The 141,725-nt window shown below is 46.8% G+C and overlaps 5 protein-coding genes and 2 long non-coding RNA genes across 11 annotated transcripts in view; 4 read left to right on the forward strand and 3 right to left on the reverse strand.

The window, feature by feature from the left end:
• Positions 1-5,526: 5,526 nt before the first annotated feature.
• PIANP (PILR alpha associated neural protein) lies at positions 5,527-42,582 on the reverse strand. 3 transcript variants are annotated; one of them, XM_083481961.1, is made up of 6 exons: positions 42,298-42,582; positions 23,570-23,639; positions 20,818-21,383; positions 19,126-19,207; positions 15,739-15,966; positions 5,527-5,985 (listed from the first exon to the last, which is right to left on the reverse strand). In XM_083481961.1, exons 2-6 carry the CDS (start codon positions 23,584-23,586, stop codon positions 5,943-5,945), a joined length of 936 nt encoding a protein of 311 aa, XP_083338087.1. In that variant the 5' UTR covers positions 23,587-23,639; positions 42,298-42,582; the 3' UTR covers positions 5,527-5,942. The 3 variants fall into 3 exon arrangements, with proteins under 3 accessions (XP_083338087.1, XP_083338089.1, XP_083338088.1); XM_083481963.1 differs by having other exon boundaries at positions 5,527-12,336; XM_083481962.1 differs by lacking the exon at positions 42,298-42,582 and adding an exon at positions 41,012-41,361.
• Positions 42,583-64,628: 22,046 nt separating this feature from the next.
• On the reverse strand, positions 64,629-68,312 carry LOC310696529. The gene is made up of 2 exons (XR_014520615.1): positions 67,748-68,312; positions 64,629-66,947 (listed from the first exon to the last, which is right to left on the reverse strand). It is a non-coding gene; the product is annotated as an uncharacterized lncRNA (long non-coding RNA).
• A 920-nt stretch (positions 68,313-69,232) lies between these two features.
• COPS7A (COP9 signalosome subunit 7A) lies at positions 69,233-79,468 on the forward strand. Of its 3 annotated transcripts, none has more exons than XM_083481996.1 (8): positions 69,233-69,360; positions 70,834-71,044; positions 72,929-73,004; positions 74,249-74,337; positions 74,432-74,634; positions 76,638-76,743; positions 78,125-78,276; positions 78,850-79,468. In XM_083481996.1, exons 2-8 carry the CDS (start codon positions 70,883-70,885, stop codon positions 78,887-78,889), a joined length of 828 nt encoding a protein of 275 aa, XP_083338122.1. In that variant the 5' UTR covers positions 69,233-69,360; positions 70,834-70,882; the 3' UTR covers positions 78,890-79,468. The 3 variants fall into 3 exon arrangements, with proteins under 3 accessions (XP_083338122.1, XP_083338123.1, XP_083338124.1); XM_083481997.1 differs by having other exon boundaries at positions 69,317-69,577; XM_083481998.1 differs by lacking the exon at positions 69,233-69,360 and adding an exon at positions 70,078-70,228.
• A 17,335-nt stretch (positions 79,469-96,803) lies between these two features.
• On the forward strand, positions 96,804-104,195 carry LOC310696462 (transcription factor HES-2-like). The gene is made up of 4 exons (XM_083482026.1): positions 96,804-96,982; positions 101,168-101,263; positions 102,436-102,517; positions 102,646-104,195. The coding sequence occupies exons 1-4, from the start codon at positions 96,887-96,889 to the stop codon at positions 103,059-103,061; spliced, it is 690 nt and encodes a 229-aa protein (XP_083338152.1). The 5' UTR covers positions 96,804-96,886; the 3' UTR covers positions 103,062-104,195.
• Positions 104,196-104,327: 132 nt separating this feature from the next.
• MLF2 (myeloid leukemia factor 2) lies at positions 104,328-117,795 on the reverse strand. The gene is made up of 9 exons (XM_083482020.1): positions 115,741-117,795; positions 114,082-114,154; positions 113,840-113,966; positions 111,587-111,622; positions 110,015-110,068; positions 108,966-109,091; positions 107,503-107,662; positions 106,728-106,967; positions 104,328-104,989 (listed from the first exon to the last, which is right to left on the reverse strand). The coding sequence occupies exons 2-8, from the start codon at positions 114,129-114,131 to the stop codon at positions 106,789-106,791; spliced, it is 732 nt and encodes a 243-aa protein (XP_083338146.1). The 5' UTR covers positions 114,132-114,154; positions 115,741-117,795; the 3' UTR covers positions 104,328-104,989; positions 106,728-106,788.
• Positions 117,796-125,501: 7,706 nt separating this feature from the next.
• Positions 125,502-126,380, forward strand: LOC310696519. The gene is made up of 2 exons (XR_014520602.1): positions 125,502-125,609; positions 125,725-126,380. It is a non-coding gene; the product is annotated as an uncharacterized lncRNA (long non-coding RNA).
• A 4,968-nt stretch (positions 126,381-131,348) lies between these two features.
• The window catches only part of PTMS (parathymosin), an 11,412-nt gene continuing 1,035 nt past the window's right edge, over positions 131,349-141,725 (forward strand). Inside the window, exons 1-5 of the mRNA XM_083482065.1 lie at positions 131,349-131,585; positions 135,835-135,903; positions 138,458-138,542; positions 138,650-138,717; positions 141,724-141,725. The exon at positions 141,724-141,725 is cut by the window's right edge and continues 1,035 nt beyond it. Coding sequence (XP_083338191.1) covers positions 131,538-131,585; positions 135,835-135,903; positions 138,458-138,542; positions 138,650-138,717; positions 141,724-141,725 — 272 coding nt within the window. The 5' untranslated portion in view covers positions 131,349-131,537. The remainder of the gene's footprint in view (positions 131,586-135,834; positions 135,904-138,457; positions 138,543-138,649; positions 138,718-141,723) is intronic.

The following is a 141,725-nucleotide window of genomic DNA, read 5'->3' on the forward strand; positions in this document are numbered from 1 at the left end:
TTAAAGGTAAAGGTAAAGGTACCCCTGCCCGTACGGGCCAGTCGTGTCCGACTCTAGGGTTGTGCGCCCATCTCACTTAAGAGGCCGGGGGCCAGTGCTGTCCGGAGACACTTCCGGGTTATGTGGCCAGCGTGACGAAGCTGCTCTGGCGAGCCGGCACCAGCGCAGTGCACGGAAACGCCGTTTACCTTCCCGCTAGAAAGCGGTACCTATTTATCTACTTGCACTTAGTGGTGCTTTCGAACTGCTAGGTGGGCAGGAGCTGGGACCGAAAGACAGGAGCTCACCCCACCGCGGGGATTCGAACTGCCGACCATGCGATCGGCAAGCCCTAGGCGCTGAGGTTTTACCCACAGCGCCACCTGCGTCCAATAGAGATTGTTAGGTCAGTGCAAACTTTTCAGCTTGCCAGAGCAAAAAAAATCACCCATCTCCTTGCCCCTGCACTGTTCTGGGAGTTCCCCTGACACCCACCAAGTGCCAGTGTGTGTGTGTGTGTGTGTGTGTGTGTGTGTGTGTGTGTGTGTCAAGGACACACAAGGAAAGGAGAGGGAGCAAAAACCCCTCTTGGACTAGTGGAAGACCCTGCACTTCCACTTCTGCTAGCTGAATGGCCCATGCATTTTGAGGTGCAATGTACAGTTCTGCTGCTTTCATTCTACATCTGGGCTAAGAACTTTTGTGGACACCATGTAGGATTTTGAACCTGGACCAAGCTGCTAACCCCCCCCCCCCAAAAAAAAAACCACCCACCAAATAAAATTTATTTTTTTTAAATACAATTTTAAAAAGTGGCAAGTTGTTTAAAAAAGAACAACAGCTTCATACAGTTTACCAGTTTGAAGAAGTACTTCTTCAACTTTAACAAACAACCCAAGAAGAATTCCAGCCTTCGCCATGGAACATGTGGACAGGAAAAGATGTGACTTCAGGCCACAAACTGCATAGAGCTCAGGTCTCTTTAGAAACATAGAATTCTAGAGTTGGAAGGGACCCTGAGGGTCATCTAGTCCAGCCCCCTGCAATACAGGAATATGCAGCTGTTCCATACAGGGATCAAACCTGCAACCTTGGCGTTATCAACACCACACTCTAACCAACTGAGCTATCCAGGCATTAGCATGCTATTAGCCCAGAACCACATACCAGAGACAATATTTCTGGCTCCAGGAATCTCTCTGGATTTTCATGGAGGGGGTGGGACCTGGGAGAGAGGGACTTGCCCATCATCAGTTTCCTGTCTCAGGGATGGGGTGAGCCAGAGCCGCCGCTTGGATTAATTGGCATTTCCTATAGGCACCTAATAGCTGGACCATAAAGCTGGACCATAAAGAAGGCTGGTTGCCGAAGAATGAATGCTTTTGAATTCTGGTGCTGGAGGAGACTCTGGAGAATCCCATGGACTGCAAGAAGGTCAAACCTCTCCATTCTGAAGGAAATCAGCCCTGAGGGCTCACTGGAAGGACAGATCCTGAAGCTGAGGCTCCAATACTTTGGCCACCTCATGAGAAGAGAAGACTCCCTGGAAAAGACCCTGATGTTAAGAAAGATGGAGGGCACAAGGAGAAGGGGACGACAGAGGACGAGATGGTGGGACAGTGTTCTCGAAGCTACCAGCATGAGTTTGACCAAATTGCGGGAGGCAGTGGAATACAGGAGGACCTGGCGTGTTCTGGTCCATGGGGTCACGAAGAGTCAGACACGACTAAATGACTAAACAACAACAACATAGGCACCTAATAGGAACCACCATTACTTTAGCAAAGGTCCAGAGAAGCTTGGAGGTTTATATCCCTTCAGGGACCTCTGCCTCCTTTCTGGCCATCTGCTAGGTGTCAATGCACACCTGGTTCCTGGCTGGCTTCTCCCTCCTCTCAAGGAGACCCCAGGTAATGAAGTCATCTGGCTGCTAGCTCTCCTCCACCAGCTCTGAGCATCTTGCCAGGTCTTCTATTCCCTCTGTTCCTGGGTGGATGGGAGCTGAGGAGAGTGAAGGCAGAGATCCAGGTGAGGTCCTTGGGACTGGGTCACTTGGTGTCAAAGAGCGAGCCAGCAGTAAATCACACCGTTCCCATTTGGAGTTAACTCTTTATTAGCAAAAACACAATCTGCACAGACTTGATGGTGTGTTAGGCCTGGCGAGCACAGCAGCTCATCCCTGGTAGATCTCGCCCCATGAATCAGTTGCTGAAAGTCCCCACCTCCCCACAACTGTCTCAAGTCCTCTCCTCTCCAAGCTTTTTCCAAGCAACTGAGAGACGATGTCTGTGTGCAGCCTTGGAGGACTCTGCAAAGCTCCACTCCTCTTTCTTGAATGAGGTGTCCTCCGCTCCATTCCCCCAGAGCCATGGCTGGGATGGACTGTGTGACAGCAGCATTGCCAAAGGGAAGGAACGGCAGCAAGAATATGAGGGAACATTTTAGGCCAAAACACCATGTTAAGGTTTTGCACCAAGGTTAGAAAACAGGTTAGGGATGAGTTTCAAGAACCCACCCTGAGGTGAGGAGAAGGAGGCTAAGCAAAAGACTTCATAGATATAATTAGCCACCTCGCCTTCTTAAATGTGTTTTAAAAGGTGGAGGATGACGAAGTGTTAAAAACTTATTTTAAAATAGTGCTGAGCAGGCAAACATGTGAGGTGCTTGGAAAAAACCAAAGTGGACTCTGTGTGTGTGTGTGTGTGTGTGTGTGTTTGCAAATAGGAAGAAGCAACTGGGATTCTGTCCAGAAAAACTGAGGGGAAGCAGAGCTCACTCTGAAGCAGAAAAAGCCACCCCCACAACTATTTTCAAGTACATCTATGCATATTTCTCAACACTCCTAAGGCGAAGGTGGGTTTTTTAGACATCAGCACCCTCACTCACAATTGGCCCGGGCTGAGTTGTGGTAATAGCTGCAAATTCAGTGAGTACCTTTTCGCTCTATGATCGAGTTCTTAAGAAAGAAACATGGAGGGGGGGCGGGAGGCGCTATTATGACACCTAGCCACCCACTCCCAGCTGCCACACAGCAGTCCCATATTTATTGTGGGAACAATGACACAAGTTCAGTCAGATTCCCCCAAGTGCGGTGTTCTGCCTATGTCTGAAAATAACTTTTAAATGTAGGGCCATCATCTGTGTCCAGAGCTGGGGTAGCCTCAATTCTGAAATCCCTTGAGGTCTCTGAAGTTCCCTGTACACCTATTTAGACAGAGGTCTTCATCTCAGCCAACATGGGTTTATTAATCCAACTCCCAGCCCACCCTCTCAGTCTAATCCTCTGGAGAGCCAAGGGCTAAAGTGTGGCAATGAAATGCTTTGCTCTGGTGCCAAAATCCTTTCTCCATCATTGATTGCCAGGGCTGATGAAGTGCGGGGGCGGGGAGGGGATTTTAAGCAGATAATGGGCGGAGGACGGGGGGACAGGCTGCAGAACAACCCTGGAAACCTGGGACGTTGGCAGCAGCCTAGACAGAAGAGAAGGCTGGAGAAGAGCCTTAAATAGAAAGCGTGGAGGCAGCCATGGGGAGTGGAGCGAGCGAGAGAGCAAGCGTTCCGCTCCCTGCCTTGCTTTTCCTTTCCTTCCAGTTATTTCTGTCCTCCCTCCTCCCTCCCTTCTGCAGCCTGAAATTAAAATGTTACAAAAATCCAAGATTTCGAGATGGGAAATTGTATGTTGCGAGCAAAAGCAGCAATTACAGAACTGAGCATGGGAATTCTGAGGCAGACCTAACCGTGGAAGAAGGACGAGGCAGCCCTTCCTGGTGTCAGGTTTTGTTATGTTATCATTAAAGGTGTCACGAGTGGGAGACAGCCAGATCCGACTTGGAGATCGCAACCCACCAGAAAGTTCTCCTCTGAAGCTCAAGCATGAGGACTTCCCAGTGGGTTGTGTCTCCCCCGCTACACTTACACACACTGTTAACTGGCAAGAAGGGAGATGCATTTAGATTTCCCACTCAGGTACCAAAATATCTTGAGCGAGCCCCGTGGAAATAAGAGTCTCTGCTAGGAGGGTTTCCCCACCACCACCATGTGGGCTGGAATAGAGAAACGAGGACCAGGAGCAACCAGCGACCAGAATGGAGTTGATCTTCCTTTTGCACAGAATCAACGTGCTAAGCAATGCCTTACATTTTCCAAGCCAACTCCCTAGACAGATTTCTCCCCGTAATGAACTGTTATGTGCCCTCCAATTCCCTAGCAGCAAGACATTCCTGTGCTACCAGCTTCCCTTCAAGGGAGGACAGAGGGCACTGGCGGTTTATGGTTTATTTTCGTTAATAAATAAATAAATGCTTTGTTCTTAAACAGGGGTAGGCAACCTAAGGCCCGGGGGCCAGATGCGGCCCAATTGCCTTCTCAATCCAGCCAGCGGACGGTCCGGGAATCAGCATGTTTTTACATGAGTAGAATGTGTGCTTTTATTTAAAATGCATCTCTGGGTTATTTGTGGGACATAGGCATTCGTTCATTTCCTCCCCCCCCAAAAAAAATATATAGTCCAGCCCACCACAAGGTCTGAGGGACAGTGGACCAGCCCCCTGCTGAAAAAGGTTGCTGACTCCTGTTCTTAAATATGCAAGCAGTAGCATTACTAGAGGCAAGCAGCATGTTCACTGATGTGAGAAAGCAATGTGCTACCTCACACCAGATCTCTGCACCCTAAAATGCTCCTGACCTCCAGCTGATTCTTCTGACTCTCCCTAAACTGCGTAGAACCATAGAGGTGGAAGAGACCCTGAGGGTCATCCAGTCCAACCCCCTGCGACACAGGAATCTTTTGCCCAACGTGGGGTTCGAACCCACAGCCCCGAGGTTAAGAGCCTCGTGCTTTCCCAACTGAGCCACCCCAGCATCTTGTTCTGTTCCCTCTCACACACAAGGAACCTGACCTTTCCCTTTAGCTATGGAGGGTGGGATTGGTGACCGCCACCAAACTACAATAGCCGGCAACCTGTCTGCAGAAGAAGCATGCTCATGCGCAGGTACAGCTTGCTGAACGATACTAATAGTATCTGCACTGGTTGCACTAATAGTATCTGCACTGGTTGCACTGGTAGGGAACTCCCTAGGGCAGCTGAGCCAGCCCTGTAAGCAAAGCCCACTTGCAAAGGAAAAATCAGGAGCTCCTGTTAAGTTCCTAACTGTTCATTGGAGCCACTGTTCCTTTCTCGCCCCACACCAGACATGATGCCTGGTCCAATGCAACGACACCAGGGGGTCAGTAGCTGGCTGCCCACTGACCCCTTATCACCTCACCACCCTGAACAAGTTTGATCATCTGATTTCCCCTTCCAAACATTGCAGAGAGATCTCTGCAGTGAGAAAGCATCTTCTGGCCACCAGCTCCCATAAAGAGACATCTACCGGCCGCCTTGGGCCATTAAGAAAGGTTAACATTCTTTTCTCAAATCCCAAGCTCTGCCCAGGCATCGCTTTAAGGCAAAAATATATATAATATAATAAAAATGGGTAATGATCGGCTTGCTCACAGCAGTTAGGCAGCAAGCAGCCCACAAGAGCACGCAGTCAGCCATTAGCTTTCAGTATTTTGCAAAGTTTTTATTTTAAAAATGTTGAAACTTACATCCCACAAGAATTTAAGAATTTCACCACGAGGAGAAGAAAACCCTACAAAAATATATCGTACGGTGCACAAGGGGCAGGAGAAGGGCAAGACACAAGAAAGACCCTGCTTCACACACGACAGATGTGCTAGGCACAGATAGCACTTCCAGGAGAGAAACTTGCAGGGACACTGTCACACGTCTCACAAATGCACATGCGTTTATTGGGCCACGAGTCGACTCGGTGGGTGGCGGGTTCCCCAGGCATGAAGACATGCCAGACAGGCATTTGTTACATGTGACAGTGGTGTAATTGGGGGGGGGGTGGGAGGGAGGAGAGGAGAGGAGAGAATCTCTTGCAGGTCCTTCCTCTTCCTCTTTTAACCAAGCCTATTCAGAAGACTCCCCACAGCATCTTTGGCCATGACCCAATCTGCCAAGAAACAATTGTACTCAAAAAAATAATCTATTTATATTACAGCGTTATAGTGCTATTTCCATACTACAGAGGAAATTGCGACATTGATTTTATTTATTTATTAATGCTTATTATTATGGCAAAACTCCGTGCCCCGTTCAGCCCCACTGCTGAACCCCTTGCCTCTGGCTGCTACTCTATATTTGACTGCTCACGATCACTACAGGAGCAAGCATCCGTTTCCTACATGGAAGTGATATTTGTGCAGGGAATTTGTCATGGGTTAGCCAAGTCGCCCAGAGTGGGCAGGAGCTGTGATTGGAGGAAGCTAAGAGGGGAGGTGGTAGCCAAGCAGAATAAAAGCAGGGATAGCAGAGATGCCCACCTAGTGCAGGCAAGGGCCAGGGACCTCCGCTGTCTCCCAAACGCCCCGCTAGCCTTGCCCTCCCTGCCTTTGCCTACATTTCAAATCTCTTTCCAGCACCTTTTCTCTCCCCACCCCCAACCCCTCCACCTTTCTTTTCCTATACCCTATTTTTTTGCTTTATAAGACTCACTTTTTCCCTCCTAAAAAGTAAGGGGAAATGTGTGTGCGTCTTATGGAGCGAATGCAGGCTGCACAGCTATCTCAGAAGCCAGAACAGCAAGAGGGATTGCTGCTTTCACTGCGCAGTGATCCCTCTTGCTGTTCTGACTTCTGAGATTCAGAATATTTTTTTTCTTGTTTTCCTCCTCCAAAAACTAGGTGCGTCTTGTGGTCTGCTGCGTCTTATAGAGCAAAAAATACGGTAATTGGCTCACTTAAGGCTGCGACAGCTGAAAGAATCGACTCTTTGTTCTGACTGGGGTTGGACAGGAGTTGTGATTGAGTCCAAATGAAACAGATTTTTACTGTGTGTTTTTTTAATTGCTGAGAGTCCCCTTGAAAATTCCTATGGCCCCTCCAGACCACTTTTCGGCAGGTGGATTCTGCAACCTGTCATTGATGTATGAATAGTGTGCTAGTGGTGGGTTTATACTGAACCACCCACATGTGATCCCACTTTATTAGTTATTCTGCGATGCTTCACCAGTAATATTATTCCCAGTATTGCTGTCCGGAGGGGCGCTCTTGCACTATAGTGCCACAGCAGTGGGACAAAAAAAGTAAGCATTCGTGGTATAAAAGAGTTACAGGATTTCAGCTGGAAGTTGAGAGACATACACCAGTTGGGTATGTTTGCCCCACAACCTTTGTAGGCATAAACAGTAGTGAAGGCTGGGTTGGGTATAACTGTCCCAATACGATCCTGAGCACAAATCATCACAGATGCACAGCGAAAAGGACCTCTGAAGAGGCCCTTATTTTGAAGGGAGGCATATAAATTGACCAAATAAATGCATACACAAACAACTGAAAATCAAGGGGTTTTAAGTTAGTTGCGATTCGTTTGCTCCTTTGGTTTCAAGGGGGACTGGGTAACTCTTAAGGTTTCGTTGCTTTGGGTCCCGTATGTATACAAAAGGGGGGGGGGATGTTGAAATAAAAAGACAGCCTGCAATCAAACAGGGGGGAAAGTATAATGACACAGAAGAAGAAAAATGGGAAAAGAAAGAGCATAATTAGCAGGAAATGGTATTAAGCTGGGCTGTAATATTGGATAGACTTGAGAGGCACACGCAACCCAGAAACCACCAAGGGAGATGGTCTTTCAGGACTTAAACTCAGCTGGAGAGAACGGGGGAAGCTTCCCAGATGAGGAGAGGGAGCATCCGAATGCCCTTCCACCAAATCCTTGCGTTGTCCTGGGCCATAATGTGGCAGAAGGCAGAAGACCCAGCCATACCATCACATGAGACCTTGTATGACTTCAGCTTGCTGAGAACCTCAACTTTTGTTTTTAAAATATGTTAAGAAGAAGAAGAAGAAGAGTTTGGATTTGATATCCCGCTTTATCACTACCCAAAGGAGTCTCAAAGCGGCTAACATTCTCCTTTCCCTTCCTCCCCCACACCAAACACTCTGTGAGGTGAGTGGGGCTGAGAGACTTCAGAGAAGTGTGATTGGCCCAAGGTCACCCAGCAGCTGCAGGTGGAGGAGCGGGGAATTGAACCCGGTTCCCCAGATTACAAGTCTACCACCCTTAACCACTACACCACACTGGCTCTCAGTTAAGCTGCTGAAATCTCAGAAGCAAAAAGGGGTGGTGGAATGATGTTTCCAGGAACTGGGGAAATTTTTTTGGGGGGGGCTTCTGTGCCTTGCATATATGACTAGCGCCCCGCATCTTCGTGGCTACCGAAACTGGAATGAATGGTGTAAAAACAGTAAAAAGGAAAATGGGAGAATTATGCACATCTGCTCAATTTGTGCAATCACTAAGGCTGCTGTAAAGACTGGAATGCCTGACTGCAGAAATGTTAACTTTTTCCTACAGGACTACCCGCATATTTTTCAAGGATATCTGCATAGTCATAGAGGGCGAGCTTCTTATTTGAAATGAAGGCTGGGATTCTCAGGGAGCTGAATTCTGCACCTGGCATCACATTCCATGCTTTTTCCACACTTGCATAGAATCGTGGCACCCACGCTGGCAGCCCTGGCAAAACAGTAACCGTGATCCAGAGTGTTCTCCTACGCCTTACAGGGGCCTGCACGCTTCACCTGTTTAGCCCAGAAGCATTTCCTTGAAAAATAAAATAAAATATAATCAAGCCAAGCAGCTTTTATTCTGCAGGTTCCCTAGGTCACGCAGACTGCACAGCAAGCATTCATCCCATGCTGATTGTGCGTCTCCCCTGCCCGCGATGTGGGCTTCTTGGGGATAGTGCAGAACAAATAACTTTGGCCATGCGCTGCAGGGATGGGCTCTGCATTCATCGTACAACCACCCCCTTCAGAAACCTCTAATGTGCTTAGCATCTTGCCCACCTATTTAAGGTGGGTGTTAAATGCAAGCAGCGCCGTCACTGAAAGGATGGTCGTGTTGAAGGGCTTTGGCTCTTTACAGAAATTAAAATATCACCATTTAATAATTCAAGGGCTAATGAGGCTGTAGATAGTTCCCTCCCTTCTAGAGTTAACAGCATCCTTGTCGATGGTGTGCAGAACTGTCCCACTCTTTCCTCTCTCAGGGCTGGCGTCAAGTGTTGGCATCATTGGGCATCTCAACTGGCTTTCATTGCCTGTTCACCTGTGTTCTCTGAGAGACTGAGCAGGGACAAGGAGAAGGAGAAGGAGAAGGAGAAGGAGAAGGAGAAGGAGAAGGAGAAGGAGAAGGAGAAGGAGAAGGAGGAGAAGCTGCTTCTGCTGACCTTGCCCTTTCTCTGTGAGCCACGGGGCACATTGAGCCGGGAGGAACATGGCAAGTGAATGTGCAGCAGCAGCAATGAATGTGGAGCTGGGGCTTTTCAGGGAGGGATCTCGCTGGCAAAGGGTCCTTCCAAATCTGGAGCTTACGCTGATTTCTGTGCTTAGGTTTTGCAGGCTCTTTCTTGCACTGCAAAAGCAGTTGGACCAAAGACACTGGTGGGTTGGAGGAAATGAACTGGACCATGGGCAGTAAGGGCCACATCAATTTAATCTCCCCTAGAAATGATTGTGTCTAAATGGGTCTGTTAAGTGCAGGTGATATAAATACGAAGAAAGCCAGAGCTTTCACATGGTCACGCAGGTGGATGACCTAATATGAGGACGGCTGTGTTGTTGCACAGACTCCATTATTTTGAAATATGCTTCTTGTAGGAGAGAAGCTATGGAACTACAGAACTGTAGAGCTGGAAGGGACCTCGAGGGTCATCTAGCCCGACCCCTTCTGCAGTGCAGGGATCTTAACTCGATCATACATGACAGATGGCCATACAATCTCTGCTTAAAATCCTCCAAGGAAGAAGAGTCGACCACCTCCTGTGGGAGTCTGTTCCATTGCTGAGCAGATCTTACTGTCATCAAGTTCTTCCTGGCGTTTAGTTGGAATCTCCTTTCTTGTAACTTGAATATGTTAAGGAGGGGCTACATTTGACTTTGCATGGTTCAGACACTAGAATGCATTGGGCTGCACCTTACGCTGCTATTTCTGCTGCGCGAGAATGGTCTCCTCAAGCCGGGGCACGACCCAAATTTAAATGATTGAGTCCCCTTTAACTTCAGTGCAATTATTAGGTGCTCTGCAGCCTGCCAACTTAAAACAGCATCTTGATGGAAATAGCAGGCGATGTTTATCTCCATGCCACAGAAAGCTTACTCTGCTGATTTCTGCAGAAGCAATTGTTAATAAAGGTATAAGGGCAGAGTACGGTTCCCCACCACAAAACCTGATTAGTTGGCATCCCTGGCCAATATGGGGCTTTGCCAATGAACCTTGTTAGATAGGTATTAAATCTTTATTCACTGTGCTACGAGGACTTCTGCTCAAAGAGTGAGGACTGCAGCTGTTCTACTAGGCAGTGCCCTCCAGTTAGCTATAAGGAGGAGCTGAGCACCTAGTACTACTTCTTATATAAACTCCAGGGTCTACTATTCCTTAGCTGAGCAAAAAGCCATCTGCCAGCCATTAACTTATATGCATACTTTTAATTTTTCTAAAAAAATAAAAAAGCTTAGTAAATTACTTTTATGGGGTGGGGTGGGGTGGGGGGAACACACACATTTGAACTGAGACTGAACCAGGCTTAGCAAAAAATAACTTGGACAGGAAGCAATTCATGGAACAGGGCCAAAAAATATGCTACGGAAGACAGGGGAAGAGAATGGAGTCTGAAAAAGAGGGAGAGTTGCAACGCTGTCACAGTCGCTGGAGTGAGGGAGCATGGTGTTTCTGGAGATGCAGGGAGTGAGACAAAAATACAGAATGTGTTGCTTCGACACTGCAGTCCACCAGCATGCCTGAGGCATTCCTCTTCTGCAATTAGCTGGAACTGGAATTAAAACAGAAGTTCCATGCTTGCACATGATAATAGCACTATGCTATCCAGCAATGCCTTCCCCCATGACCAAGAATCTCATAATGATTATGAACTGGCAAATCTAGTTCTATAAAGTCTTTCAGCAATGTTAATTAAAATATTCCTTCTTGAAGATTCTTCCCATTTATTGTTTTTTTAGTGAGGAATGGAAAGGGATTACAGTGAATAGCTTAATAACTGTCCTTTCAGCAGCCCCTCTTAATTGCATGTTCCAACTGTAATATTCTGCTCCTGTGGGAGGATGGAGGCTATAACTACTTATTTCCTCTCATTTTGGCACCTTTACAGCAAAATAATGCTGGTTTGCTTTTAAATAAGAAAGGGGGGGGAGTAATTTAAACCTCTCCCCCTCCCCAAGTGGAACAGAAGTTGACATGAGGGCAGTTATGAGGTTGAAAGGCAATAGACAATTTTTTCATGATTATCCTGTACCATGATCATCAGAAAGCAATAAAATGGACTGCAACTGCAAGCCAGGAAGTGTTTAATTAAAGGCACAGGAGCCTGCAAAAAGCTCCAGTCGTGCTTTGTGTGTCCCTAGTAGACAGGCGCATGTTGCAATCTTTCTTGCTACTCCTCTTCCACAACTGCAACAAATCAGGTCTGGAAAAAAAGATGAGATGCCAACACAGAAAAAACTGGAATGCAATAGGATGACAGTGACTTTGCACCATAAAAAGTGAGTAAGCAAAGGATGGCAATTCCACAGAAGAGAGTGGGTGCGAAAGCAGCCGAAGAAGATTAGATGACAGATGAGGGAATCGTGTCCATTTGATACCAATGCTGAGTGTCTGAATTTCCTGCACCCCATTTCCCCTCCATATATGCCCATCCCCACAATACAGAAAGGTATTCATTGCCCAGGTGTATGTGATGTGAGCGTTGGCTCTTTGGAAGATGCTTCAAAACTGCGTGATGAGGAAAGGGAGGAAAGATGGGGAGACACCGAATAGGCGATCCTACTTCTGCATCCCATTATCAAGCATGCTTACTTAAACATAAATAAATACATGTTTGTGTATGAATGTTTATGCCGGGGGTACAAGGGATATCTCTGAAACGTTACCATGAAGGTGCTAATATCTCTTGCCTTCTAGGCCTTTCTGCTCACCCCTCTGCTCACATCAGACCACCCCAGTCATCATCTCTGCCATGAGGACCCACCACGGAGCCCAGCTCCTCCTGAGCGAAAACCTTGGTTTGGGCTGGGTCTGCAATGATGACGGAATGCCAGGGCACAAAGGGACCTACAATACTTCTGCTGCTGCGTGAGGAGTAGCAGTACCATAGTCGCAGGCGGATGGAACTAAAAGGGAGGGCTGCCAGTTCTATGGGACTCTCTGGCAAACTCAGTGTTTGGTCTCGCAATGAAGGAGCCGGGCCTGCTGCTTCCAGGGCAGTCACAGGTTCACCAGGGGGATCCTGAGCAGGAAACAAGGGCGGAAGGAGAGAGAAAGGGGAAGAGAAAGAGAGGGGAAGAATAAGAGTGATGAACAATGCTCCCTGTGTTCAGAGGTAAGCTGTTTCATCTGGTCTCTTGTTCTTTTGTCATAGGGTGCACTTCTAAGTCTCCCCCAGACCCTTTGTACTACAGCAGAAGTTCTCAAACTTCTTCTTTTCCTGGGCCACACTTTGAGAATAAAAATTTGCTGGCGCCACACTGATTTTTTTTACATGGGAGAACAAAAAGAAACGACTCGTAGCAGTGCTTTCTTTGTAACAGAGCACAACTACTTTATAATATGATCATGTGTCAGGACTGAGGAGGAATGGTGGGAGTCACACGCCCCCCATTTCCTGAGCCTTCCCAAAGGCAGGAGGATAGTATTGATTTAGAACAGCGGTTTGCAGAGGGGCATAGTCCAGAGGGGGAAAGCTGGGAAATACTGGGTGAGGAACAGCTAGAAGAGCAAACACAAGGAGAGACAGCTGGCAGATTCAGTGTCCTTGGACAGCATTCCTGACCACCTCCCTTTGCCTAGGACTAGACCGGCACTTAGGGTGATAGAACAGAAAGCGCAGGGAAACAAGATCAGATTACCCAATGTAGGAGTGACGTAGAGTAATGGGGACGGAGGAGGTAAACCTTAACTGGGAGCAACGGCATTTTTAGAGAGATATGCATTCCTTTTGTCTCTCGCTGTGATTATTAAATAACTTATCTGGTAAGAACACGCCTTTCATTTGATCTTCTTAATTACTGCTCCTGGTGGGGCGGGATCTGATTCCCTAAAGCCTGACATCATGGGGCATCCAGAAAATATAAAGCAATGCAGCTACATAAGAACACAAATCATTCCCAAAATATGAACAAGCTTCATGCATATTTACCTTAAGTATGCCTACAAACTCGATGAGAGGTATGAGCTTGCAGTTGCCGGGTAATCTCGTTTATGAAAATACTTTGATACTATACTACACTGAAATGTTTAAATGTTTCTTTGATTGTCTTTGAACCATCCCACCACACTTGCCATCCTCTCCAACCCACACCCTTTGGAATCCCTGTCGTAGAGAGTAGCTCCTGATCTCTTCACCATATCAAGGAAATTTTAGGAGAACTTGTAGCTGTAGTTCATTAAGGTTCCACCCTTTAACTGATTAGATATGAATAGATTTGAACATCATAAAAAAAAACTTCAGTAGCCCCTATTTGGGCATCCTCTCCTCCACCACCATCACCTCCCCCCCAAAAAAAACCTGTGCTTGCACTAATGCAGATTGGGCAAATGGGACCATAGCAGCTGACCTCACCCTTGCACAATAGGTTGCAGGGGAAATCCTCTCTACCAGACCTAGGTTCTGGCCATGATGTGGAACTATTATGGAGGAAGAGTTCATGCATAAAGCGATAGATCTGCGCTACCATTGTTTCCACTTTCCACAGGGCAGTGGGGGCCTTGCCACTACCTCCCCTCTCCCTTGCCATGGGATTACATTAAATGTGGGGTAAACAGGGCAAACCCAAACAGGGCAAAAAGAGATGCCTTGTTGAGATACCTGTGTCAGCACTTAAAATGAAATAAACTCGGTGGTTTGTTGTCAGAAGACAAGTCCAATTAAATACAGTGGTACCTCGGGTTAAGAACTTAATTCGTTCCAGAGCTCCATTCTTAACCTGAAACTGTTCTTAACCTGAAGCACCACTTTAGCTAATGGGGCCTCCTGCTGCCGCCGCGCCGCCGGTGTTATGTACTGAAGTTCTCACCCTGGGCCAGCAGGGGGATACTGTAGATAGTTATGCAAATAATGGATCGAAAGTGACGTTCAGTGATTGGATAGTTTTAGAAAATTGTTACAGTTACATTGTACTGGAGCTCTATATAAGCAGGCTGGCTGAACCCTTCAGTTGAGTTCTGTCCTGGCCTGTGAATAAACAAGAGCTGTTTGAAGAATCGCTGTGTCGTCTGATATGTTCACCCACAACTTAACAGCCAGAGCACGATTTCTGTTCTTATCCTGAAGCAAGGTTCTTAACCTGAAGCACTATTTCTGGGTTAGCAGAGTCTGTAACCTGAAGCGTATGTAACCTGAAGCGTATGTAACCCGAGGTACCACTGTAGTTTTTTGTTTTTCTTTAGAGCAGCATACCAGATGCAACATACCTACTATAAGAAATGCGTAGCTCATGGTCCCAGCAACTGAAATTTGATCAATCTTATTAATCAACCACAGCTTTGGGTTGCATCCCTGCGAACAGTTAGGCTGCTACAATCTCACTGAAGCCAACTGCACGCAGAATTGCAGATCTGGTTGATAAATCCGTTGATTAAAACAGGCCAACGCTTACAGCTCTGCACTTTTTGTGCTGCAGCTGTTGCACACTGGGTACGTACAGCTGAGAGTGAGTCATCTTCAGAACATGTGCTTCAGCTGAAAGAGGAACTGCTTTCCCAGCATTATACTTGCACTGCATCAGTACTGTCCTATCTTCTCAGATCCAGGACCCATCTTCAAACCAAGCATGCATATGGGGACCTACTTCTTAAAGCTTGTATGCGATCTGCCAGAATGGTGGTCACTGTATTGCTTTTGTGACATGCCCCTCCCCTTAGGTCAGGCTATTATGACCCTGTAGTGCAGTGATTCTTAAAGGAGGTAGCAGGGGAGGGTGGCAAATGTGACAGGAAGATTCAAGGACAAAGAAACATTTAAACATTTCAGTACAGTACAGTACAGTCATACCTCTTGTTACGTTTGCTTCAGCTTATGTTTTTTCAGGTTGTGTCCTGCGGCGACCCGGAAGTACTGGAAAGGGTTACTTCCGGGTTTCGCTGCTTGCGCCATGCGCAGACGCGCAAAATGACATCACACACATGCACAGAAGCGGCGAATCGCGATCCGCGCATGCGCAGACGCAGGTTGCGTTCCTTTCAGGTTGAGAACGGATCCCATTCACAACCAGAGGTACCACTGTAAAGTATAGTATAGTATCATCGTAACATATCAAAATGCTTTTTTAAATTTGCAGAGTACTGATAGATAACTTTTCAAAATGAGAGCAAAAGCGTTGAGTGATACTGAGGACTATCCCAATTGTGATCCACCATCGCTGTTCTGACAGAGTGCTGGAGGAAACTTGTTTATAATTATATTTTGAGAATGATTCGTGTTCTTATGTAGCTGCATTTTTTAATACTTCCTGGATGTCCCAGGATCATATTATAAAGTAGTTGTGTTCCATGCTATAAATCAAGCACTGCTGGGAGTTGTTTCTTGCTTTCCAGAGTATTGCCTTGCTTTTGCTCTTTGCTGTTCATAGCAAAGGCCTTTGGCTATCTACAATAAATCGATTGATTGATACTTGCAATTTGCGTGAGTTACCTGTTGAGCTGGAAGGCAGTGCTCTTCCCTAGTCCCTCTAGCTTCTCCATGCCTTCCAGAACCTGTCCAGTTTCCATCATGTCTGGTGTAGGGGCCGGCGAGTCGCTGAAGGGCCCCAGGATGCTGACCGCAGAGGGAGATAGGTCCGTTAAGGGCTGATGGCTACCCTCCTGCTGCAGTCCGCTTTGCTGGCTGGAGTGGTGACGTCGCTTCTGGTTCCTGTCCCAGCTACAGAAAGCCAGGGGGTAGTGGGGAGAGAGAAGGCTGTTACCATCAGGAAAGGTGCAACCTAACCAGAGGATTGTGCATCCATGCCTTAATTTGTTTTCCTGGTACCCAAATACCTTTCCTCCGACTGTAAGGAATATACAGTCCACCCAAAGTACAACGGGAACGGGAAATGTCCACTTGTACAGCTGACATAAAATACGGACTCCAAGTTGGAGTGGACCTTTAGTTCTCTGCTCAAGCTTTCCACCACTTTGGATAATGATAGTACTGAATGTGGGGTGAAAGCCATGTGTGCCTATTGGGCCTTTCCCCATATATTTCTCCCAATGCCAGTAGGGTTCCTCTCTGGGTCGCATCCTTTCCAGAGGCAATATCAACAAGGGTTTGAACAAGGGCAGCTGCGACAGCTCCTTGTCCAGCAAAGCTCCCTTCGGAACACCTTTATCTTTTCGCAAATTATTTGTTTAATTAAAACTTGGCTGTCAGGGAGAGCTTTGTCTTGCTAATGAATTGTTTTGTTTTTGAGTACCTCTGGACCGTTACTATTTGGCAGGAGTGCTTTAAGTGCATAACAGATCTTTAGGTCTTGTGCAATGGATTAATGGGCTCTGCCATCCTAGCACAACCAATCTACTTTCAAAAAGGATCTGCTTTGGGACTTGTCCCGTGATTTCTAGGCCCAGGTCTGCGAGGTTTTTCTTTCGTCCCACCGCTTTCCCCAGGAAAACCCACTGTTTACTGCTGAATCAAAGCAAATGTCAACCCACAGAAAGCCAGATTGACGTCTGATCTGATTCGACAGTAAGCAGCTGGGGCTCAGCAGCCATTCCGGATATTTTGAATCACTTTGAGTTTGTACTGAATTGTATTAATTGTTTGATGAATTTATTTGTGGTTGTTGTTTTTTTGCTTTGTGTTTGGATATGATTGCAGTGATTGAAATGCTTACTCATTCTTTATGCTAATGTTTTTGTTGTGAGCTGCTTTGAGATCAGCATTGTCGTGAGAAAAACAGGATGCAATTATCAAATCATATCAAAAGGATGCTGGTTTTTGCTCAAAAATGATGGCCAACCAGCCCAAGCCTACTGCTTTTTAGATGCAGTTTGCTTCCTCCTCCTCCTCAAATCTGCACTGAAGGTGATCTTCAGCTTGGAACTAAAATTCCAGTATGAAAAGAGGATCTCTTCTTTTGTTTGTGAGTTCTAGACAAATAAAGATGGCAATTCAGAAGAATAGCTTTTAAAAGGTATTAAGTACAGATGTGGGTACTGGCACTTCAAAGAGCTGTGTTCTGCTTTTATAAGAAACTGAAATGGGGGGGGGGGGCAAAATGAAATTTTCAAGATCAATACCTGTCAGAGAAATAATCCCTTCAATGGAACTTGAAATATGACAGGGGAGTAAACCAAGTCATCTACAACTTGATTTGGTGGTTTGGGAGGACAGAGGTGGCAATAAAAGTGATGATGCAGTGGGTTCTTCATTTGAAGAATATGCCCAATTTCCTCTCAACTTCGACATTCACATGACAGATAGGCAATCTATCAAGCTGGTTCAGTCAGCACTCTAGTCTTTCCACCATACATTTTTCAAGTGAACTGCCTGCCCTATATGTTTGTAAAAACACCACATGTGTGTTTAACTGTGTCTCTATTCACCCTTCATCTTAGCATTTTTAAAATAGTTGCAAAACTTCCTCAGGGGTAGGAGAGAGGAGCTATTGTGGCGACTTCACAGTCACTAGCCAATCAGCAATGCCTATAGCTGGCTTCTGAAGCAAACTTACAGGATTAATTTCCCCAAAAGCAAGTTTGTAGCGCATGTGGAGAGCATGCTTTCTAAATGGTCCCACAGCCCCACTAATGTTACACCAGTCTGCATTCTTAATTAGCATGTTACGAAGGGTAAGGGCGCAGCCTCAGCTATGCACAAAGTAGTAAGAAAAATGTCTAACTTAAAAAAAATGCCAACTGAAAAAGAAGTCGATTAAAATGTTCAAATATGACATACCAATTCCTTAACTTAACATATAACTCTATAATGATGTGTGTGCGTTTTAATGCAGTTATAAAATGTTCAAACTACATGGTATTTAAAGCAAAATCTGATATAATTCGCTCCCAGTACACAAATCCCAACATCCAAATTGGTACTGTACAAAACCTAAAGGAGTTAATGTGATACTGAAAATGTCAGTTGCTTTAAAGTTGTATTTTCAGACCTTATATCTTCTTCTGCAGCTCAGACTTGTAAGAATTAATTAAATTACATACTTTAGCATTGCAGCTGTCTTTCAGTTTTGTAAATAAATACGTAACCAGCATATTTTTTTGCAGATCTATATTAGGGATGCATGTACTGACTAACATTGTTGTTGTTGTTTAGTCGTTTAGTTGTGTCCGACTCTCCGTGACCCCCTGGACCAGAGCACGCCAGGCACTCCTGTCTTCCACGGCCTCCCGCAGTTTGGTCAAACTCATGCTTGGTAGCTTCGCGAACACTATCCAACCATCTCGTCCTCTGTCATCCCCTTCTCCTTGTGCCCTCCATCTTTCCCAACATCAGAGTCTTTTCCAGGGAGTCTTCTCTTCTCATGAGGTGGCCAAAGTCTTGGAGCCTCAGCTTCAGGATCTGTCCTTCCAGTGAGCACTCAGGGCTGATTTCCTTCAGAATGGAGAGGTTTGATCTTCTTGCAGTCCATGGGACTCTCAAGAGTCTCCTCCAGCACCACAATTCAAAAGCATCAATTCTTCGGCGATCAGCCTTCTTTATGGTCCAGCTCTCACTTCCATACATCACTACTGGGAAAACCATAGCTTTAACTATACGGACCTTTGTTGGAAGGTGATGTCTCTGCTTTTTAAGATGCTGACTAACCTAGGAAACCCTTAATACTAGATGGTGTTTACTTTATTTATGGAGCTTGACCACATGTAAAAGTGTCAGTTTGTGCAACAAAATATATTCCCAGCTCCCAAACTAATGTTTGGAGAGTAGAAAATCTCCAAGAACACCAACATTGGCTTTCCATTCAATATCAAGCCATTTGGATGCGTTGTCCTCAATTACAACATATCCCTGGTGCCTCTCCTCACCTCCTGTGAGTTGCAATCCTATGGCATTAACCTTTGCAGCTACCTAAAATCTACTCACCAGAATTTGAGTATTATCCCCATAGCAACAAGGACAATAATGACAGAGATCGTAATGGTGACATACAGCTGAGGGTCCACACCTGGAACAGACAGAGACGGGAAGTGTCAGTAAGTAAGGTATGCAGCTCCTGACCATTTTGCGGGGACAGGGCAGTCCATGCCACCCCCACCCCCCGAGGTTTCCACTTTTTCCCTGGCTGCCCTCCTGTGTGCTTTTTTAAAGTAGCACTCTTGCAGGTGGAGCTCACAGTTGTAGCATTGAGAAAAGCTTCACCTGTAGGATTTCTGCCTGCCACTCAAGCGATTAAAGGTACACAGGAGCCTGGTCAGAGGAAAAAGTTGGCAACATGTTGCTGGAGATATAATAAGGAAAACGGTTCTTTGAAACAAATGTTTTTGTGGTGTCCAACGCTTACGAACTTCTGGAGAAAAGTATTAAAATGTATTCTACTTAAAGTTAAAGGGACCCCTGACCATTAGGTCCAGTCATGACCGACTCTGGGGTTGCGGCACTCATCTCGCTTTATTGGCCGAGGGAGCCAGCGTACAGCTTTCGGGTCATGTGGCCAGTATGACTAAGCCTCTTCTGGCGAACTAGAGCAGTGCACGGAAACGCCGTTTACCTTCCCGTTGGAGTGGTAGCTATTTATCTAATTGCACTTTGATGTGCTTTCAAACTGCTAGGTTGGGAGGAGCAGGGACCGAGCAACAGGAACTCACCCCATCACGGGGATTCGAACCGCCGACCATCTGATCTGCAAGTTCTAGGCTCTGTGGTTTAACCCACAGCGTCACCCGCGTCCCTGTATTCTACTTAGGGCGGGCGGTTAAAACTGTCAGATGATAATATTACGCTAAACCACATACCAATGATATGGGGTTTGACGGCTGGTCAATGCAGATGGACGCTTCACACCATTACTGCTGCCAAAAGACTGATATTGATTCACAGGAATCAATATCAATAGAGCCAGTGTGGCGTAGTGGTTAAGAGCGATAGACTCGTAATCTGGGGATCCGGGTTTGCTTCCCCGCTCCTCCACATGCAGCTGCTGGGTGACCTTGGGCCAGTCACACTTCTCTGAAGTCTCTCAGCCCCACTCACCTCACAGAGTGTTTGTTGTGGGAGAGGAAGTGAAAGGAGATTGTTAGCCGCTTTGAGACTCCTTCGGGTAGTGATAAAGCGGGATATCAAATCCAAAAACAGGAAAGATAATACTATGCCCCCCTTTGATCAATAGATAGAAATTATAACACATGAATGGATCGCTTTTAGACGCAAATTGCGCATGGATAAATATAATGATACTTGGAACGCATTGATAAAAATTAGACCAACTTGTTACTAATTGTATACTTGTTGGAATAACAGCATTACTTATATAGCTCTACATTGCATTGCATTACAGCAGAGGTCCCCAAACGTGGGTTTCCCGCTGCATTTGAACTACAACTCCCATCATCCCTAGCTAGAAGGACCAGTGGTCAGAGATGATGGAAACTGTAGTCCCAAAACAGCTGGACACCCACTGTATTACAGTTTTGAACACCCTTTTCTTTATTTTCTCATTACTTTCTCTTTATTGGTCCACTGGAAAAAAGAAATCAATAAACTCTAAATAATAATGGAAAAAGAAAAGAAAAAAGTTGGCAACACCAGAAGGAATCGAGAGAAGAAGATGAGTGTTACCTTCTCCCCGTGGCCCGAAAAGGAAGGGCCGTAGGGTGGCTGGGGTTTGGCGCAGGTTGAGCCCTTCGTTGTGTAGCAGGGAGTGGGAGTTGGGTTGCGCTGTCGCCATTCCGCTTGACGAAACGAAGGTGTAACCCAGAGGAGGGAAGCCAGGGTTGGCAGAGTTGGCGTCGCCTCCATCCTCAACGGATATTGTGGGGCCCCAGACGATGGCCCAGGGGTACTGGGAGGAAGACAGGCCATCCTCGAAGCCGGACGGAGTGGCAGGCCGGGTTCCCGGAGCCTGGCGCTTCAGGCGCACTGAGCTGCGCAGCCCAGCCCCTTTGGGAACCACAGACCGATGGCGCTGTGAGGTAGAGTGGGATCCTTTTTCCGGGGCTGGGTTCTTGTCCCAGATGCAAACGGACCGAGGGGAGGAAGGGCTGCGGTGGCTGCAGAGGGGCCGCGCTGCCAGAAGGCCCCGGGTGCGCAGAGACCAGGCGCTGTGGGATGGAAGTGCTGTGGCGAGAAGCAAGAAAGGCCAGAGCTGCAGCAGGTGGAAGCAGGAGACCAGAGGGAGCATCACGCTGTGGAAGGGGAGAAAAAGAGATGCATGTCACTAAGCTGGAAACTCCCTGTCTGTGGGGCTCGCTGGCTGTGTTGTCAGGCAGTGGGGTTTCGGTTCCCATGAAGTGTGGCAGGTGGAGATCGCAGTCAGCTTCAAACTTCTGCAAAAGCCCAGCTGAAGCCAATGATCTGTGCAAGTGTCCAACAGCGCTCCTGCCAGCTCCTGTTCATTTAATGGGACTTGCATGGGATAACTAACAGACTGTAACCCTTGGTTACCAGATTTTTTTCAATGAATCCGCCCCCCCCTTTTTTTTTGAAGCTGAGTAGCAACAGGGAGTCAGTAGTGGGGATGGTGAGGCAAACGACCCTGGGCCCAAGCACACATGCATATTGTATAAAGGTGCAAAGCCCTTCTTTTGCACCCTGTGAAACATAAATGCACAGTTTTTTAAAAAACTGGGCAATGGCACGCCACCCGCCCATGACTTCCGAGCCTTCCCTGATCTCCTTCCCGCTTTGTTTTGACAGATCAGGGGAGGCTCAGGAGTCACGGGTGGGCGGCTGTTGCCCAGGAGGGGCCAGCCTGGTAGTGCAGTTGGCTCTGGCTGGCTTCAGGAGATGCTCGCTGCCGTGGCGCAGGGAAAATGGCGGGCGCCATGGCACTGAGCAGCACTAACAGGCTGGCTCCGGGCTGCTGAGGCTGCTGCTGCCACATTTTGCGGGGACAGATTTGCAAATCTGGGGGCATTTCGGGGACGGAATTTGTCCGGGGACAGATTTGCAAATCCGGGGACGTCTGGTAACCATTCTGTAACCCCATGTTAATTTGCTAAGCCTGAAGATGGAGCTTTCTCCTGCAGCCTGTTTTAAGCGCCACCTCCAACGACCTCTTTGTCCAGGAGTGTCTGCAACTGTTTCTGTGTACACACCATAGATTTAAAGGCTTCCCCCAAAGAATCTTGAGAACCGTCACACCTCTCAGAGCTGAAATTCCCAGCAGCTGTTACAAACCACAGTTCCCAGGATTCTTTGGGGCAAGCCACACACTTTAAAGGTGTGGTGTGTAAGCAGCCCACCCTGCAACCGTGGGGGTTTTTATGCACACTTTATGCATATCACTCACTCCCATTTTGCAGGGATGCTCAATTTTCTTCATGCCTCTCATTGGCTGCTGGGCCCTGGAGACCCAACAGCCACATTCAGACAATTGTCCATGGCTTCACAAACGATGATTTATGAAGCCATGTGCAGGTGCCATAGCTGCACACTTCCTTTTCACCTGTCACAGCTCCAACCCTAATGCATCAACTAGCTCACTCCCTTCCTATTGTCAGTACAATCCTTTGGCTTGTGCCTCCCCAAAGCACCAGCTCTTTCACTCCTTTTCTGGGCACCCTGTGTGAGGTCAAAAACTGGCACCTCCAAATCATAGCTGTCAACTTACAGATTTGTAAATAAGGGACCAGCAGCCTCGAAAATAAGGGATCAGCAGCCAAAATAAGGGATTTTCCAGGCACAGGTATGTTCAACTTCTGAGCCCCTCCAAGCCAAAGGCAGAAAGCCCAGCCAGCAGCCAAACAAAGCCTCAAGCGGTGGTTCCCACAGCGCAGCAACCCGGTAAAGGGGATGCAGCAAGGAAAACCACCGTCACCTCTCCGCTGGGAAGCGCTGAGCAAAGGCGAGTCCCCAGGCAACGTGGCCGATTTGATTGGCACAAGGCATGCAAGCTCCACCCCCTGAGTCATTCTTAGACTCCTTATTGGGTGAGCAACGCAGCCAAGCAACACAGTTGGAGCCTCCCTCCTCCCTGGCTGGCAGGGAGGGAGGGAGGGAGAGGAGCTGCTTCCTTTGAAACCCGGGAAATTTAAGGGACATCATCAATAAGGGACAGCAGCGGGACACGGCGCTGGGATAAGGGAGTTTCCCGCCAAATAAGGGACAGTTGACAGCTATGCTCCAAATGGATCTTCTCTATTTTGCACCCCCTCAGCTCAGTGCCTTGTGTGGAGGAACTGTCCACACCACTGTAAATCCAGTGTTTTGCCTATTACCATTACTAGGTATGTATCAAGTACGATTTGTTACTGGTAGTGCACTAGCAATGCTTCCTTCTTCAAAGTACTGCCCTAGACACGCACACATTTAAGTGCCACAGCCTGGCCCATTTCCATCACGCTTTATAAAAGAAGAGTTACAAACCTACCAGGTGCTGGTCTCCATATCTAGAGGCGACTGTTTCTCCACTCAGCGGTAAATCTGCCTCATATTCTTCACTAAAACCAGGAATGAAGAAAAAGGAATGTCAGTCGAATGTTCGCTAAAGCGTTCCTAAATCCCTTCAGCGCAGCTGATGCATGGCTGCCTAGTGACCACCAACTTTCATTACATTCCATCAAGTCCCTTCAACCCTTATAAACATGCCATGTATTATGAACATAAGCAGAAGACAGACTGACATGGAGAGAAAACATGTCCCTGGTTTATCATTGCACGCGCACATTTCCCGCCCTCCCCCTGCACTCGCGGCAGAACAACATTGAGCATACACGCACATAAATGTGAGCCTCACAGCCATGAACACACGTGCTGCTGTTCCTCCAAGGGCTGGGGGCGGGGGGGGGATTTGTGCCTCTGATTTCTTATCACTTAAACAAGTTAAGAGAATCTTAATTCCTGCATTTATTTATAGCACCGAGCATGTAATCCATTTAATATAAAGAGCTACTTTAATTGTGCGTGGAGGCAAGGAAAAGAATAGGAATAAAATTAGAATGATAAACACAGGAGATAGCGAACGGGAATGAATCAGGGAGAAAACGCCAGCCTGCTTAAGGACTGAGAGAGGAAAAATATGTCCATAAAATATTTAGTGTTTACTTTCCGGAGGGCTAAAATGGCTTTCCCTTTTGCCCTTTTAATCACTGCCCGCACTCTCTCCCTCTCCCTTTCTCACACACATTTTTTTGTGATACAAAATATGGCTGTATAGCTTTTAAAAATGGCAAACTGGGATACGGCTATTGTATGTTTGCACTTATATCTGGCCAGTTATACAACCTAAAAGTAAAGGTAAAGGGACCCCTGACCATTAGGTCCAGTTGTGACCGACTCTGGGGTTGCGGCGCTCATCTCGCTTTATTGGCCGAGGTAGCCGGCGTACAGCTTCCAGGTCATGTGGCCAGCATGACTAAGCCGCTTCTGGCAAACCAGAGCAGCACACGGAAACGCCATTTACCTTCCCGCCAGAGCGGTACCTATTTATCTACTTGCACTTTGACATGCTTTCGAACTGCTAGGTTGGCAGGAGCAGGGACCGAGCAATGGGAGTTCACCCCGTTGCGGGGATTCGAACCACCAACCTTCTGATCGGCAAGTCCTAGGCTCTGTGTTTAACCCACAGCGCCACCCGCGTCCCGTTATACAACCTAGCTTGCTACTATTTCCCCAAACTCCGGTCTCCCATTGCGGTGCAGAGTTCAAAAGATGATCCGGCCTGTAAGCCCTGGAGATGGCCCGGGTACAACTCATCTGCAGATACAGAGAATCTGGGTGCTGTAAGCCTTGCAAGTCATTTCAAGGACTGGAGATAATATCTTTAGGAGAAACATCCCCTCCCAGGGGAGCCCAATGAAACCCAAAGCTCTGTGCTTGACAATGGTGTGGCTGACACAAGTCCTTCAGGAAATAAACTTAGAAGGGAAAATCAATATGCTAATGTTGTGCTGACTTGTTCGCTAGAGCTGTCAGACAGACCTCGAGTTCTAGGGTAAGCAAGGAAGACAGCTAAGAGAGTCCCCCACCCGCATTGTGTGTTTGTGTGCCTACAAAGTCTGGGTGAAAGGAAGAAGGGGGAACTGAACAGACAGATAAAAAGTGACTAGAACAGATGGCCGTATAGTCACACGATTACAAGATGCAGAGACTACATTTCTGTCTTGAAAAGTAAAATTCACTTCTCACTTTGTATCCTGGCGAATCTGATGTGCATTTTTACTACTTGCTAAATAGCTCTTTTATTGCAGCCTTATTACTTTAATCTCTTGAACATGTTCTCATAGAATATGATTCAGTTGTGATTAGACACTTATATTATGTTTAAATTCAGACTCATTTGGAACCCTGCGGAAAGCCGCTGGGGGCAGGGAGGGAGCGGGGAGAAGATGGAAGCGGATTTTCCTGTTTTAAAAAGGGTTGTTGGGGTAATAAGAGTGCTGCTTTGTCTGAGCAGATTCTTTGGGGCCTGGAGAGAGGAGAGGAGAGAGAGCGTAGGTAATAATGGCAATGTGGGGGAGTCGGTTAATCATAAAAGGAGAAAGAGGAGTCATAGATTCGTTAACAATTCGATTCCTAGCGCAGGTGATGATCTGGTAGGAGGAGGAATAAAAAGGGGAACATGGATACAACCATTTCAGTACTACATTTTTGGAGGGGGGAGTGATTTAATTTAAAGCATTGTGATGTATGGAAGTGAAAGCTGGACCATCAAGAAGGCTGATCGCTGAAGAATGGATGCTTTTGAATTCTGGTGCTGGAGGAGACTCTTAAGAGTCCCATGGACTGCAAGAAGATCAAACCTATTCATTCTGAAGGAAATCAGCCCTGAGTGCTCACTGGAAGGACAGATCCTGAAGCTGAGGCTCCAAGACTTTGGCCACCTCATGAGAAGAGAAGACTCCCTGGAAAAGACCCTGATGTTGGGAAAGGTGGAGGGCACAAGGAGAAGGGGACGACAGAGGACGAGATGGTGGGACAGTGTTCTCGAAGCTATGAACATGAGATTGACCAAACTGCGGGAGGCAGTGGAAGGCAGGAGTGCCTGGCGTGCTCTGGTCCAGGGGGTCACGAAGAGTCGGACACGACTAAACGACTAAACAACAACATTTTTCCATTAACGCTTTTTGCCATCACAGACTGAGCTGCTTGGAAGGCTGAGATCTACCTGCTCCTCAGATCCTTGACCTTCCTGGTTTCTGAAACTGCACAGAATTGAGCTTTCGATCTGGACTTCAGAAGTGACTAGAGCCTCTTTGAGAGAGGCTGTGACCCATCCTGCCCCAAGAGAAGTTGGTGGTTCAACCTCTGTTGGGGTGGGGAAGCCAGTTTGGACCTTACTATTTTGGGTCATTTCCAGCTGCAAGTTCTCTAGAAGATGTTGCAGTGAGCAACACAGCCTTGCCTTGCAAGTCACACTAAGCCAAACCACAGCTTTGTGTGAACGTGAGGATGTGGAGTCCTGGGGAGATCTCTGCCACTTTGCTCCTCTCCAGTCATTTTGCTGCTGAGCCACCCAATCTCTGGACTATCCATGAGGCGCAACCAAGGTTTGTTCCTGGTTTACAACCCATAGTTTGTTTGGGAGAGCTAAACGGCGAGTTTGGGATAGTGTGAATCCGCCGCTGTGCCCTTGGCATTCCATGACTTAGCATGGTGTATGAATCAGAACAGGCCTCTTCTTCAAAAGGGATGTATAAAAGCTGCACATTTATGAGTGATGTGCTGTTGCTGCCTACATCTCCTCCCCCTGCCCATGTAGCTTTATAATGCATTATGAATTTTCCTCCTCTCATTCCCTACCCCATGGAGCAGCAGCCAGTGAAGTGGATCAGCCGTAGCTGGGAAACTTTCAGTGGAACGGCAACACATCACATGCCTTGCATTATTAAATGTTACAGGGTGAGCAGAGGAGCAGACATAGCAGCTGAAACACCTAGTTCCATCCTAATATATTCCTGCTTTCTATATTCAACTTGTCATAAGCATCAGACGTAATGCGTGTGATTACAGAAATAATGTATGTGATAAGCATTGCAGAAAGAATGTCTGTTATGTTATTACAGTGGGGAATTTGTAGTCAAAGTAAACTAGCAGGCATAGGGATAGTTAATGCATGAAGGGGTTAAAGACCACAAAGTTGTAATGCTAGATTCAATTAGGTCACACTCCCTCATCTCCAATGAGGGAGGAAATAAATATTCTCTCATCACTCTTCTTCACACCATGTAACTGACCAGGAAGAAAGTGTCTGAGCTTGCCTGCTTGAAACCATCTTTTGGTACTTTGTACCCAAGGGAATTCTACCTGTGTTCTCCTTGCTGCTGCATGGAATAACACATGAATCATACTTTAGGATTTTGTAAGTAAAGCTTTGAAGAGTGTGGTTTGTTCATTGCAAGAGGAGCAGAAATGGGGAAAGCACTGTAGGCAAAGTAAACAGAATATATAAAAAGGTCTAACAGCCTGTTATACCAACACTATACTGCTGCTTGACCTTGTGACTGTTTTAAACTCTGCTGGGGTCTTTTTCCCACCGGAGAGTGTGTTATGCCCTGCATTTTGAATCCAGGAGTCCAGCTGATTCTTTTATTAATTACCGACACGTGGGTCATAGATCTATTTCCCTCTGCAATTATTTGTTTGGTTAATATGGCACCCTTAGTGTCTGGCATTTTAGAGCGTACAAGAGGGCAGGTTCCTATCGCAAGGGGCTTACAGCCCAAACGTGTGCTTTGAACCCCTGAAATGTGGTACATAAATGGCGGTTATTCAAAGCATGAAACGCCCCCTCAGAAGCCATTTGAGGCCCTTTCTCCAAGAATGCAGATTCTGAATCCTCTCTGGGCAGTTATTTTCCATCGCTTGAATTCAGGCAGCCTTCCCCCCATGCTTAGCCGAAAGCAACCTGCCTCTCCCTTAAACTCATTACATCACTGAACAGGGTGAACATTTGCTCCCCATCTTCTTTCTAAAATTCTCTTAAATATTTAAATACCCCTTCTTAATCTTCTTTTCTCCAGGCAAGCCACACCAAGAGCTTTTGGCCCACCCTCATAAGACTTGCCTTCAGATCTTTTTTATCCTCTCCATAGCTCACTTCTGAATTCTTTCTTCTTTCCCCTGCAGCATCTGTCTTCATCATGTCCAAAAACTAACTTCAGGCTCTCATTATATTTAGGACAGGATACATTCCGGAAAGCCTTTTTTCCCCTTTTTAAAAGGATTTTATTTTCCACGTTGCACTAATTCTAGTACCGTGCGCCAGTGTGAGTTGCTGTACCTGGCATGTGCATTGGAGGGGGCAAGGGATGGGAAGGAACACTGTGTGTGTGTGTGTGTGAGAGAGAGAGAGAGAGAGAGAGAGAGAGAGAGAGAGAGAGAGAGAGAGAGGAGTCCCAGCTGCAGGGGATAGTCCATTATTGCTGTTAAAAAATCATGAGAGATTTGTGCTTCTTCATTGAGAGGGGGGAACACACAACCTTGGGAAAGGGGGGGAAAGCTATAAGGGAATGACTCATCTCTCACGTGCAGAACTGTACATATGCAAGGGGGTCCTTGCCCTGCTAGCCTCTTCCACCCCCCTAGTGACACATACAGCTGGGGGTATAAGCAGAGAGCTGTGTGTGCCCATGTAATGAAGTGCCCTAAATGAACGAGCCCTATATAAAAAGGTGACTCGTGGATGTGGGGGGTGGCATTTCACAAAATGGAAGTTCAGGGCATTGCTGTTGATATTTTATTTTTGAAAGGGTACACAAGCACTTGCCAGTTTAAGTGGCATAGCAAGGGAAGTGCTTGCCTCTACAGGAGCAAAAGCAACATTTAAAATAAAAAAATTAAGAGCCCAGGCACAGGGGAGGGCTAGGGCAGTGTTATTCGCAATCAGTGACAACACAGGCACCACTGATAGCATTCACAGAGTCATACGCCACAAATTATTTATGTTGTGTTGAACACTATTGCGATCTTCGAAGCAAATTTGAAGCATGTTTCCACCAGCTTCAGAGAATTCTGGGGACTGTAGTTTGTTAAGGGTTATTGGGGATTGTAGGTACGGTGCCCAGAATTATTTGGAGAGGAAAGTGTACAGTGGTACCTTGGGTTACATACGCTTCAGGTTACAGACTCCACTAACCCAGAAATAGTACCTCGGGTTAAGAACTTTGCTTCAGGATGAGAACAGAAATCAGGCTCCGGCGGCACGGCGGCAGCAGGAGGCCCCATTAGTTAAAGTGGTGCTTCAGGTTAAGAACAGTTTCAGGTTAAGAACGGACCTCCGGAATGAATTAAGTTCTTAACCAGCGGTACCACTGTATTTCAAATGTGCTTTAAAGGTGCAATGTCAAACTGTAATACACATATACTGAGGCAAGAATCATATTGATGTACATGGCACTTTGCAGCTCAAGTGCTCGTGTGTGTTTGTTTGTGTGTGTGCGCGCGCACACACACCATGCACACCACACACACCACACAGCTTGCCCCAAAGCACTTACAACTAATGGTCCACTTCTAGTCACATATTAGTTTTGCCCCACCATCGCCAAATTGGGAAGCTCAGTTGTAGAACATGAGACTCTTAATGTCCAGGCCATGAGTCTGAGCCCCACGTCGGGCAAAAAGTTCCTGCATTGCAGGGGGTTGGACTAGATGACCCACGTAGTTCCTTTTCCAACTCTACAATTCTATGATTCCATTACTGTCAGCGTCAAAAGATGCAGCCACCATCCGCACAGGAATCTCCCTCTTTCTCTCTCTCTCTCGTTGTATCAGTAAGTGGGGAGAGAAAAGGTTAGCAAGAAGAGCAAGGCAAACCTAAGAAAAGGACTGGGAGAAGACGTGCTTACTCACACTTAGACTGGATGTGTTATGTACTGAAGTTCTCACCCTGGGCTAGCAGAGGGATACTGTAGATAGTTATGCAAATAAGGGATCGAAAGTGATGTTCAGTGATTAGATAGTTTTAGAAAATTGTTACAGTTACGTTGTACTGGAGCTCTATATAAGCAGGCTGACTGAACCCTTCAGTTGAGTTCTGTCCTCGCCTGTGAATAAAGAAGAGCTGTTTGAAGAATCGCTGTGTCGTCTGATATGTTCACCCACAGCTTAACAGGATGCATATGCAACTTACATTTAAAGCACATTTAAAACATATCCCCCCCCCCCAAGAATCCTGGGAATTATAGCTTGTTCAGTGTGCTGGGAATTGTAGCTCCGTGAGGGATAAACTATATTCCCCATGAGTCTTGCAGGGGTGTGCTTCAAAAATATGGTGTGTGTGTGCAGCTCTTATCTATGTTAAAGGGGGGATGAAGGCTGGATAGGGAGGGGCGGTTAGGAAAAATGTGAGCTTTGAGATGGAATTTAGAGGAAGGAATAAAATGTATTACCTTATGCTGGTTGTGATGAATTACTCTGCATCCATTTTCGATGGTTTAATAGTTTCTTCTCCACATATAGTGTAAAATTGAGGGGTGTTCTTTAGAAGAAAACTCACATTTAATTAAAATGTTGCTTTTAAGCCAGATTCACTTTTCTGATACCGTCTAGGGCAGCTGGGACACCTGTTATTAAAGCAGAAACCTCGCTCTGCCATTCTGTAATTGATTCTGCCAGAAGCTTCCAGCAAAACCCAAAGTTTTCTTGGCTACTTCCCTCAATTCTACTTCTCCCTCACACATTTGGCTGCTAGGCCTTGAATCGTCGTCTAACAGCAGTTCTTCAAGACCTTATTCTCACGATTCATGTTCGCTGTGGCATCAAAACCTGGCTTGCCTCCTCCACGGATGTTTTGAAACACCTCACAACCTGCCTCAAACACAAAGCTTTTTCAACCATTTCCAGCTATGACTGATTGTTTAATAATCAGATGGTGTACATGAGGTTACACACTACCTGGCTCACATTTTCTTTTCCAGCGTCTTTTATCACCCTGCTAGGTAAATCCAGTATTGTTTGCCACACATTGACTTCTACCCTAATGGCAGAGACTCCCCTCACCTCACGACCTTCCCCAAGCGCAATACAGTGGTGCCTCGCAAGACGAAATTAATCCGTTCCGCGAGTCTCTTCGCCTTGCATTTTCTTCGTCTTGCGAAGCACGGCTATTAGCGGCTTAGCGGCTATTAACGGCTTAGCGGCTTAGCGGCTATTAACGGCTTAGCGGCTTTAAGAAAAAGGAAACAAACTTGCAAGAACTCACAAGATGTTTCGTCTTGCGAAGCAAGCCTATAGGGAAATTCGTCTTGCGGAACGACTCAAAAAACGGAAAACTCTTTCATCTTGCGCGTTTTTCGTCTTGCGAGGCATTCGTCTTGCGGGGCACCACTGTATACTAGACTGCTGTTCCTTGCAGTTGCTGATCCCAGTCCTCCTCTGCCGCATGTGTGTTTGGTGCTTCTGTCACAGAGGCTTAGCTCACCAAAAACAGCAGATCATGGAAGTGACCTCAAACGTCATCTAGCCCAACCCATCTATTCATGGCTACAGCATTCTTTTTGCAACCCCACCACTTCACAAGCAAGTGGCTGCATTGCTTCAGGCTTCAGGTGGGAGATCACTCTTTCTCAACAGGTAAATCAGGTGGTCAGTTAAAGGTAAAGGGACCCCTTGACCATTAGGTCCAGTTGTGACCGACTCTGGGGTTGCGGCGCTCATCTTGCTTTATTGGCCAAGGGAGCCGGCGTACAGCTTCCGGGTCATGTGGCCAGCATGACTAAGCCGCTTCTGGCGAACCAGAGCAGCGCACGGAAATGCCGTTTACCTTCCCGCCAGAGTGGTACCTATTTATCTACTTGCACTTTGACGTGCTTTCAAACTGCTAGGTGGGCAGGAGCAGGGACCGAACAACGAGAGCTCACGTATTGTCAAAAAAGTGGGCGTGCACTGCCAAAAGAAAGGAGGGGAGAACATTAAGAAAAACACGTGGTTTTAAAAAAATATACAGGAGCAAATTCAGAAATTGCTGCGATTACAATAGAAATACAATACATCTCACCAAAGTGGGGAAGACGTCAGGGGACTTGTGTGCCTGCTAAATCTGACGTCCACGTACTCATGACTGTTGAGGGGCAACTTCAAGGCTTCTTGCTCTCCCTTTTTATGTTTCTTATCTTTAAGCCAGACTTGGACTGGGCAGTTGTCAAATAGAGGACACCTTCAAACAGAGAACTGACTTCTGAGAGCCTTTCAAAACAGAGGAGTGTCCTTTGTAAAGCAGGACACATTGGCACCCTATAGGTAGGCAAGCAGATAGACAGATATATGTTCCCTCTCTCTTTCTTTTCCAAATGAGTGTCAGGTGGTGCAGTGAGCAGAAAGCAGTAAAAGGAAGGAGCACAAACCTCATGGTTAATGCATTGTTGGGACATTTATATGCCATTTCTTGCTAAATATTTAAACACTTCACATACATTATCACGTTGTAACCACTGCAATTCCTGAAGTTTATTTTCAATTGACGCCACCCTATGACCCGGTTCACATGCAAGGCTAAGCCAAACCATGGCTGTGTGTGAATGAGCAGTCGTGCAAGCTTCTGGAGGGAAGATGGTGTCTGCTATGTTCCTGCTCTGATCTCACCGTTGTCGCAATATTGTGAGCTAAGCCACAGCTTGGCTTAGCATTATTTCTGAAACTGGTGAAACTTATGTTTTATCTCCCCCAGTCAGGGAAACCAAAAGGTAGTGAGCCACTGAACAAACCTTGGCTACAGGTTGTGGTTTGCCTGGAGTGAGATAAACCACAGACTTTGGTTTAGACGTAACACCAAGCCAAACCATGACTTAGCTCACAGCAGTGCAACACCAGCAGGACTGGAGGAGAAGCAAAGTTATGGTTTGGCTTAGTGTTACGTGTGAACTGAGCCTATAACTTACTTCAGCTTTTCTTTTTTGCGCTCTAGATAGGCCTACTGTATATTTCATAGGGCCGGCCCACCCATGAGGCAAGGTGAGACAACTGCCTCAGGCAGCAAGATCCACCAAGACAGTAAATCCCAGTGTTGATCTTTCTTCCCCCTACTTTTTCCCTGATGATCTTCCCTCACCACTTCTTCCCTGGTGGGAAGAGAGGTGCCATTCTAAGGTCTGCCTCAGGTGCAACTATGTCTTGAGCAAGCCCTGGCATTTCATACCTCTTTTTCTTTTAAAATTCCAAACTATTGATTTAAATGTCAAGCTGGCACGTGCCTCTTCTTCTTCTACTTCCCTTTGGAAGCTTTTAAGGCTGCCATCACCAATTAACTCTAAGCCATGCTTTTGGTACTACAGTTTAACCTCCCTCTCTTTCGCTGGCTCCTTGTGTCTCATTGGCCCCAAATAATTTGAATGCATATAGTATCTGCTGTAGTTTGTCAGTTTTTATGGCTCAGAAGTTCTCCTTTATGTATGTTATTCATCTTTTCTCCACTAATAAGGTGGCCGAATGTCCTGCTTTCCTGAGGACTTTTTTCTATTTCCAGTTTAAAGATTAATCGTCATTACAAACGGAGCAGGGCCTTGAAGTCGCACCTGGGCCGCAGACTAAGGCGGCTCATAGCAGGTCACCTATGCAGTTTTTCCCACTATGGGGAGCTGTAGTGCATCTCTATTTAAATTATAGAAAATTGTTTCTAAATTTACTTCCAGCCATATAAATTAGCAACCAGGCTCATAGCAGGTCACCTAGTCAAAGTTTTTCCCACTATGGGGAGCTGTAGTGCATCTCTATTTAAATTATAGAAAATTGTTTCTAAATTTACTTCCAGCCATATAAATTAGCACATGCAAATTTTATGCAAATCGGTGCCCTCTTTTTTAGTGATGCATAACTGACCACCCTGCTTGCTAAGCGCATTTACTGACCTAAGGAAATTGGTTTCCCCCTTACTTCAAGATCCTAAGTTCTACACCATTAAATTGGATATAAACTGTACACATTTTACATGTGTACATTTTCCCTTCACCCTTTTCTGGTCTTTGCTAAACATGCTCGCTTTCTTCATTTTCCCCGCATTTTTCTTGCACAACACATCCCTGATCCTCTTTGCTGCTCTCCTGTGAACTTTGTGTGGTTTGTTGATCTATTTTAAAAGGTAGAACACCGAATTGGATGTTTCTCCCTACTCAGATCTATGTGTACTCTGTGTTAAAATTCCTACTTATACCATTTAAAAATGTGTTAAGTCTTTAAGGTGTTACAGGACTCTTTGTTGTTTCCATAAAATGTGTGCATCTTTTCATATTTTTCTCCCTTTGCAAAATTTATTCTACATCTCCTAATCATCGTGGGGAAGGGCAAAGAGGTCCGGGAAGCTAATTGAAATCAAATGCCAATGACCCTTAGAAATTTCATTCAGCCATCTTTATGGGCATCTGATATTTCCTTCATCGTTTCGTGCACACCTGCAGGCTTGTCTTCACAGCCATAAGGAACCTGAGGTCCGTGCAGAATATCACAGTCTCATGCAGAACTGTTAAATGCACACAGCCAATCTCTGGTAAAGTGGCATTGTCCCCTTTCTAAAAAACAAACAGGTGGCCACAATATTGATGAAAATATTGAAGATGGCCTAGGGCAATCGCTGCCACAAGCTTCACTCACCGCTTCATCTTCCCACGTTACCAGTGAGTCAACTGTTCTTTACAGGTTATGAGCTATCAGCCAACTGCCTAGATTTATCGAGCTTTGTAATATCATGTGAAACTACCTGAAAGGCTTTTTAAAGGTGCTCATTAAATCCATAGTGAGCTACATGCTTAACACAGGCAGTCATCCCAAAGCCTGCCTCAGATACCAACATGTCATAGCTCCCTGTGCCACAGATGCTACTGTACTGAGAGGTACCAATGTGATGATATAACCACCTCTGACTAGGATTCTTCAGAAGCAGAGAGAAACACTTCACCGAAGCAGGAGACCTAGATTTATGGCTCTCACAGCACAGCAAGAACGAGCCAGAACTGGAGAGTCTTGAAGTGCTTCTAAACTAGCAGTTTTTGGTCTCAACCAGCAACCATGTTCTGCCCACACTATTGAGTGTGATATAGAAGCCCATGGGTGAGTGGCAATACATCTAAGCCATTTTAGCAGCAGCAGGTTTATTTTAAAATCAATTTTAAATTTTGCACTCAAGCAGTCTTTCATTTACATGCTGCTGCATAAATATTTTAAAAATGTTTACTTAAAATATAGACTAAAAAGTATTTTGAGTGCAACTTAAATGATTTATTTATTTCTTAAACCAACTCTCTAAAATGGTGCTGAATGGAAAGCCAACATGCTTATTTTTTTTATAAAAAATGTCTACATTCGTGCTAAAATGATTTTCCTTTTAAGCGCCATTGATTTTTTAAAAATGCTTATGTGCAAATTGAAAGAGTATAAAAAAGTAAATCCGATGCTAAATGGAGCTAACCATGTGCTATACTTTCTTTCTTTCTTTGACCTTTAAAAAGAGATGGGAGACTTAGGGTGGTGTTGGAAAACAGCAGTTCCATTATGATGTCATGTAAAGGTAAAGGTACCCCTGACCATTAGGTCCAGTGGTGACCGACTCTGGGGTTGCAGCGCTCATCTTGCTTTATTAGCCAAGGGAGCCGGCGTACAGCTTCTGGGTCATGTGGCCAGCATGACCGAGCCGCTTCTGGCGAACCAGAGCAGCGCATGGAAACGCCGTTTACCTTCCCGCCGGAGCGGTACCTATTTATCTACTTGAACTGGTGTGCTTTCTAACTGCTAGGTTGGCAGGAGCAAGGACTGAGCAACGAGAGCTCACCCCATCGCAGGGATTCGAACTGCCGACCTTCTGATCACCAAGCCCTAGGCTCTGTGGTTTAACCCACAGCGCCACCCGCGTCCCTATGATGTCATATAGATGCCTCATAAAAAGTGAGTGAACCAAGTGTGGCAATTCCACAGTAAATAGCTAGTGTTGAACCAGTCAATGAACCTGACGCGTCCAGAGCCCAATGTCTCCTTACAACAACACCTTTGTTTGAAGCCTTTAAAATGAGGTGTGGATGTGAATTTGAGGCTTACTCCTGTCCTTTCCCTTTCCTTATTAAACATAAAACAAAACAGTAGTGACACAATGTCAAGGACACTATGTGGAAAGCCTAAATGACTGTTTCAAAGCAAACTGAGAAAGATCTGCCTAGGGGTAGTGGAGATCAGATAAGAAACTCGCATTTCCCTTTCTAAATCCTCCTATTGAGACTTTTGAAGTACGGTTGTGAACCAGGCGTGTTTGCTTCAACCCACAATCACTTCTAAACTTACCCTCCCTTTCCATCACTTTCTCCAGCTTCAACCCTCACCAAGCTATTAGTTGACTGAAAATTCAACAATGGTTGGGTTTCGATACTTTGCAATAAAGAATAAAATTGCAATGTTTTATTAACACTTGTGTTTGGTGAAAACAAACAAGTTTTCATGGAAGTGAAACTTTTTTGATAGACCTTTTGCAAGGGAAAAAAATGCACTAATCAATGCTTTCTTACTATAGGGATACGATTTTAATACTTGATTGCAACTTGTATTCTGCTGACCTGGAATGTTTCAGAAATAAAGAAATATATTTCAACAAAAAACAATGCAGAGCTGTCCGTCCCACTGCTACATGTGTCTGTCTGTTGGAGTGATTGGACAGTGACTATTATCTTAGAATGAGCCTAACCCATCTCCTCTCTCCCATTTCTCCCTACTCTCCTGTCTGACAGCAGAGCCACCAGCAGTGCCACAGCAAGAACTCACTTAATGGAGGTAGCATTAGGTACCCATGACAGCCAACGTTCCTCCAGGAATCTGTCCAATCCTTTGGGTTGTTGTTTTTATGCCACCTAACATTGTGGCGTCTCCACATCTTGTGACAATTAATTTCATGAGTTCATCACGAACTCTTCAAAAAATAACTGTAGGAAATTTAACAGAAGGCTGTGAGAATTTTGTGAGTGTGCACGCACGCACGCACACACACACAACTGAGAATCATGTCTTTCAGTCAGATGTTTAATTAATTAACACACTCTTGTTTAATTTTCCTCGCTTCGGTGGAGCAGTGAAATAAGATATGCTTGGTGCCTTTTTCATTCCTGGAATAACCTTAGCTAGGACCTGAGAAGAGATGCAGACTGCACCTTTTTTACCTTGGAAGCAGAGTAAATGTTTGTCATATATATGAGGCCAACGGTTGAAAGTTACTTTAGCATAGTGGCTAAAGAGATTGAGATAGTAGTCAGACAGAACCTGGTTTGGATATCTCCTCTGCCTTGACCTCACTCAATGCCACTCCCTCAGCCTTCCTACATCTGCAATCTCAAGATAATAATATTGACCTATCATACAGGGAGGGACACGGGTGGCAATGTGGGTTAAACCACAGAGCCTAGGACTTGCCAATCAGAAGGTCGGTGGTTCGAATCCCCGCAACGGGGTGAGCTCCTATTGCGCAGTCCCTGCTCCTGCCAACCTAGCAGTTCGAAAGCATGTCAAAGTGCAAGTAGATAAATAGGTACCGCTCTGGCAGAAAGGTAAACGGCATTTCCATGCGCTGCTCTGGTTCGCCAGAAGCAGCTTAGTCATGCTGGCCACATGACCCGGAAGCTGTATGCCAGCTCCCTCAGCCAGTAAAGCGAGATGAGCGCCACAACCCCAGAGTCGGTCACAACTGGACCTAATGGTCAGGGGTCCCTTTACCTTTACCATACAGGCGTGTTGTAAAGATAAGGTAATCTGTGCAAAGCAATAAAAAAATTCCATATAAATGCTAAGCATTATTGTTATTGGAGTATTTCAGGGCTCCCAGAATTTCCAGTTAGTGATCCAAGACATGCCTGCCTGCCTGCCTGCCTGGTTCAACAACATTGCAAGGTAGCTGGACTGTCGATTAAAGTCGCTTCAAGGCCAGCTCCTTGCATCCTCCCCATTTTCCAGAAATATTTCAAGAGGTAACTTGAAGCTTACAAGGGCTTTCATGAGATCATTTAGTAGCAAAAGGTGTGCATGCATAAATCAACAGTTTACCTACTTATGCCAGAACACCCACCTTTGCTCAGTGCTTCAGATTAAAATAAGGAGCAATTGAGCAGTAACCCAATTCCTGTCATTTACTCATAGCTTCTAGCTGTTGGGAGATTTTAGAAACACCCCCAGCATTAGTTTGTATTCCCTGACTGTCTTGTCTAATAGCTACTGACATTTTTTTTCCTCCGGGAATTTTTAAATCCTTTTTTTTAAAAAGAGTTTTATTTTCTGTTCTCGAAACGTTCTGTGGCAAATTTAATTCATGGATCAAACTGAGTATTTTGTTTAGACTCTTCTGCCTGCGTCTCTTCAGGTTCTTGGCTGTTTTTGCATTATTGAGCCCAGGTAAAATTAACAGCCGCTCCCCATCAACTTACTTCACAGCACTGATGATTTTCTCGTGTGCTTCTGTTGCACCGTCTTCCTGTCATCTGGCTCAAGGAACCTCAAGTCTATTATGGAAGCCGTTTCATCTCACTGATCATTTTAGCTGCCTTCCTCTGCCCCTGTCCTCCCTTGCTCTGCAACATCAGGTTGAGCTGTGGGTGGAGGAAGATCAGCCCTGAACAGAGCACTAGAAGTGCAAATACACCTTCGATCCACACGGTGACATTAAAATATGTGCTCTCTTTTTATTGGAATAGTTCTAATACGGACCCTCCCTCTCCCCCCCCTTCCCCCTCAGCGTGTATTACTTTGCAATTTCCAACACTGAATTTCATCTGCCATTTTATTGCTAAAGTCACCCAGTTGTGTAATGACCTTCCAGAAGACAGCAATCTGCTCTGGACTTTAAAGCTTTGCCAGCTGTAAAATGTTTCCACTTCAGTATCCCTCCCTTCCTTTCTTGAGGTCACTGTTGAATATGTTTAACATCGCTTCTTTGATGCACAGATGCTTGCTCCCACTTTCCTATTTAGCCTTTCAGTGTGATGCTGACGATGCTGACCCTGTCATCGTTCTAGTCCTCAACACAGCACATCTCTCAACACAGGACAGAAAACGCATTCCGGTGCTTGAGGCAGAAAATCCAAATGGTGCCCCCATGGTGATTTAAAACAACAACAACAACAACCTAAGTACCTTCAAAAAAACAAAACAGTGCTTATGCCAGAACAATATGCTGAAAAAATATGTTTTGAGTTTCCATCTTTTTTAAATAAAAAAACCCCCAACAACAACTCATTACTTATTCACAAAAAGATCGTCCCTCTTATTCCAGGATGACTTTGTTTTCTTAAGAGCTTTTGATGAAGGGCTTTGTCAAACGCTTCTGAAAATCCAATTGCACTAAATCAACTGGGTCGCCCTGTTCTACATGCTGCCTGACATCTTCGGAGAATTCGGGTAGATCAGTGAGATGTCACTTTCCCTTATTAATCTCACAGTTGACTGTTCCCTGACATAACAATATTTATCCGAGTCTCGTATGCTTTTGCCTAGGCTCCCAGAATTTCTGTGCATTTTCTTTTTACAGTAAACAGGGGTTTTTTCTCTCCAGCTCAGTCCTGTACATATCTATTCAGAAGTAAAACCCTGAGGCCCTCCCATGAGGAAAGGTGTGGCTCCTGCCTCAAGGTGGCAGATTTCTGAAAGATGCAGACTGAAAGATAGATCTGAACCACAGGGCACAATCAGCCAGGAAATTCTCCTGTGCAAGACCCTCTGAATGAATAGGAGCTGGACAAGAGAACTCCATGTGCTCTGCCACACTTGGATAAATTTCAATGGATCACATGCTGGAGAATGTCTGGACTGATTTTGCCATTAGTGTAGCCATTTGGATTTTCTACATCAGCTGCCAAGATGTCTTAAGGAAGACCCTAGTTACTCTAAGCTCAGCCAGAAATCTATACAGACAATTTTTCACTGGTCTCTCCTGGCTTTCACATGCATGCAAGGATGTTCAATAGTCATACAAATATAACAATGTGGGCAGAAGGAAAACTGGCCCCAGAGCCTAGAGACGGTGGGTGTGATTCTGCACCATTGTTCTGAATCCCACACTGGCCTAGACTTGAGATGAATAGACTGCTACTCTTAATCAGTAGGAGTGGGAGTATCAAAAACCAACTGCTGGTGTGTGTGGCTGAAGATTTGCAGTGATGGATCCTGCTATGTTCTGGAGAAAGGAAAAGGGAATTCAGGGGGGAAAGACGCCTAACAGGGAGCATGATAGAGGTGAACATGATTATGAATGGTGTGGGAGTACATAGGGAACATTATTTCTTTCTCTCAGTGGCAGTGGATTTAGGGCAGACCCAAAAAAAAGAGTAGCTCTTCACATAACACACAATAAATTAGCTTACAGAATTCATTACCAAAACATGCAGAGACAGCTTCTAGCTTAGAGGCTAAAGAAATACTCAAATTCATGGAAGACAGGACTAGCCAAGGCAAGCTAGAGAGACCCTCCATGGCTGGGTACAGTCTACCTCCAGTTGCTAGACGCTGCACAGCTGTATTACATTGTGCCTCCCCAGCTACTTTTGGAGACCACGATGGGCTCGAGGGATCCTTGGCCTGAACCGAACAGGCATTTCTTATGTTCGTCTACAGATCTGACACTCTATAGAGGTGGAAAAACTGGGACTAAGAATACGAATGCTGGTGCTGTCCCAAAGTGTGAGTCCCGGCTGTGCTCCAAAGCTGGCTGTGACTTCATGTTGATGGTGGCTAATGCACTGTTTACAGAAATCCTCCAGCCTTTGCTCGCTGAGGTTGTGAAGCAAAGTCTGGAGCTATCTCACCCTATGATGGTGTTGCTTCTGTTGAAGGCGAGAAGCTGGGGAAGTGTTAGCCTCAAATCTTGCTGGGGAAAGCAGTTCAATGTTCAACAGCTGACAAAGCGAACCTCACTACCACCTACCTGTGGATCAGATGGCCCGGAATCCTAACGTGCCTACGGATGTCAGCAAGCTTTGTTCTTCCACCTCTTGCAACAGCAAAAAGCACAGTCCAGCGCGCGCGCACTTGGGAGAATAAGTGCCATTGAACTGAGCGGGTTGCGTAAACATGCCTAGGGTGGCACTGCAAATCCTGGGAGCCAAATGCATTTTCCTGTGTTTGGGAAGGGGCTGTCCAAGCGCAGCAATGAGGCCCCTCCCAGAGGGGCTGAATTCCCCCCATGGGCATCCACAAGCAGTCTGGAAGATTTCCTCGTATTGTGTTGCTGTGTGTGACGCATTCATTGCTGCCCTGGCTCTGGACTTTTTGCAGGACACCCACCCTGGCCGGTGCACAAGAGGGGCTCAAGTTATCACACTACTCCCTCCCTGACATTCCTCCTTGCCTTGCTTGTTCTTTGGGCACAACAGGTCTGGGTGCATCATGCATGTCAAGAGCTGTGGGGAGCTGGAGCCAGAGTTGCTCATGGAGCTGGGGCAAGGCTGCTGGATAGGACCAGATGAGGCTGCCAAGTACAAACCCAGAAGGAGCTTGTTTTCCTTCATCAAAGGAAGCATCCTTGATCTCTCTCTCTCTCTCTCTCTCTCTCTCATACACACACACACACACACAGACACAGACACAGACACACACACACACACACACACACACAGAGCACACTGCACTGAACAGAACATCCCTCCTTGGTCCACCAAGCTCCACAGACCAGGCGCCCCAGGGCTCTCCAGATCTCTCTCTCTACACGCAGGAAAGCCACGAAGTCCACGAAGCAACCCCACAAAAACACATTTGCTTTTTCACATTGTGGAGCCCACGGAGGGGGGGAGAGAATCTCTCCCTCAGACCCCACAGAAACCCCTTTATCTCACATCTTCAAAACCACCACCCTTTCTTACTTCCAACAGGAAAACAGAGAATTCCCCCCCCCCGCGGAAAACAAAACCGGGACTCGAGTGGACCCCGTTCCCCCACCGAGCACCCCCTCGCCTCCCCTCGACGCACTGGAGCCCCGCGGAAGGCGGGCAGCTCCGGACCCGACAGGAGCGTCCCGCAGCCGCCCCGTTTGGGAAACGTTGACCGAAGAGGGGCGGCAGCCCGAGCACGCCCCGCCGCCGCCCCATCCGCAGCCCTCTCTCCGTGGGGAAGCGAAGGCGCGACGGCGGAGGAGAGCCGGTGCCGAGAGTCCTGGCTCCGTCCCCGCCGGGCAGCGCGCCCGGGAGCCAGCCCGCCCGCCCGCCCGCCACTCACCTTCCCAGCGGCGGCGAGGGGGGACGCCGCCGGGCTTGGGGGAGCCCGCGTGCCGCCGTCGCTTCCCATCTCCGGGCTCGGCGAGGCTACAGCGCGGACTGCGCGCCAGCCTCTTCTGGCGAGGCTGTCTTGTCCGCCCGTCCGTCTGTCTCGCTCGCCGGCCGCGGTTAACCCTCGGGCTGCCGGCGGGCTGGACCCCCGCCTGCTCGGCGCGCCACCAGAGGCCGCCCCCTCGAGCGGGAGGACGGGCGCGCGGGGCGGGCGCCTCTTCGCGCAGCCGGCGAGGGAATGAACGGGCAGGAGGGCGCCAGGGAGGGAAGGAAGGGGTCCTCTCGGGGAGGGGCTACCGGAGCCGGGGGGGGGGGAGAGGAGGCAGCCCCCCCCCGAGCGCGCTCCAAAGCCCTCTGGAAGGAGACGGAGGGGCAGCAGATCGTGCCACCCGCGCCCCGTCTGCAGCTGGGGCAGCAGCCTCTCCCACTGCCCTGTGCGCGCCCCAGAGCGCAAGGGTTTTCTTTATCAGAGTGCCTCTGGGCATGTGCAGAGGGTTCCCAAGCAAGATGAGAGGTCCGCCTCCCGCTTTGGGGAGGAGCGCGAAGGGTTCCGTCCAGGGCAAAGGAGGCGGGGAGGGGATGTGTGTGGCTCCCCCCACCTGGCAGCCTCGGGACCTCTTGCCGTGGCGCAAGGAGCCGTGTCTCTCGTGTGCGCTCTGCTCCTCATATTTCCCCTTTCACACGACCTGCTGCCCCGGCAGATATTGCTTCTGCTCCCCCCCAGCATCCCCCCCCAGCATCCCCCCCCAGCCCAGCCCGCGTTGCTAGGGAGCGAGGCGTCTCCAAGGGCCCTGCCGGGCGCAGCACCTGTGGCTGAAGCGGCCTCCGCGCGCACTTGGCGCTCCAGCCGAGCCCGGGGACCCGGCGCGCCGCCGCCCCTGGAGAGACGGAGGAGAGCCGAGGGGCGGGTGGGGCAGCGAGGACAGGCGAGGCGAGGCAGGAGGAGAGCCCGCTCGGCCTGCCTGCCCTCCACCATCTCTTGGCGCTCTCCTCCTCCCCGGCGGCGGCGGCGGCTGCTGCTGCCGGGTTGGGCTTTGCATGGCTGCTCCCGTTGCTCCCTCCGCAGCTCGGTCCCGCTGCTGTGGCGCTTCTTCCACACCACGAAGCCGCCTCGCTCCTCCTCCTCCCCGCCGCCGCCACTCCCGCTTCTAGCGACCCTCTTTCTTGCGCCGCCGTCCTCGTCTCCTCCCTGGCATCAGGGGTGCTTTTCCCCAGGGGACCCCCCCCCTCTCCATACCCAGCCCTCCTTCATCTTCGCCTTCTTCACCCCCCCCCTAAAAAGGCGAGCCTCCTGCGGTTCCTTGCTTCTTTTTTGAAGCCTTCCGAGGGGGGGGAGGGTTGCAAGAGGGACGGAGCGTGGCTAGAAGTCTGAATACACCGAGCGCGCACTCGCGTGTCTGGCCAGGGAGGAGGATTTTGGGTCCCGTCTCCGCCATAAGATTGCCGTGCATATGTATTCGCCATGAGATGGAATTCAAGGCTCCCTCGGTCACACACCTCTTGGGATTGGGGGAGCCTCTGGACCACTTTCAGATCTGCCCCCCACCCACCCGACAAGGAAGCTGCCAGATGAAACATTGAAACTCTAAGGCTGTTCACACGTCGCGCTGCACACGCGTTCAAAGGGTCTGCGCACGTGTGAAGGAGGTGCGTTCCAAAGCCAGCGCCTGGACTAAGCTCGGAATGGTAGAGAGTGGATGGGGAGTGCTGCTGCACACGTGTTGACTGCAGGCAGGTACGATCGTGTGAGGGATGTTCTTGTGAATGTTCCAAGCACGCATGGGCAGTATCGCTCGCATCGCAAGCCCTGCAAAAGTTCCTCTCGTCGCTGCTCAACAGGGAGCTGCTGCAGCCAGACACTATTCCCTGGATGCCTGTAGCTATATTTGTGCATTAGTTGCATGCAGAGCCTTGCTGTACTGAAGAAGGAACAAGGGCCCTGCATTTACCCACCTCACCAGTTGCCCCTCCTTCTGCAACGGCCCGATGCGTCTGCCTGCAATTAACCTCGGTGTCCTGACCGCACCAGCAGGTGCTCCCACCTTGGGATTTCACTGCAGACAACCAGGCTCTCCGGTGCAGTTGCTGCAGAAAAGAGTAGCAATGTCAGGGCAGAGCTAAAAGCACAGCCCTGCTCCTCCATCTACAGGATGAGCAATGCATCCATGGAACTGCATCCATGGGCATCCACGGAATTGCGAATGGCTGCAGCTCCCTCTGTTGTCTTTGTCCATGGAGTTTTCTTGGCAGGGATACTGGAGTGGCTTGCCGGTTCCTGCTCCGGGTAGATCACGTTGGGTCAAAACTCTCCACTATGACCTGTCCATCTTGGGTGGCCCTGCATGGCATGGCTCATAGCTTCTCTGAGTTATTCAAGCCCCTTCGCCACGGCAAGGCATGGTGGGACAGTGTTCTCGAAGCTACCAGCATGAGTTTGACCCAACTGCGGGAGGCAGTGGAAGACAGGAGTGCCTGGCATGCTCTGGTCCAGGGGGTCACAAAGAGACGGACACGACTAAACAACTCAACAACAACAACAGCTCCCTCTACAGTAGGGGCGGGGAAGTCTTTTTCAGCTGCACTCTCACATGGGCAGCCATCGGCACAGGGGGCACAAGCCAGCGGACAAAGCAATGGGGTACAATGAACAGAGTAAAGGAAGTGCAGAAAATGCCCTTTCCAGGGGCAATGTGAGCTTAGCTGCCCCAGGAGGCACACTTAAAGGTGGCAGAGTGGGAGGCAGAGCTCATTTGGCTATTTGGAAGTTTTGCTGCCCCGTGGAAATCAGTACAGAAGCTCAGCAAGAGCACAGCACCTATATGCCCAGCTAACAGTTTTAACTGGCTTTTCTGACCACATCCAATTAGTAGGTCTGGCAGTTTCGGATCGGAAGAGGCTTGCAGCATTTTGGAAATGGCAGGTGTCCAACTCGGAAGCTTGTAGTTGGGGGTGTCCAGGTAAGAGAGAGCGAGAGGTACAGAGAATATCTCATTGGGGAGCATCTGACTTGCGGGTAGAAGGCCTCGGGTTCAATCCCTCGCATCCCAGGTAGGCCCGGGAGAGGCTCCCTGCGTGAAGCCCTGGAGAGTGACTGCCAATCAGTGCAGAGACAATATTGAGCTAGTGGGACCAATAATTGTCTGACTCAGTGCAAGGCATCTTGCTATATTCCTGTGATGTAGGGAGTTATTTATGCCTCATCAGATGATTAGACCCAAAGAAGTTTATCCCTAGAGAGTAGCAATTGCTGGCAAGAAAGTCCCCAGATTTTATTTTATTTTCAAGCCTTAAATTGTCAGACTAGAAATACAAAGCACCAGGGTGCTGAATTGGTGGCAGATATTTACAACCTGAATATGGCATTTCAATTCTCTGAATCTTGTGCATATTCACTCAGAAGCCTGGGTTCCATAAGATGTACACTGTAGTAAAGGTTGCGACCTAAGTCTGAGATCCCACGCATTCATGCAGCCTGATCTTATCCATGTTTACTCAGGAGTAAGCACCACTGGCTTCAGTCACCTTCCATATGGCAGGGTGAGGCAGCTGCCTCTGGTGGAAGATGCTGGAGTGAGACTCAGGGGGGGGGGGCGGGCGTAGGGCGTGGACTTTGGTAATCTTTCCTAATATGGCACCCGGTCCGAGGCCAAAATTTGGCATCCCAGAATGGATCTCCTCATTGATGGGTCTTCTCAATTTTGTGCCCCCTCAACATGGCACCCTATGGGGGTGAACCGCCTGCAGTGCCCTAAATCTGGCACCGTGAGACTGCAGTGTCACACTCCCCTACCATTCTTGAGCCTTGTGGCTTTCTCCCTCTGTTAGAGGACAGAGCCGTGGGTGCAACATGTGGCCTGCCTTGCACCCTTTAAACTAGATTACTGCTGTGTGGTGGTGAATGCTAACCCGTCCCCAGAGTTGGCCAGGCCAGGTGGCTTCTGCATTTGAAACAGAGGTGGAAGGGAGGGGGCACTATTGTGTCCTTTGCTTCAGGCGGCAAAATGTCTTGGGCCAGCCTGGGTCACTGTGGAGCTTACGCCCAGGTAGGTGTGCAGCATTGCTGGAGTGTTAACCTCTTCAGCTTCAGCCGGCGTTTATTTCTGAATTAGCTGGAAACACCTGGCATTGCTTGGGAATTCTAAGGAAAGCTCCCCCCTTCCCCAGATATTGAGATTTATTAATGGGGAGTGTAATTTTCTGGTTTCTAGGGTTATGCACAGCTCCCCTGCCTGACCCTGATCTGGGCCCTAATCAATTCAGGGGCAGAAATAATGTTTAATCTGGGGGCGGCTTCCTACTCCATTCCCTGCACTGGTGAAGTACATCCCTGCACCTTGCAGGATTGCCCCCTCGGTGGGTGGCTCCTACACCCTGCCACTGCACATGTGTGGCTGCCGTGGCAGGCCTGCTTGCCCTCCCTCTATGCCCTCCCTCACTTCGTGTTATTTTCCCCAGTGTGCCCCTGCTAGGTGCAGTTCATGCCCCAGATGTATTCACCCCATAACCACCACCAATGATGACACCACCTCCCATTCTCAGGTGCCACCAGTGCCTCTGCAGTGTGGGAAGAGGCCATCTGAGTTGGACCTGCCTCACTTGCCACCCAAACCGCCTCCTGCATCAGCCAAGGGTAAAGGTAACCATTAGGTCCAGTTGCGGATGACTCTGGGGTTGTGGTGCTCATTTCGCTTTATTGGCCGAGGGAGCCGGCGTACAGCTTCCAGGTTGTGTGGCCAGCATGACTAAGCCACTTCTGGCAAACCAGAGCAGCGCACGGAAACGCCGTTTACCTTCCCGCCGGAGTGGTACCTATTTATCTACTTGCACTTTGACGTGCTTTTGAACTGCTAGGTTGGCAGGTGCAGGGACTGCGCAACGGGAGCTCACCTCATTGCGGGGATTTGAACCGCCGACCTTCTGATCGCCAAGCCCAAGGCTCTGTGGTTTAGACCACAGCGCCACCCGCGTCCCCATGCAAGCCAAAGGCGATTCAAAAATGGCATCAAACTGTTTCCAATGTTAAACTGAAACCTGCTCCTTGACCTTGGAATCCAACATGCCAAACTGGGAAACAGCATTTCTGGAGGTGTCTGAATCGGCACATGTTGGAGCATTTTGGTCTGCCGTCTCATTTCAACATGGCACCGACGGTATCCAAACATAGACAAGAGGCAGCTCGTTCACCTCGGGAGCCGCTTCATCAAACTGTGTGGGGTGTGCTCTATGTGGGGCTACCTTTGAAGGTGACCCAGAAACTACAACTAATCCAAAATGCGGCAGCTAGACTGGTGACTGGGAGCGGCTGCTGAGACCATATAACACTGGTCTTGAAAGACCTACATTGGCTCCCAGTATGTTTCCGAGCACAATTCAAAGTGTTGGTGCTGACCTTTAAAGCCCTAAATGGCCTCGGTCAAGCATACCTGAAGGAGCATCTCTACCCCCATCGTTCTGCCTGGACACTGAGGTCCAGCGCCAAGGGCCTTCTGGCGGTTCCCTCGCTGCAAGAAGCCAAGTTCCAGGGAACCAGGCAGAGGGCCTTCTTGGTAGTGGCACCCACCCTGTGGAACGCCCTCCCACCAGATGCCAAAGAGGAAAATAGCTACCAAACTTTTAGAAGACATCTAAAGGCAGCCCTGTTTAGGGAAGCTTTTAATGTTAAAAGATTATTGTATTTTAGTGTTTTGTTGGAAGCCGCCCAGAGTGGCTGGGGAAACCCAGCCAGATGGGCGGGGTATAAATAGTAAATTATTATTATTATTATTATTATTATTATTATTATTATTATTACTACTACTACTACTACTGGGCAACGATATCTCCAGAGGCTTCTGAACGCATAGAGGACAGACAGGCAGACCAGCCACTTTGCAGAACTTATAGCTAGAACAGAAGATGGAAGCAGAAATAGATGGGGAGCTAATTACCTTTTCCTCATCATCACCAGGCCACAGCTGTTATGTTACAGAATTTGTTACACTTCAGAAAACTGCGTAAGTGAAATAACTGCCAGTTTAGGCCACTTGGGATCCTTCCCCCCCCCTTTATTTTTATTTTTGCTCCCTTTTGCATCACATGTAAAAAACGTAATAAGTAATTGGGGCAGAATAAGGGCTTGGCAAGTCATCAGTTGAGCAAAGTGCTTCTGTCTCTTGGCGTTGTGTACATTGAAGCAGCTTCTGGAAGAATTACCGGGTTATGTAATGTGTGCCCCATGTAGCTGAGATATCTAATGGCCATAACAAGGAGGCGATCCGCAGGTGACTGACCCTCTTGCACTGAGCACTGGCTCCCCTGTCCCTCCCCCCCCCCACTTTAAACCATTTGCTATTACTTTTGCTTACATGGTATGCAGCAAAGCCATTGGGACCACATACTCTCTTAATTTCCTCTGTACATATGCATGTAAATTAGCATAGGGAAAGTTTATACTAATTTGTGTTGTGGACCTATTCCCTGAGGGTTTTTTTTCCTGGCGACAGCCCTGGGCCTTTTAAAAGATAACAACAAATGAAATATGCAATAAAAACAGCTAAATTGTTTTAGATTTCATTGCAGCAACAATAGACGAAAACCATTTTGGCTACAGCTCAATGTGTTTTTATGTCAGCTGGTTTCTGTGGCCTTCCGCCATTTTCTCTAACAAGGGCTGGCGTCCCTCTTGCTGCAGAAAATGCGATGCTTTAGCCAGATGAGTTTACATCATCATCATCATCATCATCATCATTATTATTATTATTATTATTAGATTTATATCCCACATTTCCTCCAAGGAACTCAGAGACACACAGAGCTCTCCTCACTACATCCCTGTCAGGTAGCTTAGGCTGAGGAATAGTGACTGGCCCAAGCTTCATGGCTGAGTGGGGATTCGAACCCAGATCTCCCTAGTTCTAGTCCAACACTTTAACCACTGTACCACACTGTCTCTCTATCACACAGGCACTGTCTTTACCCAGACAGTGCCTGCGACGTGAATGCTGAGATACCACTTTCCCCAGCCCTCAACTCTGGCACTATTTTCTACAAGTTTCATTTACACACTTTCAAAACTATATTCATAGTACATTCTGACAACTGCAGAGCTAAATTCCTCAAAGCCAGGGCAGTAGGCAGGGCAAAGGCGGTACAGTCAGCTTTCTGAGAAGTCTGGCTTTAAGATAATGGAAGCCATTTCATGTCTCTTGAGTGTATAGCTGTTGTCAGCCTGTAACTGGCAGCACTCTTGTTTTATGTGAGGCATGTTTGCATGTATGTTTGAGCCCTTTGGCTTCGCAAACACAAAGAGTTTTGATGTTGTGGATTATCTCGGCTTCTCTGCCTTCCTCCAGCTCTTTCATCTGAAGCTCTCTTAGGACACATAGAAACCGTATTGACAAATCACGCCCTGCTAATCCATTCTGTGCTTGGCTCTTTCCGTAGGCAGTTTCAAAGGAAATGCAGCCCTCTCTCCTCTGTTCTGCTGATTCGCCAAGGGCCATCACCGCTTCTAAAATGCACGTCTTTATGGATATTCTTCTATGCATGTCAGGGCAAAAGCCTGTCCGTCTTCTTCCAGGAGTTCAACTTCTTTCTCGCAGGCACCTTCAGTTATTCAGGCATCGCCAGTTCTTTCCAGATTCTGAGTGTGTGTGCTTATTATCCTTTGGAAGAGCACAGAGCGAATTCGAAAATCCAACCAAAGGAAAGGTCAATAAAAGAGCAAATATCCAGACGATGCGAAGGCAGAGAAGCCTTCTGAGAAGGCAAAGGAGAAGGATCCTGGAAATTGGGGTGAATGGTGAGAGAGGAAGCAAAACACTTCTGAAAATTATGCAGAAGGGCAGTGGAGATGTTAGCATGAGGGAACCAAGTTGTTCTTTAGATGTGCAAGTAGGTATTTATTATTAGTATTATTTTTTAAAAAGTGAGTTCTAAAAAGGTAAATATGACAAAGTGGTCTTAGATTCTAGACAAATGAAAACACATTTATCATGTCAGAAGGGGGCTTGGCTGTGGGACTTTGTGGAGTACACACTTGGTGGCAGCCCTGAACTTACTGCTCGGTTATGTGTGAAATTAAGTCGGAAGGGGAGAGATTAGATAAACACACGATGTGGTGTCATGGATCAGGGATGATCTAAACGAATCAAGATGCTTCTCACATCTCCATCTCACATCTCACATCTCACCTACTCCAGGGGAGACTTTGGGCCCATTCCAGCCTGTTGTTTTATTGCAAATGTATGCAGCAACATGTTGCCGATGCATGAAAAACACATTTGACGTGGGTGTATCTTGAGCCATCCGCAGACTATCCTTCTGTGTCAGTTGTTCCGTGCTTCCTCAGTGCTCCAGTGTGGTGTAGTGGTTCAGAGCGGTGGACTCGTAATCTGGAGAACCGGGTTCGCGTCTCCGCTCCTCCACATGCAGCTGCTGGGTGACCTTGGGCTAGTCACACTTCTCTGAAGTCTCTCAGCCCCACTCACCTCACAGAGTGTTTGTTGTGGGGGAGGAAGGGAAAGGCGATTGCTAGCCGCTTGGAGACTCCTTAAAGGGGAATGAAAGGCGGGATATCAAGTCCAAACTCTTCTTCTTCCTGCTGCATCCACACTTTTGCTCTCTCCGTTCCATTGCTCATATTACTCCCAGTTTTAAGAGGGGCCCAAGTTGTTTGGCTGTCTTATTCCTCCCTACAACGTACATGCGCACATCTTTTGTCCTGGGGCAGGGGGAATCGCTTCTCTGCATTTAGAAATGGAGGCAGTGAGAGATTGTACTTTGTTGGGCTCCATGATCACTGCAGATGGTGACAGCAGCCACAAAATTAAAAGACGCCTGCTTCTTGGGAGAAAAGCAATGACAAACCTAGATAGCATCTTAAAAAGCAGAGACATCACCTTGCCAACAAAGGTCCGTATAGTTAAAGCTATGGTTTTCCCAGTAGTGATGTATGGAAGTGAGAGCTGGACCATAAAGAAGGCTGATCGCCGAAGAATGGATGCTTTTGAATTATGGTGCTGGAGGAGACTCTGGAGAGTCCCATGGACTGCAAGAAGATCAAAATTCTCCATTCTGAAGGAAATCAGCCCTGAGTGCTCACTGGAAGGACAGATCCTGAAGCTGAGACTCCAAGACTTTGGCCACCTCATGAGAAGAGAAGACTCCCTGGAAAAGACCCTGATGTTGGGAAAGATGGAGGGCCCAAGGAGAAGGGGACAACAGAGGACGAGATGGTGGGACAGTGTTCTCGAAGCTACCAGCATGAGTTTGACCAAACGACTAAACAGCATGAATTTGACCAAATGACTAAACAACAACAACATTTACAGTATGTTTCAAGTTGAACTGAAAAAAATGCAGTGGGAATCTGTTTCCTAGCATTGATGTCATCACCAAAGTATCCCTCTCTACCTCCACATTCTACTCCCCACCCCCAAACTGGTGGGCATCGCAGTGGGCGTAGCAAGAGTCAGAGAGCTAGAAAGAAATTGCAGCAAATGACATGTTCACTGAGCATTCGCCCTGCTTTGTTTGCCCAAACCTTGTGCTGTGGTTATTTAAGGAGCCCTTGTTCTGGTTTGCTTTCTGGGAGGTTAGATGATGTTGTGTCAAGAAAATATCACCCTACACTTTCCAGTGCATGTCACTGTCGCTTTCCTTGTTGCAAAAAGTCTGGTTCTTGGAGGAAGCAGGTTTGTTGCTCGTGAGCTTCAAATCCATTTTAATTGCATAGCCCGAATTTGCTGGCATGTGACTGAATCCTGACCAAAAATAGAGACAGTCTGGAAGTGCGCACTGACTCAGTGTTTTGAGTTGCCATGCTAGATGCGTATGTGGGTGAAGAGAAAACACAGTTGCAAACAATGAACACAAAGGCAAAGTCTGTCTTCATCCTGGGGTCCAAATTAGATGTTTGTTTAAACACAGATTTTTGCTACAATTGTTTTGCAAGTGGGAAGATGGCAGTGACATTTAAGGAGAGAAGAGGGCAGGAGAGTCAAGTGCAGGGATTCCTTCCCCTTGCCTGCGTCTCCTCTCAACAAGGGTTTCTCTCCTAGCCAAATCACATTTTGATTATTGGAATCTGACTGCATACTCTCCAACATTTCTTCAATGAAAATAGGGATGTCCTATTCCATTATTCCCCTTCATGGATCACTGCCTTGCCGTGGCGAAGGGGCTTGAAGAACTCAGAGAAGCTATGAGCTATGCCGTGCAGGGCCACCCAAGATGGACAGGTCATAGTGGAGAGTTTTGACCAAATGTGATCCACCTGGAGCAGGAACCAGCAAGCCACTCCAGTATCCCTGCCAAGAAAACTCTATGGACAAATAAAAGTTATGATGCTGGAAGATGAGCCCCTGAGGTCTGAAGGCGTCCAACATGCTACTGAGGAAGAGTGGAGGACAAGTGCAAGTACAACCCTGCACTGTCCCTGAATCTAGGTTTGGGGGAACCTGTACAAAGGATTTAGGTTGTCAGGGAACTGACATCAGAGCAAGAGGCGAAGGGGAGGCTCTCTGATGATGCGGAAGAAGGACCCAGCAACAGGGGGAGAAACAGCCCAGTAGAGGGGGAAGCAATTCAGCGCAACACCAGGGATAGAGGGGGGCTGATGGGGGAATCGGAGAGAGGGCTCCAGGATTCTTCACTGGACATCAGTGAGGAGAGCCCAGGTCCTCCGCTGCCCACGCCCTCCCTGCGCAGGAGGCTCCCGCGCAGTGAGAGAAGGCGGAGACTGGGCGTCAAACAACTTTTATGCTGGAAGAGGTTCAAGAAACGCCCACTGACGGATTCTGCCAGCGATTGAGGCAGCCACTATGAGAAGGGGCTGCGCAGTCAGAAAGGTTTAACAAAGGCAAATTAGCCTAGAGAGGCACCAGTTTATGCACGAGTAACTCATACCTACTACATAGGTGGATCACAGGGGGAAGAGAGGGAGGAAAGTCCCATTGTGGTCCACTCATACAATTATTTAATTGAATATCACCCTATGTCTGCATGTCGAGCTGCTGTTAAAAGCATAGCTACAATGGCCGCTTGAAAACACTACTTGGGCAGAAGATGGAATCTTTTAAAATTATAGGCTACCCACAACCAGTAGCATTTGGTTGGGGGAGGCACTTAGCATATCTCCCAACGTTGATATCGCTGTGGCTTACAAGAAGGTAGAGGAGGAAGGAGGTGAGGTTGATGTGGTGTGAACACACTGGCATGAGCGCCAGTTTGGCTGCACCGGTGTGTTTGCACTGTGCCAACCTTACTCAACCCTGCCAGCACCAGCAATGTCAGTAATGGGAGGTCATGTAAGTACCAGGACTTAACCTGCCGACCGTGCTAGCTGCAACCCAACATGGAAACCCTATGCATAATCCTAAATCTAGTTGGTTTAATAGCAGTTTTAGGCTAGCAAGATCTTGTGAGATCTTCCTGAAATCTCACAAGATCTCATGAGCTCTGAAAGATCTTGCAAGAGCTCAGTGAGATCTCACAAGATCTCATCAGAATCTGCCATTGTTGCTGCCAGGCACCACTGCACAATCCAGGCAAGGGAGGCTTGGGCAGTGGTGAAATTCTCAGCATGTTGTACGCGGAAAGAAAATTATATGAAAATGATGTACCAGTGGTATTTGACTCCTAGTAAGCTTGCAAAAGGGACGCAGGTGGCGCTGTGGGTTAAAACACAGAGCCTAGGACTTGCCGATCAGAAGGTCGGCAGTTCGAATCCCTGTGACGGGGTGAGCTCCCATTGTTCGGTCCCTGCTGCTGCCAACCTAGCAGTTCGAAAGCACGTCAAAGTACAAGTAGATAAATAGGTACCACTCTGGCGGGAAGGTAAACTGCGTTTCCCTGCGCTGCTCTGGTTCGCCAGAAGCGGCTTAGTCATGCTGGCCACAAGACCCAGAAGCTGTACGCCGGCTCCCTCAGCCAATAAAGCGAGATGAGTGCCACAACCGGTCGGTCACGACTGGACCTAACGGTCAGGGGTCCCTTTACCTTTTTAAGCTTGCAAAAATGTATAAGACAAGTGCAAATATCTGCTGGAAATGTAAGCAAAAGGAAGGCACCTTCTATCATATGTGGTGGGCCTGTAAGGTACTAAAAGCATTCTGGGAAATGATAAGGTTTATAAAAACATAATGAAGCGTTAAACATTGAGAAACTTGCCTATACAGGACTGACTTCAGATGTCTTCTAAAGGTTGTATAGTTACTTATCTCTTTGGCTTGGGGGTCGCGTATCTCCATACCCTCCAACATTTCTCTGATGAAAATAGAGACGTCTTAAGGAAAAGTGGGACATTCTGGAATCAAATCAGAAACTGGGGTGGCTTCTGTAAATCCCTGGAAAATAGGGACACTTTGAAGGTCTGGTAAGCTAACTCCCTGGTTAGAACCCCCAGCTACCCACAATTTCTCCTTGTGTTTTGTTGCAGGTATATTCTGCAAAATGTTTTTCACAAAGCAACAGTGCACTAGCATGGGATTTGTTCTGCTTTATTAGTCGTTATGCAATGCATCCCCAATGCTACCACGTTACTGCTGTTGGGAGGGGCTAGAGAGCAATAAAGGCAGGACAAAACAACAACAAGCCCCAACAATTTGTGGCATGAAAAGGTATGGTATGGGCAGCTCCCAACAGAAGAAGAAGAAGAAGAAGAAGAAGAAGAAGAAGAAGAAGAAGAAGAAGAAGAAACAAAACATCAAACATTAACAACTTCCCTAAACAGGGCTGCCTTCAGATGTCTTCTAAAAGTCAGTTGTTTCTTTCCTTGACATCTGATGGGAGGGCGTTCCACAGGGTGGGTGCCACTACCGAGAAGGCCCCCTGCCTGGTTCCCTGTGGCTTCACTTCTCACAGTAAGGGAACCACCAGAAGGCCCTCAGAGCTGGACCTCAGTGTTCGGGCTGAACAAAGGGGGTGAAGACGCTCCTTTAGGTATACTAGGCCAAAGCTGTTTAAGGCTTTAAAGGTCAGCAATAACGCTATGAATTGTGCTCAAAAACATACTGGACGCCAATGTAGGTCTTTCAGGACTGGTGTTATGTGGTCTCGGCGGCCACAAAACTTTTGCAGGTGAGAGTAATATTGAAAATGGGATTGTGTAGGACTATCCTGATAGCATACTGAGCGCAAATCATCAGGCATGTGCCATGAAATTAACATCTGGAGGGCCTAGTTACAGCAAAGGGGTGTGACTCAAAATTTTGCTGTCTTTATGCAATCGACAAAATGGACATGCTAAATGTTATGAGCACTGTGTATATGGAAACATTGGCACTCCAGCAGAACTCAAGCTGTTTTTATTATGAAGCCTCTGGGTTGTACATGCAATCTTCCAGATCACTGGGCCATGGGAAGCTCTGGTGAAGGCAATGTCGTCGTATGTCTCTGGGATCGTGCTTGTACTCTGCTCTGTGTGGGGGAAGGGCAAGTGAGAAATGGGTTCTATGATGTCATCAAGCTGTTCCAGACATTGCTCAGTGTTAATTGATAGCTTTTCTGCGAGGAGTCTGCTGCAGCGTCCACAACTGTGACATTATAATTGGCAACCGAGTTGGGGGTGGGAGGGCTGTGGAAATGGCCGTCATTGATGCCTGTGTCATGGACTGGCTGGATGCAGAGGAGTCAGTGGGAGGCACCAGCTGGGAAATCCCTAAGGGAACTCCCAGGGAAAGAAGGCTCACAGCCAGGGGAATGGTGGTGGGACCACAGTGTGTGGTCAGAGGAAGAAGACAGGGCAGACGTGGAGGAGGCGGTGTCGGAAGCTGAAGAGGCAACAGGGTTTGGTGAGCAGGAAGAGTCTGGGGCAGAGAGCAGTCCAGAATCAGAGGCAGAAGCGGAGGCTGCAGAGGTTTGGGGCCAAGGGGCAGAGATGAGGCAGACTGTTGAAGCAGCCAAGGGGTCTCCTCCTGCTGCTGTGACCAGCTCCCCTCCTCCCTGTTCTCCCAGAACACAAAGAGGAATGAAGAGGTCCCCGGGTGAAGAGAGCAGTGGAAAGTGGGGGCATTCAGTCCTGACAACTAGCTCATTGGGGCAAGACATACTGGGAAGAGTTGCTGTGCTCACTAGGCCTGAGCTGCTTTGATTCTTTGAAAAAGGGGTTAACTTCACTGACACTTGTGAGTTATTCCTGACTTGCCCCCACTCCCTCCTTGACACCAAGCGGAAAGCTCTTTCCGCTTTCCTACTGGGAGTGCCTAAGGAGCGTGATGGTGTTATGCCAACATGGGCTTAATGGCCACCTGGTGACCCAGGACCTTAGAATTGTACTATCTGTCTCAAAACCCTGTGCTTAAGAACACGGTAAACACACGTCCTCCTCTCTGTATCTGTGGGAGAACAGAGCACCTATTTGTGCAAGTGATTATGAGGCCCCAACTACCATACGATATTAAACCGGAGCAAACAATCTGTTGCGCCATTTTGGGGAGCTAAAGAGGTGCCCAGGGCCCAGAAAGGAGCTTCAGGTGAAAGCAGCCAGGAGCGCAGGGAAGCAGCCAGTCAGGAGAGAAGGGCAGAGTCAGGCTGAAATGGTCGTTGAGGCGGCCTGGCTTTATCTGACTAATGAAAAGCAGCAAGCGTGTCGGAGAATGTGAGAGCAGCGGATCGATGGAGAGATAAAACCTGAGATGAAGGCAGCCGGGGAAGCAGACTGGTGGCGCTCGGAGGAGCGGGGGAAGAGGATGTGGGAGAGTAAACAAGGATGGGAGTTTTGAGCGGCGGTGGCACTCCCTCACATTGCAGGGAGGGCAAATGTTAGTTGGGTGCAAAAATTAATTGGATTGAAGCAGAGGCTCTGCACATCCCTCTGGAAAGCGATGGCGGGTCTTGGTGTGGGGCAGTTTCTCCAAGCAGATCAAAAGAAGCGGCTTGCGGCTTCTGTGCGGTTATAATGGGGCTGCTGCCTCTGCTCTGAGCCAGGAGCAGACAGGCGGCTGTGATCCACAACGGGGAGCGTTATGCTCTTGTGCAGCAGGGGCTGGTGGTGTGGGAGGCAGGGAGCCCAACAATGGGTAAAGTCAATGACAGGCAGAGCCCACTAATTTTAGTTTTGTTCTCCTCCTCCTCCTCCCACCTGAGTTTGAGAACAGTGAAACAAACAAAGAGAAGAAAGAAGCCAGGGCCATGCTCTAAACAGTTTATAAGTAAGAAGGCAGGCAGGTGTGGATTGGCTGAGGGCACACTAAAGATGGTGAGCCCTAACCCCAATGGAATAGCCTCCACTGTCTACACTCAATGACACACACAGATAACTAATAATAATACTAATATGCCACCCATCTGACTGGGCTGCCCCAGCTATTCTGGACAGCTTCCAACAAATGGAAACACATCAAACATTTAATAATAATAATAATTATAATAATAATAATAATTTATTATTTATACCCCGCCCATCTGGCTGGGTTTCCCCAGCCACTCTGGGCGGCTTCCAAAAGAATATTAAAATACTGTGACACATCAAACATTAAAAGCTTCCCTAAACAGGGCTGCCTTCAGATGTCTTCTAAAAGTCTGGTAGTTGTTGTTCTCTTTGACATCTGGTGGGAGGGCGTTCCACAGGGAGGGCGCCACTACCGAGAAGGCCCTCTGCCTGGTTCCCTGTAACTTGGCTTCTCGCAGTGAGGGAACCGCCAGAAGGCCCTCGGTGCTGGACCTCAGTGTCCAGGTAGAACGATGGGGGTGGAGATGCTCCTTCAGGTATACTGGACCGAGGCCGTTTAGGGCTTTAAAGGTCAGCACCAACACTTTGAATTGTGCTTGGAAACGTACTGGGAGCCAATGTAGGTCTTTCAAGACCGGTGTTATATGGTCTCGGCGGCCGTTCCCAGTCACCAGTCTGGCTGCTGCATTCTGGATTAGTTGTAGTTTCCGGGTCACCTTCAAAGGTAGCCCCACGTAGAGCGCATTGCAGTAGTCCAAGCGGGAGATAACCAGAGCATGCACCACTCTGGCGAGGCAGTCTGCGGGCAGATAGGGTCTCAGCCTACGTACCAGATGGAGCTGGTACACAGCTGCCCTGGACACGGATTTAACCTGTGCCTCCATGGACAGCTGTGAGTCCAAAATGACTCCCAGGCTGCGCACCTGGTCCTTCAGGGGCACGGTTACCCCATTCAGGACCAGGGAATCCTCCACACCCGCCCGCCCCCTGTCCCCCAGAAACAGTACTTCTGTCTTGTCAGGCTTCAATCTCAATCCTTATACAGGGCAGCCTTCAGATGTCTTCTAAAAGTCAGATAGTTGTTTGTTTCCTTGACATCCACAGGGTGGGTGCCACTACCAAGAAGGTCCTTTACCTTGTTTCCTGTAGCTTTACTTCTCGCAGTGAGAGAACCGGCAGAAGGCCCTCGGAGCTGGATCTGTGTTCAGGCTGAATGATGGAGACTCTCCTTCAGGTATGCAGGGCCAAAGCTGTTTAGGGCTTTAAAGGTCAGCACCAATACTTTGAGTTGTGTCTGGAAACCTACTGGGAGGCAGTGTAGGTCTTTCAAGACCGGTGCTATATGATCTTGGAGGCCACTCCCAGTCACCAGTCTGGCAGTCGCATTCTGGATTAGTTGTAGTTGCCAAGTCACCTTCAAAGGTAGCTCCTCGCAGAGCGCCTTGCAGTGGTCCAAGCGGGAGATAACCAGAGCATTTACCACTCTGTCGAGACAGTGCACGGGCAGGGAGAGTCTCATCCTGCGTACCAGATGGAGCTGGTAGACAGCTGTCCTGGACACAGAATTGACCTGTGCCACCATAGAAGCTGTGAGTCCAAAATGACTCCCAGGCTGCACACCTGGTCCTTTAGGGGCACAGTTACCAGGTAACCCACCACACCTGCCCTACCCCTGTCCCCCCAAAACAGTACTTCTGTCTTGTTGGGATTCAATCTCAATTTGTTAGCCGTTATCCACCCCGCAACTGCCTCCAGACACCCACATAGGACATTCTCTGCCTTCACTGGTTCCAATTGAAATGAGAGGTGGAGCTGGGTATCATCACATGTACACACACACTCTCTGGTACAAATGGATGTCAGACTCCCTAAAGCAGATTTTGCCAACTTAGTGCCCCCAAATGCTTTTGACTCCAACTCCCCTCGGCTGCAGCCCATCAATAAGGGTGTTCCACATTTTGGGAACTGCAGTTCTTATACCCTATAATGTGAGTATGCCTTATAGTGGCTCCCTTCTGGTCTGATAAAACATACTCACCTAGTTTTGGGGAATTCTTTGAAATCAATGTGTTCCTGTCTAACTTTTGAATTACATTTCTTTTCTGTGGGAACTGATAGATGGGCAGACAATGAAAATGGGTCATGAAGACTCTCATTATGGCCAAAATGTTCTCCAACAAGAAGAAATCCTCTCCAACAATCACCGAAGAATAGAAGACTTCAATGCGCTTCCCATGTTTCAATGTGCAGCTTATTATGGAGAACAGCTACCAAACACTTATTGGGAAATGTGGATGGCATAAAACGATCTGGGGTCACCAGCATGGTGCTTGTAAGTGCCTGTGTGCCTGCCAGTTTCTCCTGTGAAAAGTCTTAGGAAACATCACCATAAAAATCCACAGGGCATGAGGAACTGCCTTCTCTCCCTGCTCTGCTCCTGTTTGAACTGTCTCATCCTCTCCTACATTGAATATGTACATCCCCTTTAAAATGTCCACATTTCTTTGGATGCTGGGGAGATGCTTGAATTACTAAGGAACTATTTTGACAGAGAACTTGTGGAGGGAAAAGAATCACGCCTTCTCTTCCTGTGGCAACATCCTCTAACAATGTAATTCGCAAAGATGTTCATCGAAAGCTTTAAATGCAAACCTTTTTGAAGCTTGAATTTCACAAGTATGGACAAATGAACGATCTCACAAAAGAAACATCAATTTAGAAGAAAAGGACTTGCATCTTCTATACAACATGTTATCCTTTCATTGGCTTCATTGGAACCCAGCCCTCCCTCAGGCAGCTGGTTGCCCACTTTTGAGTCCTGATCATAGCTGTCAACCGTCCCTTATTTGGCGGGAAACTCCCTTTTTGCTGTCCCTTTTTGATGATGTCCCTTAAATTTCCCGGGTTTCAAAGGAAGCAGCTCCTCTCCCTCCCTGCCGGCAAGGGAGGAAGGAGGCTCCAATTGTGTTGCTTGGCTGCGTTGCTCACCCAATAGGGAGTCTAAGAATGACTGGGGGGTGGAGCTTGCATGCCTTGTGCCGATCAAATCGCCCGGGTTGCCTGGGGACTCGCCTTTGCTCAGCGCTTCCCAGCGGAGAGGTGACGGTGGTTTTCCTTGCTGCATCCCCTTTGCCGGGTTGCTGCGCTGTGGGAACCACCATTTGAGGCTTCGTTTGGCTGCTGGTCGACTAAAATCCCTTATTTTGCCTGCTGATCCCTTATTTTTGAGGCTGCTGGTCCCTTATTTTCAAGTCTGTAAGTTGGCAGCTATGGTCCTGATATAGGAAGCCACCTCCTAGAAGCCAAGGAGTCTTTGCCCCCTCAATAAAGTACAGTGGTACCTCGCAAGACGAATGCCTCGCAAGACGAAAAACGCGCAAGACGAAAGAGTTTTCCGTTTTTTGAGTCGTTCCGCAAGACGTATTTCCCTATGGGCTTGCTTCGCAAGACGAAAGATCTTGCGAGTTCTTGCGAGTTTGTTTCCTTTTTCTTAAAGCCGCTAATCCGCTAATAGCCGCTAAGCCGCTAATAGCCGTGCTTCGCAAGACGAAAAAACCGCAAGACGAAGAGACTCGCGGAATGGATTAATTTCGTCTTGCGAGGCACCACTGTACAGTGGTACCTCAGGTTAAGAACTTAATTCGCTCCGGAAGTTCCGTTCTTAACCTGAAACTTAACCTGAGGTACCACTTTAGCTAATGGGGCCTCCCACTGCTGCCGTACCGCCACACCGCGATTTCTGTTCTCATCCTGAAGCAAAGTTCTTAACCCGAGGTACTATTTCTGGGTTAGCGGAGTCTGTAACCTGAAGCATCTGAAACCCGAGGTACCACTGTATTTGAAGGGGCCGAGCCCCCCCAAAGTTGATGGGCATTGCCATTCAAAGAATGTGTGTGCACTATGTCATGTAGTCATGTGCGGTAGGGGTTATCTGTCTCTCCCCCCCCCCCAATATTTTGTTTAAGTTAGCACTCTGCTGGACCAGTTGGTCTATTGGCCTGATCCAGCAGGCATTTCTTATGTGTTTGACTCAGATTCCTAGGAATGTAAATGGCACAAGTCAAAGAAATATCAGTGTATAGTCAACATTTATAAATGATCATCGTTCCTGGGAATCATAACGTGGGGGGAAATTAGGAATACTTTTTTATTGTCAAATTGTATTATTAAAAACAGAGGTTCCTCATTGGCAAGGAAGGGGTTTTTTACACTCAATCGGTGTATAATTTTTATGAAATAATAAATAAATAAGGGAGGTGTACTCTGTACGCATTTGTGCCCCTTATTCCTTAGAGTCACTGATTCCTCATGCAATTTTTCACCCCCTGAGCTCTTTTCATCCCTCATCGGGGGTGCCAACTTGAATAAAATATTGGGGGGGGGGCTAGCTAAGTAAGGCCTGCCCTGCACAATTGATCACTGAAATATACTCAGAGTTGGGAGTGGATTTCATGCTCTTTATTCAGCTCATAGTGGTGAGGAGGGAATGAAAGCTTCCCCAAAGTATCTGCTTTATATACATTATTTGCACAATGGGCTGCACATGATTGGTGAATTCCGGAATTCTCTTGTAGGCTAATCAGGTTGTGGGTTCACTTCCATTTGGGGCTGGATTGGGTGGTTCCTGCAGACCAATCAGACTGCTGCATTGTTCTAGGACCAATCAGACTGCAGCATTTTGGATCCTATTTAACTCAGTACATAACAATCACATGACACAGAGCACACACACAATTTGAATGGAAATGCCCACCAACTTTGTGGGAGCCCAGCCCCATCAAATATTTTATTGGGGAACCCGAAGCCCCCACAGCCCCTGGGAGTTGGCTCCTATGTCCCTTATTTGACCCCTGGAGTTTTATTAACCTGCTGCACAGTCACATCAAGCACAGAAGGGGTCATTATCAACCATTCTGGGAAACCCCAGATAAGAAGAGAATCGAGGTCCCTTCCTGCTCTATGGTGCTACGAAATAATCTGTCCATTGACTTCCCTCTCCTTCTCCAAAGCCAGCAGAATTTAGTGCAGGACTCAGCAAACTTTTTCAGCGGTGGGCCGGTCCACTGGCCCTCAGACCTTGTGGGGAGCCGGACTATATTTTGAAAAATAATAACGAACGAATTCCCATGCCCCACAAATAACCCAGAGATGCGTTTTTAAATAAAAGGACACATTCTATTCATGTAAAAACACACCGATTCCCAGAACTGTCCATGGGCTGGATATCAAAAGCAATTGGGCCAGATCCGGCCCCCGGGCCTTAGTTTGCCTACCCATGGTTTAGTGGCATCTTAGAAACTAACAAATACATTGTGGCATAAACCAATTCATTGGTGAGGCCAGAACCACTTTTACTGAATTTAGGCTATTTTGTTCTGGCTTAAACATCTTCTGTTGTTTTAGTTGTTTTTGTAATTCAAATTTAGTTGTTTTTGTAATTTAAATTGTTTTATCGGTTTTCATAATGGTGTGTTATATTGTCATAACTTATCACCTGGCAACTTATGGCGAACAGCTGGCTAAAAATAACTTACAAATAAATGGGAGGAACAATTACTTTCTTTAGTGAGCAAGCAACATATACCCAGTACATTGAGTTCAGAACTCAGTGTCAAATTTGCTCACGAATTCCAACATAGCTGCCTCATGCTAGAGTTTCCTTTCGAATTTTCGGCATGTAGGGATGGTTCTGAAACAGAACGTCCTAGGAAATTTCAATGTTCCCTCGCTGCTTCCCAAGCGCTACCATTTTAATGTCTTCCTTGCTAATGCCCCATACTGTGCTAAAATGGAACATTTCTCTCATGCTCCTTACATAACTTGGTGAGTCTTCCGGCGGATTCTCCAGGAAACTAGTAATTTTGTGAAGGAAACTTGGGAAGGAAAGTCATGTCGCACAGCCACACATAAAACACCTTTAGAACGCTGGACCTTTCCAATAGGCTGCACTTGGCTACTTTTTAATTAAATGCCTAGAGAAAGACTTCACACATGACTCGGCAAGGTGAATGGCTGTTTGATAGTGGGCTTCAGCAGTAAGACTGGGCACTGAACTTTAGTGTCGCCATGTGTTTGAATTCCATCCTTCTTAAATAATTTTTAATGCTGGAATATTCATAAACTAGGGTATTGTGAAATCAGGCTTGTGTGGTGAATAATGTGTTGGATTTTGTGTGATACTACTATGTTTGCATCCCTGCCTAGCCATCATATTCAACAGATGACCTTGAGAAAATCACTATCCTGCGGCCTGTGCTACCGCACAGTGTGTGTGTTCACATTATTGCCCTAGAGAGTAGTGCAGTTATTTCTCTGCTCCCTATTATGCCCCCTACAACATCAGCAGTGGGACACAGGTGGCGCTGTGGGTTAAACCACAGAGCCTAGGGCTTGACAATCGGAAGGTCGGCAGTTCGAATCCCCGTGACGGGGTGAGCTCCCGTTGCTCGGTCCCTGCTCCTGCCAACCTAGCAGTTCGATAGCACATCAAAGTGCAAGTAGATAAATAGGTACCACTCCAGCAGGAAGGTAAACGACGTTTCCATACGCTGCTCTGGTTTGCCAGAAGCGGCTTAGTCATGCTTGCCACATGACCCGGAAGCTGTCTGCGGACAAACGCCGGCTCCCTCGGCCAATAAAGAGAGATGCGTGCCGCAACCCCAGAGTTGGTCACGACTGAACCTAATGGTCAGGGGTCCCTTTACGTTTACCTTTACAACATCAGCATGGCTTCATTAGTGTCAGATTCATTTCTGTTTGCACTGACAGGGCGGGATATCTTTACCCGATGCCGGGGTGAGGAAACCTTTGATGGCCTAATCTCCTAGTGAACCAAATTTGACAGGTGGGTGATGCAATCCTAACCATGTCTGCATGCACACCATGCATTTAAAGTACCAATATTTACACTCCCCAGAAATCCTGGGAAGTGTAGTTTAAGGGTGCTGGGAATTGTAGCTCTGCAAGGGGTAAGCCACAGTTCCAACTATTCTTTCGGGGTGGGGCGGACACCTATTAAATACATGGTGTGACTACACACACCAGAAGTAAGCACTATTGAATCTAGTGGCGTTTACTCCTGGGTAATTGCAGTTTGGACTGCAGCCTTAGGCTGGAAGTGTTGATAGATCAATAGTTCAGTTTAGTTTATTACATTTTCATATTGCTACACACACTCAAAATGAGTCCTGAAGCAATTTACAGGACAATAAAATACAAAAATACAATACACAGTGGCAAGTTCATTAGCACAAAAAAGATATGGAAATACTAAAAGTTTTCCTTAAAAAGTATTCCACTCCTAACTCCAGAATGAACACAAAAACAGCCACCAAAAGCCAAACCGTTAATGTTCTTCAGTTGGCCAGGAGACTAAAAGTGTATTCATCTGTTGCTGAAAATATGACAAAGTAGGGGCCGGGAAAGTTTCTCTGGAAATAGCATTCTACAATTGGTGGTTCTGTTGCTTGTTGCGACAGACAGACAGACAGACAGACAATATCGGATGGTGTCTTACTGTTCCCCATACTGGAAAGAGCCTTTTCCCAGCCAACAGCACTGAAAAATCAGAGCCTCTCATGGTCTTTTGAAGGGTACCTCAGCTGAACACAGTTTTTGTGTGAAACTATCACCCCCCCCCCCTTTTCAATGACAATTGCACAGTGGCCCATCTTCATATACAGAGAGAGGGGACAGTCTCTTTTTACTATAAAACACACACCATACTTTTGCTGGATTTTGTCCAGTTTTAAACACAGACATACAGTTGAGTTGGTATCCGTCTGTCTCGGAAGACAATGGCAGAGTGTCCCTTTGGGCGTGAAGTCCAACTATTGGATGGTTGCAGTGCCTGCTGTGGCTGTAGAGACCGATATGGGAGAGACATGTTTTGTTGCAGCTGGGGCAGATGAAGGCGTCCGGTTCTGCTGCTGCGTTTCTTCTCTCCCAGTCGTCATTCCTCCTGTCGTCACTGCTATAGATGCACAACCTGACTGTTTCTCTCCATACAGACATTCAGAGAGAGAGGGGAAAGGTAAAGGGGAGGGTATGCATGAGGTAAAGTAAATAAATGAATAAGGATCAAATAATAAAATGAATAAGGTACAAATAATAAAATTGTTGTTGTTGTTCTATACTTAAGCAGGAAGAACCAGCTGCACCAATATAAGATGGGGGACACCTGGCTTGCCAGTAGTACATGTGAAAAGGATCTAGGGTCTAGTAGACTACAAGGTTAACATGAATCAGCAGTGTGATACAGCAGAAGAAGAAAAAGAAAGCTAATGCTATTCTAGACTATTCTAGACTGCATCAACAGAAGTCTAGTGTCTCCATCAAGGGAAGTAATAGCCTTGGTCAGACCACACCTGGAAGATACTGTGTCTAGTTCGGGATGCCACCATTTACAGTAGTATCCTTCTTAAAAAGCAGAGACATCACCTTGCCGACAAAGGTCTGTATAGTTAAAGCTATGGTTTTCCCAGTAGTGATGTATGGAAGTGAGAGCTGGACCATAAAGAAGGCTGATCGCCGAAGAATTGGTGCTTTTGAATTCTGGTGCTGGAGGAGACTCTTGAGAGTCCCATGGACTGCAAGAAGATCAAACCTCTCCATTCTTAAGGAAATCAGCCCTGAGGGCTCACTGGAAGGACAGATCCTGAAGCTGAGGCTCCAATACTTTGGCCACCTCATGAGAAGAGAAGACTCCCTGGAAAAGACCCTGATGTTGGGAAAGATGGAGGGCACAAGGAGAAGGAGACGACAGAGGATGAGATGGTGGGACAGTGTTCTCGAAGCTACAGCATGAGTTTGACCAAACTGTGGCAATGGAAGACAGGAGTGCCTGGCGTGCTCTGGTTCAGGGGGTCACACAGAGTCGGACACGACTAAACGACTAACCAACAACAGTTCTGGATGCCACCATTTAAGAAGGATGCAGTGGTATCCTCTAGAAGGATACAATCCATTCTGGGGTGCCGTTCGCACCCTGAAAAGTCTGCAACTAGAGCAGTGCTTCTATACACTTCCGGATTTGCCGCGTTTGCAACCCAAAAATCCGCAACATGAAGCGAACGCAACTAGAAGTATGACTGTATTGACAAACTGAAATGTGTGCAGAGGAAGATGACCAAGAATTTAATGAGGGACTGTTGAAGGATAAGAGGAGACTGAGAGGAGATATGATAGCAATATTCAAATGTATAACGGACTGTCACATGGAAGATGGAGGAAGCTTGTTTTCTCCTGCTCAGGAAGGTAGGACTGGAAGCAATGGCTTCAAGTTATAAGAAGTTTTCTGGCTAAATATTCAGGAAGAACTTTCTGACGATATGAGCTGTTTGACAGTGAAACAGTCTCCCACTGGTGGTGGACTCTCCTTCTTTGGAGGTGTTTAAGGAGAAGTTGGGTGGCAATCCATCATATATAATCTAGTTGAGATTCCTGCCTTACTGAAGGTACATTCTTTCACCTTTGGTGGACGTGCCCAAAGATTAAGGCTTTCTGGGAGATGATCTATAATGAAATGAAAAAGGTATTTAAATATACCTTCCTGAAGAAACCAGAGGCCTTCCTCTTGGGCATAGTTGGCCAATTGGTGCCAAAGAAGGACAGAACTTTTTTTATGTATGCAACAACAGCAGCAAGAATACTCATCGCAAAGTATTGGAAGACACAAGATTTACCCACACTGGAAGAATGGCAGATGAAGGTGATGGACTACATGGAACTGGCAGAAATGACTGGCAGAATCCGAGATCAGGGAGAAGAGGTGGTGGAAGAAGACTGGAAGAAATTTAAAGACTACTTGCAGAAATACTGTAAAATTAATGAATGTTAAAGGGATGTTGGATTGAAAATAAGCGGTATTGGTAAAAAGATTAACAAGAATATGTGAATACGGATTGACAATGGTTTAAAATATATAGTCATAATAGGTTAAGATATTGAGTAAAGATAAATGATAGAGGGTAAGGATTTGCTGAATTAACTATGTGAACTGGAATACAAAAAAAGGGGGGGTGAGGAGGTCAGGAAACAAGTAAATGAAATATAAGACATGAAAATATTGATTTCTTTTTAATTTTTTCTTACTTTTTATGTGTTTTGTTTTTGTATTTTTGTATCTCTTTTTCTTTTATTATTGTTATTCTTTTTTATTTCTTATTTTTAATCTTGTAACCCTTTATTGTCTGTAAAATTTCAATAAATATCATTTTTTTTTTAAAAAAAAGAGAGATTCCTGCCTTACAGGGGGTTGAGCTAGATGACCCTTGGTGTACCTTCCAACTCTACCATTCTATGAAGCCTTAACGCAGACACACAGCTCATGGAAACTGCCTTGTGGGGTGGGAAGAAAGTCTAGTTTGGGGTTGCTAAAGGGCCAGAATTCACCGCCTTAGCTAATTTCCAGAATGTAAAAGGGTTTCCCACACCTGGGTCGCCTGCTGTTTCTTTTTTTTTTAATAAATAATTTTTATTGAATGATTTTATGTTACAAAAAACAATACAGCCATACTACCACTAAATATAATAAATAAAAATTACATACATCAATATTTAGTTTGTTATTTGTTATTTGCCGTCTTGTTTCCTCCCAAACATTGCATACAAAAACACACATATGTGCAGACACCCACACACAAAAAGATAATAATGGAAGTAAATATTTTCCCCCTTTTATCTTCCAAAATCTTTTCTTCAACTTTGACTTCCTGTCAAGTCCCTTTGCATATATTTTATCTTACATTTGAATGTACACAAAACAATAAACCTTTCTATATAATTTTTCCAATACATTCTGAAAACATAATAAATCCTTAATTATTGTCCAGCTCCTTTTAGTTCCTGCTAGCACGGAGTCAAAACTATTATTGTATTTTTGAACATATCTTCTATAACCATCCCATTTTCCAACAATTTTTTGGGTCCAGCGCTGTTTCTTGGGACTACAGTTCCCATCATCCCTGAGCCCTGGTTTTTGCTAGCTAGGGATGATGGGACTTTTAGTCCCAAAACAGCTGGAGACCCAAGTTTGGGAAACTCTGATAGTGGGAAAGAGATTAGGTTTTGTGAGGGGAACGGGGAGTACTTTGCACATGCTCAGAGGTACTCTGCCTCGTTTATTTATTTTTAGTAAACATTTTCCTGTCGCTGAAAGGAAATCCTGTACTCTAGAGCCAGCCTTAAAACTGCCAAAACGTGGAGCAAAAGGGCAGGCATGTTTTCTCACTGCGCGTTTTGATCTGTATTTTATTTTTATTTTTTAGGCGGGAGGCTTATTTGGCCGGCATTTTGGTGTGTGACTAGCGATTGGCCACCGAGTTATATTATTCTCCTATATGCCCACAATGTAAAGTGCTTAGAAAGTTGAGGTAATCTACCATCTTAACTTTCGTTTATTTTTACAAGCGCGGGCTTGTGAATGACTTTCACGGTTTTAACCGTTTTAGCTTTTCGCAAACGGCTTTTGAGGTGTTTTTTTTGGTGTGCGTTTTGAACCACCAAGCGATTTATTACATTTTATGAAGGAAATAGACTAGTATGATCTTGGCTGGACAGGACTTTCCCTCAGGCAAACGGCCCTTATTCAAGCGTGAGGGAAAATCGACGGGCGATTTCCCGCCAAAACGAAAGCAAACATAGACGCACGGCCGAAGCCACTTGATAGAGGCGACCTCGCCGCTCGGAAAGCGACTCCGCCGCGGAGGGGAACGAGAGGCGTGGCCAAGCGAAGAGCCGACCAATGAGGCGGCGGCGCGAGGAGGCGTGGCCTGGAGGGCAGCTGTGACGCCGCCAACCCGGAAGTGGTCTGTCTCTTGGCAGAGAGGGTCTCCCCAGCAGCGGGGAAGGGAAAGTCCTCAGGTAGGGAGCGGCCTGGCAAGCGGTTGTCTCCTCTGCCTGGGGGGGGGGGGGGTGGAGGAGACGAGAGAGAGGGGTGGTGGGTCTGGGCCCCCCACTGCTAGGGCCGGCCCACCCAGGAAGCAAGAGGAGAGGGGATCTCAGGCAGCAAGATCCACAGGGGCAGCAGATCCGGATCTTGACCTTTATTTATTCAGGGCTGACCCACACACGAGGCAGGGTGAGGCGAGCACCTCAGGCGACAGGATCCACAGGGGCAGTAGATCCCGGTATCATTCTTTTCCCCACCCCCACCTTGTCCTTATTGCAATAATAATAATAATAATAATAATAATAATAATAATAATAATAATAATAATAATAATAAATGTAGTCTTCCCTCACCCCTTTTTCCTTATTGGGGAAATAGAGCACCATTTTTGGGGTCCACCTGAAGCACCAAAATGTATTGGACAGGCCCTGGACCGCTCACCTGAAAACATAGCTGTCAACTTTTCCCCCTTTTTTAAGGGAAAGTCCCTTATTCCGAATAGTAAGAAAAGGGAAAAGTTGAGAGCTATGGCTGAAAAGCAGGTGGTGGACCTCCCTTTCTACCACCTGTTCCATCCCTCAGGTTCTTTGCGCGGATCCTGCTGGTGCTCTCATGCCTCGCCCCCCCATTCCCCACTCTCTCTCCTTCCCCCCTCACCACCTACCTTTCCTTTCCCTGGAACAGGCCCTGCATACCCAAACGGATCTGCCTGTGTGCTCTTTGTTACCTTACACACAGCCCTGAGTTGGCAGGTGTAGCCGCCTTTGTAGACTGCAGCATAGCCCTAAACATGTCTACTCAGAAGTAAGCCCAAGTGAATTCAGCGGGCCTTGCTCCCTAGTAAGTGGGACATGGGTGGGATCAGGTTAGGAATGCAGCCTTCTTTGGCTACCTGGATTGTTAAGGAGTTAACCCAAAAAATTCTACCGTCCAGCTTCTGTTTATATGAGCTTGACTTATTATTTACTAGATTTTTTAAAGGTGGGTTGTAAAACTGGTTCTTACATTAGAATTTACAGTTTGTGGAGAATATTCTCTGGATAATTTTCTAGCAGAGAATTATATTCTCTCAGCTCACTTCACTAGTCTTGGTACAATTCTGTGTTCCTATTCTGTGTAAATGTACAGTGGTACCTTGGTTTACAACCATAATCCGTTCCAGAGGTCCGTTTGTAAATCAAAACAGGTCATAACCCATGGCATGCTTTCGCCAATGGGGCCTCCAAAAATTTTTTGTTCATAACCCCCTAAAAACGGGTTGTAATCCAAAAAAGTTGCAAACCGGGACACACACTTCTGGGTTTGACATGTTTGTAATCCAGAATGTATGCAAACCAGACTGTTTGCAAACCAAGGTACCACTGTACATGTTTAACGTGGATTTTTTGTTCTGGGGAAAGAATGGGAGGGAAAGCTTCAGCTGTCAAACTTCCTCCTTCCTTTAGCTTGTGGAGGCTGCGGTCTGGCCCTGAAGCAGGCTGACTTGGTGACATCATGGCAGCCGAGGTGAAGGTGACGGGGCAGAACCAGGAGCAGTTCCTGCTGCTGGCGAAATCTGCCCGTGGAGCTGCCCTGGCCAGCCTCATTCATCAAGTGCTCGAAGCCCCTGGCATTTACGTCTTTGGGGAACTGCTGGACATGCCCAACGTTCGCGAGGTGAGCTCTGAGATGTGGGAGGCGAAGGCCTAGGGAACCTTATAGTGCTCTAAGCAGGTAGATGAAGGACTCCACTCCCTTCCCCCCAAATTGAAGGAAACCTTCATACCTCTATTTAGGGTAGGCCAGGCAGCCTCTCTCAGCCCTGACATAGCACTATCTATCTACCTACCTATCTATTTTTATATATACCTCTACAAAAGTATATATTTCCCCTACAAAGCTGGGTTTCAGTGTTTCACACCACCTGACAACTTTATTTCTGCGCTCGGTTTAAATGAGCAGCTTCAGCAAGTTTCTCGCTGACTATCTGCTACAAACTGGCGTGTAGTAATGAATGGGGATTAGGGGCCTTTCCCCATAATGATGGAAGAAAACACGCTATGTGTAGGCGCTTTTCATACGGCATTTGTGGAGCCCTGGGGTTCCTGAAAGCCACCTGGGATTCTGGAATGAGGTCATCAGTAATGGCACACAAGCTTCCCTGTAGGGCTGCTGATTTTCCCTCGCGATGGGTGGCGTTAAGGGAGGGCTAGTGTGTCTTCCCTGGCATGCTATTAGTTTGCAAGAATTATGGTGAGGACTAGCTAGTGCGCTACATGGTGCATCCTCTGCAGTGCTTAGAAGGTCCATAATTGGTATTTAGGGGTCATTTGCCAGAGAAGTCAATATGGAAGCCATTGCCAGTATACCATTTTCCTAAGCTGTCATACAGTGTTCCTTTAAATACTTTTCAATGACAACAGCACAGAATCCTAATACATAGTAAGAAAAGCTTGCTGTAGTGGCAGGGAGGTATTCTGCTCTTCACCCTCTCAACCTTCTTGAAAATCTGGCTAGATTATAAATTTATCCCATTTTCCTGTGCAGTAGGCTAGGCTGAGTGACAGTCATCCAGTAAGCTTTGTGGCTGAGCAGGGATTGCATTTTCGCAGCTACAAAAAGTTGCAATTTGAGCACCTCTGAAATACAGCCAGACAAGATGAGAAACACGGGTGGCGCTGTGGGTTAAACCACAGAGCCTAGGACTTGCCGATCAGAAGGTTGGCGGTTTGAATCCCCATGATGGAGTGAGCTCCCGTTGCTCGGTCCCTGCTCCTGCCAACCTAGCAGTTTGAAAGCACATCAAAGTGCAAGTAGATAAATAGGTACCACTCTGGCGGGAAGGTAAACGGTGTTTCCATGCGCTGCTCTGGTTCGCCAGAAGTGGCTTAGTCATGCTGGCCACATGACCTGGAAGCTGTACGCTGGCTTCCTCGGCCAATAAAGTGAGATGAGCATCACAACCCCAGAGCCAGTCACGACTGGACCTAATGGTCAGGGGTCCCTTTACCTTAAGATGAGGAAAGTTGTGAGGAGTGTGTGCAACAAACACACGCTGACATGGTTCTCATTGAGGTGGTAGACCTTTGAATGGATTATTCTGGGCCGCATTGGAGACATATGTCAATAAATGATAGAAAACTGGCATTTCTAAGAGAAGACCACGCTAGAACTCTTCTGCCTAGCATCTAGTTCTCTGCATACAGGGACTGTAAAATTATTATATGGAGGGACACTACATCTTGTGAGCCCCCACCTTTGTCTAGAGTGGTACAGCCCATACAGAGGTTTATCATGTTCCTGAGAACTTGGCCTAATTTGATCTCCAGCTGGGGTGGAAGTTCCTGAGACAGGCCCACAATATTCACTGCTCACAACCTTTGTGAGCAAGAATCCTTTGTAATAAAAGAGCAAGGGCAAAATTCTGTTTCATTAGCAATGAAACTTGTGCTCCCTTTGAGACAGATTGGAAAGGATGTTGTAAGCAAATAGAATGTTTGTCATTTCTCATATGTTTCTACTGGTGTTTCTCTCCCCCCCCCCCTTCCCACTTTCCTTCAGCTAGCTGACAGTGAGTTCGCCGCTGTATTCCGCCTGCTCACAGTCTTTGCGTATGGAACATACTCAGATTACTTAGGTATGTTTTCTCTTGTTCTTGGGAAACAGGAATTGTCAATTGTGGTTGTGAGGGAAGATACAGAAAACCAAGAGCAGAGCCAATGCAATTAAGGGATCTGGAGAAATAAAATAAAAACCTTTATCCTAAATCAGGGTGTACCAGCTCAGGACCAATCCTGCCTAGGATCAAGAATTGCAGAAATAAGTGGGTGACATTTCTATAGATCAGAAAGGAGATGAGGATACAAAATGGGGCCACTGGATATTGAAGTATTGTAGAAGTTGTCCAATAGCTTGTGATCTCGCTAATCTGCTCTGTCGTCTCTATTTTCATATCCTCCCCTTCTTTGTTGCAACTCCTTTTTCTACCGCCTCTGGCCAAGTACTTGTGCTGCATAGAAGCAGAATGGCTCTCAGTTCTTGGGCAGGCTCTGGAGTGGTAGCGATAACAGCAGATATTGTTTGAATGGGGTGGTTAGATGCGGGTGACACTGTGGTTTAAACGCCTGAGCCTCTTGGGCTTGCCGGTCAGAAGGTCAGCGGTTTGAATCCCCGTGACGAAGTGAGCTCCCGTTGCTCTGTTCCAGCTCCTGCCATCCTAGCAGTTTGAAAGCACACCAGTGCAAGTAGATAAATAGGTACCGCTGTGGTGGGAAGGTAAACGGCGTTTCCGTGCACTCTGGCTTCCGTCACAGTGTTCCGTTGTGTCAGAAGCAATTTAGTCATGCTGGCCATATGACCCAGAAAGCTACCCGTGGACCAACGCCAGCTCCCTCGGTCTGAAAGCGAGATGAGCGCTGCACCCCATAGTCCCATTTGACTGGACTTCACCATCCAGGGGCCCTTTACCTTTACCGGTAGCGATAACATCAAACATTATTTGAATGGGGTGGGTAGATGTTCTGAAACACAGAAGCTGTATTTATTTAGACTTGCTGGCCTGCTCTGGATTTGTTGCTTTCAGGGTCTAGATCCCAAAAAGTGTGTGTGTGTAGGATTATGGGATGGTTGGGGGGGGGGAATCACTGTGTATGTATGTGTTCTGCTTATGTAAATGTTTGTCCCTTGCTGAAGGGGAGAACCCACCTTAGCGGTTTGAGAGCAGGGCCTCTGAGACTGACCCAAAAATAATAGAATAGAAATTTGGAAAAAAGATGGAGCATGGAAAGAGACGGTGGAACCTAATCCAAAACTGGCAACGAAGATTTGAGGGAATTGAACCTGCTGTGATAATAGCTATTCTTTCTTGTCTCCCGAGAGCAGCTGAAGCTGGGAATCTGCCTCCATTAACAGAGGCTCAGAAGAACAAATTGCGCCATCTGTCTGTTGTCACGTTGGCTTCCAAGCTCAAGGTAATCTATGTGCCTCTTGTTCTATTGCCTGTCCTCCTCGTTCTTTGGGGGGATTGCGCCTCACGCCAGCTTGTGTCCCCACCACCGCCCACAGTGCATTCCGTACGCAGTGCTGCTGGAGCAGCTCCAGCTGAAGAATGTGCGTCAGCTGGAGGACTTGGTGATTGAGGCCGTGTACGCAGATGTACTGCGGGGGAGCCTGGACCAACGCAACCAGCGATTAGAGGTCGATTACAGCATTGGGAGGGACATCCGCAGGGAGGAACTCAGTGCCATCACTCGCACCCTTCAGGAATGGTAAGGAAGACTCTGTGAACTTGCACGGGCCAAACACAGACCAGCGGGGCAGGCTGTAGCTGAGCTCTTCTGACAGAAGGAACTGGACGTAATCCTTATTGCAGGGTGGAATCTAACAATAGCAGCTCTTTCTTCCAGAGCCAGTGTGGTGTAGTGGTTCAGAGCGGTGGACTTGCAATCTGGGGAACCGGGTTCGGGTCTCCGCTCCTCCACCTGCAGCTGCTGGGTGACCTTGGGCCAGTCACACTTCTCTGAAGTCTCTCAGCCCCACTCACCTCACAGAGTCTTTGTTGTGGGGGAGGAAGGGAAAGGAGAATGTTAGCCGCTTTGAGACTCCTTAAGGGGAGTGAAAGGCAGGATATCAAATCCAAACTCCTCCTCCTCCTCTTCTTCTTCTTCTTCTTCTTCTTCTTCTTCTTCTTCCTCCTCCTCCTCCTCCTTGGCGCCACACTGTTGGGTGCTCCACAGTGTCCACCATGTGTTTCTTTTGCTAACCGTTTTGTGTTATACACCAAACTTCATACACCAAACTTTTTAATTCCTGAACATCTCCCTTTGCTAGTTCCCCACAAAAAGCTACAACAATGCATTTAAAGCAGTATGTTCTCTTTACTTCAAGGATCAGAAATAGGTAGGACCAAAAAAAAACACCACAGAAAGCTGGGACGATTCCCAGGTTGCAAAACAAAAAACAAAAGCTTGTTGGCACCGCTTGTTAGCAGGTGGAAGAAGGGCCAGCCCTCAGATACCAGGGACCCAGGCTTACCTTTTGCTGATGCTGTATTCCAGCAGCTTAGATTGGGGCAGGGATGGGGCTGCCCTTAACTACAGCCCATGTACTTAATGCCATGCTGAAGAATCAGAAAAACACCCCAGATAGCCACTTATCAAAACTGTGTTATGGTATGGGTCGTCAGGTACCTTGCACCCTACTTTGGTTCCGCAGATCCTCAGCTCCTCCACAAGCTGATATTAAAACTTTAACCAAAACACCCATTGATAATTATTTTAAAATCTTTTTTTCCCCAGCTGGTACTGAAAATATGAGTGTAATAGAACCTCTTACTTGGCTGCTGTTGTTTTCATCAGCCTCAGATGAGCTTTCGTGGCATTTTGCTTTCCCTTCTGCACCATACGAGCTGCCACAATCAATGGAAGATAAGAACCACTGGGTCACATTTGCACTGTGAATTTGTATTTGTGGCGCTTCTGAGTTGGAAGGCCTTCCACTTTACATGCTATGTTCTTTACTTGAGCAAATTTCTTTGTGCTGTTGTAGCCCCCTTACAGTTCCATTTCGTTTCAGGAAAGCCATGTTTCATGTGTTTATGTGACCCACAGGGGTTCCTTCTGTACCTTGGCAGCCTCTGGAACCTGAGCAAAAACTATTTCAGACTTGGCAGTGAGCCACTGCAGGGATGTTTCAATATCGGACAAGCCCATTGGCATATCTGAATTCTATGTTTATTGCTTAAGTTTCCGTTTTAATTGTGGGATTTGTATCTTGTGAACCTTCTGTTCTCTGGAAGGTTGCACAGTAAAAGCTTACACTATAGCAGTAAGGGCTAACAACTTTGTATGTGTGCTTTTGGTTTATTTTAAATTAAAAGCTAAGATACTTCGGAAGCTGAATTTCGGTGGTTGCACCCTGAGCTTTTTCAGTGGGATTGTGGCATAAATAACCCTGGCCCTAGCCGTGGCAAAACCTAATGGTGGCATTTTTTATTTTATTTTTACAATGTTTATTTTTTGGCCATAAAAAATGTTACTTGACGAAACCTTTAAAAAGCATATGGTGGCATTTTTATGTATGTATTGCAGCCCTGTATGATAAATCCCATGTTCTTCTGCCATCTTTCTCACTTCTTTGCTTCCTATAATTCTACAGAATTGTATTTTGATGCCTGTGTTCCTCCTTCTTCTCTAAGCCTTTGTGCTTCTCTTATCAGGCTGCTTTGTAAGCCTCTGTCCTGCCTTGTTCACCTTTTGCCTGCCTCTTACAGGTGCCAGGGCTGTGAGGTCGTCCTTTCAAGCATTGAAGAACAAGTGAGCCGGGCTAATCAGCACAAAGAGCAGCAGCTGGGTCTCAAGCAGCAGATTGAGAGCGAGGTGAGTGAGCAGGACTGAGGTATCTAACATGGTGGTGAAGCATAGGGTTTTATGCTGCATTTATAGTCCTGGAACACTGAGCGGCTACGGTACACTCTCCCCCAAATGAATTAAACTCAGAGATGCAATTCGTTCTTCTTCTTTGGCAATCACTCGTAGCCAAGTAAGATTGTCTTCCATAAACATGGTATCAAAAGTGAATCCATAAGCAACTGTGGAGGCCAATTCTGGATCCACACATCCTTCCACAGTGGGGACATAGGTTTCCGGGCAGGAGTTGATCATGGTGAGGGTTTTGCCAAGCGTGCCTTCCTCTTAGCATGTTTCTCCCTTTCGTCCTGGGTTTGAGCGTCTTCAAAACCCATGACACCTTTGGTAAAGGCTGTTCTCCAACTGGAGTGCTCGCAGGCCAGTGTTTCGGTGTTTATACTACATTTTTTTAGACTTGCCTTGAGGGATTCTTTGAGCCTCTTTTGTTGACCACCAGCAATACACTTTCCATTTTTAAGTTGGGACTAGAGTAGTTGCTTTGGAAGACGATAATCGGGCACCCCACAACATGACTACAGTGGTACCTCAGGTTACATAGGCTTCAGGTTACATATACTTCAGGTTACAGACTCCGCTAACCCAGAAACAGTACCTCAGGTTAAGAACTTTGCTCCAGGATGAGAACAGAAATCACTCAGTGGCAGCAGCGGGAGGCCCCATTAGCTAAAGTGGTGCTTCAGGTTAAGAAGTTTCAGGTTAAGAACGGACCTCCAGAATGAATTAAGTACGTAACCAGAGGTACCACTGTAGTCCCATGAAGTTGATGTTGAAGAATCAACATTTCGACCCTGGTGATCTTTGCTTCTTCCAGTACACTGGCCTTAGTTCACCGGCCATAAAGTGTATGTAGAGCAGGGATGGGGGACTTTCTCGGCTTGGCAGGCCATATCCTTATCATTTCCACTCCTGTGGGCCAACTTTGACAACCTAATCATCAGTATCTGACATCATTATGACATCAGATGACGCACAAATATGCAGCCTCAGTTTAAATGGAAAGTCCCTGCAGCAAACTGTGCAGGACACCAGAGAACTCTGTAGCAACATTTGCAGAGACAGATCCCTCCTAAATCAGAAACCGTACACCTTGGATGGGCTGTTGAGAGAAGATAACATCCCTCAGGTAAGTCTGGTGAGGCATTGCCTAGCTACCTTCTCCTTGAGATGCCAGGAGAGAACTTTCCTGTATTCTTGGTGCATACATAGGGGTTTTTTTTGCCTCCAGGATAATGAACTATGCTGTTGTTTGTTTGCTTTCAATTGGGCACTTTAATTTTGTTCTCCTCGTTTCTCTTCCCTCCCCACTCCCCCTGCCCTCTTGCCCCAGCAGGTAGCAAATCTGAAGAAGACAATTAAAGTGACGACAGCCGCCGCCGCCGCAGCGACATCCCAGGATCCTGAGCAGCATCTCTCCGAACTCCGGGAACCGGCTCCGGGTACCAACCAGCGCCAGGCCAGCAAAAAGGCTTCCAAAGGCAAAGGGTGAGGTGGAATCCTGTTCAAGGCTGGCCATCTTCTCTCTGCACATGGGCTAGGAAAGCAGAGAGACACCCGCACCCCTTATGTTTTGCCTACAGTTCAACTCCCTTACCTTGGGGCTCGGTGATTATTAACCACGTAAAAGGTAAAGGGACCCTGACCATTAGGTCCAGTCGTGGCCGACTCTGGGGTTGTGGCGCTCATCTCGCTTTATTGGCCGAGGGAGCCGGCGTACAGCTTCTGGGTCATGTGGCCAGCATGACTAAGCCGCTTCTGGCGAACCAGAGCAGCGCATGGAAACGCCGTTTACCTTCCCGCTGGAGCGGTACCTATTTATCTACTTGCACTTTTACGTGCTTTCAAAGTGCAAGGTTGGCAGGAGCTGGGACCGAACAACGGGAGCTCACCCTGTCGCGGGGATTCGAACTGCCAACCTTCTGATCAGCAAGTCCTAGGCTCTGTTGTTTAACCGACAGTGCCACCCGCGTCCCATTAACCACGTAGTTTCTATAAAATCCCTAATTTAGGCGAAAATTCCTGCTGGCGCTCATTCTAACACCTTTTCCTTCTCTGCAGGCTCAGAGGCAGTGCAAAGATCTGGTCCAAGTCGAACTAGCAGGACCTTTGGCTGGGGAGGACGGCAGATGTCCCACGTGTGATGCTTTCTTCTCCAACCTGGATGTCTTTCTGTGCAATCCCTTCCCCCTTTCCCAGTCTCTCTTTCTCTCCCCCCCCCCCTTGCATGTAGTTTGTTCTTTCTGTTTTGCTCCTCCCCTGATACTTTCATCCATTCTCACCTTCTGCTGCTCTCTCCTAATCCTTCCCACTTATTTTCTGCCTGCAACAACTTCTTCTTTTGCTTTCCCTCTTCTCTGTCTCTCCCCGTCCCCATCCTCGTGTGGGGTGCATTTTAAAGAGCCATAAAGTGACCTCTGCTTCAGTTATCTTTGCACCCAACAGAATATGGTGGAAGCCTGGGTGGAAGTGAATCTGGCAGCTGTTAGCCACTTTAGTTCTGCAAGCAGATCCTGGGACATTTGCTCTGGGACACAGCTTGACATCTCAATCATTTGCTTTCCTGGGATCAGGGGTGGGGAGGGGGCGTGTGTGAGTGTGTCGGATGAATTGTTTTGGGGGAAAAATAGTATAAATATATAAAGCGATTTAAAGAAATAAATCTATGGACATATCTACAGGAGCTGTCTTCACTTTGGTTTCATTTCATTACTGCACTGGCGACCCTTCTCTTTTTGGGGAAACAGGATGGGAGGTGATGTGTGTGGAGCTAAGAATTCCATTTGGCAAGGGATAGAATTATTTCGTGTCCTGCTTGAAATGAGAGATTGGGGCCACAGGAGAGAGAAGCCTTGCCCCTTGCACTTTATTGCATTGGTGACCAACTAATAGGATTATTATTATTATTTATTGGACTTATATACCTCCCTATACCCAGGGGTCTCAGGGCAGTTCACAGAATAAAATCAAGATATAAAACCACAAAATACGTAATAAAAATGAAAACAACAACCCAGTAGCCCTACCACCACCACACAAAAAAACACAAAGGGCATAGGATGTAAATTGTATCAACCAAAGGCCTGGTTTAAAAGGAACATTTTTGCCTGCCTGTGTCAGAAGTAGCATAGGCAGCAAAAATCTGCGGCATTCCTGGAGAGACCACACTGTATAGGCACCCTCTAATATCTGAAAAAATGAACGAGCTGTGTGTGGGTTTTGTGTGGGTTTTTTTAAATGAGCTTGGGTTTCTGACCATTCTGAGCCTTAAAAAATGAAGTCAACTACTCCCTCAGTGGTCTGGCAAAATGTGCAATTTCAGTATACGTGCCATGTTTGGCCCAGGTGCTCTCATAGTGTGGAACCTGTTGTGGTTTCTTGCAATCCATTTCTAGCAGAGACCAATATATATGCACATCTTAAAATCAAGGGGCGGGATAGATCTACACCCACCACTGAAAATGGAAAGCCATAGAGGAAACTTGGTGCTTTTTCATTCATAACTTGATGAAAATCAATTTAAAAAAAAAGTTTTTTAAAAATAGAATTCTTACTTAGCCATTAAAAGGTAGTTAAAAGTTCTAGACCTCCACTTCTGCAGAAAATCCTCTTGGCATGCAGAAACACTTACAGTGGTACCTCGAGTTTCAGACGCTTCAGGTTACAGACGCTTCAGGTTACAGACGCTTCAGGTGACAGACTCCACTAACCCAGAAATATTACCTCGGGTTAAGAACTTTGCTTCAGGATGAGAACAGAAATCGCACAGCGGCGGCAGGAGGCCCCATTAGCTAAAGCGGTGCTTCAGGTTAAGAACAGACCTCCGGAACAAATTATGTTCTTAACCTGAGGTACCACTGTAGTCCTGTTTTATATTTTGGATATATCTCCAGCTGATAGCTGCTGGTCATTGAAAATGCGGAGAGTGTGTTTGATGCACTTTTCGTTGAGCTATGCAGCGATGAATCCGTTTTGGAAGAGTGTTTTCTAGAAGAAGGTAATTAGCAGAAACACATCTTTATGCTTTTAAATAAATGGGTCCAGGTTGAGGAACATCTGGCCCAGGGGTGAAATACAGTCTACCACCCTACTCTTAATCTCATTTTCAGGCCTCTTCTAAGGCTTTGCCACACTCTGCTTTGTACCTCCCTCGACTGTTTTTGCCTAACTGGAATATGTCCTTGAACTCTGATACGGCTTCTTGCTTGGCCAATTGGGAGCCATACACCAGCAGTGGGAGTGGCAAAATAGTTGGTGTGGCCACCACACACTTTCACACATAATTGCACCCACGCAGGCAGAGTGATTCCTCCTTGCTCACCAAGTTAGTGATCTGGTGATGCAAGAGGGGTGATTTGCATCCTTGAAGTTTAAACCTCTCCACCCATCCTAGTACAGTCGTACCTTGGTTCTCAAACAATGCGTTCCGGGAGACCGACTCCTGAAACCGTTTGAAAATCAAGGCGTGGCTTTCAATTGGCTGCAAGAGCATCCTGCAGCCAATCAGAAGCTGCGCCGGACGTTCGGCTTCCAAAAATGGTTGAAAAACCGGAACACTCCCTTCTGGGTTTCAATTGTTCAGGAGCCAATTTGTTCAGGAGCCAAGGCATTTGAGATCCAAGATACGGCTGTGTTGTGTTCCTTCCCTTATTGCTGTTGCTGCCAAAATGGAAGGGGATATGAAGGGGCCAGTAAAAAATTGCTCAAGAGGGGTGCAGATCAGGCCCCCAGGCACCCCTTCCATGGGTTAACTACCCATGGTCTAGGCACTGGGTCCCAAACTAATCATGGCTTTAAATATGAGCTGTTGATTTGAATTCGAAAACAAGCCACACACACAACACTAATAATAATAATAATAATAATAATAATAATAATAATAATAATAATAATAATTTATTATTTATACCCCGCCCATCTGGCTGGGTTTCCCCAGCCACTCTGGGCGGCTTCCAACAAAACACTAAAATACAATAACCTATTAAACATTAAAAGCTTCCCTAAACAGGGCTGCCTTCAGATGTCTTCTAAAAGTTTGGTAGTTATTTTTCTCTTTGACATCTGGTGGGAGGGTGTTCCACAGGGCGGGCGCCACTACCAAGAAGGCCCTCTGTCTGGTTCCCTGTAACCTCACTTCTCGCAGTGAGGGAACCACCAGAAGGCCCTCGGTGCTGGACCTCAGCGTCAGGGCAGGACGATGGGGGTGGAGACGCTCCTTCAGGTATACTGGACCGAGGCCGTTTAGGGCTTTAAAGGTCAGCACCAACACTTTGAATTGTGCTTGGCAACGTACAGGGAGCCACTTATGACATTGGTATGGGTAGGTTGGGGCACAGATAATAATAATTAGTTATAAACTGTCTTGGTTAAAAACAGAAGAGAGGCGCCCCCCCCCCCATGCTTTACTGGGAGAAGTAAAAGAAAGCAGAATGGGAATTATGACGCAAAAGGAAGGTCATGGCTGATAATGGGTAGGTAGAAGGAAGTCACAGGCATTTCAAGAAGATAATACGCAAACTCCCAAGTCCCGTCTGGGTATGAGAGGGCGGGGAAACCACTCTGGGCATCTGTATCCATCTGGGCACCTGTTCATCAAAATTGGGTACTGGAGATTCAAAGCAGCCTCAATGCTTGGTTCCATTTATGTCGCGCTTCCATTCTGGCCCCTGGGAACCAATAGTGTGTCTTGAGTCTGTTGACCCTCAAATTTCAAGTCCTTCACTAGACCCGCAGCAGAGTAAGATTATTCCCTCAGCCAAAACAGCTCTCACATGTCCTTCCATCAGGCCCTTTGGTGCCTCCAAGGCTGTTTTCTGAAACTTCCCCACTCCTTTTACTGTGTCTTGCTGCATACCACTAGGAAACGAGGAAGAGCCATGTACATTGACAACACTGTGCAAATAAAATAAAATTACTGCTAATACGTATACTCTATAGGAACCAACTCCTAGGGGCTGAGGTCCCTTTGGCACTCCCAATAAAATGTTTGAGGGGGCTGACCCCTTCAAAGCTGAGGGGAATTCCTATTCAAATAGTGTTTGGGTGCTGTGTCACATGACTGATTATGCGAGGTGGGGCTTACCTGCCCCCGCCGCAATATTTTATTCAGGTTTGTGTCCCTGGTATAAGGTAAAGGGACCCCTGACCATTAGGTCCAGTCGCAGACGACTCTGGGGTTGCGGCGCTCATCTCGTTTTATTGGCTGAGGGATCCGGCGTACAGCTTCCGGGTCAAGTGGCCAGCAAGACTAAGCCGCTTCTGGCGAACCAGAGCAGCGCACAGAAACTCTGTTTACCTTCCTGCCAGAGTGGTACCTATTTATCTACTAGCACTTTTTACGTGCTTTTGAACTGCTAGGTTGGCAGGAGCAGGGACAGAGCAACGGGAGCTCACCCCATCGTGGGGATTCGAACCACTGACCTTCTGATCGGCAAGCTCTAGACTCTGTGGTTTAGACCACGGTGCCACCCGCATTCCTTATCCCTGGTATAGGTAAGGGTAAAAAGTAAAGGACCCCTGGATAATTAAGTCCAGTCAAAGGCGACTATGGGTTTGCGGCACTCATCTCGCTTTCAGGCCAAGGGAGTCGGTGTTTGTCCACAGACAGCTTTCCGGATCATGAGGCCAGCATGACGAAACCACTTCTGGCGCAACAGAACACCGTGACGGAAAACAAAGCGCATGGAAACGCTGTTTACCTTCCCGCCACAGTGGTACCTATTTATCTACTTGCACTGGCGTGCTTCTGAACTGCTAGGTTGGCAGGAGCTGGGACAGAGCAACGGGAGCTTACCCTGTTGCGGGGATTCAAACTGCCGACCTTCCAATCAGCAAGCCCAAGAGGTTCAGGGCTTTAGACCACAGGCCTCCCGCCCCCAGTATACTCTCTTTTTTTTTAGCTGCAGCAAGCAACCCTTGAACATCTGTATTGCAGTTGTGAAGCAGGGGAAATTTAGGGCTTTTCAATCAGTCGATCTCTTTGTTACAATCAGTGACCGAAAAGAAACTTTGTTGCAGATATATAAAATAACACCTGACAAAACAAAATAGAAACCCACAGCAATAAAATTACTAATAGCTGGATCATACTATAAAACGCCAGGCATGAAAAGCAAAATTATATGTTTGTGAAAATTAATCCCTGCATACTGCAGCACAATATTTAGCCACCCTGGAAGAGATGGGTGTGTTTTGATCTGAAAGGAGTGGAAAAAAGCATTAAATCTATCCAATCATCCTGGGAATTTCTGCAAAAAGGGTTCAATAAAAATGTTACGTGTACTGCAATAAAAAGAGCAAGCCCTAAGAACAGGAGTTATTGAAGCCATCCAGTTTTTGTAGCTTTTCTACATCCACAATCCTCATTCAAATACATCCCCCCCCTTTTCAAGAGGACTATGGATCTGTGCATAACTCTCCAGCCCCTCCCCTCAGGATGGTGGGCAAAGGGGAGAGGGGAGGAGGCAAAAAGGGACACATGAAATAGGTGCTAATGGCAACCTAATCTCACATAATCCCTGAGCACCTGCCAAAAGTCTGTGCCAACTCCCTGCCTTTGAAAAGCAAAGCCAGCATGAAAACTGGGAGGAAGGGTGATCCCTGCGGCTAAGGAATGCAGAGAGCCTGCAGGATGGAGACCCGGTGGCCTTTTTCAGATTCACAAAGGAAAAGGATTGAAGTCACTTCATACCCACTCTAAACCTTTTGATCTACGAACCCCAACAAATGTGGGGAGGGAAAGATCTGAAGGTATCAGACATGGAAATAAGCCATTACTCGGGTGTTGTGTTTAACCCAGACATTACCTTTCACAAACTCTTGGAGAGGAAAAAGAGACTTGGAAGGTCTCCTAGTTGCCCATGCTCTAGTTAAGGAGTGTCTCCACCCCCATCCTTCAGCCCAGACACTGAGGTCCAGCTCTGAGGGCCTTCTGGCAGTTGCCTCACTGCGAGATGTAAAGTTACAGGGAACCAGGCAGAGGGCCTTCTCGGTAGTGGTGCCCTCCCTGTGGAATGCCCTCCCATCAGATGTCAAGGAAATAAACAGCGATCCGACTTTTAGAAGACCTCTGAAGGCAGCCCAGTTTAGGGAAGTTTTTAATGTTTGATGTTTTCTTGTATTTTTAATATTCTGTTGGGAGCTGCCCAGAGTGGCTGGGGAAACACAACCAGACAAGTGGGGTAAAAATAACAAATTATTTTCACTTTTTGAAATATGGCAACCTTACTTTAGGATTAAGATTTGCCACCTCATACAACAGAGATTTAACTGGGGAAGAAGAGGGCTAACATGTGAAGAAGGCCCAGAACTGTTAATGCATGTCTGTGCGCATGCACATACAAGTTCCTTTTCTGGGACTTGCAGCTGAAAATGGCAGAGGGGGCCCAGCCAGGAGCAAATACGTCATCTCGGTTTTACTGCAAGATTGCAATTACCAGGCATTTGGTTCCTTAGTTCCTTGCATGCTCTCTCTCTCTCTCTCTCTCTCTCTCTCTCTCTCTCTCTCTCTCTCTCTCTCTCTCTCTCATTCTCTGCCTTTTACCCAAACTCCAGGGATCTTATCTTCTTTCTCAGCCTACCCATGATTTTGCATTTTATAGATAGGGAGGACAGGGAGATTAATTAATTAGTTAACATTTGTAAATCACTTGGAAGATGGAAAGAGCAAGATAAGTGCTGAACATTATTACTGTAGTGGCTGATGTTAATGTTACATTTCCTTTAATTCTGGCTCCTTTTTCTGCCTGCTGCCAAAGGTGTTGTGTGCGCTCTTGGGATACTTTCACTGCAGCTTTCCTTTCCTCATCCTGGCCTATATATGACTTGATTACCACCCATGAAATTTACCTGCACCTCCTTGTCCCACTGTCCTGTTGTTGTTGGCATCTGTCTCGAGAGACGATGGAGTGTGCCTCCGGGGATGAAGTCAAACTGCTGTGTTGTTGTTGTTGTTTAGTCGTTTAGCCGTGTCCGACTCTTCGTGACCCCCTGGACCAGAGCATGCCAGGCACTCCTGTCTTCCACTGCCTCCCGCAGTTTGGTCAAACTCATGCTGGTAGCTCCGAGAACACTGTCCCACCATCTCGTCCTCTGTCGTCCCCTTCTCCTTGTGCCCTCCATCTTTCCCCACATCAGGGTCTTTTCCAGGGAGTCTTCTCTTCTCATGAGGTGGCCAAAGTCTTGGAGCCTCAGCTTCACAATCTGTCATTCCAGTGAGCACTCAGGGCTGATTTCCTTAAGAATGGAGAGGTTTGATCTTCTTGCAGTCCATGGGACTCTCAAGAGTCTCCTCCAGCACCAGAATTCAAAAGCATCAATTCTTCGGCGATCAGCCTTCCTTATAGTCCAGCTCTCACTTCCATACATCACTACTGGGAAAACCATAGCTTTAACTATACGGACCTTTGTTGGCAAGGTGATGTCTCTGCTTTTTAAGATGCTGTCTAGGTTTGTCATTGCTTTTCTCCCAAGCAGGCGTCTTTTAATTTCGTGGCTGCTGTCACCATTTGCAGTGATCATGGAGCCCAAAAAAGTAAAATCTCTCACTGCCTTCATTTCTTCCCCTTCCATTTGCCAGGAGGTGATGGGACTAGTGGCCACGATCTTCGTTTTTTTGATGTTGAGCTTCAGACCATATTTTGCGCTCTCCTCTTTCACCCTCATTAAAAGGTTCTTTAATTCCTCCTCACTTTCCGCCATCAAGGTTGTGTCATCTGCATATCTGAGGTTGTTGATATTACTTCCGGCAATCTTAATTCCGGCTTGGGATTCATCCAGCCCAGCCTTTCGCATGATGAATTCTGCATATGAGTTAAATAAGCAGGGAGACAATATGCAGCCTTGCCGTACTCCTTTCCCAATTTTGAACCAATCAGTTGTTCCATATCCAGTTCTAATGGTAGCTTCTTGTTTCACATAGAGATTTCTCAGGAGACAGGTGAGGTGATCAGGCACCGAAGTGACCTCTCCGGGGTGCAAGCCTAGGCAGTGTGGATGGAGTTCCTGGGCTGCCCAGATGACAAGACCCCCTTCTCGGACTCACTGCTGGGGTCCAAAGGAAAGCAGAGCCATATGCTTGGCACCAGTTTGGCTGCAGGAGTTGCCGGAAGGAGGCGTACAAGGAGTCATCCATCCATCTTAGGAACTCCACTCTAGATTTGTGTAGGGTTTACTGCTTACTCTTTTCCAGAAGATATCCCACAAGGTAGTGGAGGTTTAGGATCAGGGTTTTCATTATTCTAAATGGGCTACCTTCCCAGGTTGATGAGCCCCATCTGCCCCTACAACATGTGTAGAAACTGTTGAGATGCGTCCAAGGAAACGGGGGCAATTTGCAGGCCCCCCAGCTGGCTCCAGCCCACCGGCCCGTACCCGGGCGATCTCCGGTCCTTGACACAGCATGAAACAGTGACCAGCAGCTTCAAAACTCTTCAGAAGCTGGAGCACGCTCTAATCAGCAGAGTAAATAACTCTTTGCAACAGAAGAGCAGATAGAGGCATATGTAAAGCATATTTACAAGCAGTATATTCGGGACAAAGGAAAAACATGACTTCTCCCTTTCATGTCCAAGCAAGCAGCATAAGCAAAAGCTATATACAAAACGGAAGTTCCCAGCAAGCTATGCTGGACTGTAAACAGGCATGTGACAATCATGCCTGCTCCTTGTAAGGTGGAATGGAATATCCTAACAGAAACTGCCTTCTTGACTGTTGGACCCTCTCTTGGTCTCATCTGCTCAATCCACTAGAGCCTGTCTTCACATGCAGGGGAGGTCCCTAACTCACTGAGGGTTTGAGACCCATCAGCTACCCTCACCTGGTTCAGCCAGCCAGTCAAAGCCATTTTCAGGGTGTGGCTGCTGTTGCATGCTGACGGCTTCTAGGAGTCACAGGTGAGAGCTGAGTGCAGGGTGGGGACCAAAGGTGGACAAACTACCCCAAAAGGAGCACGATGTGTCCCCCACAAGAGATACTACCTCTCCCCTAACACCCCATACACCCCTCCACTGTAGGGTTGCCATACGTCTGGAATTTCCTGGACATATCCAGAATACTGTATTCGCCAGCAGTGTCTGGGTGGAAATCTCCCAAATGTCCAGGAAAATCAGGACATATGGCAGCCCATGTTGGCAGTGTTGATCAACAACCTTTCTGCCCGAATTTTCACTGTTTGAAATATGGCAACCCTACTCCACCATCCAGGCCTCCGAGTTTTGTTGGAGTTATGCTATGTTGGAGTTTACTAACACCTTTCTAGACCACCTCAATTAGAACAACAACAACAACTCCTCTCGGGAGAAATGCATAATTATTCATTAACATCATTCTGAAAGTCCCCAGTTGGGAGATATTCCCATGCAAATTGTACGAAGAACAACCAGCAAATCCAAGCCCAGCTGTGATTCATGTGTAGCAAAAGCTCTCCTGAGCACACGCGTCATGCTTTGCAAATCGGGAAGGGGAAAGAAAGAGAACAACAAGGCTGACTATTTTGCATGATTTAGGTTGCAAACTCCACAGAGGAGTATTTGTTCCTATTGATTAGCTATGGGGATGGAGGAAAGGAGCCAATCAGGGCACAGCACCAACCAACTTTGGCTTTTAGTCATTTTGCTCAGCTTCCCCCCACCCCGGCCCTGTGGCTTTGGACATTCCAGCAGGCATTGCCCTCAGTTGCTTCCTAAATTTCTGCACTCCAAATCTACCATCCCCTAAACATCCTATCTTCACTTTCTTTTATGCCACCATTTTTTTGGTCACAGGTTTTTCCTGTTTGGATCAGAGCTGAGCAGCGAGTTGAAAGTTGAATCACCGGCTCATAACTGCGTGGAATTACTCAAGCCATAGTCACAATGTGTGTCTTTAGTTGTGTGAATTGGCCTACACGCTTTGCAGATTCCCCTTCTCCTCCCCCAAGGAGCCCTGGTGCTCTGGAAGACATCTGGCAAGGGGATGAGGAAGCAAGGAAACAGCCTTGTACGAAGCCAGGCCATTGGTCACTGTAGTTTAGTATTTACACAAACAGTTGTTGTTCCTGGTGCTACTTGGAAAGGCAGAGACCACTTGTTCATGGAACATGTGCTCTGAATTGGGGCTCTGGCCGTCTCCCCTTATTTTGACAGAGCCTCTGGAGAATGAAGAAAACCATGTAAAATTACTTGAATTAACTCACACAATAATTCCCGTAAGGTTTTGGGAGTGGGTGTGTTCCCTAAAAAGCAGACAAACCTAGACAGCATCTTAAAAAGCAGAGACATCACCTTGCGAACAAAGGTCCGTATAGTAAAAGCTATGGTTTTCCCAGTAGTGATGTATGGAAGTGAGAGCTGGACCATAAAGAAGGCCGATCGCCGAAGAATGGATGCTTTTGAATTCTGGTGCTGGAGGAGACCCTTGAGAGTCCCATGGACTGCAAGAAGATCAAACCTCTCCATTCTGAAGGAAATCAGCCCTGAGTGCTCACTGGAAGGACAGATCCTGAAGCTGAGGCTCCAAGACTTTGGCCACCTCATGAGAAGAGAAGACTCCCTGGAAAAGACCCTGATGCTGGGAAAGATGGAGGGCACAAGGAGAAGGGGACGACAGAGGACGAGATGGTGGGACAGTGTTCTCGAAGCTACCAGCATGGGTTTGAGCAAACTGCGGGAGGCAGTGGAAGACAGGAGGGCCTGGCGTGCTCTGGTCCAGGGGGTCACGAAGAGGCGGACACGACTAAATGACTAAACAACAACGTGCTCCCTAATATTATTGATGGCTGGCAGAAGTGTGTGGGCTTCATACTCTGAGGCTCAATTCTAGCTTTACTAGGCGGTCTTAGGTATTACCCCCCCCCCCCATATGCAACATGAGGATAAGAATATTGCCCCCCCCCCTTACAAGGCTCTTTGTAAGGTTTGTTGGGAGTATGCATGTGCAGAGCTTTGAACCTGCAAAAACTTGTTCGAATGTGGGACAAATTCTCTTGAAAGGTAAACACTCAGGTGAAATCACTCAGGTAGCACTGTGGGGTGAAACTTTCCTCTTCCTCCCTCCCTTGTGAAGGTCTTTTTTGGAGGGGGGGGGAGCTCTGCATCATCATCACATGCCTCCTGGTTCCTGCTGCAATAAGAGAGACACCCTTCCTCCAAAGAAGAACATTGGGAACCATTATGCAAGCACTGTGAAATTCCAGTCTGTCTCTGCAGGGGATGGGAAAAGCAGCTGCAGGAGGTGAATTAAGGTGTGAAGGGAGGGGGGGGAGGGAGAACCAGCCCATAAGGTTGAAAAAATGGCATTTCCCCCTTAAAATGACCTCCTTCAGATGCTGAAAGAAGAACAAGGAGACAATTACAGAGATGGAACTGGAGTAACTTTGACTGATGTCTGTCAACGCCTTGATTAGGCTTCTCAAAAGTGAATTTTATGGCACATTTTAGGCTTCTCAAACCACAGAAGTGATTTATGTCTTGCAGCAAACGTTCAGGTTTCTGCAGGAAAAGGCAAGGAGGACCTATGCACATTCAAGCAGGAGGCTCAGAATGTTCCTCCTAGGCTGACGTCTCCCTGCTGGGTGAGATCAAGCAACATTTTGGCGACATCCAGGCCATATAATTCCACTTTGAGCAGTCATGACTCCCCCCCCCACACCCCAAGAATGCTGGGAGTTGTAGTTAAGGGTGCTGAGAGTCTGAGGAGTAGATCCCTCCATCTCCTCCAAAAAGCTACAATTCCCAGAGTTCACCAGGAGGAAGGATTGTTCATTAAACCGCTCTAGGAACTGCAGCTGGGGGAGAGGAATGGGGGTCTCCTCCCAACTCTCAGCACTCCGAACAAAATGGGGCTCCCAGGATTCTCTATGGCAGTGTTTCCCAAACTTTTTTGGGCAACGGCACACCTGTTTACTGAAAAAAAATCTCGCGGCACACCACCATTAAAGCCCCGCCCCGTGACGTCAGCGTGCAGCGTCACGCCGGGAGGGACGCACGAAAGTGAAAGTTTTTTCCCTCCCCCTTGCCGGGGAACCTCCAAGCTTTGGGGGTGGGAGGAGGCAGCAGAGCGAGGGACTGAGGGACGGCAGCAACTGAGGCGGCGGCGGCTGTTGTGGTGGTGGCGGGCGGAGGAGGGGGCGGCGGCGGGGCTTGAGGAGCCGTCGCCGGGAGTTGCTGCTGCTGTTGTTGCTGCTGCTGCCCGGACATGCCGGCCTCCTCCTCCTCCGCTGTCTCGCGCTCCTCCCTTTTGCACGCGCTGCCCCGCCGCTCGGCACCACCACCGCGGAGCCGCCCCCGGCTCGACGCGGATCCTCGCCGCCGCCGCCTCTCACCGCCCGACTCGCCCGCCTCCCTCCCACGGCACACCAGCCAATGTCTCACGGCACAGTAGTGTGCCGCGGAACACCGGTTGGGAAACACTGCTCTATGGGAAACCATGGGAAATGGTCTCATAGTGCTTTAAATGTATGGTGTGAATGTGGATACTATTTTCTGCTGAAGCCCCTAAGCAGACAATGACTGCGATGCCCCTGGTCCCTTCTCACCCTTACTCTGCCCTCCCCATACATGGTTGTTCCATCTAGAAGGTGGAAACCGTTGTGGGATCAGTGTAAGGCACGTTGGCCTTGCTGGTCATCAGCAGAGGCATATAAACCCTCCAGCGTTTTACACATGGAAACATGGGCAGTCAAGTTCATTCATTTCATTTCATTTTTAAGTGACTTTTTTCTTCCAAGGATATCAGGGTGGTCCTACTCCTCCCCATTCCATCCTCACAACAACTCTGCGAGGTAGGCTAGGCTAAGAGAGGGTAGCTGGCCCAAGTGAACTTCATGGCCCAGTGGAAATTCAAGCCCTGCTCTCCCACGTGATTTGCTTTTAGTTATTTAAAAACTGTTTATTGGCTGTCTGATGGGGAAATAGTTCCATACTCTAACCCCGTGGTTCCCAACGTGGGGCACATGCCCCACAGGGGGGCAATTTGATTTTTAAGGGGGGCAATTCGAGAATGATGGAAGTGAGAGCAGGACCATAAAGAAGGCTGACCACCGAAGAATTGATGCTTTTGAATTCTGGTGCTGGAGGAGACTCTTGAGAGTCCCACGGACTGCCAGAAGATCAAACCTCTCCATTCTGAAGGAAATCAGCCCTGAGTGCTCACTGGAAGGACAGATCCTGGAGCTGAGGCTCCAAGACTTTGGCCACCTCATGAGAAGAGAAGACTCCCTGGAAAAGACCCTGATTTTGGGAAAGACGGAGGGCACAAGGAGAAGGGGACGACAGAGGACAAGATGGTTGGACAGTGTTCTCGAAGCTACAAACATGAGTCTGACCAAACTGCGGGAGGCAGTGGAAGACAGGAGTGCCTGGCGTGCTCTGGTCCAGGGGTCACAAAGAGTCGGACACGACTAAATGACTAAACAACAACAATTTAAAAACTGTTTATTGGCTGTCTGATGGGGAAATAGTTCCATACTCTAACCCCGTGGTTCCCAACATGCCCCACAGGGGGGCAATTTGATTTTTAAGGGGGGCAATTCGAGAATGAGTTATTAACAGTGAATGGGCTTTTAGGCTTCCTCCACATGAAAAGGAATTCACTTTTTGAATAATAAGAATTACGTATATGTCATGGGGGGGGGGAGGGCACCAGGATTTTAGAGATGCTTAGGTGGGGCATGGCCAAAAAAAGGTTGGGAACCCCTCCTCTAACCATTACACCACCCTGGCATAATGTTTCACCCATCCCTGCTCTCACATGAAGGGTCACTCCCTCTGCCATCGCACATTGCTGAAGGTTCTTTCACGCCTCCGATGTGCCACGTTCAGTTATCCTGAGATAGCTGGCCCTCCACCAGCTTCCAAAACCACCTTAAGAATTTTTAATAGAAAGTTTAATCTCAACAATAACCTCGTCTTACTTGTCATAGAACAGCTGCAGCTGAAAATACAGCCAGGAACACATATATCTCAAAAGGCAGTTAGGGGAAGATTGAAAGGAAGCCGTTTCAGTGGCATATGCCAGCCTATGTCAAGCCGGGGCTTTGCAACTGTTTGGAACTACACTTCCCATCAGGTCTGAAGCTTTTAATGTTTTATTGTATTTTTACATATGTTGAAAGCCACCCAGAGTGGCTGAGGTAACCCAGTCAGATGGGCGGGATTTAAGTATAATAATAATAATAATAATAATAATAATAATAATAATAATAATTGAATAGGACATCCCTATTTTCTTGAGCTTGTTTGGAGCTTCTAGCAGGGGAGCGCAGCTATCGTATACCCTTGACCAAAGAACGGTACACTCCTTCTATCTGGGATGGTCGTCCTCTTCCACCGAGCGCGCAGCTTCGGGAGGGACGCACATGGAGCGGTGAGGGAGGAAGGGGACACCCGCCTAGCCAGCCAGATCAGCCAACTCAACCCTGGCAATCAATGGGGTGACAGATGTCGCAGCCAGATCACCCTCACATCCTGGACATCCCTATTTTCATTGGAGAAATGTTGGAGGGTATGGGACTCATAGGTGGAAGCACTATAGGTTGATTCACTTTTAGATACTTAAAAATTGTTGGGTGGCTCTCTGTACCACAACATCCACCTCAGCAAACCACCTAAAATAACAGCAGCTGCTGGGCTGGCCACAAAATAGGCTAGTGAACCAATCCAAAATTGCTCAGAGAAGAAGTTGAGAGCGTGCCACACGCACATAATCATTTCTGAGCTCCGAACCAGCAGTACAATGCGTTCAGAACTGAGGAAGGTTTTGGACCTTTAAGGGCTCAGCGGATGAAATGCCACCTTCTTGCTGCTCGGATTGCCTGCCCTACTTGCTCAGAAGCTTTTATGCGCAAGAGTTGGCAGCCTGCTCCTGTTTAACATTTCACAGGTCTCTGGTTGTCTTTCACCACAACCCCCTCAGCAGCGTTCAGAGCCTGCGTGCGCATGACAGTGGTAGACTGCGAGAACAGGGTCAACAACATGCGGCTCCATAAGAGCGACAGAAGACCCGGACTGTTTCTCTTGTCAGACATTCCCCAGAAAGCTGAAGTCTAGCATTTAATAAGGCACATTGAAAGCAGGCCTTATTATCCACACCACAAAGGATTGCGTTATGTACTTAACATTTTAATAGGTGCCAATAAGATGTCTTCTCATATGGATCCTTATCCTAGAGATTTTATAATCTAAAATTCAGCACCAGGGTACCAAAGGGAAAGAAGATGGGGAGAGGATAGTAAGAGAAATTCATCACGTGTACAGGAGCTGCTGTGGTTGGTGTTGTCGTAAGAGGGTCAGGGTCAGAGAGGGGAATAAAGGAAAATGACCCTACCAATATCAAAAGTATAGAATTCTGCCTTAAAAAACTGTGCCTTGGAGAATGCATCAATTGAGAATGTATCATTTTTGCAGTCTCACGTATCATTTTGATCTGAATGTATCCTTGCTGTGTCTTTTTCATTGACTTAAAGAATGTATCTGAATGTATCCATACTGAAATGTAATTTTCCATGAATGTATCCTTACTGAAATGTATTTTTCCTCAATATACTGTACTATGCTATACTTTTCTGAATGTATCCAAATGTGTTTTTTAAGAACGTTCCTTAAATGTAACAATCACTTGTTTCAGTGTGAAAAGTGACCCAGCTACCAATTAGCAAATCTTGGCTTCAAATCTCACATCTGCCCTGAGCTCACTACGGTAAAGGTAAAGGGACCCCTGACCATTAGGTCCAGTCGTGGCCGACTCTGGGGTTGCGGCGCTCATCTTGCTTTACTGGCCAAGGGAGCCGGCGTACAGCTTCCAGGTCATGTGGCCAGCATGACTAAGCCGCTTCTGCAAACCAGAGCAGTGCACAGAAACACCGTTTACCTTCCCGCCGGAGTGGTACCTATTTATCTACTTGCACTTTGACGTGCTTTCGAACTGCTAGGTTGGCAGGAGCAGGGACCGAGCAACAGGAGCTCACCCCGTCGCGGGATTTGAACTGCCGACTTTCTGATCGGAAAGTCCTAGGCTCTGTGGTTTAACCCACAGCGCCACCCGTGTCCCTAGGGCTCACTAGGTTGCCCTTAAGCAAACCAGCTGCAGCCTGGGAAATAATATTGACCCACGTTACAGAGCAGCTATAAGGATGCAAACACAACAAAGCACGTAAAGCACTAATTACGCTTTTAAAACCAGCCAAGAGATTTGCATGTAAAATATTACATGCTTAAGCATCATTTCAAGACAGGGACGAGGCCTAAGGAGTTGAACTGCAAGCTTCACAGAAAAACACACATTTTGTGAGAAGTCGGAGTGTAATCCTGTTCAATAGCTCTGGGACTACTTTGCACATTAACTTGGTCCCTAATAAAAATTCTGTTGTAAGCTTTTGTTTCTTTTTAATTCTTATTAACAGTACAACACATACACACACTTTATGACTGTTGTAGCTATTTCTTATAGGTCAACAGGGCTACCCACAATTTTCATGAGACAGAAGTACCACTATTGAAGAGAGACACACACATAACAGCCACCCATCACCAATGCATGCCCCCCCCAAACCCTTCTGGCTCTTATTTTCTTCTGCCCAGAGCAGAAGAGCAGTTTCCCCAACTGGATGTGGCTAAACAAGCTATAGCTTAGGGCCCCACTCTCTTGGCCCCCCCAAAAAATATACTACTTAATTGTATTTCATTATTAATATACTTCTTAATTGTATTTCAGTTCAACAATTACTTTGATAAAATACATACTTTGTTATGTGCAAATAAATAATAATAATAATAATAATAATAATAATAATAATAATAATAATAATATTTATACCCCACCCTCCCCAGCCAAGACTGGGCTCAGGGCAGCTAACAACCAATAATAAAAACAAGTTGATTAAAATACAATTTAAAAGATTAAGATACAACATTAAAACATTAGGATGCAGCCTCTTCACAGGAGGAGAAAAGAAAAAGAGGGGGAGGGAATCAAACCGATCTAAGCCAAAGGCCAAGTGGAACAACTCTGTCTTACAGGCCCTGCGGAAAGAAATCAGATCCCGCAGGGCCCTGGTCTCATGAGACAGAGCGTTCCACCAGGCTGGAGCCAGTGTTGAGAAGGCCCTGGCTCTTACTGAGGCTAATCTAACCAGTGGCGTAGCATGGGGGTGCAGGGGGGGCTGGTTGCACCGGGCGCAACATCTGGGGGTCAGGGTTAGGGGGTGCAAATCCACGGGTTAGGGGGCACAAATCCACGGGTTAGGGGGCGCAAATTACTTGCCTTGCCCCGGGTGCTGACAATCCACGCTACGCCACTGAATCTAACTTCCTTGGGGCCCAGGACCTCTAGGGTGTTGCTGTTTATGGACCTTAAGGTCCTCCATGGGGCATACCAGGAGAGGCGGTCCCGTAGGTACAAGGCTTTAGATACCTATTAGGGCCATAAATTATCATATAGCATATATTCAACACAAAAAAACAGCAACAATTTGTTGCTGACAAAGGACAGCTGGACATATAAAAGTCCCCATTACCTCCAGTAGCTTAGGGCCTCATCAAACCTTAATCCAGTCCTGGTGGTGCCTTCCACACTCAAAGCACTTTTAAGAGCACAGATGCTGCCTGGGGCAGATGGGAATAACGCAAAACACCTGGGAGCACCAGGTGGGGGGAGGTTGCACCAGCATCTTCAGCTGGATAGAAGCACAACAGCTTCATTAACTACAAACCCTGAAATTGCAAACCCTTCCAAACCAGTGGCAAAGTTTTGTAGCGTCAACCCCTTCTTTTGCACAGCTCCCCAAACTGAGAATTGGTACATCAAACCGGGGTTCATAGTTAACACCCAGAAATCCAACACTGTCTGGTTCACTCCAAACCGGTGCCAAAGTTTTGCAGTCCTTTTGTGGGGTTTTGAGGTGTGTGTTTGTGTGTGTGTAGAAGAGAGGGAGGGGCTGGAGCATCTGCTAAGGCAGGTGGGAGCCTTTCCACCGACCAGAGGAGGAGCCGCTGACACCTTGGGAAGGAGGAGGCGTGAATCCCTTTTACTTAAGAGGAATGAAAACCGCGCATGGAGCCAATTAGAAACAAAACGGAAAAGCCAACCTTGCTCTTGCTTCGCGCAGTCTCCAGAAGACAGGGCCATGGAGCTGGCAGCGGGCCAGGCAGAGTCCAAGGGTCTGGGCAAAAGCGGAGGCTCTGCAAGGAAACCGAAGCATCCCAACAGCCTCTACCGAAAGGTAAGGAAGCAGAGATGTTTCATCTCCTTCCGCCGGTTGAGCATCTAACAGAGCAAAGTCCCGTTTTGCCCTGAAACGTGCGCCAAAGAGGTAGCATTCAACCAGGGCTGCACCTGAGCCCCGGACTGACTGCAGGTGAACTTCTTTTTAATTTTTTTATTTTTTATTTTTTTAATATATATTTTATTCAGGATTTTCTTGTTTTACAGAAGTGTAGTGCCTCGTATTTTTTTTCCATGTAACATTTTTACAAATCCGTTTCATTTGTTGAGGCATTAGGGGGAGAAGAAAAGAAAAAAGAAAAAAGAAAGGGGGTGGAGAGAGGGAAGATGGATAGGGGTGGGGTCGGGTGGCGGTGTTTCTATTATGTTTAATGTATATAGAGTTTGGTGTCAGCGTTGCTTGTGTTGTAAGCATGGACCAATGGTACCAAATAGTATGGGAAACAGCCCTACTAGAAAAACTAACTAATAAACTGAAACTGGCACGGGGACAAACAGAAGAAGACGCCTTCACCCCGGTATGGCTCCCCTTTATCACACACACACAGCCCAACAGGACAGTGACAAAAATCCACCAACAGCATACAAATCAATAGGGCTAACCTGATCCAAAACACCCACCCACCCACGAAAACAAAGATCACCACAGCCAATCACAAGCAAACAATCACACCCTAGGCCAACCCCAACCTCTCACCACCAAAGGAACACAAGTGAACAACACATGCAGGTGAACTTCTAGGACTTTTCACTCAGGGACCTGGGATGGCAGCTGCCGCTGAGCACCTGGGCTTTGTTGCGTTTCTCCTCCAAGATGCTACACCTAGTTCTCCTCCCCAATTTTTTTTAATCTTGACAGATTTAATTTTATTATTATTAAAGATTTTCTTGTTTTACAGAAGCAAGTGTAATTTCTCTCGTATTTTTTCCATGTAACATTTTTACAAATCCGCTTCATTTGTTGAGACATTAGGGGGAGGGGGGGGAAGGGGGGGAGGGGGTGGGGAGATGGCTGGGGTTGGGGTTGGGGCCAGGTGGCAATGTTTCTATTATGCTTAATGTATGTAGGGTTTGGTGTCAGCGTTGCTTGTTCTGTTCACTTGTGTTCCTTTGGTGGTGAGAGAGGTTGGGGTTGGCCCAGGGTGTGGTTGTTCATTTGTGGTTGGCTGTGGTGGTCTTTGTTTTCATGTGTGAGTGGGGTGGGTGGGTGTTTTGGATCAGGTTAGCCATATTGATTTGTATGCTGTTGGTGGATTATTGTCATTGTCTTGTTGGGCTGTGTATGTGATAAAGGGGAACCATACTGGGGTAAAGGCGTCTTCTTCTGTTTGACCCTGTGTCAGTTTCAGTTTATTGGTTAGTTTTTCTTGTAAGGCTGTTTCCCATACTATTTGGTACCATTGGTCCATGCTTACTCCTGACAGATCTCTCCAGTGTCTTGGTTATGGTGTTTCTGGCTGCTGAAAGTAGGTGGGTTATGAGTTCTTTGTGGTCTAAATGGACATTGTTTTCTTGGAAGATGTTTAGTAGGGCCAATTCTGGGGTGATTTCTAATACTTGCTTAGTTATTTTACATATTTCTCGTGTGGCTGTTGTCCAGAATAGTTGGATTTTGGGGCACTCCCACCACATGTGGAGGTATGTGCCTGTGGACTCCTCCCCATTTTTATCTTTTATGTGTGAGTGGGGGACTCGAGACCCTGTTTCCCAGGTCTTAGACCAACGATCCAACCACTATACCACACTGCCTCTCTCTGTAGTCCTTTTTCCTCACCTGTGAGCCACCATGGCCATCTTGCACCAAGTGTGAGGCTGGACACCGCCAGGAAAGCCAATGCCAAGCAAGCACATTTGCAGAAATTAATGATCGATATGAAAATAGCTTCTCTGTTGTTGCCATCAGTCTTGCAGACTCCCCTCCTCCTCCCCAAACCTTTTAACATTGCTACTGAGAAATGATTAGCTTTGTTGGTGTGCTGGGTGGATAATCTGGAGTGGTGAGGGACAGATGGCAGATTATTTGGGGATACGGGGAAGGGAGGGTCTTATCAAAGCCATTCAACAGGCTTTCCAAGCAATATGGGAGGTGGGGGACAGATCCATTGAATTTCAGGGGATTTGTTTCTGAGTAAACAGGCTTGGAATTGTGTTCTGAGGACACACTGTACAATTAAGTCTGTGCTGGTAATGGCATCAGCTCAGAGCATTTGCACCTGTGTGTTTTCCCCGGCTCCAAAATTCAAAATTATACAGTAAAGACAAGCAGCTGTGGCACAGAGTGGATACAAATCCACTTCAGTTTTGCAAGGCAGGCAAGGTGGATTAGGTTCTCTTCTCTGGGTGGTTCAGCAATGTAGGTTGTTGAAAGGAAGAAAGCAAGAGGAAACTAGGTTGTTGAACTGCTGTGTGAAAGGACTGTGAACTCATTTTTATTTTTTTATTTCCCCCCAATAATATTAAGTTTCATACAAAAACAGCACATACGGTACTATAAAACCAATTAAAAAGAAGAAGAATAACAAAAAATATAACCACAAACACATAAACAATAAAAATTAATTAAACTTCCAACCTCATAAATTTATTACTTGACTTCCTCTAATCTCTTCCATCTGAATTTCCTTGTAACTAAATGTAGCAGTTTCCCAATATCATTATTCAAAAACAATATTCCAATTATAATCAAATTTCTTAACTTTTCTTAACATTCTATATCTCATTTATTTAATTAAATTCTAATTTAAACCTAGGCCTATTTAGTACTTTCAAGTAACTTCTAGTCTTTAATATTACAATCTTTATTCAAATAGTCTTTAAATTTCTTCCAATCTTCTTGATATTCCTCTTCTTTCTGGTCGCAGATTCTCCCAGTGAGTTCAGCTAGCTCCATAAAGTCCATCATCTTCATCTGCCATTCTTCCACAGTTGGTAATTCTTGTGTTCTCCACTTTTGGGCTATTAAAATTTGAGCAGCAGTTGTGGCATACAGAAATACCTTTACATCTTTCTTGGGCTGTGAACTCGTTTTTAATACCAAAAATAAATTAATGGGCAGATCATATGCTCAGGGTACATTTACCCTGCAGGTCAACACAGCAGCTTTATATTACCATGGGTCTCCTGGCTCACCCCACCCCACCCCACGCCTTCTCCTTGGGAGAAAGGCGATGGCAAACCTAGACAGCATCTTAAAAAGCAGAGACATCACCTTGCCAACAAAGGTCTGTATAGTTTAAAGCTATGGTTTTCCCAGTAGTGATGTATGGAAGTGAGAGCTGGACCATCAAGAAGGCTGATCGCCAAAGAATGGATGCTTTTGAATTATGGTGCTGGAGGAGACTCTTGAGAGCCCCATGGACTGCAAGAAGATCCAACCTCTCCATTCTTAAGGAAATCAGCCCTGAGTGCTCACAGGAAGGACAGATCCTGAAACTGAGGCTCCAATACTTTGGCCACCTCACGAGAAGAGAAGACTCCCTGGAAAAGACCCTGATGTTGTGAAAGATGGAGGGCACAAGGAGAAGGGGACGACAGAGGACGAGATGGTTGGACAGTGTTCTCGAAGCTACAAACATGAGTCTGACCAAACTGCGGGAGGCAGTGGAAGACAGGAGTGCCTGGCGTGCTCTGGTCCATGGAGTCATGAAGAGTCGGACACGACTAAACGACTAAACAACAACAGGCTGTATGAATTGTGTATTGCTTTGTAACGATTTGTTGGGTCTCTGGACCGTAATGAAGGTTTATGATGATGATTTTTCTAGAAAAAGAGGTGCCAGAGTTCACCATGAACGCCTCCCTTGTTCTCTTATAATGGCAATGGCGCCCACTTGAGAGGTGCCAGAACTGAATTCTGGCAAGTTCAGCTGGGGAAAAAGCCCTGACTCTGAGGAGTAACCTCTCCTCACACTTTGGCCTAGGATAGAGGGAATTCTCCACAATTTAACTTTGGGGGAGGTGGGGGTTGAATCCTGACAAGACCGAAGTACTGTTTCTGAGGGACAAGGGGCGGGCAGGTGTGGGGGACATAGGTGTGGCTAGGCTCAGGAGTTCATGGTCTCCGTTCTCAATTAAGGGATTGTCTCCAGTTGTTAATCCAACACATAGCGCAGGGCATACCCTAGATTTGTTGCCTTTCAGTTCTCTGATAAGTTTTGTTTTTCTCCCCACTCGCTTCTGCCAGTCCATCAAGCCACTGATCGAAAAACGCCGCAGGGCCCGCATTAATGCAAGCCTAGAGCAGCTGCGGAAGCTCCTACAGCAGCTCCCTGATCAACAGGTAAGTGGAGAGTTCAGTCTTTTCAGAAACAACCTGCCCATGTGGCCAAAACGTAACTCGGTTTCTTAGATTTGAGAGGCGCTGGTATTTGCAAGAGCAACACCCTCCCCTCTGCACAATCCAAAAGTTTAGCCGCAATCGTCTGTGGCAACAAAAGCGTTTTAAATACAATTTGGGTGATCCCTTGCAAGAATTTCGTATCAATCTCCTGTACCGGTGGAGTACAGGGTCAGGTTTAAGGTGCTGCTTTTGACCTTTAAAGCTCTATGCGGCCTAGGACCCTCGCACCTACGGGACCGCCTCTCCTGGAATGCCCCGCGGAGGACCTTAAGGTCTACAAATGACATTTTGGAGGTCCCAAGTCGCAAGGTGGTTAGGTTGGTCTCAACTAGGGCCAGGGCCTTTTCAGTACTGGCCCCAACTTGGTGGAATGCTCTGTCACAAGAGACTAGGGCCCTGCGAGACTTGACATCTTTCTGCAGGGCCTGCAAGACAGAGCTGTTCCTCCTGGCCTTTGGTTTGGACTCAGTCTGACCCCTATGCTTCCGTCCCCTTATGGTTTTGACTTTTAAAATGAGGCTGCATTTTAAATTGCATTTTAACCTGTATTTTAAATTGGTGGTGTTTTATGTTTTTACTGAAATTGTATTGGTGTTAGCTGCCCTGAGCCCGGCTCTGGCCGGGGTATAAATAAAATTTATTATTATTATTATATTATTACTACTACTGTTAGACAAACTAGTGTAAACTAGAAACATAGAAAGTTCACAGCCCATAACCTCCAGGAAAGGGCAGGGCTGTGTGGGTGCTTGAAAGTGTGTGGGCTACCTCTGAAATCTTCAGAAGACAAGAAGATAGCCGAGTAATAATCAGTTATGCAAGAGCCAAGCACTCAGCATAACTCCTTGCTTCCTCTCTAAATGTTGCAAATAATAAAGATTATGTAAAGTTGCAGAATTTGGACATATCTTTCCCCTGCTTTTTAAATGGAAAGCTGTGCTGCACAGCTGGGGCTTAACCGATCCATTTCTGTGCCAAGAACAGGGAACCAATGCAGCGCAGTAAGTTCTGTGTGCAATGAATTCACTTTTGAACCCTTCCCAGAGCTCAAGGTAGATAGGACTTTTTAAAAAGATGATGTGTTTTGGGCTGTTGTGTTTTATCCTCCACAGAACGCCAGAGCCTTATCACGTTTGGAGAAGGCTGAGATTCTGGAGACGACGGTGCAGCAGCTGCGCAGGCTGAAGAAGCAAGGTTAGAAGTATTTTTCCTGAGCCCTTCTTTCCGCAAGGCCATGTAAAAGATGCTGAGAGCCAGCACTCAGGCCGCTGCTTATTGTCTGCCAGGGAAGCACCTGTTCTTAACTTTCCTCTCCTCTCCAGGTGCAGTTGCTGCTTCCATTCCACAAGACAGTCAAGATTTTGTCTCTGGTTACTGCCACTGCGTCAATACCATCTGTACCTTCCTTAACTCAGCTGGCTCCTCTTCGGCACAGGAGATGAAATCTCAGATCCTGCAACATTTGGAAAGGATTTCAGGGCCCGGGTCTACCATTACACCAGCCCTCAAGGCCTGGCAACAAGGCAAGGCAGACACTCTCCCCTCCCACCAACCTTCCTTTCTGTGGGCAACTCCTCTAATGCCTGCAGGGCCTCCTCCTTTGGATTCAGACTCCTGCACTCTCACGGTTGGGTCTTGGTTGCAGTATTCAGCTTCTACGCTATTGCCCCAGCTACAGAAACCTTGGATTCAGCCAGCCTTGCTTGCGACAACCACCCACGTGTGGAGACCGTGGTGAATGACGTTCCGGAAAAGTGACTTGTAATTTGTTGTGGACATTTGTTTTTTAATCTATACAGACTAACCTCGGTTGTTGAATGTAATCCATTCCGGAAGCCCTTTCGATTGGTTGCAGGAGCTTCCTGCACTCAAGAGGAAGCCACATCGGACATTTGGCTTCCGAAAAACATTTGAAAACCGGAGCATTTGCTTCCAGGTTTTCGGTGTTCGGGAGCAGAAACATTCTAAAATGGAGGTGTTCAGGATCCAAGGTTTGACTGTATATTGATTGTTTTATTGTCTGCTGTTCTAAAGTTTCTATTTTTAAATGAATGTTTTTATATTATTTTATGCAGACCACTTAGTTTCAAAATCAAATAACACACACTTGCTCAATAAAGAGGTTTGGCCTCACTCAAGACATCCAACTGGGGTAGAAGAAGTATGAAACAAAGCATAATTGCCTTCCCAAAACGAGATGGCTTTCTGAACTGTGACACTGAAGGCTTCAGCAAAAGGTTTCAGCTCCAAATATGAACTCACCTTTGTCTCAGACGGACATTTTGCCATCTAATGAGCCTCTGAAATCTGCAGCTCAGTTACCTACAGCAGCTTAGGGCAAGTAAGATGAATACACAGAGGCAAGCCCTACTTCTCAGTAGAGTCATTAAGCGCTACGGCAAACGATGGACATGCTGTGAACACTGGACCTAGATTGGAAGGATCCATTGGCAATGCTGTCTGAGGCTTGCTTGCTACGTGCAATTATTAACACAGTAGAATATGTTTGGTTGCCTGCCTAATCTGCCAGAGCTAATTCCATGTTTCGTTGGTATAATGCTGAATATGACAGAGGGACACTTGATGTATTTTAAGAGATCCATTTTAAAGCAATAGTTGTAAATAACTTAACCCTCCAGCATTTAGCAATGTCCAGGCAGAATATTAAGTATTCCTCACAAGAGCTGCCAGTCTGAAGGAGAAGGAAAACAGGCCATTTTCATTCTGATCAAGATTACAACTTCAGGGCCCGGAGATTTAGTGCTACTCTTGTTCTGTCAAGGATTCCATCTTGCAGTCACACGCACCGGGAAGAAAGGGTAAAGGTTTTTAATAAAACTAGCCATACGCACAGCTTGTCAAACTGACTGATTCATAAGAGGAAATGCAGACTTTTGAGGCCAGGTGTTCAAAGAATAGTGTCACACAAAGCCAACAAGCGGCCCTGTATCCCTTGAGAACTCAAGAGACGCAAAGATGGGAGATAGAGGCTGACTCCACTTGCTTTACAGGTTCCATTTCTTTATTCAACTCAGTAAACATCTAGTTACAAGTTTCACGAAATCAAATTTTATAAGATGGGGAGCTGACTGGATTGGGGCAGAGAGGTAGGGCCTGTTTTGTTTGTCCACACCTCACCTGATCCCTTCCACCCTTTCATACATACCCCATTTCCAGGGCAGGCAGGCAGGGAGGCAGGCCGAGAGCAAAGGCGACTAAAGGTTATTTTTCCAAGTGCTTGAAACTAATAGCAGGTCAACAGGTTTCCTTACTTGGTTGCCACTTGAGGTGGGTGGGTAGATTAAATACAAACTTCGGAACCAGCCAAACTTGGAGCAGGAAATAGAGGGGGTGGCAAAAACTGAGGGAGACCACTCCTGCGCCCCTCCAAAAAACACTAAGGGGAGGGATTGGGTAGCTCAGTGAAGGGCAGGGGGGAGTTAAGAGGAAAAAGAACGAAGTAAAATTGATGTGTCACTCATTCATGGACAAGGTCCCTCCCATTCCCCTTGGCCACCTGCTCTATGCAAGGAGTACAGCTGTGAAGAGAGAGTTAGTCACTTAATTTATATCTTAAAAGAGGGGCAGGAGGGCTAGTATTCAACTTGAGGAAGGTCCAAGTGATGTTTCGTAGGGGCTTCGCCATCAGAGTTTCACTGTCTGTACCTGAGCAAGAGGGTGGGAGGAGAAGAAGAGAAATAGAAATCAGAAAGGGAACAGAAGGGAAATGCAGAAGGAACAGCGAGCGAGAAAAACAGGAAACTCAGTGCAAAACCCCCCATGGCTGAGATCTCACGGGGATGATCAATTTGTTTCAGGGCTGTTCAATTTTAGATTGGGGGCTCACACAGTGGAATTTTCCTCTCTATAGAAAAGCTCCTGCTCACACAAAAACCTGGCCTCTCAGAGAGACTGTAGGCTAGAACTCCCCCCCCCCGACTTTTTTCTTCTTTTTGAATGGAGCCATGGAATTTCCCAGCTGCTAATCTGAAATGTACCACCTCTGTAAGTCAACCTCTAGCTCTGAACACTGTTAAAGCATCTTTAGCCACTTGCGCCAAATGAGAATTTGCTTTCATTCAATCAAAACTATCAGCAGAAACGAAACCCAAGTTTGCTTCTTCTTTTTTTTAAAGCAGCTCAGGTGCCTAGTTCCTGGCATGGTATGTGTACCTTGCTCATGGCTCAGGCCAGGGATGACTATTTTGTGGTCCTCCAGATTTTTCTGGACCCCCAGCTCCCATCATCCCCAGCCAGCATGGCCAGTGATCAGGGATAATGGGAGCTGGAGTCTTTAACAACATCTGCTTTCCCCTAAGCCTAACTTACATCATTTCCATACTACAGCCTCCCTTGCTCTCAACTGTGGTTGTGTGAGAAGGGAATTCTCTTTGCAAGACAAGCCTCTAAAAGCAATCATTCCAAAGCTTCCGGAAGAGAAGTGATGGCAGTTGCCCCATTTCAAACCAAGGCAATAAATTCATTCACTTTGAAATAAACCTCATTGAAACAGGCTTGGATTTATTTTGAAGTGTGGCTGCAATCTGATGATGTGATGGTGCCCTTAGATTCCTCCCTTCCTTATGTTACCAACAATCGTGGCTGCAGCCAAGTTTGCCTTTGGGAAGACGAGCAGCCCAGCAGAATAAGAGATTACTTTTGAAAAGATGGTGCAATACGCGATTCTTGTGGAAGCACAAGCATTAGCTGTTGATTCTCTCCACAATGAGATCCTGACTGGAAAAAGCATGGAACCTCTGGGACCTACTTCCAGGGCTGCAAAGTGCCTTGGACTAACTTTCCGCCCTGCAAACTGCCTTTGCTCAAGACTCAGGGCAGCTCCCTGACGGCCTCCCATAAAGGTAACGACAAAGCTCTATCAGGCTTCTTTTCAGAAACAGAATTGCACCAGGAGCCACCAGATGAATCATATACCCTGCTTTGTTTCGAAGCGTTTTATTAGATTTTATCAAAATAATCCCCCGTCAACCACTCCTCATTCTCTGTAATTCCCAGAAGCCTCTGCTTCCGACACATGGAAGAGCAACAACCCTCCTTCCAGAAAGCTCAGGTTTCTTCTTATCCATGACTCCCTCCTATGCCCTACTTGTGGCAGCCTGCTGCACCTTAACGTCCTCTCATGCTCTGTAAATATCACCAACTTTAAGGCCTAGCCAGGCACATGTGCATGCTGTTTTCCTGTATATGCCAGTGTGTGTGTGTGTGTTTTAAAAAGTACTAAAAAAAATGAAGGTGACCACTGCTGGGCACAGAGGTAAGTCACAGGCCCAATGCTGCACTGAAAAAGTAGTCAGGTTTGCCAGGTTGTACCCCAACTGAGAAGCTGGGCAGGCATATACCCTGGGGCACAGCATGCATGCGAAGGGCAACAGTTAAGACTTACAAGAGCATGAAGGTAGATTTGGGGGTGACCGCATCACACCCCCCTTAAGTCTGCTCTGGGTTCACCAGTCGTACCGGCGCGACTGTCTGGTTGGAGAATCTTCAGGTCCCTGAATAGCAAGGCGGGCCCCTTCGGCCCGGCGGCCATTGCTTCCCTCGTGGCGCCGGTATTCCAGCCCTCTTTGCGTCCGGAAGCGGGATGTTTCGCGCCTCCATTCGTCGTCAAACGCAGCGGCATCACCTGCAATAATAATAATTTATTATTTATACCCCGCCCATCTGGCTGGGCTTCCCCAACCACTCTGGGCGGCTTCCAAGAAAATATTAAAACACTAATACATCAAACATTAAAAGCTTCCCTAAACAGGGCTGCCTTCAGATGTCTTCTAAAAGTCTGGTAGTTGTTGTTCTCTTTGACATCTGGTGGGAGGGCGTTCCACAGGGAGGGCGCCACTACCGAGAAGGCCCCTGTAACTTGGCTTCTAACAGTGAGGGAACCGCCAGAAGGCCCTCGGTGCTGGACCTCAGTGTCCGGGCAGAACGATGGGGGTGGAGACGCTCCTTCAGATATACTGGCTCCTTCAGATATACTGGGCCGAGGCCGTTTAGGGCTTTAAAGGTCAGCACCAACACTTTGAATTGTGCTCGGAAACGTACTGGGAGCACAATTCAAAACATACTGAAAATGGGAACGGGGGAGAGGAGGTCACTGAGTGGGAGGGTGAGGCTGAGCAGACCATCTCAAGGAAGGGGAGGAGCCAGAGGGAAACACTCACTCTCATCCAGGTTGATGTAGTCTTGCCTCTCCTCCTGGTCACCCGTGCGGTGATTGCGCGAGCGCTGCATGATGTGCGCGCGTTCCCGGATGTGGTGTCCGATAGACATCTGCTCCAGACCGCTGTCAGAGTCTCGCACCGTCCGCCTGGTCTCCCGGATCTAAGGACAAGAGAACAAAGTTGCAATTTGGGGTTGTGGAACTATTTAGCTAGCCTTTTAACTCCCTGGATCTTCCCAAACGGAAGCCAAGTAGTTTGCCTCAAATTTCACAGCAGGTAATTTTAGTTCATCAAATCTGTTGGCCCTACATAAGAATTCATCCTGCACCGGAAAACATAAACCCACCAGAGATTTCGAATCTTGTATGTTGACCCTCAGCACACCCAGTCTGCATTCATGCTGTTATGAGAATTATAAGGTCTAAGATATAAAATAAATGTTCATAAATGTACCAGGCAAACACATACATAAATATATAAACCACATGTCTGAAACAGTACAGGAAAGCAGTCCTAAAGCCATTGACTCTTTCTGTGACCTCAAATATTCCTCTGCGTTTGGATGGAAATGGGAAAAGCCTCCCCAGTGTCTCTGTGCTCACAAATCTTGCCTTAAGGGCACATTTGGGTATCAATAGGGTGAGCCTGTGGCCTGGACTCAGGAATTAATTATATATCATCACAAAATAATGGCCAGGCTCTCCTGGTAAACCCATCAACAGGTTTCCTGCCAGACAAGATTGTGCTGTAGACCACCCCTCCAGTGATGTATGTATGATGTACAGTGGTGCCTTGCAAGACGAAAAGAATCCGTTCTGTGATTCTCTTCGTCTAGCGGTTTTTTCGTCTTGCGAAGCAAGCCCATTGACGGATTAGCGGATTAGTGCTATTAGCGGCTTTTAGCGGCTTATCGGATCAGCTGATAAGCGGCTTAGCAGCTTAGAAAAAGGGTGGGGGGGAGAAGAAAAACCCTGCAGGAACTCGCAAGACATTTTTGTCTTGCGAAGCAAGCCCATAGGAGATTTGTTTTGCGAAGCACCTCCAAAACGGAAAACTCTTTCGTCTAGTGAGTTTTCCGTCTTGCGAGGCATTCGTCTTGCGGGGCACCACTGTATTAGGGAGTGACCTTGAGCTACAGGGTGGCAATTTCAAAAGTATATATGGGCTTGCGCACCACTGTTCTGGGTTCCTCCTCCCTCCTGCATGTGGTGAGTGAGGACTCTGTTGCAACAGTTTAATAAAGATCAGGCTTACTAGCTGCTTTGCTTCTCAGTATTCTCTGGTTGGCCTCTGTTAGTTTCTCCTACCGATAGAGAACCTACATAAGGACTCTATACAGGCTCTTCGGTACTCCATAAGGGAGAAGGAGCAGTTTTTTTTCTTATAACAATGCCTATACACCTGGTGGGACCAGGAATCCATGGACTTGTTGAAAATTCTAGAAGAAGAAAACAGTCTCTTACCCCACCAGGTGCAGAGCGTGTCTCCGAGGTCTCCTGATAGACTTTGGGGCCCTCCCCCAGATTCGAGTAGGATATGACAGTTGAAGAGGTAAACGTCTGGCAGTTGGAACCACTAGTCATGTGCTCCTGGACACGCAAAAGATCAGAGAAGGTGAGCAGCCTTACTGGAGCCATCCACAGAACTCTTGCAACTACAGAATGAAAACCACCATTTCTGCAAACAAGTCTCCCCTCCTTTGACTTTCTGGGTTTTTCTTGACGTTTTGAAAAATGTATTGAAAGGGGGTATCTCCCCTCCTACACTATTCAAGGAGCAAGAATGGGGTACAACTTGTTTGGAACCAGGAGAAAATATTAACTAACTTTGCACATGCTTAAAAGCTGATTTCCCACCACTTTACCCACAAAGGCCTCAAGAGGGCTGTGTGCACCCTACATCAGGGAATAAAAATTTAAAGAAATAAAATTCTGCTTACAAGCAATCGGAGTTCTGTAACTTGTATAAACTAGGCCAGAAATTTATAGAATTTTTTTATGAGTCTTACTCTGCAGCTGTTGCCACTTTGCAAAATCTACTCTGGGTTTGTGTGTCAGGGAAGGCGGGATAATGATCTAGGCAGGGCACTGGAATCCAGCAGCTGGAAATTTTATTCAACTACCAGTTCGGCTGAGATTCCAGCAGGTATTGATTTCAAGCATATCTTCTCACAGTGATAACCAAGATCCTCAAGAATTCTGTTCCCAATATTACGCTCTGATTTGCATTTTTCGCAGGGGTAGGTGTGCGCACGGCACTCTACATTAGAATTGCCATGTACACAGAGCCCTGGGCATAAGCAAGAATCTGTCTTCCGGGGCAGCAAAGTCACAGCCACGTCTAAAAGTCACCCAAGCCGTGCAGCGGATGTCATGCAGAAGCGCATCACAAACCCAGCTGTGTCACTTCTGTCATGGGATCAGTTGTCGGGGATGACCGTGGTGCAACTGAACGGAAAGATGCAAACACAGGGTTCATACCATGCAACAGGAATGCACACAGGGGGTCTTACCATGTTCCCAATCATATCGTTCATCATTCCGAACATGTCCATAAAACCACCTGCCTGAAGGAAAGAGTATAGGAAAAGAGCTGAGGTTTGGGGAGAGTGATCAGTCAATGAAGGCACAAATGATGCTCAGATAGAATGAACAGAGTTTCTACTCCTTTTTTATTGTTTACATGAACACCTGCAAATATCAAGGACTGCCACCGCTGACTAAGTCTAGACTGTTGCCAGACCCTCTTGAGTGCATAGTACCGCTTCAAGGGTGACTATGCCCCAAATCAGGAATGGGGAACTTCTCTCTTTGGGCTACAGGACTCACAGGCCTGGCCTGCACCCTCACAGAGGACTTTTGCCTTTGAGCTATGCCAATGCCTTTTGCTTTCCTGATTTGAGTGTGATTGTGGATGTGCATGCATGTAGAAACCTCTGGCTTTTGCATGGCTGGAATGCTGCCTACTGTGCAAAGGGGTGTGTCGATAAAAGGATCTGCCCCCCTGGTGAGATCCAGCTCCCCACCTCTGCCCGAAACCCAAGGGACATACAGTGGTGCCTCGCAAGACAAAAAGAATTCGTTCCGCGAGTCTTTTCGTCTTGCGATGTTTTTCGTCTTGCGAAGCACGGTCCGTCGCAACTGCGCCTCTTCAAGCGGCTTTTTAAAAAAAGCGCAAGACGTTTTCGTCTTGCGAAGCAAGCCCATAGGGAAATTCGTCTAGCGAAGCAATGCAAAACCGAAAAACCCTTTCGTCTAGCGAGTTTTTCGTCTTGTGAGGCATTCGTCTTGCGGGGCACCACTGTACTCTGGATTACACTCAAGAGCAACTACCAGCTACAGCCTTTTCTCCGTAAAACTGAAGGCACTGTACTCTTTTTGTCCTCACAATCCCTCCTGTTCGCGCAGTTTAATTTAAGACAAAGATTTACTAAATTAGGACAGAGACTGAGTGGCTTAGGGTCACTCATGCCTGAACACTGATTTGAATCTAGGGCTACCTAGTCCAAACTCTGATCAATACACAACATTGCCACACACACCCGTTCTATATTTACAGTGCTAAAGTTACAAGTTGTTACTTCGTACACACAAAAGCATACAAAGGTAGGAATCGGGAAAGCCACCATTTTTAGAGTAGGAAATTTAAATTAAATCTACATCAGTACATGTTCCCTTCCAACTCTGATTCTATATTATTTTATTTTCTTCTAATGCACCAGCATGCAGAAAAAGCCTTTAAACCACAGTAAACCTTACCTATGGCTTACAGTGACATGCAGGTAAAGCCATTCTGCAAAATTCTAATCTGTTATTTAAAATTTTCTCCCCTTTTGACTTCTTTTTTTTATTTTTCTCTTGAAAGGCAGAAGGGGATTCCTTCCCCCCTTTATCATGGCCTTTATAATTCTCCTATCAGAACAGAGTAAGCCTCCACATTCTCCTTTTCTGTCGAGGAATTTACAAGTATCATTGCTTTCATGATTTCGAGATTACACTCTGCAGCAGAAGAAATCTGGAATGTTACTCAGAGGAAAAGATTCAGAGAACTACGCTTGTGTGGGGAGAAGAACAGCAGGGCTTACCATTCCTAGCATCCCAAAGGGCGAAACAGTTCCTGCCTGTAAAAGGACAGAGGCATAAAGAACAATGACAAGCTACCCTTCTGTAATAAACATCTCTCCTACCCACATCTTAGAATAACAAAAGGGGCTCACTCAGTTAAGAGATTCAAGAGGGGGAGCTATGGCATGACATCAGCTCCTCAAGTCTATCATCCAAGTAATTTAATTTCAAAACAGAGAATCTCTCAAAAGTGGAACAAGCATTTAAGAAGAAATTTAAAAGCAAGGTCAAATCTCTTTAAGAAGCTTGCAGGTTATATAATGTCATATAATAGAAAGCCAAATAAAACACATCCTACAGATTAGAAAGGTTAGTAATAAGTAAAAAAAATAATTATTATAATTATAAAAGGCAAGGACGCTTCATTTAAGAACTGGAAGCAATGCCCAAATGAAGATTTAAACAAACAAACAAACAAACAAACCCTACACAAAAACCCTAATCCAGCAGCGAACCAGGAGGAGAACGTAGGACTATTAAAAGAAGAGGTGTAAGTGGGTGAGCTAAACGAAGACCAAGAAAATGTCCAGTCTTGTTTCAACAAAAAAATATTTGAAAGTGAACATTTTTCACTTTAAAGATTCTTTGGCATTTTAAAGAGGAAACCCGATGGACTTGCAAAATGCTTTTGAAAAATATCTCGCTAGCAGGGTTGGGGAATCATACCTGAACACTGGCCCTGCAGGCAGAGCGGATGGAAGTTAGTGTCCAATAACATCTGGAGCGCCTTTGTTTCCTCACCCCCACACTAAATACTCCTAAATCTCCTTATCAGTCATGTGGTAAAACTGCCTGGTTTCTTATAAACTGGCAACTGAATGAAGAACAGAGAGCAGGAGGAAAAGCTGGAGGAACTGAACTGTTTGCCCACCCTCGGCTACTCTGTTCTGGTTCTGCTATTTACAGTATTTTTCTCATCAGTTCACCCATGGAGACAATAAATTAACCAGGTTTGTGGATAACACCAACTTACTAAGGATACTGAAAGCCCAAACAAATTTGTGATGTGTTCAATGGGATCTCTCTTGTGTTGAACCCAAGGTGAACTGTTCCGAAAGCTCTGCAAATGCCATCTTGGTAGTCAAGATAACCCCACAATTAATTGGTAGTTGTTGCAGCAATGAGCTCATATATGTTTTTATTCACTTGCGTTGCTATAAGCTACCGTATTTTTTGCTCTAGAAGACTCACTTTTTCCCTCCTAAAAAGTAAGGGGAAATGTGTGTGCATCTTATGGAGCGAATGCAGGCTGCACAGCTATCCCAGAAGCCAGAACAGCAAGAGGGATCGCTGCTTTCACTGCGCAGCGATCCCTCTTGCTGTTCTGGCTTCTGAGATTCAGAATTTTTTTTTTCTTGTTCCCCTCCTCCAAAAACTAGGTGCGTCTTGTGGTCTGGTGCGTCTTATAGAGCGAAAAATACGGCAATTGGCTTGCTTTGACATTATCCTGATCTGTGGGCTTGGGGTGCTGGGCTCTGAGCCCAGAACGGGGAACTATCTGTAAGATTTGGGTATTTGCCACCTATGCCCTCATCTGAAGGGAAGTCCTGGCCCAAGTGGTGAATGTTGCTTTGCGAATAAAGAAGGCATGAGTGTTTCTTGGGCGTGGACAAGCCATCTCCTTGCTGCCATGTTGGTCCCGTGTCTATAAAGGCTGGGAGACCTGGCAGGCTAATTTGCTGTAACACCTTTCTTTAATAAAGCACTAGAACTGGTCATTCTGATGTTTTTGACATCTTTCTTTGGTATTCCTGTACCCAACCACTCCCACAAGCCCCCCTTTGGGCCTGTGTTTCAGGGTCTGAACCTGACATACTGATGGACTTCATAAGGCTATGACTTACAAGACATGTCCCTGGGGTCATAACAGGAAGCAAGGTGAAACATCAACCCTGTATACTACAGCTGCGAGGAAAAAAATCAAGGCTGAAGCTCAGTGGGCACAACATGTTTTTCAGAAAATCTCTGCTAGTCTCGAGTTGAGAGGCAGAGACGTGAGGGAGGTTATCTCTCCCTGAAACTTTGGGAAAGCCACTGCTAGCCAAATCAGGCTAGTTAGACCAACAACTTGACTCAGTATAGTTTCCTATGTTCAAAATGCTGATTATTATTTAGGTAGAAAAATGGCACAGGGATATGGCTCTTTTTCTTTACTTGCATTTGTACCAAAGGGGAAAAAACAGACCCAGTCAAAGTCTCCAGATTTCCATTACCTGCATTCTTCGGCTAGTCTGGCGTGTCGCAGGGACAGTCCCGTTGCCAATGCTGAGGAAGGGGCTATAACCAAAGCCGCCTGAGAGCACACGGTTCACATGCTGGTGGTGGATGGCAAGAGGGTCCCTGAAGGAAGAGGAGATGAGACACAAGGGAGTTAGGTATTGAAGCAGCTCACACCAAACCTATCCCTCCCCTCTGTCCACTGCTTCCCTCCAGGAGGCAAAACTGGAGTACTCACATCACAAACATCGGGTCCTCTGGCTCTCCATCTCTCATGAACCGGAACATAATTCCCTCAAATGCAGGGCGGGCTGTTCATTCAGAAACAAAAGAGGAATATGAATCTATATGAAGGCCAGTCTCCCCCTTTGCATACAGTCCTATATTATTTATTATTATTATTATTAATTTATATACTGCCCTATACCCGCAAGTCTCAGGGCGGTTCACAAGATAAAATCACAATGTAAAAACACAAAACACATAGTCCAAAATAAAAACAAAAGCAACCCAATAACCTGCCCCATTTTAAAAGGGCACTCTATGATTTTTAGACATTAGTTAAGGGTTTGTGTATATTTTTAAAGTTGTTATGCAATGCAAGTCCCAAGTCCTTCCCCATTAATATAAGGAATTGTAAAGAACATGTGCCTGCCCTCATTCATAGTAGACAACATACCCCATCACTGCTCTTTACTCTCCTGATAGGTCTCAAAAGGTATTGAGAAATTACCTTTGCACTAAGCCACCCAATCTTTGTTCTCCCTCATACACATAAACTGCAACTACTCACTCACAATCTCTCTGTGTGTATATAAGTTTTGGGGTAACCAATTGCAAGGGACAACAGGGCTTCTGCACCTTTTAACAACCATGAAGAAGAGAGAGAACCTTAGCAGGTATATAGTCACTCTTCTCATCACTGCACAGCTAGACGCACTTGCCCAAAATCCCCTCATCTTTAGAACTAATAAAGGAGAGGTGCCCTCCAGATGTTAGACTACAACTCCCATCAACCCAGCCAGCTGGACGATGGGAGTTGTAGTCCAAAACATCATGTTTGTTGTCCCTGCACTAGAAGCACAGGGCTCTAGGGTCACCCACTCCCCCACTAGCTGTGAGGAATCCAACTATTTAAATAGCAGAGTGAACAAACAGTGCATGTAAGGACAGCAGAGAAAAACCTGCCCAGGCTGCTGCACACCAATCCATCATCTCTTCGCAGTTGCATCACCTCCAAATGCAGTGCTCAGGTCCTAGACCTTCTGCTTACTCTACAAATACACAACTCCTATCCCAGTGCGGATGCAACTCTGTGGAGCTCACGTAGCCCAGTACTATCCCCCTCCCCTTCCACAAACTCCTCCACTCTGAATTCCAACCACAACTCTTGTCAGCTGCAAACAAATGCAAAAAAATAAATAAACCCACCCTTAACACGTTTAGCAATACAGAACACAACAACACATCAAATTATTCTTTTACATCAGGAACCAACACCTGCAAAAAGTACTATTTGCACAGAAGAGTACAATTAATGCAATCCCATCAAAATCCACTTATTGCAGTGCATAGTATCATCAATAACACCTGCTTGCCCCTGTAATCTAAACAGAGAGAGGGAGGCAGAGGGACAGAAGCAGGCCTGAGGCAAGGACCAACTTCTCTCTCCAAAAACACCTTCCTTTCCCAATTCCGGATGGTGTATGCGTCTCCAAGATGCCCCAGGCCGAAAATCCGGAGTGGTGATGGGGGAAGGTTCTGGGCGCTGAGCTTTGTGAGCTAACTCCCCATCTCCTTTCCCAAGCTGTCAGGACAACTCTCGCCCGCCCTGCCTCCCTCCCTCCCTCTCCATCCTTGCAAGCCCCACGGAAGACTCCCCAAAGGGACTGCTCACATCTCTGGCCAGCTCCTTTGTTGCTGTCGTCTCCTGCTTCTTGCTCTCCCGGAATTTATTCCAGCCACGAGTCCTAAAGGGGAAGATTAATGTTGCATCCCTTTTCCCCCCCTTCCTTCCTTCCTTCCTGCCTTGCCTGCCTCCCCCCCACTAGATATTCTTTGTTGCAAATAGGCTGGTGTGTTGGGGGGGGGGGGAAGACAAGCTTCTTTGTTCCAAATCCTCCACCCCCGCCACCAAGCAAGCCACCCGCGGGGCCACCAGCAAGGCCGCCCGAGTTTGCACCCCTCTTTCCCCCCACCTTCTTTTAGCAAAAGACAAATACTGCTAGCATCCCCCTTTGCAAGCAAAAGGATATTTTCCCTTTTCAAAGAAAACCCACAACAAGGCCCAAGCAGGATGTGATGTCAGAAACCCCGCCCCCTCAAAAGCCTCAAAGCCCCACCCTCGAGAAAGGAGTTACATAGCCGGATCTGGGGCGAAGCCCGCTGCACGGTGGTGGGTCTTTGTGCCTTGCAGTTCAATAGCCAAGGGCTTGCAAATATCCCCCCCTCCCCGCATGGCTGTCGTTTGTTGGGATTGCAACAAGGGAAAGTGCATCATTCCGAGGGGCTTGCAATGCAAGCGAATGAACATTTAAAAAAATAAATGCATCCACATAAATTCTTTGGATGCCAAGGAAATGGTTGCTTGCAGTCCAGCTTCAACTTCATTCATATGAATGGGGAGAGAATGCCCCGGTCTTGCCAGTAGTCGCCGAAGCTGCAACGCGCCCGTGTGAACAGTAGAGGTCGCTCTACCATCACAGAACGGCAGCTGAGCGGGTCTGCAAAGCAATAAACCTGTAGCTGGTTTTGTGGGTTCCAGCCAGCGCACGTGTAAATCATTTTAAGGTACTCTTGAGTCTCTCGCTTGCTTGCTTGCTTGGGACGTGTGAACGCCGTGAGTGCATACGGAATTGTGTGGAAGGCAATGCGTTTCAAAGCAGGTGTGTGCAGTATTTCAAATCAACGGGAAACACAGAGGCAAGTTCACGCATAGCTCAGTTGGTTAAAGAGCCTGGTGCTGATAACACTTAAGATTGCAGGTTCGATCCCCGTATGAGACAGCTGCATATTCCTGTATTGCAAGGGGGTTGGACTAGATGATGCTCAGAGTCCTTTCCAACTCTAAAAAAAAAATCCCATGGTTCTTAATTACAGCCAAGGCAAATGTCTCCCGTTCTCTTTCAGCTGTCAGAACTGACAGCCTTAATGCATGTGTTGACAGTGTCACGAGCCCAGATTTGACCCACCCACGCGATTCGTTTGCCTCCATGCATCGCATTTGAAATCTGCATAGGTAAATAGCATCTTGAGGACCGGCCCACAGAGGCAGCAGTCCGAGGTACCCAAATTCGGTTTTGCAAATGTCGAGGAACAGAGTCGCTGCCTTTGACCTCTAGAGGACGTGGCAGAAAAGAAGCTCATCAAACAAGTGATATTCCTGCACTTCTGACTTCCACCGGGTTGCCCCATGGACACAGGTGTAAAGGGGAAGGAGGCTGAGGAAGAGAGAAGAAAGGATGGACATTACAAACGAAAATACAAAAACCTCCTCTTGTGAACTTTTTATCATAATACAAAGCAGAAAAAAGGGAAGGTGAAAAAAACATTAATTAAAACTAGCAAAAATATTTGGATAATTTTTTCTCTGTCTCTTTCTTTGAAGTGTGTATGTGTGTGTGCACGTGTTTAGTTGAGACAAAATTTCAGGAAATTAATGCATTAGATGTGTTTGACTCAGTTTTGTTTTGGATTCAGCTGTGACTAAAGTTGCTGTAATTTCATTCCACTTCAGCCTGCTAAATGTCTGACCCAGCTGAACTAACCAGTTCAGTTTCTACTCATACATTAAAATTGAGTACACAGCACTGATTTGCACATTTGAAAGGTAGTGAATATTGTGGCGATAATTTTATCCTAATCTGAATATGAGATGCATACATATGCGTCTTAGACAGAAAGCTCAGCAAATAACTACAGGGCATTAAGGACATTGGTACACTGGAGGAACATGGGGGGAAATGCAAGGGGAAATGGTATTTTGGCCTCAGTTTACTTGACATTTAAACATGTAATAAGACAGAGAGAAACCTATTAAGTGTAATCTTAATGGATGAAAAACATTATCTTGCTTGCTCACGTACAAATCCACCCTCTTTCTGTCAGATTCCCCATCTCTGGATTCTGGGAGCTGCAGGCTAGAGACCCCATGATGGCGCTGTGTTGTGCTTTTTGGAATCCTGCAAGCCTCCCACCATATACCTTCCTCCAGGTCAGAGGTGAGACCTGTGGTCCCCTACCTGCCTGCACACTGTCGCGCCAGAGTGAAACATGCTCTGGTTAGCTCCCACTTGGAGTACTGCAATGCGCTGTACGGTGGGACTACCTTTGAAGGTGACGCAGAAAGTACAGTGGTGCCCCGCAAGACGAATACCTCGCAAGACGGAAAACTCGCTAGACGAAAGGGTTTTCCGTTTTGGAGGTGCTTCGCAAAACGAATTTCCTATGGGCTTGCTTCGCAAGACGAAAATGTATTGCGAGTTCCTGCTGGTTCCCCCCCCTTTTTCTAAGCCGCTAAGCCGCTTATCAGCTGATCCGATCAGCAGACAAGCCGCTAAAAGCTGCTAATAGCGCTAATCTGCTAATCCGTCAATGGGCTTGCTTCGCAAGACGAAAAAACCTCTAGACGAAGAGAATCACAGAATGGATTCTTTTCGTCTTGCGAGACACCACTGTACAGCTAATCCAGAATGTGGCTGCTAGATTGGTGACTGGGAGCGGCCAACAGGACCATATAACACTGGTCCTATAAAATCTACATTGGCTCCCAGTACATTTCTGAGTATAATTCAAAGTGTTGGTGCTGACCTTTAAAGCCCTAAATGGCTTTGGCCCTATATGAAGGGCAATATGCAAGTTTTAGTAGTAGTAGTAGTAGTAGTAGTAGTAGTAGTAGTAATAGTAATGTACCTGAAGGAGCGTCTACATCCCCATCGTTCTGCCTGGACACTGAAGTCCAGCTCCAAGGGTCTTCTGGTGGTTCCTTCCCTACAAGAAGTGAGGTTACAGGGAACCAGGCAGAGGGCCTTCTTGGTAGTCACACCCACCCTGTGAAACGTCCTCCTGTCAGATGTCAAGGAGATAAGTAACTCGCTGGCATTTAGAAGACATCTGAAGGCAGCCCTGTATTAGGAAGTTTTTAATGTTTCTAATATTTATGCTCAGGGTGGCATAATAATAATAATAATAATAATAATAATAATAATAATGGGCATTGCATTGATTGATTGCCTGCCTGCCTGGCCTTTACCCTAAGGTCCTAGGGTAGATTACAGCATTAAAACACAACTCCAATTCCCATCAACACCACCCAACATGATCACGGATGATGAGAGTTGTAATCCAGCAGCATGTGGAAATGCCCAAGAATTATGCTGGGTATGAGATGAGCCCTAACCAGCTCCACCTATTAATTATCTTTGTAAGAGGAAAACCAGATGTGATGCCAGGTGTGTCATTAGGAATCATCCCATCAATAGGTTTTTTTAAAAAGGAGGTGTAGGGAATATTTAGCCTGATGAGGGAATGGTTTAACCCTTTCTTCCTCTGCTGTCGTCCTGACAAAAAAAATCCCTGTGCCTGCTGTTAACTCCAGAAGGGAAGGCTCCATTAGCTCTGATGGAGTTTTCCCTTCCAAGGCTAATAGCAGGTTAGGCAATGGGGAAGGAGAGGAAAGGGTCAAACTGACCCTTCCTTTGCACTATGTTCCCAATACAGTACAAACTACAAACTACACCTACAATTTTTATAAGTACAAAGAGCAGCTTTGCCTAATTAATTTGGGATTCTGTTATAGTTTTGGGACATGATTCAGCCAAATGCTTTCAACTACCACTGATTTCAGTGGGAAAATTAAGCATGTGCTTAAAGCTGCAATTCTGTTCACAATTTCTTGGCAATAGGCTCCAAACTGAATTCAATAGAACTTGCTGCTGAGTAAATACCGGTAGTTAAGTTCAGGGTTCAGATATCTCCCACTGACATCAATGGGACATACAAATGTTTAACTTTGGATAATGACTTCTGGATCTAGTTTATCTCTTTTGCATTGTTGTTGTACACTGATTGGATCTTCTAAATTATCATTCAGTAATGTGTGAAATGAATGAAAGTAATGGGAAGTACAAAAAGTGAAGGTAAGGAGGTAGACTTCTCATTTCCCCCCCTGAATGAGCTGAAGTGATTTGAAAAAGGAAACTCACTAGGACACTTCTGAGCAAACAGGGAGGCCTGAGAGAGACTTAAAGCTTCCAAATTATAAAAGAGCAGAATCACCAAATCTCAATATTTTGCTTACTGTCAGAATAGTTGGCAGGAATAGGCCCCACAGAAATGAAGGAGACTTACTTCTGAGGAGATATAGAATTGCACTATTACAAATGAATTGCCCATAAAGGGATTAAAAGAACCAACAAAAAGTGCAGTGTGTATTGCAGATCTTAAAGTTTGCACAGAATTTACAGACTGCATTTCCCCCACTTCATTACCAGTTGTCTTCATTGTTTATTCCCTACTCCTTTGGCCATGTCTAAAATAACACTTCATGCTTCTGATTAAATGGACTTCTCTAGTCCATGAGATCTCATGACATAATAAATCTGTTATAGCATAGTCCTATACTGGTCTACTCAGGCTGCAATCCAACACACACTCACCTGGGAGCAAGTCCCTTTGAACTTAATTAAACTTACTTCTGGATAGGCATGCATACCATTGTATCAGAAATGAATTTGACCCATAAACTCTATCTATTTCATGCAAAAGTTGCGAGGAAGACTTGCTAATTCACATTTTGCTAGTCCAAAATGCAATATTGTATCTACTAGTAAGATAGTCCCTCTGAGTTGAATGTGGATTACTCCCACGTGTCTAAAACTTCAGCATGCTGCACCTTACCCTTTCTAAATGTGCATGTAATTTTGGGAACCTTGTGTGCTAATGTAAGAGCTTCCAATTTAACATAAGGCCATCCATCAAAACAATGACTTTACTCCCAGCCAGGTAGGAATATCCATTCAAAATCCATTTGTACTGGAATGGATTTCTATCAGCAGCCATAACTTCCATCTTACTTATTTTTTTTAAAAAAAATCTTTCAGAAAGGCCCCCAAGGCAGCTCACAACAATGTAAAACAGCACATAATAAATTATGATATTAAAATACAATTAATAAAATAGAACTTTATAATGGAGGGCAGTAACGCAATCCACAAATGACCCTAAAATAATTTAAGGGCACTTTCAGTGTATTGTGGAATCAGCGCTGCTCATACATTTGTTTTTTGCAGCATCCGCACAATAATATCATTAAAATGCCAGCCCATACTTTTTCTTTTTACATTTAATCCAGATTTCTCCTTACCATAGTAAATCCAATATGTTAACATAACCCCTTATACAGTCACTACTGGTGTGGAACCTCATTAAGTGCATCATTCAATGACACAAGTGTGATGATGTTCAGTGACTGAGTTCAGACATTGCACCCCTACTTCTGTTTGCTCCCACCTGAGCACACCCGAACACAAGGGAGAGATCTTCCACTCCATGGGCCTAATTAAGCCTCCCCACTTGATCCATGAGGCCATTTCGGCCAAATCATGTCCACCAGTCCTACACTTGACTTTCTATATGACATCAGGTCTGGGGCCGGTAAAGGTGGGAACGGCAAAGGGCCTTGTGCAACACTTTCCAAGCAGAGACCATCTGCTGATTGTTGGCATGTGGATAGCACTGTTCACAGGGATAGCAAGCAGTAGCACAAGCAACCTTGCATCCACCTTTTGTCCCAAACCCACCTGTACCTGCCCCACAAATATATGAAGCCAGGTGACCCATGTTTGTCTGCATGATTTGGAATTAAACCACAGGGAAAAGAATGTATGATGCACTTTCCTAATGGTGATAGAAAGGCCCTGTGGTGGGGGAGGGAATAGTCCAGCCTCAGGCTCTGAGGTGTTCTTCTGTATCTTGATTTTCTCTTTTGGGGCCCACCAATTTGGTATAGAACCCCAGAGTCGGCCACGACTGGACCTAATGGTCAGGGGTCCCTTTACCTTTAATTTGGTATAGAAAGACATTCAGCTGAGCCTTTATTGGCCTTTTAAACCTCAATGCATTTTACTGATATCTTGTTTGAAAAGGTGGCCACACTTGAGCACTGTGTATTAAAAGCCAGGATAAGTCCCAGGGGAGATTTCTTTTATCATTTGACTGATGTAGAATTAAATATCTTTGCAAAATTGGAATTGCTGCTGTAACCCATGGTGACCACTTTTCAAAATTCAGAGATCTTTTTTTTTCTGACTTGCAACAATAGCAAATTCATTCCATAACCCTGTCCATTTTTCCCCCTTTTAAATCATTTAGGGTCCCTCCTGACTGGTGTTTTTTTTTTTACAGGCGCATTCTGCAACATTTAACAGGCACAGTAACAGCGCGTTAGTGGTAGATTTATACTGGATCGTCCACACATTGTTCCATTTTATTAGTTCTTCTGTGATGCTTCCCTATTGTTCTATTATTGCTTTCTGGAGCGGCACGCTTGCCCTATAGATACACCCACACACCGGAACATGTGTGCTATAAAAAGATACAGGATTTCAGCAGGAAGTATTGGACACACACATCTATTGGAAATAAAGCCATGTGTGTCCACCTTGAAACTACTGCATGCACAAATAGTATTGCAAGTGGGATCGGGTATGGCTGCCCCATCATGAGCATAAATCATCATGAATGCACCATAAAAAGGCACATCTTGAGGGGCCCTTAATTTGCAACACCATTTGCAGCCAGAGTTGAAATAAGAGATTTAATGGAATCAGTCAAGAAAAGAAAAGGTGGAATGTAAGGGGATTGCCAATTTGCAAAATCTCCTTCCAGTGGATGTCTGCCCCTTTCTGTCTTGTACTAACTAACCTGAGGTTCTATTTAATAAAGTGCCTATCAAAACATTAAAAGCTATGGCAGCTTTGTGCTTTAATGGTACTCATGAACGGTGATGAACATGTATTACACGGTCTGCCTGCATTTCCTTATTGATATGAAAACATTTCCTGGAATACCATGTTTTTCTGTTATTTCATACCAGCCTGTTCTGTCCACACTGCTTGACCTGACATATTGGGACAGTGCTAATCTAAGCACTTTATGTGAGCTGCCTTCAAAATGAACTTGGAAACTACAACTGGTTCGAAATGCAGCTGCTAGATGGTTGAATGGGGCAGGTTGCAGGGGTCATATTATGCCAATTTTAATACTTCATTGGCTCTCAGCTGGTTTCTGAGCCCAGTTCAAAGTGCTGGAGTTAAACTTCTAAAAGCCCTAACTGGATATGAGTAGGACTGCTTTTTCTCACATAAACCCATTCCTTAGAAGCTCTTATCTGGATCCCCTCAGTATGTGAATTATAATATAACCCATAATAGCTCCCACCTTTCAAAAGTTGGTTTCAGACACCCCACCCCACTTCCCTGTTTGTGTTCAGACACTAGTTTTACTTTTCCAGAAAGATTCCAGAATTCCCTTGAGTTTTGATGGGATCTGTCGCTAGGTGTTTCTCTGATCTGTGTTTTTGTGTTGCTGCAGACACTATTCTTTTTTTTGTTATATATGAAATAGCAACACACACAAACATAATTAATAACACAGATATATTATGCATCCATTAACACATATAAATAAATGATTTGTTAGCTGCCAAACACACACAACATTCCAGGCATCTTTCCTATCTGCCTGAGGGCTTCTCTTCCATGGCAACCTTTCATGAGGGGAGTGGTTAATGCTCACCTAAGGCCAGTGCAATACTAGTAATATGGTTAGGGATTGTGCAAACTGTGTATTATTGAAAGCTGAAACTATTCTGGTGCTTTTAATAAGAGGGAATTATGGTCCTATAGATGCACCAAATAGAAGTCTCTCAGGTGTACTTTTCTTCTTCTCGTCTTTCAAATGTCAAAATAAAAAAATTCCTTCCAGTAGCACCTTAAAGACCAACTAAGTTAGTTCTTGGTATGAGTTCTTGGTTTTTAAGGTGCTACTGGAAGGAATTTTTTTATTTTGACTATGGCAGACCAACACGGCTGCCTATCTTTCAAATGTGTTATCAGGCTAGTTTTGCTTCTGAAATAATATTCTGAGGTAACCACCAAGCTCAATTGCGCCTCCCCTCCTTCAAGCCACGATGGGAAGACCCGCTCCCCTCATTCCCACCCCTCCGGGGGACATTCCACCCCACGGCTTTCGGGAAGCGAAATCCTCCCGTTTGTTGCCACGGAAACTGTCGCCCCAAACCCAGCTCCCTCCCCCATGGCCTCATTCCCATTCCCTCCATTTCTTCCATCGCGCGGGGCGCTGTGGGTTCTCCCTCCCCCTCCTTTCCTTCCCCGCCCGGCAGCCAATACGAAGCCTGTTGCTAAGCCTCCTGCTCATTTGAATCAGCCAATCGCAGTCCCCGTCCCTGTCCTCTCCTTATAAGGGGAGCAAAAAAGCGCTGCGTCTCCGTCTTTCAACCACACGAGCTCCCTGAGCTCCCGATTAGAGCGCGGGAAAAGGGAGGGAGGAGGAAAACAACGACAAAAAACACACACACAAAACACAACGCAACACAAAACACACACAACACAACACACACAAAACCGTCTTCTCCCTCCCCCCTCCCGTGGTTTGCTTCGCGCGGACAAGCGAATTAGCCCCGCCCCGTATTAATATATCGGGCTGGGGAGGAGTTCTGAGGGAATAAAATGTGCGAAGCCGGGAATTATTCTGGAACTGGGTGTGGACAAGACGGGAGGGAGGCGGGCTGCGAGCGAAGGCAGCTGGAGTGGAAAATTCCAGTCAGGGGAAAGCAGGAGTGGGAGGGCACCTGCGCGAGGCTCCGGCTCCAGACTAATAGCTCCTCGCCATCTTGTTCGCGCTCGAGCTGCGTTGTCTTTCCCGAGCGAGATCACTCGGTGCTTCAGTACCATAAAGGTCGTGGTAATAAATGCCACGAGGAGGAGGAGGAGGAAAGACAAAAGACCCTTGATCCTCGCTATAGAAGGATCGCGGGTGTGGACTCGCGTGTCCATGAGAATGTTTAATCGTGTCCGACTCTTCGTGACCCCCTGGACCAGAGCACGCCAGGCCCTCCTGTCTTCCACTGCCTCCCGCAGTTTAGTCAAACTCATGTTTGTAGCTTCGAGAACACTGTCCCACCATCTCGTCCTGTGTCGTCCCCTTCTCCTTGTGCCCTCCATCTTTCCCAACATCAGGGTCTTTTCCAGGGAGTCTTCTCTTCTCATGAGGTGGCCAAAGTATTGGAGTCTCAGCTTCAGGATCTGTCCTTCCAGTGAGCACTCAGGGCTGATTTCCTTAAGAATGGAGAGGTTTGATTTTCTTGCAGTCCATGGGACTCTCAAGAGTCTCCTCCAGCACCATAATTCAAAAGCATCCATTCTTCGGCGATCAGCCTTCTTGATGGTCCAGCTCTCGCTTCCATACATCACTACAGTGGTACCTCGGGTTCCATACGCTTCAGGTTACAGACTCCGCTAACCCAGAAATAGTGCTTCAGGTTAAGAACTTTGCTTCAGGATGAGAACAGAAATCGTGCTCTGGCGGTGCAGCGGCAGCAGGAGGCCCCATTGGCTAAAGTGGTGCTTCAGGTTAAGAACAGTTTCAGATTAAGAACAGACCTCCAGAACGAATTAAGTACTTAACCCGAGGTACCACTGTACTGGGAAAACCATAGCTTTTACTATACGGACCTTTGTTGGCAAGGTGATGTCTCTGCTTTTAATACACCTAAACTGGGGGGAGGTGGAATAGGTGTTAACGGGAAGGTTTGACAGGAACTCAATTCTTGACATGCCGTTTTCTTGATTTCTTCTTCCAGTATTCAGAAGGATCTTGTTTACGTGTGGCATGGCGGAGCGCTCAGCTACACAGGAAGTATGAAGTGTTCTACCCTGGAAACACAGGCTTGCTGCCTCAACGAACAGCAGGATGGCTGCTCAGAAGTGACACCCGCTGCCCCCCAAGTAATGGCACAGGGTAGCAGCCGCGATCTCTGCAATTTAGGAACCTAGAAACACATTGCAAAAAATCAGTCCATACAAATTTGATAAAGCTTGCTTCACACACACACACACACACACACACACACACAGGCCATTACTGTAGGCGCTTGCCCCAATTTTGCTACCCAGCTCTTATTCAAAGCGCAAAACATAAAAGATTCCACAGAATTTGCCTGTTCTGCATTTCAAAGCCTATTGAACATAAGCACTTTTTTGTTTTGTTAAAAATACACATATCTTACCATCCCATTATTATATTTAAATTTTAAAGTCTGTTAAAGGCCCCTATTTAAATGAAGTGCTCAGCATCTCATGATGGCTCCTGTCGTACTATTACCCAGCCCTATGAGTGTTTTCTGCAGCGATCAATCACAAGCTAGAAGACCAATTGGAAAATTTACAAAGAATGAATATGTTTTAACCTATTATTTGTGGCAACTTTTTGTGTGCAAGAATAAATGGGATTTATTTATTTTGAAGGCTTATATCCTGCTTTTTATTCCTGGGAGGCTCTCAAGTCAACTGACAAAAGATTCCCACAATAAAAATTAGCATGCTATTCTAAGGTAATTGCCTCACAGTATTTGGCTTTAATTGTGAGGGCACCGATAGAAAAGCTAGTTGACAGGGTTGTGGGACCACATGCTCTGGATCCTGTTTTGAAGAGTAGCAGCTCATGGAGTTATGAATGAAGGCAAGAATAAAACTGGTTCTGGGTTGAACATTTTAAAAGCAATGGATATAATTTTGGATTTATGTTATCGGATATTAATTGGATATATTTTTTCTGTGGCTTTCCTGATAAAAGGAGGACTTTTTTACTTGATTTTTACCAAAGGCCAAGGTAGTTCCAGATACTGAGTGTTTCCCAAGAAGATGGAAAAGGCAGCTGGACCAGCAGAGGAGCAATGAGAGAAATTTTCTACACAGCGCCTGTTCCCCAGTTGCTGATGGAAGAACAAGAGCTATCCAGGAGCAGAGAAACTAACTTCTAGCTGTCAACTGGGAAAGCTCCAGTACTTTGGACATGTGGCACCAGCTTTTGAAGGCATTTCCAGGGTAGGAGATAGGTGCTAGGATCATAGCTGAGGATATGAATCTCACCATGGTCAGATCAGTTCCTGTTGAGGTTTACAGATCCAGCACCTACTTTCTTCTGCAGGAGTGGTTGGAAATATTAGAATGCTCCTGGCCATCATTGTGTTCCCAGCAGAGTTTTTCTGAGTGACCCTGGATCATCTTTATTGTGAGCCAGCAGATGCTGCAGATACAGATCTAGGAGAGCACAACTGGTTCAGTTGCACTGGGCGCAGAGCTTCTGGAGTGCTGCAGCAGGCACCACAGCTATTAAGTCCAATGGAAGGCAAGAGGCAGGGGGCACTGGATTTTGGTGTTGCACAGGACACCACTGAAATTGGAGCAGCCAAGGTCTGCCACTGGAAGGTGTTAAGGAACCCTCAGAGCTCTACCAGACAGCACTCTTTCTACATCTCAAGACAAAACTGTTCCAAGGTCATCAAAGTTGTTTGAAGGAAGCATATGTGTGGTTGCTGTTAGAACCACTATTTGCCACTTTCTGAGTAAAGTGCTTTGAGCGAGTGGTGGCTGTGCCAACTTCATTACTTCTTGGATGAGACCAATTATCAGGATCCATTTCAGTTGGACTTTAGGCCTACATTTGATGCAGCAACTGTCTTGGCCATCCTGATAGATGGCCTACACCAGAAAACAGAAGGAGCAGGACCTTGTTGATTCTGCTGGACCTCCTAGTAGTCGTCAATATCAGCAATTGTGTTTATCTGGATACGCTCTCTTAAGTTGGGAATTGTGCACACTGCATTGTGGCGGTTTTATTCCATTCTGGAAGACCAGCTTTGTTTAAAAACATATATTCCTCTTTCAGAATAGGAATACATATGACAAGCTGTGCCTTGATTAATCCTCTGCTTGTGGCACATGCTACACACAAATGGGGGTAGTTGAATGGGGGTAGTTGAAGACTGGAAACTGCATTATTTCAGCTGCACAACTCTTGGGTTTCTGTGCTGAAACTTCCACTTTTCTAGCTAAAAAAAAAAGGATTTAGGCCGAATGAACGTAATGATCCAGTTGGCAGAAATAACAGGAAAGAGTCAAAAGGATTTGTTACATTCTCTCAAGTGAAGAAGCCAGATAGAAGACAGTGAAGAAGACACAGATAGAAGAAAGGCTTGTGCCTTGCCTCCTTAGTACCAAACTGAGCAGCCATGTTGTTACCACAAAGTGTGTGCTGTGAGGGGCCAGATGTGCTCAACAAGTGGACTACTTATGCTTCCTTAGGAAGCATGTCATGCTGCAAGACATTTGGACCAATTAAATACAGTGGTACCTCTGGTTACATATGCTTCAGGTTACAGACGCTTCAGGTTACAGACTCCGCTAACCCAGAAATAGTGCTTCAGGTTAAGAGCTTTGCTTCAGGATGAGAGCAGAAATCGTGCTCCGGTGGCGCGGCGGCAGCAGGAGGCCCCATTAGCTAAAGTGGTGCTTCAGGTTAAGAACAGTTTCAGGTTAAGAACGGACCTCCAGAACGAATTAAGTACTTAACCTGAGGTACCACTGTAATGGAATGTGCCCTACTTCACAATAGCAGCCAATCCATATTTGTCTTTCAGATATTGGAAGATGCAGAAGGAAGAACAGAAATATTCATTGGGGGAGGGGGGTGTTAATCAATGCCACTTAATTCAAAGGAGCGATTTGCCTACTTACTGTTCTCTTCCCATCTGTGCTGTGGAGATATGATAGAAGAGAGCAAGGCTTGAAATAGGGAAAGAAAAAAGGGGGGTTCTTTTGCACAGTAAAGTGTGCACACCTACTTGGGCAGCCAATTTCAGAAGGTGGTGCAGGGGGAACCCCTGGTTGACTTCCTGACATCTTTGTCCTCCATACAAATGAAACTACTGAGTGAGGTCATCATCAGGGAAGTTGAAATTAATTGTATCTATATGCAGATGACAGCTCTATTTCTCTTTTTCACCGAACTCATATTAAGTGATGATGGTGATAAACCAGGACTAGATGGGTTCAGTAATTAACTGGGTGAAGGCAAAGAACATGAAGCTCAGCCTAGACAAGACAGGATGGAGATGATTCATCTCCCCATGTTGCTTATGTTCACCCTGTGCTGGAGTGCAACCCCTTGAAGAGGGATTGCCTACTGATCCATCGTTGCCACCTGAGGCATAGTTTGCCTCTGTGGTGCTGAGCATGTTATACCAGTTCAGACTGGTGCACCAGCCACAACTGTATCTAGACCTTGGTCTCTGTGATCCATATCTTGGTAACTTCCAAATTATACTACAGTGGTAGCTCTGGTTACAAATTCTCCAGGTTACAAACACTTTGGGTTACAAACTCCGCTAACCCAGAAGTAGTACCTCGAGTTGAGAACTTTGCCCCAGGACGAGAACGGAAATCGCGTGGCAGTGGCGAGGCAGCAGTGGGAGGCCCCATTAGCTAAAGTGGTACCTCAGGTTAAGAACGGTTTCGGGTTAAGAATGGACCTCCGGAACGAATTAAGCTCGTAACCCGAGGTACCACTGTACTGTAATGCAATGTATATAGGGATGCCTTACAACGCAGTTCAGAAGCTTCCATTAGTTCAAAGTACAACTGAGAGTCTATTAACTGAATCTAGGCATTGTGATCCCATTACTCCTATGCTTCACCAACTTAGCTGGCTTTCAGTCTGTGTCTGGGCTCAGTTCAGTGTGTGGATTTTGACCTTTAAAAGCCTTTATGGCTTCAGACCAGGATGCCTGAAAGACTGCTGGTCTCCACTTGTCCCTGCTCATCCACCCATACAATGAGAGCTTCAGCAGAGGTCTATCTTTGGGTTCCCCTCCATCTGAGGTATGACAGGTGGCTACAGGGGAAAGGTTGCTGACTATCTGATGGTGGCATCTCAACTATGGTATGCTCTCCACAAGGAGGTTTACATGGCACCTACCTTGATGTCATTTTGGCACTGGCAAAGGCCTTTTCCTTTTCCCAGGCTTTTTCACTCTCTGTGTTTTGTTTCTTTGCTGTTGGTGTTTGCTTTTAATTCCGCTGACTGCTTTTATACTAGTGTTTCAATGCTTTTGTTTTGCCGTAAAGTCTTGTAAGCCACCTTGAGAACCTGTTAAAGGGAAGGTTTTCAATAAATAAATAAAATGTGACTGTGAAGATAACCCTGAGTCAGTACATCCGTGATTCAGAGGAAATTTACTCTAGTTCAGGGGAATTTTCTTAGGCAAAATGTGATTCTTGTGAACAGAATGAATGAAGAAGTGTGTTATATGGTGTTGGCAAAGGGGAACACTGGAAGAGGACAGGTGATCAGGTAAGCAGGGGGTTCATGTTTCCTCAAAAATTAATTGCCCAGTTCAAGTTTACAGGCAGGGGACTGGGGGGGGGGGAGAGACTTGGTAAAACACCCCCATTCCTTTTCTCTGGATGCCTTAGTTTGTTCCAAGTAGTGCAAGTCTCTTGGGACTGCTTCTCACATGCATGTAGCTGATTTTTTCACAGGTGAATGAATTGGGAGAGGGAAGGTGACTCACAGGGCTTGGTTACCCCTTGTCAAGTTTCTATCAAGGGGGAATGAAAAAGGATGAATCCGTCCTGTGCCAAATGGTATGGAATCTGGAGAGGATTCTCCAGACCACTCTGGACATGGGCAGAGAACCACAGAATGATACGCACTCCCAGGGCACAGCATGGCCTGGGCTGAACGATACCGTCTTTACTCCAGAATTCACTGGAATGCGAGGAGTCCTGGGTATAACCTGGAGATGTTTCCACCACAACAGGAAACCCGGGGTTCTGGATCGGATTCCAACTGTGGGGCACAACTCTACTCGGTCCCTGCTTTCTGCCACAGTCGGGGGTGGCTAAAGGCAGCTATCTCAAGCCTTGCAACTACGCAGACAGCAGATCCCTTGCAGCCGTGCCTGACCCAACGGAGCCAGCAGCTGGCGATTTAGGTTCTAGTTATCCTGGCTCCGTTCACACGGGGCAGGACAAAGGGCACGCGCGGTCTTGCGAAGGGCGCGCGGCGCAGGAGAGGAGAGCGCGACTCGAACAAAGGAGCCGAAGACAAAGCGCGGAAGGGAAGCTTCCCCAAGGGCATAGCTCTGGCTGGGGTTCCCGGCCTCCAGGACCACGCAAGCCCCCCTAACCCTCCTTCCGCAGTTAATGGTTTTGTTTTCTTTTGTTTCGCAAAGCGCAGCGTTGTCCCCTCTTGCCGGGCCATTTATATTCCTCCTCCTCCTCCTCCTGGCTGCTGCTGGGCAGCCCTGCTCGCGCCTTCGCTCTTCCATCCAGCCCTCCCTCCTTCCCGCTCATCCCTCCCAGCCTCCCCTCCCTTTGCGCAGGTCCCTCCCTCGCCGCCGAGCGCCGTATAAATCCCTTTTTCTGGCACAGCCTCATCGCGGCAGCGGAGAACCCTGTGGCTGTGGCGCCGGGGCGAGCCGAGAAGTGCCCGTCGGCTTCCCGAGAGCTTAACCCGAGCTGCACCTGGTCCCTCCGGCCAAGCGCCTCTCCCGCGCGCCCTCTCTCTTTCTCGCCTTGCTCCTTTTGTTTTGTTCCGCTCCCGCTTTCCAGGATGTCGGAGAAGCCCGCCGAGGAGGCTCCGGTGGAGCTGGGGGCCAAGGTGAGGACCAAGCTGGGATCCAGACCCCGGGGCAAGGGCGCCCAATGCTCGATTGCAACGAAGCAGGCGGATAGGTGCTGGTGGCGGAGCTCGCCCTTGCCCTGGTGCGCTCGGGATCGAGGGCAGAGAGGGCGCAAGCTGGTTGTGGGGAAACAGTTACGGAGGGAAGAGAAGACTCGAGGAGGGTGGCGGGCGTGCGCCTTGCTCCCCGCGCCCCCGCGCCCGCCTTTATTCCGACGACGCCTTTCCACGCGTCTCTCGAACGACCCGCTTTCCCTTTTTTCCTGGTCCCCTTGCAAACGAGCTGTCGGCTGGGATTCGGGTCAGGAAAAGAAAACGCACGCCCTTAGACGGGCAGAGAGCGGCGTGCGGGCATTGCGCTCTCGTGTCCGTCACCTTCGCGGCCAACACGGTGCGCTTGGCTGGCTGGGGCGCGTTTGCTTTCTGCCCAAAGTCTCTAGGGTTTGTGAGAACCGGGGAAGAATGCACGTGTCAGTTGGGTGCCCCTAGCTGTGCCAAAGGCGGAGAGCTTTTCTTTTCATCCTAGTGCCATTAATCATCATGGAGACCGGGCGGGGAGGAGGGGGCGGTCACCTTTCAAACCATGCGCCCACCTGGGTTGGGTGGGTGATCCCTTAGTGTTAAGAAGGGGGGGCACAGTTTTAAACAAGGACGCCGAACCTCCCATCCGGCGGACCACGAAACCAGACGCCTAAACCGTTTCGCTTTATTAGGAAACAAAAACAGTGAAGCGGAGACGCGCAGCACAAAGCCAGGAAAAGATGGAAGGCAATTAAAGAGCGCGCGCGCGCCGGGATGTGCGTGCGCCTGCCTGCCTGCTTGCCAACATATGGGTCGCTTTCCCCGCAACCATGTTTCTTGTCTGCGAAGGCATCGGACCTTATGTCTTCGCTTGCTTTGGCGTTCCTGACTTTGTTTTGCCTCCATGTGCGCGCAAACTGCGGAGACACGCGTTACTCCGCGTCGTGGGAACTGTAGCTTGGGTCTTGCAAGAAGGCTGCCTGCTGCGGGTGAAGCGGGAAAGTAGGTTGCGGGGCAAGGTCACCCCGAAGAGTAAGACAACACAACCCTCGGGAAGACACGTGACTCCCTAAGAGGAGGGGGGGCGGTTAGCGCCGCGTGGGATTTGCTCCTGGTATATTTACGAATGCAGGATTGGAAACGTTAATTGAAGGAGGGGGTGGGGAGAGAAGGGAAAGATTAAACGAGGGAGGCAGTAGGAATTCAGTGCCGCCATGCCATTAATAGGTCTCCGTCCAGCTTCTTCGCTCCGTTGTAGGAGAATGGAAGCAGGAACGTGTAAAGCTGCAATCCTACGCACGTGTACCTGGCAGTAATTCTGAGTAAACATGCAATTTCACTGCAGGGCATACCAGGGCATAGGATTCTCTGGCCTGCCAGAAAAGAGGGAGAAAAAGATAAAAGGGAAAGGCAAACAGTACTCAAACTGTGTTCCAGGGATTGGGACTTGCACAATATTTTTTGATAGTTAGGCAGTCACCTCTCCTGCACTGTAGGGATAGTAATTGATTAAAACAACCTTAAGGGCAGCCAGGGACATGGGCATAAATCAAAGTTACATGCTGCTCAGACTTGCTTCTACAGTGCTGTACATCTCTTTCTCGATTTGCATGAGAAAGCTAAAGATAGTCAGTTCCGCAGCTTTGAAAATAGTCTTCCACACAAGACAGGACAGCCTTTCCCCAGATTTTAGTTAACCTACAAAACCAGGTATTTAATTGTGTGCAATCTTTGCAGAAACAAAGCCTTCGGGCGCCTTGTTCCCCGGTTCACCTTATCTTTGGTAGCAGTGGTTGGATCACAACACTTCAGCCAGTTTTGTTGTTGTTTTACATCATACAAATGATGGCCCTGTGAGATGGTCAGTGACGGGTCTTGCATGCTACCTCACTTATGGAAGCTTTTATGGGCTATTGTCCTTACATACCATTCCTAAGAACACAACCCTTTCAGCTGCGAGTTCAGAAAATGACCAGCGGGAGGAAAATCTGCCTGTTTTTATAAGAGAAACCCCAGAACCCCTGTCAGTTACTATTCATTATGCCCCAGGCTTTGGGAGTGGCCATGGAAAATGTTTGCCGTTTGTCTGTGTGCGAATGGAAGAAGCTACTTTTGATTCTGAATGCATAGAAAAATGGTTCTGGTTAGAGGATTAGCTATGGAAATCTCAGATGCTGCCTTGACCCTGAAATGATCATTCTGGGTTAGACTACCTCATATCTAGGCCAGTGTTCCATCTTCGCCAGTAGCAGGTTTTAGAAGCCTCATGCCTGAGTTTTGAAAGCGTATTATGCCCTCTAGTGGAACATTTATGGGATCATCTGTCCTATATGGCAACGTTTCTTACCAGGGATTGCCTCCTTACAAAGGCTTACCTCTCTCACACCATCTAATTAAGGTTTTTTCTACTTTGTAGTCCTGCGCAAAGGTGAAGTTGTTTTAGCGCATAGCTGGGTTTTCACCGGAACTGGTGCAAGGACCCAGTGTTGGCACAAATCAAAAAGTGTGCAAAAAGGTGCACATTTCCACCCTATAAAACCCTTTACGGAGAGCAAAATAAAAATTCTAGAGTAACCCTGGGATACGTTCCCTGCCTTATGTCCTACTGTCTTTGCCTAGTCTCCTTTCTCGGAGGGCGGTGCATGTTTAGCAATCCTATTTTAAACCTAGTATGTAAGTTTCTTGCTTGTTATCTGCACAAATAACTAATGGGATGATGTTTCAGTATGTTAAATTGCACATTCCCCCACGTGTGTGTTTTAAAGAAAGCAGCTTAGTGTAGTATAGTAATTAAGGCCCCAAGTTCTTATCTCGTTTCACCCAAGAACAAAACCACTCTTCTCTCAGATACAACTCTTCAGCCACAACAAGCAGATAATATTGGCTTATCCTATCTTACAAAGCTCTGTCAGAAGAATTTTGGAGATAAATATGAAATATTGGAACACTTAGAGGGAACAGACTGCATAAACACACTGCTGTTCTTACCTATAAACAGTCAATAGCCAAGCAAAAACTACCACACCATCTGCTATCTATTTCAGAGAGTTACTTATTTGCTGTGCATCTGGACACCTCTTGAGATATCATAGCCAAATTTTGCATGTTGGTTCCTGAGATAAAGGAGCAGGTTTTCACCTGTGTTTGGATACAGTTGGACACCATTTTGAATCAAGATGATGAACCGAACCTTAACTGCACTGCTTTAAAAGCTGTGCTGATTCTCTGGGTTTCTTAACACTCTGGAGCAACACCAGGTGGGAGGTTGCTGATAGATGTATTAATAACTAAAGTCAAATAAGTTGTTGCCCATGAAAGTCAGGTCTACATCATAAGTGCAGTGACCAGCAGCGTAGACATTTCTGATTAGATATCTCATGCTAGTCTCTGTAAACGGCAGGGTGAATCGGGTGTTGAATTTAAATCCCAATCAGTCTCAGCCGGCATGGGCAATTGTTCAGGGGATGATGAGAATTGCAGTCCAACACAATCTGCGATGGGACGGCTTCCCCAGAAGTTTTAAAAAACAAAACAAGAGTTCCTTTTTAGAAAGAGCTAAATTTTTAACTTCCAAAAATGCTCTCTGGAGGATCTTAATGATGTTCATAGTGGCATATAAACAAACAAATGACAACAAACCCCGGGCATAGGCAGCCCTAAAATGAGGCGCTGTGAGGTGGCTGACAGATTTCATGCGTAATAATAATCGACTTGGAAGTAATTTTGTACAAGCTCCAGTGGAATGAATGGGAGCCGCGTGGCAGCAGGCCGGCAGATTGTGACACATGTTAATTAGTGGGAGGAAGCGCCCATTTGGATTATCAGTCTCGGGCACCAAAACGTCATTGGCCACAGTTAAATCACACCACGACCACCGAATGTTGGCAAGCCTTCAGCTAGTCTTCCACTGCGAAGCTTCTATAGCTTGAAAAACGTTGCCTAGGTTTCCCTATTTGTCACAGTGACAAGGCTCTTAATCTCAGTGATACGCCGTGGGCAATTCTAAAATCAACCTTTCCTTTTTGAAAGGCTTAAACATGTTGCCTTTGGTATTCAGCTATCTGCTCTCCTATTGCCGGTAATCGAGCCACGCCCTCCTCTTCACTGATTTCATTATTATTATTACGCAATTCCTGCTTCTTCATATTAGCCCTTCTTTACAGCCCCTCTAGTATTAAGCACACGTATTTCTCTTCCTGTCTTCCAGGACCTGAAAGAAAAGAAGGAGAAGCACGAGGAGAAGTCTGCCCGCAAAGAAAAGAAGGAGATAATAGAGGTAACTGGGCAGATATTTGGTCAGGCATAGGCAAACTCGGCCCTCCAAATGTTTTGGGACTACAACTCCTATCATCCTTGACCACTGGTCCTGTTAGCTAGGGATGATGGGAGTTGTAGTCCCTTGCCTATGCCTGTATTTGGTTGAGAAGCAGAGAGAGATGGAAGAGCATGGCAAGGTGTACAGGCAAAGGCTTAAAAAAAAGAGCCACCAGGGTTTTGGTTTTGCCTCTTCTGACTCGTCACATCGTTGCCTCAGCCCTGAGTGCTGCTTTCCTCTTGCCATTTATCTTGCGCCACCCATGACGGTCTTGTTTATAGCACCATTTGTACAGTTGTAATTGAAAAGATCCTATGGTGCCTGACATTTTTAAAGATTTATTCATTTTTTTAACCTGCAAAATGCTTCTGGGGAGAGAGGGGAGGCTTCTTCGTGATGCCAAAAGTGCCAAACTGAGCAGCTCTCTGCACACGTGCTATTTTTTTTACGCCCATATAGACTTTCCCTAAGAAAAACTGGAAAAATTAGTACCATCTAGAGGCAACAGATTATCTAGGGGTGCAGGCTGGGGCAAAGCAGAATAGGCAAAGGAGTGCCTATCAGGATATACGGTTGGATTGAAGGATTTCCAAGTTCTGCCACTTTGGGGCTCCAACTTGCAGAGATAGGAAAGGGGAGCTGCTCTTTCTCCTCTCCTGATCCATCAAATCAGCGGAAGAGAAAAGGGCTATCTATTTGCTGCACCAGGATATCAACCCTGCTCCCTGAAGACTGTGGACAACTCTGTGGTGGGCAGACATGCCAACAAGTGTAGCTTTTCTTGTGATGGAGATCTGCCGGGAAACTGCATCCACTGGGCGAGGAGGGTCACTTAATTTTGGGGGCAGGGGCGGGGGAATCTGCCATCCAGCAGAGCCTCCGCTGAGGTAGGAGGGGAAAGGTGGCAATCTTAGCTGCCCTAGAGAATTAGAATGTGTGGGGCCATCAGGCAGTGCTGCTGTCTAGCACTGCACCCTGCTCCTTAGACAGGTATTCTGAGACCTAGTGGAGAGGTTTAGGTGCTAAGAATTAGAAAGTGGGGTTCATGCTGACTTCTCTAGGATGCAAAAATACCTCTTGTGGAGGGCGGCGGGGAGAGCAAGAACCAAAGGCGGTTTTAGGGTAGTCCGGCTTCCCTGGGTGCCACGCTGCAGGGGTGCCACAACAGTGCTGTAGAATGTAGCGTGAGAGGTACGGGAGCGCCAAATTTTTGCGTCGCCCAGGGCGCTGCTGAAATTTGAAAGCCCAAAGTGTATCACTGCAGTGAGTGGGTGGCTATATAGTCAGTCCCAAGATGATGAGCTGGGTTTGCACGACTGCAAGAGTTTCTTGTGCTCTCTGCATCAACCACAATAAGATGAGATGAAGAAGTCTCTAAATGAAAAAAATAAGTCTTAATGTGGGATGGCGGTTTCTTTAGTACAGGGGTCAGCAAACATTTTCAGCAGGGGGCCAGTCCACTGTCCCTCAGACCCTGTGGGGGGCCAGACTATATATATTTTTTGGGGGGGAATGAACGAATTCCTATGCCCCACAAATAACCCAGAGATGGATTTTTAAATAAAAGCACACATTCTACTCATGTAAAAACACGTTTCCCGGACTGTCCATGGGCCAGATTTAGAAGGCAATTGGGCCAGATCTGGCCCCCGGGCCTTAGTTTGCCTAGCCATGCTTTAGTACCTAGCTTGAGAAGACCCATGCTCCAATCAATGTTGCATTCTGTGGCCAAGCAGTTGCTTCTGGGAGATAGGTACAGAAATACCTATCTTTTCCCTCTCCCCTACTTCCCACCCTCCCTCGAAGAGCTAATAAGCTTCAGGAGATGGGGGTTTAGACTTGGCAAAAGGTTCAGACCCTCTCCCAGAGTACTGCTTTCCTCATCATCAAAATAGATCTGCAGAAAGACTAAAATCAAGGAAAACCCCAGTCACTGATCTTCTGCATCACATCTAATTTGAAGATCACAGCTGTTGCTGGTCCTGTTCTCCATAGCTGCTGGGTGAGCACAGCCTTGGTTAGGAGAAGGCTCTCATCTAAGAGTCCATGTGTGTTATGTGCAGATACTGCTGTCTCCTGTTCAGGGTCAGATTTGCTGAATGAGCACCCGCACATCCCAGTGTCAGCCAAACCCATGCCCTGACAAGAACCAACGTGGAAGTTCACCCAGAGAGGAGAGCTGTGTTTTGAATATCAGAGCCGTCGCTGTGTGAGGAAAACTGGCAAGAAGCGAATATGGCCAGAAGTGAAGCAGAATTCTTGTCATCCTCTGTAAAGAACAGAGAGGCAGAGAAAAGTGTAAAGGGGACAGCGCAGGGAGTTGCTTAAGCCACAACGAGCTCCTCTGAAGAGGAGTAGGGTATCAGTGTGACAGCAAATGAAATAAATATAAATTGAGCAGATTTGTTGGGCTGTGGAAAGCGGAATTTAAGAGGGGGATGAGCTTTTGGGAAGGCGGAACACGTGCCCGAGACACTGAGACAACTGCTGCCTTCTGTGGGTTTGCATTCTACAGGACGATGAGAATGGAGCCGAGGAAGAGGACGAGGAGGAAGACGCAAATCCTGAGGATGTGGATGATGACGAGGACGAGGATGAAGGTGAGAGTGAGCAAATCGCTTGTGAGCTGTGCTATAAATGAATGCTGCCTTCAGTGGCTGGTTGAGTGATCTAACGTGTGTTCCCCCCCCCCCTCCTCAATTCCAAGACGAGGAGAACGAACAGGAGCCAGATTCGCATGCAGTGAAGCGATCTGCGGAGAAGAAGCAGGAAGAGGTTAGTAGAAACGATGCCAAGGATGGCAGGAGGGGGGAGAGTGCTGTTCCGCCGAAGAACTAAGGGGACGTATGAGGAACAAGTCCACTTCAAAGCACTTGGCTTCCTAAGGCACAGAACAAGATGGTGCCACTACTCAGTTCCAAGTACACAACCCAGCTGGATTAAGAGATGACCCTGAACAACGCGTAACTCTCATCTTGTGCCGGGGTTCGGTTGCGGGGGGGGGGGGTCCACGTGTAAACGCATAAAGGCAGGAAATCTCCCCCCCCGAACAACCCCACCCCAAGGTGGAGGGCTGCTTATCCTGTAGCGTGAGAACTCTGGCCATGTCTCAAAGCTGGTTAAGCTCATGATTGCAGCTGAGGGGTGGGGTGAATAAATACAGCGGTACCTCAGGTTAAGTACTTAATTTGTTCCGGGGGTCCGTTCTTAACCTGAGACTGTACTTAACCTGAAGCACCACTTTAGCTAATGGGGCCTCCTGCTGTTGCCGTGCCGCCGGAGCACGATTTCTGTTCTCATCCTGAAGCAAAGTTCTTAACCCGTGGTAATATTTCTGGGTTAGCAGAGTCTGTAACCCGAAGCGTATGTAACCTGAAGCGTATGTAACCCGAGGTACCACTGTAAATGGAGAAGAACGGGTTTCCTCTGCTCTCCATTTATATATTTATTTATTAAATCCGCGTGCTTCTGAACACAACACAAGAATGCAAAATGAGAACACAAAATTCACCATAAAACTAAAACAAACCAATAACCCCCCGCTCTCCCATGGATGGATTTAAAAGGCCATAGAATGGTCAGTCAGCCCAAGACCTGGCTGAAAAGGAACACTTTCACCTGGCGCCTAAAGATAAGGAAGGCACCAGGCGAGCTTTCCTGGGGAGAACATCCCACGAATGGGGAACCGCTGTAGAAAAGGCTGGTTCTCATGTTGCCCCCCCCCCAGACTTCTCGTGGGAGAGGCAGCCAAAGCAGGGCATCAGATGATGATTGCAGGGTCTGGGTGGGTTCATGTGGGGCGAGGCCATCCTTGAGGTATTGTGGTCCTGAGTCCTTGAAGGCTTTTTCTAGGTCAAAGCTGGGCGCTGCTTCTAAGGGCTGAGCAGTGGCGTAGCGTGGGGGGTGCAGGGGGGGCAGCTGCACCGGGTGCAACATCTGGGGGTTGGGGTTAGGGTTAGGGGGCGCAAATTACTTGCCTTGCCCCGGGTGCTGACAACCCACGCTACACCACTGGGGCTGAGGCCTTGCCCTCCCAGCGGCTACTCACAGGTAGATGACAGAACAGCTCTAGGCAATTTGTAATGCAAAGTCGGCCATTAAACATGTTGCGGCAAGCCAAAGGCACGGCCGTCTGTGAAACGTGAATTGCTCACTCCCATTTGGTGGAAGTGAGGTAACGGCACATCTATCATTTATTTATGTGAAGCTTTTAGACCCCACCCTTGAGCCGAGCAGGCTCCCAGAGTGGCTTGGGAAGATCGATAGCAGACTTGCAATCTAAAAAGGCATGACATACTAGGAAAAATGATTGCCGGGGAGGCGGTGGACAAGCTTCCTTAGACACCGGGTCTTAAAGCTGTCATTCTTATAGAGCAGTTCTGTCTAGGCAAATTCTGGCTGTCTGGAAGAACAGCAGCCCCTCCCTGGAAGCACCCACCCCCCTGAAACCAAATTTGGGGGGCTTTGCGCTGTGCTTCAGTGCTTTTCCTCATCCTCAATTCACCCACAAACTCCCTGCACAGTTTCCTACAGATCACATCTCTGCACCTCAGTGCTGCACACACTGGCGTGTCAACGTGCAAAGCTGCTGGTAACGTGCAAACGTTCAAAGCTCGGGAAATACTACTGCCTCGTTCGAGTCCTTTGTGATTAGAGATAAAACAGGAGATGCCCACACTGCAGAAGATAACCTTCAGAGTTCCACATCTACTCTCAGCCCTGCATTTGCATTGCACCACAAGCTAGGGTTTTGGGGCAGAAGACAGCTCAAATAGCTCAAGTTTTGACCTAGTCCGCTACAGACAGTGCAGGCTACAAGTGTGTTTCCTTTTTAAAAAAAATATAAATATTTATTAAGATTTTACAAATTATAACAAACATATCAATACACACAAACACAAACAAAAATAACATAAAAAAGAACAAGTATAGTTTCAATACCTTATTTTCTTAAAACTTATTTCACCGACCTCCTCATACCTCCCCTTTCTGCATTCCCATTTCAAAAATTTAGTTCAGCAAGTCCTCACCCTTAATTTTATCTAATTATCATCCTTACTTTCCTTTCACTTAATCTTTACAGCTGTACTCCATTTGATTTTAAAAACCACATTATTCTAAAATTCATAAATTTTACAGCATTTCTTAAGATAATTCTTAAATTTCTTCCAATCTTCTTCCACCGTCTCTTTTCCCTGGTCTCGGATTCTGCCAGTCATTTCTGCTAGTCCCATATAGTCTATCACCTCCTACAAGTGTGTTTCCCCTTCCCTCCCTCTTCACTGCACACTGGAAAGAACACTACCAACATCTCCTTAACCGCAACTCCCCCATAGCTGCTGAGGTCCTCTCACAAATTCCACAAAAACAAGTTAGAGATGAGCTTGCAGTATCCCCCAATCTGGGAGAGTTGTGTACAGCTATTAACCAAATGAAAAACAAGAAAGCCAGTGGACCTGGTGGGATACCTGCCGAAATCTTCAAAGTGGACGGAACTGAACTTGCACAACAACTTCACAAGCATACAGTGGTAGCTCAGTTTAAGAACAGTCCAGTTTAAGAACGAACTCTGTTACATTTGTGTCCTGCCTTTCTTCCAAGAGACTCAAGATGGCGCACGTGGTTCGTCTCCCTATTTTACCCTCACGGCAACCCTGGGTGCATGAAATAAAAGTTCCACCAGGCAGCATTGAATTTTTCAGGATTCTCTGAACTCTTGGAGACACATGGTTTATGGCTTATGACTAAATGCATCCATGTTTTTGTTGTTATTATTGACAGGA

This window comes from Podarcis liolepis, assembly GCF_965112155.1.
Source record: "Podarcis liolepis genome assembly, chromosome: 17".
Taxonomy (NCBI): Eukaryota; Metazoa; Chordata; class Lepidosauria; order Squamata; family Lacertidae; genus Podarcis; species Podarcis liolepis.

Bases quoted from the DNA above. Each gene is read 5' to 3' on its own strand.
- PIANP (XM_083481961.1), bottom strand. The intron at 19,208-20,817 runs GTAACACTCATC...TGTCTGTTCCAG, and splicing joins TTTCGGGCCACGGGGAGAAG to GTGTGGACCCTCAGCTGTAT. The intron at 5,986-15,738 runs GTAACTCACGCA...GTTTCTTGGCAG, and splicing joins ACTGCCTTCCAGCTCAACAG to ATTGGGTCATGGCCAAAGAT.
- COPS7A (XM_083481996.1), top strand. From the start codon at position 70,883: ATGGCAGCCGAGGTGAAGGTGACGGGGCAGAACCAGGAGCAGTTCCTG. The intron at 73,005-74,248 runs GTATGTTTTCTC...TCCCGAGAGCAG, and splicing joins AACATACTCAGATTACTTAG to CTGAAGCTGGGAATCTGCCT. The intron at 76,744-78,124 runs GTGAGTGAGCAG...TTGCCCCAGCAG, and splicing joins AGCAGCAGATTGAGAGCGAG to GTAGCAAATCTGAAGAAGAC.
- LOC310696462 (XM_083482026.1), top strand. From the start codon at position 96,887: ATGGAGCTGGCAGCGGGCCAGGCAGAGTCCAAGGGTCTGGGCAAAAGC. The intron at 96,983-101,167 runs GTAAGGAAGCAG...CGCTTCTGCCAG, and splicing joins CCAACAGCCTCTACCGAAAG to TCCATCAAGCCACTGATCGA. The intron at 102,518-102,645 runs GTTAGAAGTATT...TCTCCTCTCCAG, and splicing joins GCGCAGGCTGAAGAAGCAAG to GTGCAGTTGCTGCTTCCATT.
- MLF2 (XM_083482020.1), bottom strand. From the start codon at position 114,131: ATGTTCCGGTTCATGAGAGATGGAGAGCCAGAGGACCCGATGTTTGTG. The intron at 107,663-108,965 runs GTAAGAGACTGT...TCTTGTCCTTAG, and splicing joins CACGCTCTGCACCTGGTGGG to ATCCGGGAGACCAGGCGGAC. The intron at 106,968-107,502 runs GTGAGTGTTTCC...TTATTATTGCAG, and splicing joins CTACATCAACCTGGATGAGA to GTGATGCCGCTGCGTTTGAC.